The 133,824-nt window shown below is 50.7% G+C and overlaps 2 protein-coding genes across 4 annotated transcripts in view; one reads left to right on the forward strand and one right to left on the reverse strand.

The window, feature by feature from the left end:
* The window catches only part of LOC102939310 (intelectin-like protein), an 18,456-nt gene extending 4,524 nt beyond the window's left edge, over window positions 1-13,932 (forward strand). Inside the window, exons 3-8 of one of the 2 annotated variants that reach the window (XM_043535311.1) lie at window positions 1,691-1,849; window positions 4,649-4,896; window positions 5,294-5,452; window positions 6,243-6,363; window positions 10,350-10,453; window positions 13,621-13,930. In XM_043535311.1, the coding sequence (XP_043391246.1) occupies window positions 1,691-1,849; window positions 4,649-4,896; window positions 5,294-5,452; window positions 6,243-6,363; window positions 10,350-10,453; window positions 13,621-13,773 (944 nt within the window). In that variant the 3' untranslated portion in view covers window positions 13,774-13,930. Of the gene's footprint in view, window positions 1-1,663; window positions 1,850-4,648; window positions 4,897-5,293; window positions 5,453-6,242; window positions 6,364-10,349; window positions 10,454-13,620 lie in introns of both variants that reach the window. The other variant, XM_037882988.2, reaches the window with a different exon arrangement.
* A 5,271-nt stretch (window positions 13,933-19,203) lies between these two features.
* On the reverse strand, window positions 19,204-89,459 carry KCNJ10 (potassium inwardly rectifying channel subfamily J member 10). Of its 2 annotated transcripts, XM_043535312.1 has the most exons (3): window positions 88,825-89,459; window positions 32,144-32,275; window positions 19,204-31,864 (listed from the first exon to the last, which is right to left on the reverse strand). In XM_043535312.1, exons 2-3 carry the CDS (start codon window positions 32,144-32,146, stop codon window positions 30,728-30,730), a joined length of 1,140 nt encoding a protein of 379 aa, XP_043391247.1. In that variant the 5' UTR covers window positions 32,147-32,275; window positions 88,825-89,459; the 3' UTR covers window positions 19,204-30,727. The 2 variants fall into 2 exon arrangements, with proteins under 2 accessions (XP_043391247.1, XP_037739447.1); XM_037883519.2 differs by lacking the exon at window positions 32,144-32,275 and having other exon boundaries at window positions 88,825-89,458.
* Window positions 89,460-133,824: the final 44,365 nt, after the last annotated feature.

A 133,824-nucleotide genomic window follows, 5' to 3' on the forward strand; every position in this document is an offset into this window, starting at 1 on the left:
CTGGATTGTCTATGCACCGCTGTATTGCTCTCCCAGCAGATATCAGGAAAATTAAAGTCACCCCTGAGAACCAGGGCGTGCGATCTAGTAGCTTCTGCGAGTTGCTGGAAGAAAGCCTCGTCCACCTCATCCCCCCGGTCCGGTGGTCTATAGCAGACTCCCACCACTACATCACTCTTGTTGCTCACGCTTCTAAACTTAATCCATAGACACTCAGGTTTTTCTGCAGTTTCGTACCAGAGCTCTGAGCAGTCATACTGCTCCCTTACATACAGTGCTACTCCCCCACCTTTTCTGTCCTGCCTGTCCTTCCTGAACAGTTTATAACCATCCATGACAGTACTCCAGTCATGTGAGTTATCCCACCAAGTCTCTGTTATTCCAATCACGTCATAATTCCTTGACATCACCAGGACCTCCAGTTCTCCCTGCTTGTTTCCAAGGCTTTGCGCATTCATATATAAGCACTTGAGATAACCTGCTGATCGCCCCTCATTCTCAGTATGAGGCAGGAGCCCTCCCCTCACAGACGTTCCTGCCTGTGTTTCCTCCCGGTATCCCGCTTTCCCACTTACCTCAGGGCTTTGGTCTCCTTCCCCCGGTGAACCTAGTTTAAAGCCCTCCTCACTAGGTTAGCCAGCCTGCTCGCAAAGATGCTCTTCCCTCTCTTCGTAAGATGGAGCCCGTCTCTGCCCAGCACTCCTCCCTCATGGAACACCATCCCATGGTCAAAGAATCCAAAGCCTTCTCTCTGACACCACCTGCGTAGCCATTCGTTGACTTCCACGATTCGACGGTCCCTGCCCCGTCCTTTTCCTTCCACGGGGAGGATGGACGAGAACACCACTTGCGCCTCAAACTCCTTTATCCTTCTTCCCAGAGCCACGTAGTCCGCAGTGATCCACTCAAGGTCATTCTTGGCAGTATCATTGGTGCCCACGTGGAGAAGCAGGAAGGGGTAGCGATCCGAGGGCTTGATGAGTCTCGGCAGTCTCTCCGTCACATCACGAATCTTAGCCCCTGGCAAGCAGCAGACTTCTTGGTTTTCCCGGTCAGGGCGGCAGATAGATGACTCAGTCCCCCGGAGGAGAGAGTCCCCGACCACCACCACCCGCCTCCTTCTCTTGGGAGTGGTGGTCGTGGAACCCCCCATCGTGGAACCCCCCATCTCAGGACAGTGCATCTCATGCCTTCCAACCAGCGGAGTCTCCTTCTGCTCCCTTCCCTCAGACGTATTTGTAATTTTCAAACTTATAAAGATCTTCCGCTACTGATTCAGGGATGTGAAATAGTTCTTAGATGTACCTCTTACTAAAAGCACCAGTTCTACTTTATATATAGACAGGTGTGTGTGTGTTTGTGCGATTGTGTGTAGGGGGAGGTTTTGCATGTTTGTGTATGTGTGCGTTTGTGTTTCTCTCTGGCTGTATGTGATTCTGTGGCTGGTTGTATGTGGTTGTATATGTGGCTGTGTGTGTTTCTGTGTTGTGTATGATGGGGGGGCTGTATGTGTTCAGTTGTGTGTGACTGATTGTGTGTCTGTGTCTGTGTGCTTGTGTGTGTGTGTGGTGGTGTCACTCCCGCAGTAGCTTTCCCATGACTGGGGATCTCCGCACTGAGGGGACTGAGGGCTCTGCCATCCTGGCCACATAAATGGTAACAGATGGAAACTCCTCACCCTGCTATGCAGATGGGAGCGGGGGTACTGCTGCGCTAAAGCTCGCCATCCGTGACCTGCTGGAAACGTGGGAGGACACGCATGTCAGCCAGAGGCCCCAGAGTAACCAGACCTACCAGAGCCTGCCCCGCAGCTGCAAGCAAATTAAAGCCACCCAGATCGGGGCTAGAGGTGAGTGCAGAGGGGGCGTCCCTGGATCTTCAGAAGCTGCTTTGCTTCCGCTGGGTGCCTGCTCCAGACCAATGTAAAGACTAGAGCTGGGTCCAGTCGGTTCGGATGCACCCGGGCATCTCTGGGCTGGCAGCGGGGACATCTGTCCATCCGTGGCCACTGTGGGCAATCACATTACCAGGGCTGGCTCATTCTGAATACATCCAGGGGCTGATTCCAGCAGGGCTGGGACTGATGATGAGCAGGGGCCCTTTGACTGGTGCAAACTAGGGGGAGTGCTGTGTGCTAAGCACATGTGCAGGGGGCCCTCCTGTTACCCGCACAAAATTCTCTAAAAGAAAAGGAGGACTTGTGGCACCTTAGAGACTAACCAATTTATTTGAGCATAAGCTTTCGTGAGCTACAGCATCCGATGAAGTGAGCTGTAGCTCATGAAAGCTTATGCTCAAATAAATTGGTTAGTCTCTAAGGTGCCACAAGTACTCCTTTTCTTTTTGCGAATACAGACTAACACGGCTGTTACTCTGAAACAAAATTCTCTGTCACTTCACCACTCTAGGGCATCCCACTTCTACCTAGTTCCTAGGGCTCAAGGCGTAACCCGGTTAATTTAGGCACCCCCTACCCTTTTCCAGTTCTTAGGGCTCCAGGCGAAGAGCACCTAACTTTACCCCTCTGTGGGCTCCGGGATTTACTCCTCCGGGTAAACACACTTTCCCTGTGGACTCTGAGCAAACACCCATACCCCGTGGACTCAGGAATTAATCTTTTGTGGGTTTACTGGGTCCTTTACCAGTGAAAGAGCCTTACACAGTAATGTCCTACTTAACCTCTATTCACTAACAATCACCAAAACAGACTGCACATGGTACACATACTGTGCTCACCACTCCCAATGAGACAGATGAACTTTTCCCTGCTGACAGTCAGGATCAGGTCATCTGGGGGCCTACAGTTTCTTCAGGGTGTCATTGGCAGAGTGTTGAGGTCTGGCCGCTCTGATCTTGGGGCTGTGTCCTGGAGTTGGTTCCCAAAGAACTTCCTTTTGGACCTCAGTTTATATAGTGAAACCTAAATCTGACTTAGCTGTACCTTAACCAATCATTTTACTAAAATTTGATTAATCAATCCTAACATATTGTAACAATTCTCTAATCTAATCATCCCACCACCTTAATTAATTTACACCTAGCAAAATTAATTATGTAACAGACAGAAACAATCAAAGAACCTGACAGAGATCATACAGAAAAACAATAGAGAAGTGGGAACCATAAAGATAAAACAATAAAGAAATGAGGATTTCACAACCACAACTCTTGATAAGTGATTTCTTGCCAGACAGGATGCTATCAAACTAAGTTTTCTTTAACCATCATAAGATCTATTTCTTTAACTGGTGATAGTGGGTGCCATTAACAGCCCGATATTAAGTTGTTTTAATATAATTTAGATGGAATGTGAGGATGTGACTTCCTGCTTCTTAGCTCATGGCTGCTGCGCTCTGAATATGTCTGCAAACAAAGGCCTTAGGCCTTACAATGTGATTACTGGAAAAGGCTTTATCCTTACATTCCCTGCTGCTGGAGCGACATGAGACCTCAGCTCTCTGCCAGTGCCCTGCTGCTTAGGCCTCCGCCATGCACAGGAGCTGCCGGCGGAGAAAACCTTGTCGGGGATCCTGCTGCCTCGTGTCTGGTTGGTCTCCCCCGGCAGAGAATTTCAGAGACACAAGTGGCGCAGAGGCGCCCAACTCCCATTGCCCAGCATCTGCCTCTGAAAATCTCCACCCTCCTCCACGGACCCTGGCGTAAGTCTCAGCTGAAGGAACGGCGTGCAGGACTCCGACAGGGAGGTCAGAGGGTGCAAGCCCTGCTCTTGGGGCTGAGCTAGGGTTGCCAATTTTGGTTGGATGTATTCCTGGAAGTTTCATCATGTGACTTAGTCTTTAATTCCTGGAGACTCCAGGTCAATCCCGCAGGGCTGGCAACCCAAGGCTGAGCCCCTCCAGCGCCAGGTGACGTCCAGGCCAGGGCGGGTGCTCAGCCCCTTTGACAGTCCGAGGGTAGCCAGTGGGCGGTAGATTCTTTGCCTGGCTCAGTTCCACCCATGGTGCAGCCCCCAGATTGAGTCACGGCAGGCTTAGGCCCAAAAGAGGGACACAGCACGGGGACACACACAGCAGGGGGCTCAAAACAAGGCCTGGGGCCTTTCCTTAGCACAGATTGTCCCCGGCCTGTTTCTCAGTTACACTTAGGCCTGGTCTGCGTATGGCGTCTGTCCTGGTGTCACTGTGTTGGGTCGGGGGATGGGTTTTTCTTGACATATTGATACTAGTCCAGCCTCAGTGTGAACACAATTATACTGGGGGAAAGCGTAATTCCTTAGACAGGGACAGCGTATTCCACTTTCCATAGGGGAATGGCTATCCCCGTATAAAGCCCCTTTAAATCAGTATAAACGGTGTCCACACGAAGGAGTCGTAGCACTGTAACTACACCGGTATCATGAAAGTGCGACAGCTCGTGCGTGGAAAGGCTCAGGCCTTGTCACGCTCTGGGAGTCCCTGTAATTTGCACTCGCTCTCCGCTGCCAAGGGGACTATAGTGCCCCTGGGAATTGGGCCCCTCTGCTCCCGGGTGCAGGGGCACGTCCTGCTCCAGTGACTCCGGGTTTGCGTCCTGCTGCAGTGCACTAGAAGCTCCTCACCTGGGCGTATTTCCCATTTAATGTCTGGCTCCGAGAGGGCCTTTCCCTGGCTCTGGCTGACCAGGTGCTCCCCGCTTCCCACCCCTGCAGACGGGATTTACACCCTGCGCACCGAGAACGGCGAAACCTACCAGACCTTCTGCGACATGACCACCAAGGGGGGCGGCTGGACCCTGGTGGCCAGCGTGCACGAGAACAACGCCTATGGCAAGTGCACCACGGGCGATCGCTGGTCCAGCCAGCAGGGGAGCAACATCAACTACCCAGAGGGAGAGGGCAACTGGGCCAATTACAACACCTTCGGCTCCGCGGCAGGCTCCACCAGTGACGACTACAAGGTGGGGTCCCCTTCTCCATGGCCAATAGCTCCCTGCTGGGGAGAGAGGGTGTGTTAGTGGTTGAATGCACATGGGGAGGTGGGGGACACCGGCATGGGGGTTAGATGGGAGGGATGGTCCAGTGGTCAAGGTGCTAGCGAAGGGCTTGGCAGCCCTGGGCTCCATTCCCTGCCCTGCCACAGGCCCCCTGTGTGACCTAGGGCAAGTCACCTAGTCTCTGTGCCTCAGTTCTCCCCCGTACAATGGGGATGGTGCTTCTCTGCCTTGCGGGGTGAGTGTCAGGATACATATACCACAGGTGGTGAGGTGCCCAGATGCCCCAGTGATGGGGGGCAGAGGGAGCGGGTAAGTACCAGGGATGTGGCTGAGAGGTTTCAGTTGGGTCCTTGCTTTTCAGAACCCCGGTTATTACGATCTGCAATCCCAGGACCTGTCCGTGTGGCATGTAACCAACAAGACGCCCCTGAAAGAATGGAAGAACAGGTCCATCCTGAGGTACCACACTGAGACTGGCTTCCTGTCCTCAGAGGGGGGGAACCTCCTCAGACTCTACCAGGTGATGGCGCTGAGCTGGGGGCTTTGGAGGGGCATGTGCAGGAGGGGCTGGGTGGCTCTGCTGGCCCCAGTGTAGATGGAGGAGCTTGGTTGGGCAAATTCTCAACATGCTAAAAGCGCTCCATGCTGGGGGGTCAGGGGCTGATAATGGGACAAGGAGCTCTCAACATTGCTGGTGTTTACATCCCAAACCAGCCACCACCTTGGCACAGATGTGCTGACAGACTCAGCAGAGAGGCTGAATGGCCCATGAAGACCAACCCCACCTCACACCCTGGAGATGGGGGGCCAGTGGAGGGGGCCAGGTGGGGGGCCAGGTGCTTTGGTGCTAGGCCAAGCCCTTGACTCACCCTTGAGCCCCGGCTTTGGGGTTCAGGCATCTTAGCAGGGGCATCTCCGCAGGGCTCGGGGTGCAGGGGCAACAATGCTGGACACATGCTGATTCTCACCTATTATCATTTCCTGCCCGCATTGTGGCAGCTCCTAGCGGACCCCCCGCAGACCAGGGCCCCACAGTGCTAGGTGCTGCACGGACCCAGAGCAGAACAACAGTCCCTGCCCCAAATAGTCTGTGATAAATCCACCCCAAGGGGCACCTTGACATGTCATATTCTTGGCCCACTGCTGGAGTCCCTGCTGTGCCCTAGGGCTGGCCTGTGTGAGCAGAGGCACTGACTGAACAAATCACCCAGTAAGCAAGTTTTAGTCAATGCTTCCTTGTCTGTGCTGGAGCTGCCCTGCCACAGGGACAGAAACTAACACTGGATGCTCGCTGCGTTTGTGTCTCCCAGAAATACCCAGTGAAATACGGCGCTGGTGTCTGCAAGACCAACAATGGCCCCGCCGTGCCCGTCATCTACGACTATGGCGATGCCCAGCAAACTGCCAGCTATTACTCTCCAAATGGCCGAAGTAAGTCTGGTAGTGAGTGTGCGGGTTCTGCCTCTCCACCTGCACAGACCAGCCCAGTCTGCCAGTCTGAATTACCTTTGTTTTAGAGAAAGGGCAAACGATTAAATGAGAGAGAGGATATGGAAAATCTCCAGGAGAGCGCGCAGTGTGTTTTCTCCACTTTAACATGCTACATGGCAACTGAACACAAAAGGGCTATGGCATGGGGTGGTCTGTGATACCTGGTGAGGGTGTGGCCAGAAGAGGAGACTGAGGAGAGAGGTGATCTGGAGTTTCCAATCTCTGGGAAAGGAGCCAAGGAGAAAAGGCAGGAGGGGGCTTATGCCCTAAAGCTGGCCCTGAAAGGAGGCGGCAGCAAGGGTTGAGGAGATGCCTGCGAGAAGGACCTTCCCTTCCCCCATTTCAGACAGACCAGGGATAAGGACGCAGCCTGGGGAGAGCCAGACCAGGGCAAGCCCTGAGAGTCAGCAGGGTGACAGAAGGAGCCGCTCCACAGTCCAGACTGCGGAAATCTCCAGCTGGGGAATGAGGCAGTGGCTGCACTGGCAGCTCATGCCAGGAGGGGTGTTTTGAGATCGTAGCACTACCCAGAGCTCCTGGGAACTGAAAGGTGCAGTGCACTAAAGACACACGCAGAACAGTGACAGAGCTATGGTCGGCCCAGCTGTGACAGGACAACTGCCCAGCTCCTGTGGGGGACTGGAATTAGAACATAACAATGGCCATACTGGGTCAGACCAATGTTCCATCTAGCCCAGTATCCTGTCTTCAGACAGAGGCCAATGCCATGTGCCTCAGAAGGAATGAACAGAACAGGTTATCACCAGTGATCCATTCCCTGTCACCCATTCCCAGCTTCTGGCAAACAGAGGCTAGGGATACCATCCCACAGAGTCATAGACGATTCGGGTTGGAAGAGACCTCAGGAGGTCATCTAGTCCAAAGCCCTGCTCAAAACAGGACCAACACCAACTAAATCATCCCAGCCAGGGCTTTGTCAAGCTGGGCCTTAAAAACCTCTAAGGATGGAGATTCTACCACCTCCCTAGGTAACCCATTCCAGTGCTTCATCACCCTCTTAGTGAAATAGTTTTTCCTAATATCCAATCTAGACCTTCCCCACTGCAACTTGAGACCATTACTTCTTGTTCTGTCATCTGCCACCATTGAGAACAGCCAAGCTCCATCCTCTTTGGAACCCGCTTTAGGTAGTTGAAGGCTGCTATCAAATCCCCCCTCACTCTTCTCTTCTGCAGACTAAATAAGCCCAGTTCCCTCAGCCTCTCCTCATAAGTCATGTTCCCCAGCCCCCAAATCACTTTCGTTGCCCTCCGCTGGACTCTCTATTTGTCCAACCATCCTTTCTGTAGTGGGGGCCCCAAAACTAGACGCAATTCTCCAGATGTGGCTTCACCAGTGCCGAATAGAGGGGAATAATCACTTCCCTTGATCTGCTGGCAATGCTCCTACTAAGGGAGCCCAATATGCCGTTAGCCTTCTTGGCAACAAGGGCACACTGTTGACTCGTATCCAGCTTCTCGTCCACTCTAATTCCCAGGTCCTTTTCTGCAGAACTGTTGCTTAGGCATTTGGTACCCAACCTGTAGTCGTGCATGGGATTCTTCCTTGTCCTTGTCCTTGTCCTTGTTGAACCGCCTCAGATTTCTTTTGGCTCAATCCTCCGATTTGTCTAGGTCACTCTGGACCCTATCTCTACTCTCCAGCATATCTACCTCTCCCCTCATCTTAGTGTCATCTGCAAACTTGCTGAGGGTGCAATCCATCTCATCATCCAGATCATTAATGGAGATGTTGAACAAAACCAGCCCCATGACCGACCCCTAGGGCACTCCGCTTGATACTGGCTGCCAACTAGACATTGAGCTATTGATCACTACCCGTTGATCCCGATGATCTAGCCAGCTTTCTATCCACCTTACAGTCCATTCATCCAATCCATACTTTTTTAACTTGCTGGCAAGAATATTGTGGGAGCCCATAACAAAAGCTTTGCTAAAGTCAAGGTATATCACGTCCACTGCTTTCCCCATATGCACAGAGCCAGTTATCTCATCATAGAAGGCAATCAGGTTGGTCAGGCATGATTTGCCCTTGGTGAATCCATGTTGACTGTTGCTGATCACCTTCCTCTCCTCCAAGTGCTTCAAAATGGATTCCTTGAGGACCTTCTCCATGATATTTCCATGTCCATCCTGGCGAATAGCCATTGATGGACCTATCCTCCATGAACTTATCTAGCTCTTTTTTTAACCCTGTTATAATCTTGGCCTTCACAACATCCTCTGGCAAAGGGTTCCACAGGTTGACTCTGCATTGTGTGAAGAAATACTTCCTTTTGTTTGTTTTAAACCTGTTGCCTATTAATTTCATTTGGTGACCCCTAGCTCTTGTGTTATGAGGAGTAAATAATACTTCCTTATTTACTTTCTCCACACCAGTCATGATTTTATAGACCTCTATCATATCCCCCCTGAGTTGTCTCTTTTCCAAGCTGAAAGGTCCCAGTCTTATTAATCTCTCATACGGAAGTTGTTCCATACCCCTAATAATTTTTGTTGCCCTTTTCTGAAGCTTTTCCAATTCCAGAATATATTTTTTGAGATGGGGCAACCACATCTGCACGCAGTATTCAAGATGTGGGCATACCATGGATTTATATAGAGGCAATATATTTTCTGTCTTATTATTTATCCCCTTCCCAATGATTCCCAACATTCTGTTCGCTTTTTTGACTGCCGCTGCACATTGTGTGGATGTTTTCAGAGAACTATCCACAATGACTCCAAGATCTCTTTCTTGAGTCGTAACAGCTAATTTAGACTCCATCGTTTTATATGTATAATTGAGATTGTTTTCCAATGTGCATTACTTTGAAATTCAGTGTTCATAAATGCATCTGCCATTTTGTTGCCCAGTCACCCAGTTTTGTGAGGTCCCTTTGTAACTCTTCACAGTCTGCTTTGGACTTAAGTATCTTGAGTAGTTTTGTATCATCTGTAAATTTTGCCACCTCACTGTTTTACCCCTTTGTCGAGATCATTTATGAATATGTTGAACAGCACTGGTCCTAATACAGACCCCTGGGGGATGCCACTAGTTACCTCTGTTTACAATTTACCAGTCTGAAAACTGACCATTTATTCCTACCCTTTGTTTCCTATCTTTTAACCAATTACTGAGCCATGAGAGGACCTTCCCTCTTATCCCACGACTTTGCTTAAGAGCCTTTGGTGAGAGAACTTGTCAAAGGCTTTCTGGAAATCTAAGTACACTATATCCACTGGATTCCCCTTGTCCACATGCTTGTTAACCCCTTCAAAGCATTCTAGTAGATCAGAGAGGCATGATTTCCTTTTACAAAAACCATGTTGACTCTTCCCAACAAATTGTGTTCATCTATGATAATTCCATTCTTTACTATAGTTTTATCTAATTTGCCTGGTACTGAAATTAGGCTTACCAGCCTGTAATTGCCAGGATCACCTATGGAGTCTTTTAAAAAAAAAATTGGCGTCATATCAGCTATCCTCCAGTCATCTCGTACAAAGGCTGATTTAATGATAGGTTACATACCACAGTTAGTAGTTCTGCAATTTCACATGTGAGTTCCTTCAGAACTCTTGGGTGATACCATCTGGTCCTAGTGACTTATTACTGTTTAATTTATCAATTTGTTCCAAAACCTCCCTAATGACATCTAAATCTGGGACAGTTCCTCAGATTTGTCACCTAAAAAGAATGGTTCAGATTTGAGAATCTCACTCATGTCCTCAGCCGTGAAGACCGATGCAAAGAAATCATTTAGTTTCTCTGCAGTGGCCTAGTCAGGAGTTCCAGATTCTTAATCATTCCTAGTTTACACACAGGGACTTAACGAAGGGGCTTGGCTGGGATTAGAGCTAAGTCATTTCTCTCCACCTGTCCATGGCAAACAATGGTTCTGATCTCCCCTTTTCTGTCACCAGCTGAATTCGTTCCTGGCTACATCCAGTTCCGCGTATTTAATTCTGAGAAGGCGGCCATGGCTCTGTGTGCTGGGGTGAAAGTCACCGGCTGTAACACCGAGCATGTGAGTATCTGACCAGAGTGGGGTTAGGGTTGGAGCAGAGACAAGCTGGAGTGGAGCGAATACAGCGGAGTTGCATCTTATGCGGGGGTTAGATTCTAAAGTCAGTGTATAAGGCGAAAATCACGTATAGTCAAAAAGAGAGAAAGACAAAAGAATGAAAGAATAAAGAAGGGAGAAAGACGACTTCAACGTCATTACGCGCAAACCGGAGTGCCTCAGGATGGCCAGGAGCATTGTCTACGATCAGCAACAATTTAAAGTTAAGTCCTTTCTCTTCGAGGTACCGCTTGACCTCCGGAATGAAACGCTTGTGGAACCAATCCAGAAATAATGCTGCCGTCACCCAAGCCTTTTTATTTGATTGCCAGAACACAGGCAGGAGATTTTTGTTCTTGCCTTTTAGGGCAAGGGGATTTGCAGCCCTGTAGAGCAAGCCCTGCTTTATTAAATGCCCAGCCGCATTGCCACAAAACAACACAGTCACATGGTCTTTAGCTGCTTTGAAGCCAGGGGCTTGTCTTTCTGATTTCAAAGTGTAAGTGCGGTTGGGCATTTTTTTCCAGAAGAGCCCAGTCTCGTCAGCATTAAAAACTTGTTCCGGAAGATAGCCCTTTTCTTCTATGATTTTCTTTAATTGTTCGGGGTAGGCTTTTGCTCCCTCTTCATTGGCAGATGCAGCTTCACCAGTAGTCTGCACGTTTTTGAGGTTGAAACGGTTCCTAAAATTGTTACGTCAACCTTGGCTGGCTTTGAATTCCTTCTCATCAGAAGGCTGTCCCTCTTCAATGGGAGGTTTGAACAGCGCGTAGAGGCTAAGAGTCTTTTCTCGCAGCATGTTGCCATTGATAAGCACACATTTACGGTTCATGTCTTCCAGCCATAAGTTTAATGCCTTTTCAGTCTTCACTAAAGCCTTATCACGCACCTGGCTCGTCATCTTAGCAGTTATTGGAGCACTGGATGCCACGGCTTGACAAATTTCTCTCTCGAATCTTGATGGCATGGATGCTAGATTCGTTGAGTTCATATTTACGCGCCATGTTGGAGACCGACATACTGTCTCTCAATAACTCTAACACAGCCAGTTTTTCCTCCAGCATTGGAGCAGATCGCTGTTTCTTCGGCTGAGCACCAGATGAAGTAGTTGGCTTGCGTTTAGGGGCCACGTTGTACGAAAAATACGTATCTTTAAACACTAGAATCACACTCAGCGCGGCGAGATGCTCACTGGATTGGCGGGCAGCAATCAATCCATTGGGGGTCGATTTATCGCATCTAGTCTAGACGCAATAGATCGACCCCCGAGTGCTCTCCCGTCGACTCCTGTACAGTACTCCAGCGCTGCAAGTTATTGTTATTTTTCTTTCGTGTATAGCTGAATTCGTGTAAATTAAACGCGCGTATGATGCGACTCCACTGTAATCTGAAAAAAACAACCACCATTTTTTTGTGTCAACCCAAAATGCATAAAAACCCAAAATAGTTGTGGTGGGTCAAACAAAATGTTTTGTTTGACTCAAAACAACCTGGTATTTTTTATTTTTGTTGTTTCTTTTTGTGTGTATTTCCCCCCATTTTTAAAATGAATAAAATAGCTAAATATTCAAACCAAATATCCTCTCTCTCTCACACACACACTCACACTCACTCACGTTGAAAGTATTCGCTAAATTGAACCTTACTTCAGAAATAGTTTTGGGGGGGAGGGAGAGCTCAGTGGTTTGAGCACTGGCCTGCTAAACCCAGGGTTGTGAGTTCAGTCCTTGAGGGGGCCTTTTAGGGATCTGGGGCAAAAATTGGGGGATTGGTCCTGCTTTGAGCAGGGGGTTGGACTAGATGACCTCCTTAGAATATCAGGGTTGGAAGGGACCTATGATTCTATGAAAACTACATTTTCCAGCAGAAGCTGTTTGGCCACCTCTGCTGTGGAGCTGCCTAGTGTCACTGTTGGAGCTCACTGCCTGTGCAAAGCCTCTTTTTACCTCTGCACTGGCACAGGATGGGTTCAATTTATAGCCCCTGTGCCAGCAGGGTCAGCTGTGCCCATGCAGGCAATCATCCCCCAGGTAGGCTAGGGGGTGCTGATGTTACTTCTGTCCTTTGGGGTTCCATCAAGGGAGGACCGGCTCACAGGAGCCCTTTGTCAGAAGTTGCTGGGGGGTGGGGGTGGATGTGCTGAATCCGTGTGTTTTCTGGTGCGTTGGGCCCTCAGTGATCAGCCCTAGCAACTCTCCAGGCTGGACCAGCCAGCGCTGGTTGCGAGCCCACATTTGGTCTCAACTGACCCTTTCTTCTTGTTGAAGAGATGGCGCATCCTGCCAGAGGGGAATCAAACCTGCAGGGTGTTTGCATGTGAAACCTGAGACTTTATTTCAGTTCTAGGGGGAAAGGGCCTTTCTAATGGGCAATCCAGTAGCAGGAGCTTGGAGTCGTGAGTTGAGTCCATATGTGCAGATATTGCAGTTCAAGGAGGGGGATAATGCCTGGCCTTTCCCTAACTGCCCATCCAGCCCTCTCCATCAGTCTGTGTTTATCCTCTGAGCAGGATTCAAGCAAGGATGGGCTAGGAGAACACAAGACAGTCAGGGTTACATTGTGAGGTCTTTGGGGCAGGGACTATCTCTCTCTTCTGTCTGTACAGCTCCTAGTGCCATGGGGTCCTGGGCCATGGCTGTGGCTTCTAGGTGCTACCGTAATACACCTAATAACTAATGTACAGCGCCTAGCATCAGGGTTCTGGGCCATGGCTGGGGGCTCTGAGACTCAATGCGAACAATAAATACTAAAAATAAAAACCCAATAGCCCAAAGCCTCCTGGCCCTGCCCCTTGTGCAGATGTTTACACCAGCACTAAAGGAGTGTCAAATATTGTCATCTGGGGGCCCTTTGCACCAAGGTAAATGACTGCACAAGAGCCAGGGCAATGGAGAATCTGGTCCCAAGAGTTAGGAAGGGATTTAAACCCTCATGCTTCAGGGCATCAGCTGACCTCTGACTGGTGGGGGTCAGGAGGTAACTTTCTCTGTGGACAGATTATTCGCCAACTGGCCATTGCAGGGTTTCTTGCGGTTTCCTCTGAAGCAGCTGGCACTGGCCTGGAGACAGGAGAGTGGCTAGATGGGCCCCAGCTCTGCTCCGGTCTGGCAATTCCTCTGTTCTCTCCCCAGCACTGCGTGGGTGGAGGAGGGTTCTTCCCAGAAGGGAACCCGGTTCAGTGCGGCGATTTCCCTGCCTTTGACTGGAACGGCTACGGAACCCATCAGCACTGGAGCGTATCCAAGGAGATGATTGAATCCGCCGTGCTGCTGTTCTACCGCTGAGTCCGGAAAGGCTGACGTGCCCCAGTGAACGACGCTGCTTTGCTCCAGCCAGAGCTATTCCCTGGCTTTGAACGCGGACATCTGCCATGCAAATAAAGAATCTGAAGTGGGCTGGGGTCTCGGTGTGATTTGCTCCCCTTGTGACCGAGAGGCCTGCAGGGCTCTCAGCACTAGTCAGAATGAGATGCTTCTGTCATTATTTGTAATTATTTACTGTTAGCAATAACAGGAGCACTGGGTGTTATTATGTAGGGATCTTCATCCGTAGATCTCAAAGTGCTTTACAAATCAGGTCAGTAGCATTATTCCCATTTTAGATGGGGAAACTGAGCCACGGAGAGGTGAAGGGATTTTCCCAAGGTCACCCAGCAGGCCAGCAGCAGAGTGGGGAACAGAATGCAGGTCTCCTGAGTCTAGTCTAGTGCTTCATCCCTTTGCTCCCCACCTTCTCTATCTGTAGTTGCTAGGACTGCCTATGATTAATATTCCCCAACTCTTCCCATTCTAAAACTCTGTTTTCATGGCTTATAATTTTGCCAAACTTCAACCCTTTGGGCTGGAATTTCCCTTGTTGGTGTCTGCCCCTGGCTGAATTTCTTTCTTTTCTTTTAACTCAGCGGAAAGGGCTCAGCTGTTACCCAGAATAGTGTTTTGTCCATGTTAAAAAAGAAATTCTGGCAACCTTGTCCTGAAAGCTCTACCCTGCCCCACAAACACTGGAGCAGTGACTTGAAATTTCTGCCTCAAAAAATGACCAACCTGGCCTAGGTGCCTCCCTCCAGCCCAGCGTAAATCCCTTTGAGGGGCAGGGCTTAGTCATGACGATTTCCTCAGCAGCAGCCCAAGGTGCATTGCACCCCACAGTGCTACCTCGTGGAGGGCAGAGGGGAGCAGTCAATCCTGTTCCTCACCCCTTTGGAGACGGGGTCACTCTGGAGCGCAGGGAGATGGCTCTGCCCCAGCCTTCAGTGGCACAAGGAATTGGGATCTTCCCGGTAGGGCCCAATACCAGGCTGTGCCTAAGAGATTTTCCTAAAAAATAAATTGATGCTGCCCTGATTTTCCTTTTCTGCTGCTATCACTTTAAGGCTGGAATGTGAAACCAAAGATCTGAGTAGAAGAGGTGAATCCTGCTTCAGGCTTCCCCTGCCAGTGGGACTGGGATGGTTCTGCTGAGCAAGGGTTGCAGGAACTGCGGGCGCTGGTGCAGGGGGTCAGTGAGCCTGGGAGTGCAGAGGGAAGGTACGGAGGCAGAGCAGGGATGAGTGGATTTGTGACTAGAGGGATCCCTCCTGTGTGGCTGCCCTTCATGCTGGTGGTAGGTTCCTATTCCCTGTTACGTATGTGGGACCCTGCATTCCATGGCCCCAGTTACTCAGCGGGGGCCCCTTGCGATCAGCTGAAAAGAACTTCTGCGCTATGGCAACTCTGAATCAGTGTGATATGAAATCTCTGCATCGGTGCCCATCACCGTGGTATCTGAGCCATCAATTGCTCCACTGACTATGGTAATTAACAGACAATATACAACATCTCCATGTAAAGTAGTAGAAAAAAAGGAGACATTAGCAACGTCCTGTGTGTGATCCCAGCACAGCTGGACGGAGGAAGCAAGGAGTGTTAAAGCTATAGGGACTGTATAAAGAGTGTTTCACTGTGAAAAATAAAACTAGTCTTTTAAAATGATCATATTGTTGCCGGCACCCAGTGCCGAGAGGCAAAACAACAGCGGGGGTTCGTTACCCGGTGTGCATCACCCAATAATCACAACGGGGTGGAGAAGCAGAAAAGTTTATTTGCAGCTGCAAAAAGGCACAGGGAGAATAGAATCTCAAATCCTGCACCCAGAGCAGGAAATTACACAGGCTTTTATACATCCGTTCTTCAGCATACTTACCCAATAGCAAGCTGCCCTAAGTATCCATATAGCCAGCCAATCCAGTTACCAGCTAGTTCCCTTGTTTTCTTTGTATCATTCGTTAAACTATACATAAAGCTGCTTTATTCAGCATTATTCTTCCATATCTGCCCTGTTTGGCCTTGCTTAGTTTCAGGCAGTCTGACTCTGCAACATATTGTTGCAGATCCTCAGCATAACTGCTGCGAGTGCCTCCAGGCGAGGGGGGGGGGGGCGGCAAGGACTCCTGGGCCTAGTGCGAGGGGGCTTCATCGACACTCGTGGTCTTCCATCCCCTCGAGTTACCTATTGGCCATGCCCCAGTGTCCCCAACAATATCAACTAAAAAAAATACACATAAAATTCCAACTGGGTTTTAAGTCCCACTTTGGGTTTGATATATATGTATACAAACATCATAAACACAGTGTATTTTAATATTATACTGTGTACAGTGCAGCTTTGGGGTCAGACCCTGCAGTCTCTCCTTGGACGAAACACTTCAAAAGGACAGCTGTGACACTGTGGATTGTGCTCATGTGTCGGGCCTGGCCAATATGTGATTACCTGGGCTAGTTAAAGTGGTATAAACATCCTATGTAGATGCACTTGAACTGGTTTAACCTTTACTTAAATTGGGTTAGCTTGTGTTAATTCAAAATTGACAAAAGGAAATGTGAGTGATAAGCCTGTGGAACTCACTGACACAGGAAGTTGTTGAGGCCAAGAATTCAGCATGGATTAAAAGAGAGATTGACTATATCTACGGACAGCTAGAATATCCAGAGTGATCCTATTTCATGCAAACAAATATTCTGGAAGGAATAGAACCTTCTTGGTTCATGAGACTTAATGTAGGGGGCAGATTATCTCCCAGCTGCCTGCGGCCCGTTTCTGACACCTTCCTTTGCAGCATCTGGTGCTGGCCACTGTTAGAGATGGGGCTGGATTGGAAAAGCCTCAGCTCTGATTTAGTCTGACAACTTCTCTGTTAGTAAATTACTGAATTAGTTCTCAGATTTCAGAGTAACAGCCGTGTTAATCTGTATTTGCAAAAAGAAAAGGAGTACTTGTGGCACCTTAGCGACTAACCAATTTGAGTTGCATCCGATGAAGTGAGCTGTAGCTCACGAAAGCTTATGCTCAAATAAATTGGTTAGTCTCTAAGGTGCCACAAGTACTCCTTTTCTTTTTGTGAATTAGTTCTGTCCTTGATTCCCTCTGTGACTCTAGGCAAGTCCTTCCCACTACCTCAGCCTGCCTTAGTTTCCCCATGTGTTAAATAAGGATGACAATCTGGATGAAATTCTGGCCCCATTGAAGTCAGTGAGAGTTTTGCCATTAACTTCAATGGGGCCAGGATTTCACCCACTGAATCTACCCTCAGTCCTGAGACAAGTCCGAAGCAGGGTTGCCTGAGTGAGGCCTGCAAAACCAGCCCTTTATTACACAGAGCATCTTTCCCTCATGCAAACTGGGCCCCAAACTACTTCAGATTAGGGTGAGATAATTACGCAGCAGCTGATGACAGCAGCTGATGATGGCTGCAAGCTTTTGTGCGTCATTAAAATTGAATTAAATAATAAAGAACGTGGTTTAAATGACAGAAAACAATAGCATAAGGGCACTGAAGGCTGATTCGAATAAACAGCCAGGTTCAGCTATATAGGAAAGATTGTCCAGGTATTAGGCCAAAGATTACACCACATCAGAGTTGGGATTAGAACCCAGGAGTCCTGGCTCCCAGTTCTCTCATCCCGAGACCATACTGCTCAGGTAATCTCTACAGCCTTTCTCTTGCCTCGCTGTGCTGAGGCAATTCTCCTCTGCATCCCACCCATTGCACCAGTGGCTTTTTCATAGCCTGAGCTACACCTCTAACTGGATTTATAGCCCATATCTTTGTTGCTGGGTGGTGATTTCTAGCAGGGGCGTGTGGGAGAGGCAGCTGCTTCCCTTAGCTACCAACAACATTCTCCAAGTTGGGTTGGATAAGTAGCATTGTTTCCTCCCTCATCACCCCCCTGGATGACCCAAGAGAGATGTGAGCTGACATCCAGGAGGATCTGTGGCATGAGCAGATGCCATCTTGAATCATCCCAGGACCAGAATAGTTCCCTTGGGCGCCGTTCCCTGCCTAGGAGGGAGCAGATGGCTGGTGGTGACTCTGCCCAGTGGCCCTAAATACATCCCTGTAACCCAGAGATCCCCAAACTGTGTGGTGTGGCCCCCTAGCGGAACACGGAGGAAAATTCAGGGGGGAGCAGCTGGGGCCCGGGCCAGCCCCCATGGTAGGAAGGCAGCACCACCCAGCTCCACTCCTGGCCCCGGCCCGGGGTGTGACACACAAGAGTGTTGAAAAGTGTGTAAATTTTATTCTCCATCCCCAGGCACCTGATCTCCTTTAGGGTTATATGGGTCAGAAGGCGGGGGTCCACTAACTTCATTGGTTACAGTTGTCCAATGAGTAGAGCTGGGCAAAATTTTTGGCTAAAAAAAATACTTTGTGGGGATTTGAACCTAGGTTCCACACCTTTTAGGGGAGTGCCCTAACCATGGGACTATTGGGTATAAAGGCTAGCCCCCTCCTCCTGAAATTTTTTGCGGGTTGTGAGCCTGAGTCATTGGACCTAGACTCTGAGATTTGGCACCATAGATTTTTCTTTGCAATGTAGACGTACCCTAAGTTACTGATTCTGGTCAGAGTCTCATTCATAATCAGATCCCTTTAGCAGTGAAAAGAGACTTTAAAGGGGGCCTGACTTGGAGAAGCAGTGTGGTCTAGTGGATAGAGCCCTGGCTTGGCCATCAAGAGACCTGGAGACTATTCCTGGCTCTGCTGCTCTCATGGGTGGAATTTCCAAAAATGCCCAGGTCATTTAGGAACCTCAGTCCCATCTTCCAAAGCGACCTAGGACCCAGGTCTGCTCTGCAACGTGTTGTTGGAATAGCTATGTCTATCAGGGGTGGGAAAAACCCAGAGCCCCTAACGGCTGCACTTTGCTTGCAAAACCCCCAGTGTAGATGTAGAAAAGGATGTCTGTCAGGATAGGTGTTGGTCTGTCAGGTGTTGGTCCTGCTTTGAGCAGGGGGTTGGGCTAGGTGACCTCCTGAGGTCCCTTCCCACCCTGATGGTCTATGGTTTGATGACAGCCATTTGGGGTGGGGAGGTGTTACTAGAGTGGCAGGTCTCCTATCCGCACATGCTATGTCTGCACTAGGCCGTTCTGCCAGCGTAGCAAAACCCATATAGCTGCATGAGGTGGCTACGTCACTCAGGCGCTTGTGGAAATGTTCCCCTTTCTGTCCTCCCACCCTTCCTCTGTCTTGTCTATTTAGATCGTGAGTTCTTTGAGGCTGGGACTGTCTCTAGCTGACTGCGTGTCTGTGTTCTCCATCAGGAGCACTAGCGCAGCCGTGCTACAAACAATGAACTGCCAGAGACGTTCAGGGGCCTGAGTGTCAATGAGAATCTGGCTCAATATATTTGCCCTTCATTCACCAGGGCAAATGAAAGAGACATGTTCAAAAGCGATTTTAAAATCTGAATATTTTTATTTAGTAACTTTCTTTCCCAAACAGAGAAAAAATAGAAGAACATTCTCCCCCCCGCAATAAAATCAGACTTTTCATGTGAAGTCTTCCAGTGGATAAAAACACGTCTTCCCTAATTATATATATATTATATTTTTTTCAGTACAGTACGTAATTAACAGGCAAAAATGAACATAGATTTTTTTTCTTTTTAAACCAAATATGTTAATACCCAGATGAACTAAATGAGCAGTAGCAGGTTTGCTTTAACACTAAGCCGGTGTACATACATGCCTGTATGTCGGCAGGTCCATATACAAAGTACAGATATCAGTTTGTCATGCCACTAAATCAGCTTTGTTGCTGCTGCTGGTAATCTTGGATTAAACTCCTTGTTAAAACATCACAGCTCACCCTGACTCTGAGGGGCTACCGACAGCTCAGAATAGTGATAGAAAAAAATTAGCAGTGTCTCAAGGTTTTATGTTTGATTATCATATCGAACTTAAGTGGGCAAGTCCCCTCTTTCTTTTACCTCCTCAAAGGAACGTGCTCTGTGCCGTTCATAAAGCAGCTTCCATCAGTGGCTGTGCAGATGGGTTTATCAAGGGACGAGGGACACTTCGCCCAGAATTCAAGCCAGCTCAGAAGTGGGGGAAATGTTGGTAAATCGAGATAAATCCATGCTCATATCTGTATATCAGGCCCCAGATTGCATGTCCATTATACATTCTCATTGTAAAATTCTCAACTAGGTGCAGATTTCTTACACCCCATCATTTTGCTCAGATCTGGGTTTTGCTCAGTAACAGTAGTAGTTTTTCCCTCTCACATTTTGTTATGAGCTGCCGCCGAGCTCTCGAGTTGGTCTGAGAACAGTGAAAACTGTTGTGAAAGTGTTGCATTTTTCCCTGTTTTATTTGGTCAACATTTCAACTTCCGATGACAATTTTTGTCAACATTTCATATTTCAGTGAAACTTTCCATCAAAATTTCAATGACATTTTAATAAAAATTTCAACAATTATTTTCGTCAAAATTCCAGATTTCAATTAAAATCTCCATTGAAATGTCAGCATTTTAATCAAAATTTTGACATTTTAATTAATTTTTTGTCAAAATGTCAGATATCAATGAAAATTTCCATCTAAATTGCAACAATTTTTTTAAATCAAGATTTCATATGTCAATAAAATGGTGTCAGCATTTCAATGAATGTTTTTGCCAACATTTCAACAGGTTTTTTGTGCATGTTTCAAATTTGGATAACATTTCGCATTGAAATTTTCGCCCTGGCTCCCCTGAATTTGTCCCTTGACCTTGATGGAGTCTTGTGTCCACTTCTCAACCCTCCGACAACAAAGTGCTCAGTAGTTCTGTTAGATCTCCCTAATAAAATAAAGATTTATATTTCATTTATAGAGATTTATATATTTCAATAGATATTTTATACGGAGAGCAGAGACATTCTCCATCTTTCTATCTTTACATTACATCACTTTGGACACCGTTTCGGCAAGAAACCAGCCCAGTTCTACAACAATGTGGCTCCGAGAGGGAGCCGAAAACTACTCCCCGACCCCTGTTTTGCCTTAGCAGTCACCGGCGTCATTGGCCACTTAGCACATGGGCTCCCTCGTGCTGGAGCCCATCTATCTCCAAGTGGACTTGGCTTCTAAGGCATCACAAAGGTAGAAACCATTGGCCTTTAGCCCTTCAGAATCTCAGTAGGGGCGGAAAGTTCTGATTCCAGGTGGAAGGGTTACCTAGCTAGCCTTGGGCTAAATAGATAACATGGCAACAGCGTCTGATTGTGTCACTCAACTCCGCCACCTCGTCACCTCCAATATACAGACAGCATGAGTCTGTGTGTCTACGGTGGCTCAAGAAATATGTGCAGTGGAGCTATGGGAAGCGCCAAAATGTGGGGTCTCCTGGGGCTTCTCAAAAACATCTTCTCCACATGCTTCACCTGGCCTTCTGGAGTTGTGTGATTGGAAAACCCCAAACTCAACACCAGCGTGGCTTCCACCACAAACCCCAGGCTGGCTTGAAATTTGGCCCCGGTTTGTGAACCAGGGCTGAGTCCTGGGATATCTGAACAAAACCCAAAGCCTCATTGCAATACTTTTACACATCTCTAAAGCTGCACGAGTGAGGCAGAAGCATTATCTATGGATCTAACTACATACAATCTCTCTCCCTCTTATATATAATATAGCTATTAATAAAGAACACAATATTTATACAGAGATATGTAACATTATAAAATCTGCCTAGATACACCTTAGTATATATACAAAGAGAGGTGCTATATCTCTATAGAAGTATTGTATGCTAGATTAATACGTGCTGTTAATAATAATATATACAGCACCATTCCTGTATTTGATGGTGCTTTACCGTAAGACAGAAACACTATAAAGAATGTGTGTGTGTGTGTGTGTGTGTGTGTGTGTGTGTGTGGTGTTTCTGTGTCATTGTAAAGCATGTTATTACCTCTCTCTTTGTCACTCCTTACATGGTCTCCTCAATCCCTGTTCTTGTAAGAAACCAGTGTAGTTTCTGTGTGTGTCTGGATATGCATGCATATATATATATGTGCATGCATGTATATGGGTGTGTACATGCGTGTATATGTGTCAGTGCGTGTATGAGTGTGTATGCATGTGCCGATGCTCTCCATTTTGCGTAGGCGCAGATGGGATTATTTAATTCCCTTTTGCTTATTTGATAGCAGTTTAAAAGAAGATAAGACACCCCCTGTCTTTGGAAGCATCTGAACATCTGTGAATGCATGTGTGCATGCGCCCACCCACGTGAATACACTGAGAGATGGCGTGCTATCGGTCAGAGTGCCAGGCTTGTTTCCATGCATGCCCATATGTTACATCCCTACACACGGATTTTTTCCCTGCCCTGTCACGAGGCTGTTAGGATTAGCAGGATGATGGCAGACACACAGTACATGTGGCAAGACATCCATGATTGCAGACACAGCAGAAAGCTCTCCCAGCCCCCTGTCCTGTGGACTGGACCCCTGCCGGGCAGAACAGCAGTGGCCCCAGTCTGCTCCGATTCCAAGTGATGGAGACACCGTTCTGCTCCATCCCCCTCCTTCTGCAGATCCAGGCCAGCATGGGGTCCTGAGGGCATGGGGGGGGGGGGGGCTCTGAGACACTTCCATAGTCTCTGGAAATGAGAGTAGTGTCCCCAGGAGTCACATGGATCAGGAGAATATTCAATACTCCTGCTTCCCTCTTTCCAAAGGACATAACCACGGGAGTGCCTGATTGATGGATGGGAGCTGCAGACAGAAGCACAGCAAAGCAGGTTAAAGGACACTATCCACCTCTGAAAGTCCAGGGACTGTCCCATGCCAGTTCTCATCCCATGGGGTTGAACGTCCTCTGGATTCTTGCCCGTGCCGGGCTGCAGGCAGTGGTTTCTTGTTATTGTAGGGATGCTCATGAGCGTTGGGTTGCACACGGTGGCTTATTTTCATAGGGTTGCTTGTGAATGCTGGGCTGTTCGCTGTGGTTTGCTTGTCGGTGCCGGGGTGCGTGCAATGGGCTGTTATTGTAGGGTTTCTCTTAACTGCTGGGTGGGTAACATTGCTTTTCTTTTAGAAGCAAACAGCTCTGAAGCATTTGTCTTGGGGAGCGACGCATGCAGAATGGGGGTGGACTTTTGCAAACAGTCCTAAGAACCAGGAAGGTCAGTCCCATTCAAGGCTTAGCAAGCTGCTTCTCTTAGCACGGGGATTCCAGACAGCGAGAAGCCCTCGGTTTGAGCATGATGTGGGTTTGATTGTTTCCTTCCCTTTTGTTTCACGTGACGAGCGTTTGAAAAGAAGAAAAGAAGCCCTCGGAGCAACTCTACGTCTGTGACAAAGCCAGACAGGAGCTCAGCTCAGGAGGCAGCAAGGCTCTGCCTATGAGCATCACAGACACGGGGCCTGGATTCTCCCTCACTCTGCCCTGGCAGCGTAAAGTGCAATTTGCAGCTACAGCCACGTTAAGACTCTTTTCGGCAGCCAGAATGGTGCAAAGGGGCCTTAGTGTAAATGAGACTCAGGCCCCAAATGCATCTAAGCCAGTGCTGACCATTCAGAACCAGGAGGGATACAGCATTGCCAGCCCTGAGCATTCAGGAATCATGAGGCAGGTCCCTAAAATCATGAAGTTGGCTTACAACTCATGACATTGACTTTAAAAAAATAAATAAAAGTTGGGTCCTTTCTATTTGCCTTCTGGCCACTGAGCTTCTAGGGACGCATTGGAGCGACTTTGACTTTCTAGCCCCTCCACCCACAAGGGCTAGAAAATGTCCTCTAAAAAAAACCCAAAAGCTGAGATGCCTATATTATCCCAGGACTCCAGGAGCTGGGGCATTAAGAAAAGCACCAGCTATCACAAGAATCACGATAAAATCACATGCATTGGCAACAGTGGCAGAGTTGGGAACTCTTGCTGTCTTATCGACCTCTCCACAGTGGGTCCTTCATCTCAGTCTCTAGTACACCTTTAAAATATCAGTGCTGCAAAAATCCAGATGTGACGCCCAAACCCAATGGCTCCACCTTTAAAGAACCTGTCGGTTTCACTTGTTGGCACAAGACCTAGAATGCCAAGGCGATGCCAGGGGCAGGGCAATTGGGTGTCTCAAAGGGGGCAATGGGAGATAGGAAATTCAGTAGGATCTGACCATGTGAGACCCAGGTTCCTCTGACAACGCTAGTCTGGAGTTTTTGTAATCGGATTCTTCAAACATTTACACCAGAAAGACACTTTGGGGAGTTATGGGCTGGGGGAGGGGGTTGTAAATGTATCTTCATATAGCACCTATGGGCCAGATTTCCAGTGTGACATCCTTTACACTAGGGCCAAAGTGGGCATAAAATATTCTTATTTCTGTAGTGCCACACCCACTTTGCCCAGGGGTAAGTGATGGTGTGAGAGGCTGCGCAATGGGGAATCAGGTCCTGCCTGTTTGTTGGAACCTCGTGTAATTTATCTGGGTTGGATTCACTCAGTTATGCTGTTTGGCACCTTTGCACAGCTCTGGCAGCACAGAGGGGCTGCAGATTATGCTACACTGACTTTCAGCCAGTGTAAAGAGGACTTAACATGACTGAAAATCAGGCCCACGACTACAGCTGGTGTGGCCTGGATCTAGCCCTCTGGCTAAGTGTGTCATGTTCCCCTCCCGTGACTGGTCCATATAAATATATACTGAGCCCGCTCATACTAGCAGTTAAGGCAGTGACTCCTTTAACTGACTAGGATGCGGCTGTGCCTTTGGTGCTGAAGATGCCAGGTTGATCCTACATCCTACTTAGGTGGGAGATCTGTAGATAGCTCACTGGAGTGGCATTTGCAGTTATGTGGCACGTGCTTTTCCCTTTGGATAGGAATGGAATGAAGGCTCCAGCGTGGGGCTAGAGGTACTGTGTGGCTGGAGGTGTGGGAGTATTTATTGTGTGCTCCAGCCTGTACAGGTGAAATCGATCTGACCTCGTCTTGTCATGAAAAATCTCATGGTGCTCTTCCTAAGAGTAACTCTGGTATCCTGATCAAACCTGAACTCTGGTCATACCCCGTATCATGTCCATAATTTACTGTATTCTTCTTCACTTTATATGCGAAGCTGTTATACAGTGTTGTTGTGCATTGTTGACTAGGTGCTGCGTTCCACTCCAGAGGTGGCTGCATTTCAGTGGCTGGTGAAGCTTTCTCTTGCCTGCCTCACAAGACAGTTGTCAGACTTCGTTATAGAATGTTTGAGATCCTTGGAAGAAAGATGGTAGAGAAGGGCAAGCCATTGTTTTAATGACCACATGAAGTCAAGGCCTCGATTTTATGCCGCACGATGTGACCTGGTTTCTGAAGTAGAAAAGGCCTATTCTGACTCTCTCAGGTAGAAGGCAGGGGCACACATACACAGCAGCCAGGACTCAGAGATAGGAGAGAGACATGTTTGGGGCAATGGGAAAAGTCTAGAACTTTTCTAAAGATCATCCAGGTTTTATAATGTTCTTTCTCAAATACCTCTTCCCTCTTCTACTTTTGCACTTTCTCTGCCTGTTCTCTCCCCCACCCCGTGACATCTGCCTCCCTACCCAGGGGACTATTTCTCCACAAGAATTTTTTATAGTTGCTAAATTTAACTGTCAACCTGTTAAACAATCCCATGGAAATTCTTTAAGCATCAAAGAGCTTTAAAAAAAATTCTCTTTTTCTTTCTCCTAAATGGAACGTAGCCCTTAAAATTCTGCAAGACTTGGAATGGTAGAACCCAGGAAGTGCTACAAGGCTCCAGATTCTAGAATCCAGGAGCTCTAACATTCTAAATGAAATGATCCAGGGATTCTCCTCCCAGCCAGTAACCAAAGTTTCAGCACCACAAAGTAAAGAGCTTTCAGATTCTAACTCAGGAAAAAGTTGGAGGTGGGGAGAGGAGGTTGGATCTTAATCACAGCCTAACTCCAGGCAAAATGATGAATTTGTGATGCTCTCTGTTTCTTTTCCAAACAATTCTATTTTCATCCCCTGACACACAGTGGGCCAGGCACTCAGCTGGTGCAGACTGGCTTGGCTCCCCCTGGATGGCGCTACACCTGCTTTACAGCACCTGGGAGCCTGACCCAGTGGTTGATTTGGCAGACAAGAGATAACAGTGAGGTCCCAATCACGTGTAGTCATTTGCTTAGACTGTCAGCTCCTTGGGGCAGAGACCATCTCTTTGTTCCATGTTTGTACAGTGCTTAGCTCCATGGGGTCCTGTCCATAATTACCACAATACAGAATAAGAATTTAAAATCCCATGGCAGGTGTTGCACTAATTGTCAGATCCCACCTTGGGTAAAGACATTTGGCCAACGTAAATTCTCCTGTCACAAGTGGATAAAAAATCCTTCTTCACTTCCTGCCTTAAACTTCTGTGCAGCGTGGACATGCAGCTGTTAAACAGCTGCCGAGTGCTGGCCCAGAGGTGGCCGCATTTCAGTGGTGAGTGAAACAATCTTGGTTTGTAATTGTTCTGTAAAACTGGCGGAGCTCTTGGGGACGTTGGATGAAAAAAAGCACTCAGACGCCAGCTGGGCTGATGGCAGTGTCCTGTTCCCTATTGCGGGGGAGAGACAAGCCATTAATGACCTTTGTCATCAGTCCTGATGGGAAAATGAAGGGAAGCAGCTGGGTTTACATCAAGGCTACAATGCTGGGAAAGGACCCAGGTGAAGGAAGAAGCTGATTGCCAATCACAATGAAGGCCGTATTGCTGATTACAATAGAAACTGATGACGTGAGCTGTAGCTCACGAAAGCTTATGCTCAAATAAATTGGTTAGTATCTAAGGTGCCACAAGTCCTCCTTTTTTTAATAGAAACCTTTGCTCCCAAGTGGGGTGCTGGCTCCATCTCATAGGAGCCCACGGCACTGTCTTCAGAGCAGTTAATTGTGTGTGGAATGTGCCTGAATTCTGGGCTCCCCGCTGCGGCATATGGCAAAGCTCCCGCCTCCTGAAGCAGGGGCAGGCTCAGGGCTGCTGGAAGGCAGCACCCTGGGGATATTTAAAGTGGGAAAGGCACCAGCCTGGGCCGCAGGAGACCTGGCGTCTATCCCTGGCTCTGCTACTGGCATGATATATGACCTTGACCCTGTCATTTTTCCTCTCTGTTTCCCCTTTGTCTATGTAGATTGCTGGCTCTTGGGGCGGGGCCTGTCTCTCACTATGGGTATGTACAGCACCTCGCAGATGGGGCCTAGAGGTGCTAACATAACGCTAATAATAAAAGCTCTTTGTGCCGGACTGACGCTGGACATTAAGCTGTATCGTTCAGCAGCATCTGTAACCACAGCTCTGCTCTGAGGCTACAGGGTGAGCTCATATTGCAGCAGGAGGATGCATGCTGGATGCATGCCTATATATAACCCAGGCCAGAATTCAGAGAGACCCTGACATAGGCTGACAGCTGAAGAGCCAGAGAGAACCATAGGGTGTGTCTATGTCCTGCATCCTCCAAAAATAATCTCCCTTTATACTCATCACAGTGTTCATGGTAGGCGTGAATTTTAATAAGGTCCCTGACCCTGGTAGAGGCAGCTCCTGTGGGCCTGGCCCCCCGCACTGGGCATTGCGACGTGGACCACACGGTTGCTCCGCCACTCAAATACGGTGCGGTGCGTCCGCCTCCGTGGAGAGGTGGATGCACCAAACCTGAGTAGTGCTGCGACGGCCCGGAACGGGGAGTCAGCCCCTGCCCCAAGGGACAGGAGCCGCTGTTCCGGAGTGAGTGTGGGCCAGGCTCGTTCTCAATGCCCCCACAACTAAGCCATGACCTTTCCATGACTATGGGTTTTCTTCCCCACACCTCCACCATGGAATTAACTAAAAATTGGCATGGCAAAGTCGTAGCCTTAATCTCAATCCAGGGCCCTCCCTTCTCCATCAGGAGATGCTCTCTTCAGTCCCCTGGCCTGGCAATATCTCAGGCGTGTTGTGATTATCCTCACTGTCTAAAGGGATAGGAATGGATGTGAAACTGACATTTGTAAGTTACATGGTTATAAACAAACAATTTTTTTTCTGCATTCAGGGAATATCAGTGCTGAAACTGACCGGCAGCTAGTTCAGGGCATAGTAATTTTACTTTAATATCCCTGATGGGAAAAATTCCGTATGGTTTGGTAGGGATGAAACCAACAATGAGATCTAGAAACAGAACAGGGGGAGATAGAAATTATAGGGTTCTTTAGAATTCAATAGATAATCAGAGCCTACCTTTGGGTTTTTTGAACCAACCCAGAGATAATCTATCAGACTGTGGTGTTTTCTGTGGGACATTTCCATCATGTGATCCAATCTTTGCTGGCATTTTGCAAAGGGAAATAGCAGAACAACGCTGATATTCAGCTTTGGAAAATGCCTCTGCAGCAGTTATCCACTAGGGATTTTGTAACGCAAAATGTGTGCCATTTTAAAAGCAATGTCAAAATAGCTCTGACCTGTTACTGGCTGCTGTGTAACTATTAAGCTTTTGTTTTTCTGGGCTTTTTTTTTTTAAACTCTTTACTTGTTAAAAAGAACTCTCTGTGGAAGCTATTACCATCACTCCAGTTAATAAACTAAACTAGTCTGTCTGCATTTTTACACGATACCATGTTTCTAGGGAGACAGAGAATTAAACATGGTTTCACTTCGTTTTCACACAGCAGAGAACAATTCAGCCAACATGTAGTTCCCTGAATAGTCCTCTGCCTTTTAAAAAGTTAGAAGATCTATAAATACTGTTCAATCTAGAGCTTCGCCATTGTGAATGTTTGTCAATGTATATTTTATGAAGTTTTTTTCTTTTTAAAACTGTAATAAAAAACCCTCCAAAACCCTTAAATGAAAGAAACTGACCCATGAGTAAACTGTTATAGGGACCATGTGGCAGGCACAAAATCAATTTCAAATGGCACCTTAAACACAGACACAGTACTGCAGATCAGTGTATAATGTCCCCGCTCAGTTCCCAGACTTCCAAGACACTGATCCTTGAAATGTGTGACAGAGATCGGATGCGATAGCCGGCAGATCAGAGAGCCTGGGATAAAATGAGATCAAACATTTCTTTAACACCGATCAGGTTTCCCATAGCCTCAGCTTCTGGATTCAGCATTTCTGATGTCAGTAATTTACAGTAACAAAGAACGAAATCACAGCAGGTCTGTTTGGGACAGTGGAGGTAAGGCTGGGTCTAAGCTGCATGCCTGTACCTGGGGCTCGGGTACAAAGGAGAGGTAAGTGTCCGCCTTCGTTTTAACTTCTCTGGGGTATTGCTGGTTTCCGGCTTGAATGCAGGGGATTCATACTGGCTGGTGGGTCTGTCGCCACTGCTCTCTTCTGGATGGAATCAGAACTGCTTGACCACCCATCACAGGCCCTGTATTGCTAAGAGTTGATGAGGGTTCTCCTTGAGCGCAGACTGCAGTGGCTGGGAGCGACTACCGCCGTGCGCTCCCAAGCCTGCAGCATGGTGATAACAGCAGTGAAATCCAAGTCCGATTTGTCACAGTGTTATAACCATTGTGTGGACAAAAGCCAACCCAAGCTGATGATGCAAAAGCTGCACCTGGTTCCGGTTGAAGTGCAGCTTCCTTCAGGTGTGATGAAAATCCCCAGAGAGGTCTGAGAGAGGAACCCAGGGTGATGAGCACTGGATGCTGGTGCTGCTTGACAGCAGGGACACAAACCCAGTGTGCAGTCTCTCTAATTGCTGGCTCTGAGGTCTGTGTGTGGCTCTGCCAGCCCTGGGTCCAGCTGTCCCTGGTGCTGAGAAGCAAGCAAAGGGGATTAATCTCCCGTCAGGCCCCTAGACTGTATGCACAACATTCCAGGAAAATAGACCAGCACCATGGACCACATGAAGGCCTGTGGATGGCAGAAGGTGTTTTGAACTGGGACCATTTCTCTTTTCAAAGCTTCATGCTGCCCTCTCTTCATTCCCATGGAGACAGTTTGGGGGCTCTCAGAGATCCATTGTTTCTGTTGGCAAAATCCTCCCCCCAAAGCTCCCCACAGCAAATTTAAACAAATGTTTTTTCCCACAGTGAGCCGGTGGAACTCACTGCCACAAGGGTCATAGAGGCCAGAAGCTTAGCAGGATTTGCAAAAGGACTGGGCCTTTTTCTGTGTAACAGGACGATCCAGAGTTAGAAGAGTAAGGATCTAAGAAAACAACCAAGAGCTTTGGAAGGGGCTATCCACCGGTCTGCTTCAGGGCCAGTGGGGGTCAGGAGGAAAACTTCCCCATGGGCAGCTTATTCCATTGCTACAGAGTTTCAGCCTCTGAGGATGCTGGTGCTGGCCACTGTTGGAGATGGGCTACTGGGCTAGATGGGTCCTTGGTTGGATCCAGTGTAGCCATTGCTATGTTCCTAGGTCCTGGGCAGGGGAGGGAGGTGCCAGCTTCTCTTGGGGCCACCTGGCACTGTCTCTCGCTGGCAGGTTAGCTGGGCATTAGGCTTGAGTCTGCATGGTGAGGACGGGGTCAGATCGAAGGCAGAGTAGTTACCCCCCCACACCCTACAGAATCTGTGTTCTGTGGCGGGAGGTGCAGTCCTCCTGGCTGGTGACCAGCTGTCCCCCAGGGGGCCCCGGTGCTCCCAGACAGTCATGCTGCCGCCACCACGCCACTGAAAAGGAGGGATTGGAAAATGCTTTGGCATGGAGGATGGAAGAGTTGCATCCCAGCTGCTCCCTTGGACCCAGGGCCTCCCGGGCCCAGCAAGGACAGGAGTGGCACTTTCGGGGGAACTAAAGCTGCCATCCTCCGGTGCGTTCCTAAAAAGAGTGGAGCACTGGAGTTGCCCCATGAGACATGGAAGGAAGGAAGGAAGGAAGGAAAGAAAGAAAGAAAGAAAGAAAGGAAGAAAGAAAGAAAGAAAGAAAGAAAGAAAGAGACCAGGGGAAAAAAACAGCTAAAAAGAAAGGGTGAAGCGAATCTCCTTGGAGCTCAGTGTGCGGTGGGCAGGATCAGACGTTGCTGATGCGGACGCTCAGGGGGCTGCCCTCCCGCTCTGATTTCTCCCGGAAGGACTCCTCCAGCTTCAGCTTCTCGGGGTCCCCGAACCGCACTGTCTCGTGGACGCAGCACAGAGGCGACACCTTGACCACCTGGTCAAACAGGCTGAAGTCAGCCACGTACTTGCCGCTGGCTGAGAGGGAGATGACTGGGCTGAACTCGTAGCCCCACAGGATCTCCTCAGGCAGGTAGGAGGTGCGCACCTGGCAGGTGGCGCTGGTCGACTCCACCGTGCCGCTGAGGATCACCACCAGCTCGAAGTCTCCTTCGCCCGTGCGCAGGGCCGTGTCCCGCAAGGGGCTGGAGTCATCCACCACATGGTAGAAGGTGAGGGGTAGGATGAGGAAGGGGCTGTCAGAAGCCGTGTCCACGTGGAAGTCCACATTGACCTGGTTAAGCCGGACACACTCCCCTTCCTTGGTGAGGTAGGTGTTGAGCAGCTTGCCGGTCACCTGGCAGCCAATCAGCAGGCTCTTGCGCATGTTGGCCACCCGGATCATCAGGCAGGTCTTGCCATTGTGTTGGGCTACCACCGCGTTCTGGCTGAACTTGATGGTCTCAGCTCTCTTCTTGGGACGGGCGATCTTGGCCAGGAACGTGCCGGTGATGAAGATCTCCATGATGGTGGTGAGAACCAGCTGGCTGATGAGCAGTACAATGGCCAAGGGGCATTCCTCGCTGATGTAGCGGAAGCCATAGCCAATGGTGGTCTGGGACTCCAGGGAGAAGAGGAATGCTCCAGTCAGCGTGTGTACCTGCATGACGCACGGGGTGTGGTTGGCCGGGGGGTCGAACTCCAGTAGGTCCCCATGCAGTAAGGCCACCAGGTACCAGATCACCCCGAAGATGAACCAGGTGCCGGCAAATGTGGCGGAGAAGAGCAACAGCTTGTAGCGCCACTGCATGTCGATGAAGGTGGTCCACAGGTCCTTGAGATAGAGGAACCGCTTGTCAGCGATGTGCTCCATCCGCACGTTGCTCCGGCCATCCTTGGTCATCACGCGCCGCTTGCGCAGGCCAGAGCCGATGAGGGGGCGGCTGTCGGTCTGGGTGGTCTGGCTGTAGTACACCTTGGTGGCGGAAGTCATCTGGAGGAAAGGGCAAAAGGGATGGACATGGTTAGGAGCCACCTCAGGGTGGGCTGAGCTGAGACACAACGAGGGGCTGAGCGTGGACAGCAGCTGGATGAGACAGGCAGACAGACAGCCTGTATGAGGATTGCTGGGTTGGATGATGTATTACTAAGTAATTTATTATTAAAGTTAATGAATGTTTGCCACTTTAGCCAACTGTGCGGAAGGGAGACAAGGGGCAGTTTCTATTTGCTGTTAGTTCTAGGAATGTTAAATGTTTCATTCAATGATCACCATAGGATTTTTGTGATTGAGATCCTGCCCTCTATCTCCACCAGGGACACCGTAGTGTGTTTATTAGCCCTTCTGATTCATGGGCTCACTTATCAGTCTGTCTCCCCCGCGCACTTCAAATAGTGGAGAAGCCTGGAAGAGAAAATTGCTAATTAACCACGAGGGGGCAGGATTCTATTAGTTTTAATAATAAATGACTTAGTAATACAATATCTTTTAGATTCTCCGCTGCTTCTGGGCAGGGACAGTCTTTTATGTTTGTACAGCACCTAGCGCAACAAGAATCCAATCCTTCTTCTTTTTCTTCTTCTTCTTCAACAACCCTACCAGTTCTTCGTAGATTTGCAAGAATTGAAATGACTTACACTGATAAACTCAATGCGCAGACCTCTTTCGTTCCCACTGTGTACTGTCATGAAACCAAATGTGCCAGCTTTTCAAATGGGGATCGACACAGGGATTAAATACCCAGGCATGGATGTGATCTCCTTCATTTCATTGTCAGCTATTAAATGCTGTAATTGGAAGCAGACGGGCCATGACTGTAATTCTACAAGGCCTGTGGGTGAAGTAGAAAGTCAACCACTCTCTCAGTAGCATTGGATCTAATCTGCCGGTCAGACAGACAGAGACAGACAGACCAAACAATCCAGCTACCTACCTGACAGAGAGGGGAAATCCTGACCCATTGAAGTCAACGGTAAAACTCCTGCTGACTTCACTAGGACCAGCATTTCACCCAAAGGGTACATCGACACTGCAAAGAAAAACCTGCCACACTGAGTCTCGGAGCCCAGGTCAATTGACTCAGGCTCATGGGGCTCAGGCCATAGGGCTAAAAACAGCAGCGCAGATGTTGGGGCTGGGGCTGGAGCCTGGGCTCTAAAACCTGGCTGGGGGGAGGGTCCCAGAACCCAGGCTCCAGTCCCAACGTCTACACTGCTATTTATAGCCCCACAAACCGAAGTCATTTGACCCTGCTCTGAGACGTGATGCCGTGGGTCTTTTATTGCAGTGTATACGAACCAGCAGACACTGCCTGTCTCTTGCCATATGAATCTATCTAGCTAGCAAATGATTGTCATTTATATCTATCTATCTATCTATCATTGGAGCCTTCCCCTGTTTTGCCAATAGGATCACTCTCAGGGTATGTGTGTCGAGGGGGTTCCACAGGTTAAGGGTGTGGAGCAGCAAAGTATTCTTGGGTGAAATTAATTTTTCCACAGTCTGGAGCAGGAGGGGGGTGGGCAATATGTGCAGTGGACTTTACAAATCTTCCTCCCCACCACCACCACCCCACACAGCCTACCCCTGCTTGACACATAGCTTTCTGGTCCAGCAAAGGGTTGCAGCTGGGGAGGGATGGAAGTGGCTGATCACCCCTTTCACGATGGGAAGGAAGCCAGATGTGAACCTCCTTCTCTACCAGTACATGCCTGTGCAACCTGAGCTAATGGGCATATCCATTAGCAGTAGAGGGCCTATGACACACATCTGGGCAGTTCTGTACAGTAGCATGTGAATCCCTGAGACCACTGGGCTCTAGCCTGAGTTGGAACTGAGCAAGGAGCCTGATCTTATTTGGAAATGACCCAGATGTGACCCGACTCCCTAGATCCTTGAAGCAGCCTGAGCGCTTACAGGCTGGGGGTGTGTCCTGGGATCAGGGCAGGTGTCATTACTAGGAGAGGACGTTATAGTTATGACTCTAATCTCACCCCAAGGAACTTCCCAAGGCTGCTAAACTGGTCCTCAAAAGTCCTCAGATTGTATTTTTTTCAGCCTGAAGACTCTCTAGAGACCCGGAAAAGGACCCCAAAGCCAATGCATCAGATCCTTTCAAACCTTAGAAATTGGCCCTTTTGACGCTAGGCCTATTCTTACTTCTTTGTACGACAGTGGCTCCGAGAGGCTCCAGCTGAGATCAGGGTCCCATGGGGCCAGGTGCTGCACAAACATGTAGTGTGTGAGAGGCCTGGCCCCGCACAAAGCTCAGAGTCTAAACAGATGATGGGTAGGGGGAAAGCAAACGTTACTTTCCCCCACCACCTGTTTTACAGAGGAGGAACTGAGGCAGAGAGATTAAGGGCCAGATCCCCAAAGAAATGCAGGCATCTAACTCACATTGAGGTAGGTGCCGTAAGCATCTCTGAGACTCTGGGCCCAAATAAGTTGCCCAAGGCCGCATGGAGAGTGTATAGAAGAGAAGGAAATAGAACCGCTGTCATCCAAGGGCTAGTTTAGGTCAGGGCTTTGACCCTGTGATGGGGTATTCACCTATACCGGAGAGGAAGGGGTTAATGGAGGCTTCATGGGCCTGCCACACCCTGTCCTAGAAAGGAGCAGTGGAGGTGAGTCCCCCAAGAAGCTTAGGGAGGCTGCACAGGAAGCAGCCAATTGGAGGGAGGCTGCACGGAATAGCCAATCAGGGCCCCAGGGCCTCACATAAAAGGAGCTGCAGGGCCAGCGACAGTCAGTGGCTCAGCGAGTGAGCAGGGTATCCCTGAGGAGCTGAGAGGATTAGCAGTACCTTGGACAGAGCAGCTGCTAGCAGAGACCGGGGTGAGTGTGAGGGAGCTCCTGGCTGGCTGCTGGGACTAGTGGGCTGAATGCCTGGAGAAGAGAGTGAAGATGGTGCTGGGGCCCCGGGGAAGTGGCCCAGGGTATTGAAGCAGCAGAGACAGAAGTTAAAGAAGCTCAGAAGCAGGCTGCTAGGCACAGGGTCCCTGGGCAGGGACCCAGAGTAATGGGTGGGCCTGGGTACTCCTCCTCTACCACTGGGAAAATGGCAGGATTTGGACAAGGGTAGTAATTTCCCGTAAACACACACACACACACACCCCCCCTGGAAACGGGGAAATACTGATGGTGGCATGACTGGAGGGCTGAGTCCTGAAAAGGACACTGTAGTACTTGGCTTGAGGCGGGTCTGCAGGCGGAGATGACGATGGGAGAGGCACCACCAGGAGAGGGCACGTGGGCTGGCAGAGTTAATCCCCGTGACAGCCAGCAGGAGGCGCTGCTGTGGTGAGTGGGCCCCACAACAGACCCCAGGACCAGCCTTCCTCTACCGTTTCATTCCTAGTCTCCCCCCTTACACGTTTTATTTGTTGCTACTATCAGTTCTGCTCCGCCGTGCTTGCAACAAGGGAGGCATGAGGTCACCGGACGCTTCGAAGGTGAGTTACTTCAGCCTCTTCCTGAGCAGGGACTTGTTTAGCTTGTCAAAAAGAAGACGGAGAGGTGACTTGATTACAGCGTATACGGTATCTTCATGCGGAGAAAATCTCGGGTACTAAAAGGCTCTTTCAGCTAGCAAAGCATGACACGACCCAATAAGCTGCTGCCAGACAAATTCAAATTAGAAATATGGCATGTGGTTTTAACAGTGCAGGTAATGAAGTTCTGGAACAAGAGCAGTGATGGGTTCTCCATCTTTTGGTCTTCAGCTCAAGCCTGGCTGCCGTTCTGGAAGATACGCCTTAGCCAAACACAAGTTACTGGGCTCAGCTCAGGGGCAACGGGTGAAAGGTAAGGACTGTGGTATACAGGCAATCACAGGAGACGATCTAATGGTACCTTAAATGCTGCGAATTCACGAAGGGCTAGGGAACAAGTCAGGTCGTTCTCATGTCCTGGTCCCTTCAATAGTAATAGATACGCCAAACCTCCTTTCCCCATTTTCCCCAGAAAGTGTCACTCTAACCCCACCGCTGCCCGGAGCAGAGGGGGCATGATCCAGTACATGGATTTGCTATTATTGGTTAACTAGGCAGTGTAGAAAGCTCAATAACCACCATGGATAAGTAGATCAGTGGTGTGATAGTGATTGACCCACATGTCAGTGGCCCAGCATAGCTGTGAAAGCTCTCACCAGTCACGGATTTCCTACCCCCGTATCAGCTGGGCACTTGAGCAGGTATGTTTGCATTGTTATTATTGTAGCCAGAGCCCAGGGCTCTATGGCGCTCGGTGTTGTACAGACACAGAGGCAGTCCCTGCCTCAAAGCATTTAAGACAAGGTGTGGGATAGGACCTGTCTAAGGTCCTAGGTCCCCTGATTCCCAGTCTAGCCCGCTATTCAGCAGACCTCATTAGTAGCTGCCCTAAGACTTGACCCAGAGCCCCTCTTTAACTTAGACTGGCTTAGGGAAGGCTTTGCCCTGGTCCTGTATCTCTCCGAAGTTCAAGTCACCACGAGATTGTGTTCACCAGCAGATGAGCTCTCCCTTAATTATGGGCAAAAAGTTTTCAGCTAATTCCCAGGGATAACATAGAGCAGGACGTGCAGTACACAGTGGTGAACAGGAGGGGGAGCTCAGGGAGTTAGGATGAGAAGGAGGGTGATGGTGCCGCTTTTACCGGGGGGTGGGGGTGGGGGAAGGGAAGATAAAAGGATCATGTGACCCCTCTGACCCCTGCTCACTTTCGTGGACACCTGTAGAGGGATAATGCTGGCTGCAGGCCAGGCCAGCAGGGGTGGATGTCTCTGACCCTACCTCCATCTAGCACATTGACGGTGCTCATTACCAGCATGGCAGTGCTGTAATCCCCATTGTCCCCAGAGCCTCCAGTGGGAGTTACGCACCTAAATATCCTTGTGGGTCAAGCCCGGAGTGGGTCAAGCCCCAGATCATCTGGGAGTTCTGCGGCGGAGCAGGGAACTGAGCCCAGGCCACCAGCTGGCTCTCTAACTCTTCCTTCCTCTTACGATGGGGCTGCCATCACCAGAAATGCACAGGGCAGTCCCACTTCTCAGCTGTCTCTCCCACCCTGGTTACGCATCACACACCGCACAGCTGTCAGCAGGGAACCGATGCAGTAGCTCCCCCTGTGCGTTACGTGGTTGAACGAGCCCCTCCCAGCCAGCGGACACCTCTTGGGGTTTGAGTCCCACCGGGGCGGCCAGGTTCTAACACGTACATTCACACACCACAGTCGGCAGGTGGCCGGGAACCCTGACTCCTGGAGCTGCATAAGCACTGGCCCCAACCCTGATGGAGGACACCTTTTCACCTGGCCATGGGTGGCTGCCTGCCAGAGGTGACTCCAGGCTGTTGTCATCACTCAAGGGGCTTAGCACCTTACCACAACTAATGGGGTTTATATTCTCAGCACTCTGGGCGGTAGGGAAGTGTCACCCCCATGTTACAGACGGACACGGCAGGTGAAGTGACTGGCCTAAACTCCGTGGCTGCCTATGGCTCAGGCAGGAATTTAACCCAGGTTTCTTGAGCCCCAGTGCAATTCCCAATTTGTTAAACAAGGCTGCCTACCCTTAGGGAGGCACCCTAATGGGTGATGTGACTGAACACGCTACGGAGCTGATCCTAAGCTCTTTGAAGTCAATACGAGTCTTTCCACTGACTTCAGCTTGCTGTGGATTGGGCCCTGAGCCAGAAGGACTTTCAAGGTGATTAAACACTCCCCATGAATATCAGGAGAGGGTCATTTGGCAGCCGTTTCAGTTAGGATTAGTGTGACCAGAGAGCAAGTGTGCTCCCGGCGTTACCTGGACTCACAAGGCCTATTCGCCACTTACGCACTAGCGGTTTAAGTGGTAACTAAGCTACGTTGCACAGGGTGAATTTCCACCCTGCCACCGTGAGCATTCTCAAGCCAAAGGCTGCAGCTTTATAACCATCCCCCCAAAATTGGTGAGTCCAGCGCAGAACCCACCCCTGCCTTTTTCCACGCTGAATTCGGCCCGCTCCGAATTCCCCCCACCCCAGTGGAAGTTTGTCAGGGAGGTTTCTTTGCAGGAAAAGCAGCTGCTTGGCTGGGAAGAGCTGACAGATTCCCAGCCGGGGCTCGATGCCATTTTGCCGGCACGGAAATTTGCAGTGAAAAGAAAATGTTTTGCTTTTTCCTCTCGCCCCCACCCTCGCTAATCCACATCAATGCTCATTTCCTGCTGGTGGGGAGAATTGCTTGGCAAAACTCTACCCCGCCTGTGTCCGGTTTCGTGTACTAGGCAGAGCTTCACAGAAATCCACGTGACCGCTTGTAATTGACATGATCGCTGGGATCCATGTGAACAGCATGACCTGGGTGATCAGTGGAGGCGACCAATAAAACAGGATGGATGTGAGGTGATACAGAGGCAATCCCATCCCTACTATCATGCTGTAGAACTCAAGGGGTTACACCAGGGCTTTAATCTGGCCCATTGAACCTTTCATCCCTAAATTGCCAGTTCAAACCCAAGTTTCTGGATAGCAATAAGCCACTCAAACTGATTTAACAGCGTCCACATAAGGGGCTCAAACTAAATCAGTTTGGCAACGATAGCTTGGCTGGCAGATGATTTATTCCCCCCTATGAAAATTCCAGGTTTTCATTGAAAAGCAAAAAAAAAAAAAACCAAACCAAACCACCCTGCAATTTTTTTCAGTTTTCAGCCCTGGAAAACCGGTTTTTAAAATTTTTTTTTCTATGAAAACCGCAATATTTTGGTACAAACACATAGTAACACCCCAAGAAGTTTACAGTCTAAGACAAGGCAAAACAGGTGGGCGCAACCAGGAAGCAGCTGGAGAGAGGATGCAGGGGGCAGGAAGGCACATGGAAAACCAGAGATAACCATTAGCTGCATGCAGTTCTTAGCCAGTCAGGGGCAGTGATCACAAAATTTCCCATTGGCTTTTCAGCCTGTGAATTATTTTGGATTCTTTGTTATGTCTCTTTAATTATTGTTCCGACCAGTGTATCCGTACTGAAGCCTGCAGTTCCCAGAATCACTCTTAGGGGCATCCTGCAAGATAGTGGGCCTTACTCTCCATCACTGTCATCATTTACATGAGTGCAGATCACTGCTCTTCTGATTTACCCCCATATTGCACTGGTGTAAACACGGCCCTGAGGTACACAGGTGCAGGGTGATGGGGAATCAGGCTCAAGTACAGTGTTTGCTCCACTCCACTGCTCTGGTCTAGGGCCTGGTTTTAACGAGATTGATGTCGTTTTGGCAGGGGTCACCAGGTGGCGCTCTTGCACAGTCATAGGAGTGGTGTTAGTTTGGGGTGATGTTGTATTCTGGGGGAGCTGTTGCAAGCAACAGGCAGTTTGGTGGAATCTCTCTAACTACAGTTGGCTCTTGGGGCAGAGCTGCGCCCTGGGGACCGGGCGTGGGCTGAGATGCCTGAGAGGAGGGTTGCCGGCCAGCTGTCTGGGACACTGCCGTTCCAGGACTGGTGCATGCAGTGTAAATAAATGAGTTACTCTAAAAAGTCCTCAGTCTCTGGAGCCCTGATCTCTCCTCCTATGGAACATGGACCTGCCAGCAGAGAGGTGACGATATCTGCCCCAACCTCAGCAGCTGCCACTCACCCCCCTTCCACCAGTGAACCTTGACCATGAGCTGGAGAGACCAGCCCATGGTTGAAGGGGGAGCTCAGTCCCTCTGACCTGGTTGGCTCTTGCCGTCCCTGCTGAGGGAGCAAACCTGGTTTCTGCTTGGGAAGATGATTTTTGTGGTGGAGCCATTCGCCCACGAGGAACCAGCCTGAGACCCAACAAACTCGTTTCACCCCCGGGGACCACCCAACAGCTATAAAGGCCTCCCCTGATCTTAAACCACCCCTGCCACGGATGTGCTTGTGGCCCCCTCGACCTTATCTCTCTCCTGCTCTTCCTGGCTGCACCAGCCTCCTCCCTGTGCTTCCCCACAACCTCTCTGCTGGGGGCACATGTCTTCTCCTCTGCAACTCCTGCCACCTGCAACTGGCCACAACAGCCTCCCTCTCCTTCACGTGCCCACTGCCAGGCCTGGTCACTCCTTTCGCCACTGGGAGAAGGGCTAGGATTTGCATGCAGCGTTGTGCAGCCTGCAAAAACCTATCGATCTATCCCCAGACACTTCCCCCATCTATCTATCTGTCCCTCTAACTATCCCCATACACACCTCTCTCTCTCTCCCTCTCCATCCCTCCTGCCATGTCCGAGCCCCTTTTGGAAGGGGGGTGGGTGTGTCTGATGGGCCACATCAGTTACTTGCTAATTATCCTCCTCCCCAGAGAGCCTTGAGTGCCTTTTGGTTTGTCACATGCTCTGGGACCCTCTGATACCAGGACCCATAAAACACCAGCCTGCAAGATGCCCTAACTAGATCAGCCCTCCCCTCGCCAGGGCGGGCAGCCTAGGATCCTCTCCCTCCCTCCCTCCCTCTCCCTCTCTCTCTCTCCTTTCATTATCATCACTTGTCCTCAGTGCTCCAGAGGAGGAGCTGGGCCATGAGAATGCGGGAGCACGAATCCCCTGCAGGTGCACCGGCCTGTCACCCAGAACGCCTTGCATACTAAAATCCTGTCTCACTGCACGGCTGAGGAGTAACTGGGGAAGACAGCTCCAGTCACTGGAACGGAAGAGTAGGCCGGGCACAAAGGCAGCTCCAGAATTTACTGTAGAGGAGTTTACAGCTGATCTTGCAGCTAAAGCACAGGACTGGGGGGTCGGATGCTTGGGTTCTGCTCCTGGCTCTGCTACTGTAACCACTCTGGGCCTCGCCTTCCCCATCAGCACCATGGGAGACCAGTTTCCCAGGGCTGCTGTGAGGCTGACAGGTGTCTATAAAGTGCTTTGGGATCCTCCGGTGAAAAGGGTTGGGGGTAATGATTGAAGGCATAGGGAACATGTAATTAGAGAGAGGAAATATCTGGCTGTGACATGCAAAACAACAGGCCCATGCCCCTTGCCTGGTGCCATCACCAGCTACTTACCAGGCTGCCGGGCACATGGGGCACATGTTCACGTTTCAGCTATTGATCTCAAAGCACTTTGCCAAATAAGGGCAGCATCAGCACCCACAGTTTTACAGAAGGGGAAACTGAGGGATGGAGAAGAGAAGTGACTCACTTAAGTCCATGCAAAAAGCCCACTCTCATCCCAGAGTAGAACAGAACCCAGGCATCCTGGCTCCAACTCCCCTGCTTTAACTCAACAGGTAAAATCCCAGAGCTGGGAACAGAACCCAGGCACTCTGCCCCCCTGTTGCCTCCTGTACCCCACAGCTCGTGTCTAGTGGTTAAAGTAGGGGGCTAGGAGTCAGGACTCTTGGGTTCTATTCCCTGCTTGGGGAGGGCAGTGGGGACTAGTGGTTAAAGTGGGGCAGGGGCTATGAGTCAGAACTCTAGGGTTCTTGTCCCAGGTTGGGGAGGGCAGTGGTTAAAGTAGGGGGCTATGAGCCAGGACTCCTAGGTTCTATTCCAACCCTGAGTTTTTCAAAGCATGTGAGCCAGTTCCCCCTCCCCTCCAAAATCACGAGATTGGCTTAAAAATCATGATTTTTTTTTTTAAACTAATAAATGCTGAGCACTATCTATTTACTTTCTGGTTTCTGAGCCTCCCGTCACATTTTCAAACCTTTCTCCACAGCCACGAGGGCTAGACACGTACCCTTCCTTTAGTGCAGACTGAGATTCTCCTGCACCTTCTTGGGTCTAGCATTTGGGGCTTCAAAACCCCCCACTATAAATCATGAGACTCACCAAGGCCAGCTTCCCTCTAGTAGATACATCCCTAGAACTGGGAACAGAACCCAGAAGGCCTGATTCCCAGCCCCCACCCCTTCCCACTCTATCTCTAGACAGAGGAACCATGGGGCCCAAACAACAGGGGGCCGTGGGGTGCCCAGTGCCTTTCCTTCTCACCTCTGCCATAGGGCTGGTTCCTGCCCCAGGGCTCCTGCCTGGCCTTGCCCCACTTCCAGCAGTCCGTGTCCCCTCTGCTTTGCCTGCAGGATGCTCTCAGTGCAGCCTCAAGACCAGCTACAAGTCCGGGGAGCTAGGGTGATTGCCCACCTGGGGGAGCCAGCGGGGAGGAGGTGGATACAAGGGAGGGTCAGTTTTGCGTATCACGTGACAAATTTCTGGGGACACCCCTGAAGCACAGACCTTGAGAGCGCTTCCCTCCAGAGCTGCTAACCCGACCTCTCTGCAGTGCAGCTGAAAGCCAGCGCCGCTACACAGCAACTGAGGGTTGCTGTGTCTTCGTTGGCATCCCACAATCCCATGGGACCCTGGTGCCACCGGACCTTTTACTGCCATCTACCTTGCGACGTCCTGTCCCTGTAAACGTTTGAATACTTCCTCCCACCCCAGTGAAAAGCCCCAGTTTCCTGTTGTTTTCAGTTTTGCTGCCCGAACCAGAAAGCTACCACCAGAGCAGAGAGCTGGGTCTCTTTACCAGCTCCCTCTGGGTCTGTGTCTAAGCCCTTCTCTGCTGGGTCCAGATATAACATTTGGTGAAAAAGATTTCTAGCCCATGAGTGCCCAGCGCTGCCTCTGCCTGAAGAAGAAGAGGAAAATGTATGCTAATAATACTATGAAAAGAGGGGAAAAGTTCACCTGGGGTACAAGGTGGCCAACTGCTGCTATTGCTGCTGGGACAGTGAGAACCAGCCAGCTAGCGACGGGGAATTGGCAATTAACAACAGACCACAGGAACAAGCTGCTGCCTGGAGCTCCTGCAAACATAACAGTGAGGGGGAAGTAAGCAGCCCTTTGGTTGCCCTCGTGCAAGCAGGCAGAGAAAGAGAAACAGCTCAGCCTGCCCGGAGGGTCTCTAGCTAGCAGAGGGAGCCCAAGCACAGCTGAAGGAAGAATACTGCAGACAGCTGCGATGGCACAGAGCCAGAAGAGGCAGGTCAAGCGCAGATTGTGCCGGGCCAAAACAGACAGTTTCTTTGGGGCGAGGGACGTCCAGGAGCTGTGAAGTCCAACAGCAGAGGAGAGAAAATGGCAACTTTTCTGGAGTGTGTCGGTGAAGCTGACGACAATTGCAGCTCTTGAGTAGCGTACCTTGAACGTTTTGAGTAATTTGTAACTTGCGACCCCATTCCAGACGGACAACGAGTTTCAGCCTTGCCGACAGCGATGGGTCCGAAGGCACATGGACTGCTGCGTGACCTAGTGTCTCCAGCTGTGCCCAGAACTGCCACATACACTGCGATTACTGCAGCAATGGGAGCAGAATGATATTGGTTCCATGAGTGACGCCAGGGAAGTGGAGAGTCAGTAGCACCGTTCGTTGGAGCTCTAAGGAAGCTGTCAGAACACTGTCAGTTCAGACAGCCATTAAGTGATGTCCTGCATGACCAATTTGTCTCTGGACTACACAGTGACCCGACCCAGAAGACGTTATCAACTGTATCAGCACTTACTTTCAAGAAGGCTGTTGAAGTAGCAGTTGCCCTGAAGATTGTAGAGAAGGGTTCTCTGGACTTTAGTGTGAACCAAGAAGTTCACTTCCTGCATTGGTGAGAAAGAGGATCATGGGAACGTAAAGAACTTCTGTGAGGCCGTTGTGCACAAACTACGCATGCTGAGAGGATTGCTGGACACGCCAAATTATTTGCAGAATGTGCCAGAAGAAAGGACACATCACCGTGACCTGTCACACAGTTCATTGATGAGCAACAGAGAGTAACCGTCCAGCGAAGACGACACCTCTGAAGATTGAACCTAAGAAAGGAGGAAAGTCAGGACTTCATAATGTAATAAAAAACAAGAGCTCTAGTGACATTGACCACAATCTAGCACTACACATGGTATCAGAAGCTGGAGTGAGAGATGGCATCTGGATCATGCCCTTGATTGAAGGAGTTTCTACAAGAATGGAGCTTGATACTGGAGCTGCTGTTTCACTGATTCTTGCATCTACCTATCACCAGACTTTGTCACAAGTTCCTCTGGAAGAAACCTCCACAGTTTTGAAGACTTAAATTGGAGAAAAGTTGTTCCCAAAAGGGATACTCCAGGTGGAAGTTCAACTAGATGGACAACCAGTTGTTTTACCCTTGTATGTGATTGAAGGAAAGTATCCATCATTATTTGGCAGATCTTGGCTTGAGAAGCTCAAGATGGATTGGATGGAGATCAAGGTGATCATGAAAGCACCTTGAAATCGTCAAGAAATACTGGACAGAAACTCCACAATGTTTTAAAAAGAGCTTGGACTGGTAAGAAACATGTTAATGAAGGTCACTCTTAAGTATGACAACCAGCCAAAATATTGCAAGCCCAGAGTTGTGCCTTATGTTCTGAAGCCTCTGGTAGAAGCTGATTTGGATTGTTTAGTGAACATTGGAGTCCTGTCACCAGTTTCACACAGTGAGTGGACCACACCCATCATACCAGTGATCAAGAATAGCTCAGTCCAAATTTGCAGAGATTCAAAGTGACGCTGAATCCAGTTTTACGTGCAGACTATGTCCACAACCTCGTATTGAAGATTTGTTTGCTACTATTCGTGGTGGACAGTGTTTCAGTAAATTGAATTTGCTCTGCGCATGCCAAAAATGGAGATTGAGATGGCATCTCGCAAATATCTCACAATCAACACACGAAAAGGTGCATTTTGTTACAACATGATGCCTTTTGGTATCACACTGGTACCTGCCCTATTCCAGAAAGCCATGGATGAGATTCTGAAGGGACTGAATAGAGTTCAGTGCTATTTGGATGACATCCTTATTACAGGAAAGGAGTAAGAGGCTCATCTTCAAAATTTGGATGCTGTTTTGCAATGTTTGGAAGACCATGGACTGAGAGTACGTGAAGACAAATACGAGTTTTTCAAACCTTCAGCTGAATGCCTTGGACATGTAATTGACATTACGGGCTTAAAGAAATTGCCGGGGAAAGAGAAGACAGTTTTTGAAGTGCCACCGCTAGAGAACATGTCACGGTCATGTTCATTCCTCAGACTGCCTAACTAATACAGTAAATTTCTGTTCAATCTGGTGATGGTATTGGCACCTTTACATGAACCATTACAAGCAAAGAAAAAAATGGAAATGGACTAAAGAATGTAAGTGTGTATTTAGGAAGCAAAGAACCTGTTGACATCAGCCAAAGTTCTTATGCACTTTCGTGCTTTGCGACCATTGCAGCTGGATTGTGAAGCTTCACCAAAATGGAGCTATTGCAGTTCTTTCCATGCACATTTTTCCTAATGGCATGGAGAAACCAATTGCCTTTGCATCACAAACACTCGCCATGCCTGAGAAGAACTATGTGCAAATAAAGAAAGAAGCTCTCAGCATTATCTTCAGAATTTGGAAATTCCATGTCTATCTCCATTGTGGACATTTTACCTTGCTGACGGATCATAGAATCATAGAATCATAGAATATCAGAGTTGGAAGGGACCTCTGGACGTCATCTAGTCCAACCCCCTGCCCAGAGCAGGACCAATCCCCAACTAAATCATCCCAGCCAGGGCTTTGTCAAGCCTGACCTTAAAAACTTCTAAGGAAGGAGATTCCACCACCTCCCTAGGTAACGCATTCCAGCGTTTCACCACCCTCCTAGTGAAAAAGTTTTTCCTAATATCCAACCTAAATCTCCCCCACTGCAACTTGAGACCATTACTCCTTGTCCTGTCATCTGCTATCACTGAGAATAGTCTAGATCCATCCTCTTTGGATCCACCTTTCAGGTAGTTAAAAGCAGCTATCAAATCCCCCCTCATTCTTCTCTTCCGTAGACTAAACAAAACTGGACACAGTGCTCCAGATGAGGCCTCACCAATGTCGAATAGAGGGGAACAATCACATCCCTCGATCTGCTGGCAATGCCCCTACTTATACACCCCAAAATGCCATTGGCCTTCTTGGCAACAAGGGCACACTGTTGACTCATATCCAGCTTCTCGTCCACTGTCACCCCTAGGTCCTTCTCTGCAGAACTGCTGCCGAGCCATTCGGTCTAGGTGCATTGGATTCTTCCGTCCTAAGTGCAGGAGTCTGCACTTGTCCTTGTTGAACCTCATCAGATTTCTTTTGGCCCAATCCTCCAATTTGTCTAGGTCCCTCTGTATCCTATCCCTACCCTCCAGCTTATCTACCACTCCTCCCAGTTTAGTGTCATCCGCAAACTTGCTGAGGGTGCAATCCACACCATCCTCCAGATCATTAATGAAGATATTGAACAAAACCAGCCCCAGGACCGACCCTTGGGGCACTCCGCTAGATACCGGCTGCCAACTAGACATGGAGCCATTGATCACTACCCGTTGAGCCCGACAATCTAACCAACTTTCTACCCATCTTGTAGTGCATCCATCCAGCCCATACTTCTTTAACTTGCTGACAAGAATACTGTGGGAGACCACGTCAAAAGCTTTGCTAAAGTCAAGGAATAACACGTCCACTGCTTTCCCTTCATCCACAGAACCAGTTATCTCATCATAGAAGGCAATTAGATTAGTCAGGCATGACTTTCCCTTGGTGAATCCATGCTGACTGTTCCTGATCACTTTCCTCTCCTCTAAGTGCTTCAGAATTGATTCCTTGAGGACATGCTCCATGATTTTTCCGGGGACTGAGGTGAAGCTGACTGGCCTGTAGTTCCCAGGATCCTCCTTCTTCCCTTTTTGAAAGATGGGCACTACATTAGCCTTTTTCCAGTCTTCCAGGACTTCCCCCGATCGCCATGAGTTTTCAAAGATAATGGCCAATGGCTCTGCAATCACATCCGCCAATTCCTTTAGCACTCTCGGATGCAACGCATCCGGTCCCATGGACTTGTGCACATCCAGCTTTTCTAAATAGTCCCAAACCACTTCTTTCTTCACAGAGGGCTGGCCACCTCCTCCCCATGCTGTGCTGCCCAGTGCAGTAGTCTGGGAGCTGACCTTGTTCGTGAAGACAGAGGCAAAAAAAGCATTGAGTACATTAGCTTTTTCCACATCCTCTGTCACTAGGTTGCCTCCCTCATTCAGTAGGGGGCCCACACTTTCCTTGGCTTTCTTCTTGTTTCTAACATATCTGAAGAAAGCCTTCTTGTTACTCTTAACATCTCTCGCTAGCTGCAACTCCAGGTGTGATTTAGCCTTCCTGATTTCATTCCTACATGCCCGAGCAATATTTTTATACTCATCCCTGGTCATTTGTCCAATCTTCCACTTCTTGTAAGCCTCTTTTTTGTGGCATCACCTGTTACCTTCAATTTTGGACTGAAATGTGGAATTCCATCATTAGTTGCTGCTCGTATGCAGTGAGGGACATTACAACTTTCAGTTCATCTCCATACTATTCAATTTGGCTGTCATGCTTACCATGCTCAAGCTCCCGTCAATGCAAAGAAACTTGGACAAAATGTTCTATCTCAGTTTGATGGATAGGTTGCCCTTCATAAGCACAGACATCAACAAAGAACCCACTGAGGATGCTGTTATTTCTCTTGTGAAGGGAATGGTATCATAAGGATCAAAAGAATCCTCAGTTTACACACCACATGTCACATCAACATGAATTATCTGTGAATCATGGTGGCATCTTATAGGGAAAGTGAGTGATCATTTTGAAATCACTTCAATCTCAGATTATGGAAGCTCTTCACAAAGGTCATTTGGGCATTGTATGGAGGAAGGCCATAGCTCGGAGTCGTGTCTGGTGGCCAGTGAATGACGATGATATTGAGAGGAAGGCAAAGTGCTGTATTATGTGCCAGCAAATTCAGCATGATCCTGGCCCAGCTCAGATACACCCATGGTTGTGGCCTCAGGCTCCATGGACACATATTCACATCGACTTTGCTGGACCATTAGAAAGTTATATGTTCTTGGTTGTAGTCGATGCCCATTGGAAATGGTCAGAAGATTTCAGAATGACTTCTACTACAGTGTTGGTCCTGCTTTGAGCAGGGGATTGGACTAGATGACCTCCTGAGGTCTCTTCCAACCCTAATATTCTATGATTCTATGATTCTACCAAGACAACTGGGACTCTTCATACCTTGTTTAGCCAGTTTTGTTTATTGTTACAGTTGGACAATGGACCTCAGTTCTGCTCTGAAGAATTTCAGAGGTACGCTCTGCTCCATCCATCCTGCTACAGACGGACTAGTGGAACGCGTTGTACAGATGCTCAAGCACGTCTTAAAAGCTAACAAGTCTATTTTGAGTCCTCAGCAGAAATTGGACAATTTCTTGTTTGTCTGGAGGAACACACCACATGCTACTACCCTGAAGTCACCTGCAACTCTTTTCTTGAAGCCATCTTTGCATAGCTATTGGGACCGGCTTCGTCCTGATGTTGCCTCTCATGTGTAGCCAAATCCCAAGCTCTGCAAATTGATTGACGACGTGAGACGCGTAATCATTCTTTTCAAGTAGGAGACTTAGTCTGGACTCGCATCTATGGCAGTGGAGTGAAATGGATTCCTGGAGAACTTGTGAGATGCATGAGTCCAGTTTTATTTGTGGTGAAACTAGCCAACAGTATTTTACGGAAACGACATATGGACCAATTGCGGCCTCAATAAGTACCAGAGTCTGGGGATGTTCCAGCAGGACTTTCTGCTCTTCCAGTCAAACCTTCTTCCATTACAACTCCTAATTTTGGTGACTTGTTGGCAGAAACTTTGGTACCAGATCCAGTTGATCCCAGACCAGAGCCAGCTGATTGCTTACCACTGACTGCACCTGTTGTTCAGGACACAGCGTGAAAACCAGGGGTATGCCTGCACTTATAAATTGTTTAATTAATGTTTTGCTATTCCAGGGCAGAATAATCCCTCGGTCCACCCACAACTTTTTGTTAGTGTTTTACGATAGCCATGTAAAGCATAATGTATGCTTGGTAAGTCTTTTAAAGTAGGATGGAGGAATGTGAAGTCCTGTCCCTTTAAATGTCAGCATATTCCCCCAACCCAGTGAAAAGCCCCATTTTCCTGTTGTTTTGCTGCCTGGGGGAGGGATAGTTCAGTGGTTTGAGCATTGGCCTGCTAAACCCAGGGTTGTGAGTTCAATCCTTGAGGGGGCCATTTAGGGATCTGGGGCAAAAATTGGGGATTGGTCCTGCTTTGAGCAGGGGGTTGGACTAGATGACCTCCTGAGGTCCCTTCCAACCCTGATAGTCTATGATTCTATGAATAATGCAGAGAGCTGAGTCTCTATCAGCTCCCTCTGGGTCTGGGTCTAACTGCTGCTCTACTTGGTCCAAATATAACAGACCTACCCCTGTTACGTGACTAGAAGCCACTTCCCTCCCCCTTGTTGTCCCCATAGAAATGGGGGTACTTGCTTGAGTGTGACTACAACCTCATGCTCTGGGGAGGCCCCCATCTGCCCCCCGCTTGCCTCGGTGTGGCTGGAGGGCTGCACTGAAGGAGCAAGTCTTTCCACTCCAGAGGCTGGGGCAGGATGGGATGCAAATGCGTGAAGGGAGAAAGTGGGGCTGGAAGGCGGCAGGAGAGGGGGCCCTGCCATCTTACATAAGGCCCCAAAAGCAGGGCTTTCTCTCCCCTTACTAATCCCCAGCCTGGGAGATAAATGGAACCAGACAGAGACAAAACCCGCCGGGGAAGAAAGCGATGTGTGTTTCTGACTGAGTCACGGCCAGGCTCCCCCCCGCCCCAACCCTTTGCTTCCCCCAGCCCCGGTCTCCTTCCCTGCAAACAGAAAACAAGCCGGGAGGGAACAAGAAAGGCCCTTTTCATCTTCGCGTCAATGTTTGGAAACTTGTCCTGGAAGCGAAGAGCTTGGCTCATCCTCATCCTCCCCCCACCGGAGTCACATGGCCCCTGTGCCGCCCTTTCTTGTTTCATTGGCGTTTCCGGTGGCTGGGGAAAGGGGGGGGGACAGTGAGGTGTTGTGGGGCAAAAGGGCCAGGAAGTGTCATTCTATGTATCCACCCCATTCGCTTGATCGCCCATCTCGCTCCAGACAGGCTTTGTGCGCCTGTCCATCTCTCCGGCTGCTAAAAAGAAGGCAGAACGTTCCTTGCCCTTAATATGCCAGTTGTTGGCACCACCGGGCTTCTCTCCTCAGGCCTGGGTGGTAGGAGCGGTGCCAGGGGTCACTCTGGTGTAAGGATAAATCTCCCTTCGTTATAATTCAGATGGGGTGCAGATCTAAGATGGATCTGAGGGTGGGGGACCCTAGGTGGCATTTTGGGTCCCTTTTTTTCAGAGTTGGCCCCGTCTTTGGTTGAGTCATCAAAATGTCCGTGCTTCCCCTTTGTTACACTCTCCTCAAAGGACGGCGTCTCTTTCCTTTGAGGGTCCCCTCAAATCACCAATGCATGTGGCCATCCAAGAAAGAGAGAGTCTGGAGCATTGATCAGCTGGCCATGCCCCGGGGAAGCCCTGTGTTAATATTCTGCTACCTGGCTGCAATGTACAAAGGGTTAGGCTGCATTCCCTGTCACCGGTGCCTTTCATCCTGCCTGACATCTCTCCCACCCCCTCACCAAGAAGGATGCTGACAAGCAGACGGCCTTTATTTTTGGCCTTCTGAGTGGATCAGATTGCACTCACAGTGACTGGTTTTTTGGAAAAAATCTTCCCCCCAGGGCCTCCTCCCAAGCCTCCTCTTCCAGCATCACCAGTTATTGTGGTCTTATTGTGAGACCCGCAATATTTGCTGTTTTTCTTTCAAGCACCAGCTCCTGGAGCCATGGAATTATGAGCCTCCAGGTTGAAGAGAGAAGCTGGAAAATGTGAGCCCTGGAGACCGCACTATTATCACCCCCTGATTTTTAATACAACCTCAGAATTTCTGACAGGGCTTGCTCATGCTTTTTGAATACTTGGCGAGGGCAGTACATGATTTACAGTAGTTATGTGACTCCACAGTCATCTGCCCAGCACCTAACGAGCTAGCAAAGTATTGTCACAATTTTATAGACTTGGAAGATGTGGCACAGAGGAAATAAGCAACTTGTCCAAAGTCACCCACAATCACCAACACACGGGGGACTTGAACCCAGGTCGCCCCCATTGCAGCCCCATGTCCCTAACCACTATGCCACCCAAGGTTATCCTTCCTCCTATTACACCCATCTCCCTGTGCTATGCTCTCACCCGCCGCTATGGTCCTGACTCTTAGGTCCAGCAAAGCTGTGCCCAGCACAGAGCCCCAGGGTTGGGGAGCATCTCCTTTCCTCTGGCCACATCCCTCTACTTAGGAGGTTGTGAGCTGGGGGCGAGGGGCATCCAGAGAGGAATCAACACCCTCTGCTGTGCACACACCTGAGACACAGGGCTTGTTGTGGGATAAGGGTGGCTATTTGTGTAGGAGCCCCTCGTTAAAATAGTGGTGGCAAATCACATGATAGGAGTGGCCTAACATACTATTACCCAACATACGTGCTCCTGGGAAAGGCCAGGACTGGATTAGCCCAGCATGCCCCCACAGCGAGCGCTCCTGCCCCGCTTTCCAAAGCGTCCCCTGCTGGGAGAGACTGGGACTGGAGTAGCCGGGAGCTGCCCCCATAGCCAGCACTCCTGCACTGCTTTCTACAGTGCTTCCTGCTGGGGGAGACTGGGACTGAAGTAGCTGGGAACTCCCCCCAGAGAGAGTGCGCCTACCCCGCTCCCTACGGCACCTCCTGCTGGGAGAGGCTGGGGCTGGAGTAGCCAGGAATGCCGCCCCCTTCTGCCCCCCATGGGCAGTGCTCCTGCCCTGCTTCCCACAGTGCCCCCTGCTGGGTCACACCGGGACTGGAGTAGCTGGGAGCTCCCAACAGTAACTGCTCACCTAAAGCAGCATTACTCTGACCTTTGGAAGCTGTCCCCCACGTCAGGAACATGAAACCAGCGGTTACCCCCAGTGCCCTGCCATGTGCTGTTGAAGTCCTGTACATCTTAACACATACATCTTCAGTCCCTTTGCACGGCTAGGCCGCTACATTCCCCTGCCAACACAGAAAGGGAAAGGCTGGAGTGCACCAGGAGCTGGGCTTCCCTCTGGTTTCTCTCATGGTGTGCAGTGAAATAGTTAACAATGGTGACATTTAAAGCACCCTCAAGGGCATCTGAGTCTGCCCCCATGGAGACTCACGGGGTAACTCTCACCTTGGAGGGATTGTTTCAGGCTCTCTGCAAGCTCAGACAGGCGCCCGTGCACCAGTTCCACTCGGAGCCTGTTTGCCAGGGGTCCTTCATTACCACAGCAGTTAGACACTTGGCTTGTTCTTTTTTTTAAATGACTGTGGAGACTCTGGAGAACAATCGAGAGGCTTGTCTGAGCCCATCAGAGGATGGGCCCCCCCTTCACACTTCAGGTAACACAGCCCCGCAGGTGCCCTTGGTTGGAGCTGGAACGGCAGGAACTGGGTTCCCCTCCCCAGGCAGCAGCCCCACGCTGCCCGCCATCATTCGTCCAAAAGCACACGGTGCAAAACCTGAGCTGACAATCTGCCGCCGCGGTGAATAGCCAGCAGATCTGGTTCCATGTAACCTCACTCCCGGGACCTTCTCCAAGCAATTTTCTGGAAGGGCCTCAGAGCTTTTGGAGTCACAAAAGGTGAGTGTGCGCGCCGGGCAGCAGGGGCCCCTCTCCGATAGTTCTGGGGGCTGGGACGGCCAGGGAACGGCCATGATGACCTCCGAAGCATAGGGGAGAAAAAGACGGTGTTTGCAGAACTGAGGCTGCAGGCAGGATTGTAGAGATGCGCGCAAGGAAGGGTGCCAGACCTTCGGGTTAGGGAGTGCTAGAGGTTCAATTCCCAACTCCAGCGTCGCTCCCCTTGGCGACTCACTATGGGTCCGTTTCCACAGCAACTAGACACCTGCGGCTGGCCTGTGCCAGCCGACTCCTGTTCGTGGGGCTCGGACTGTGGGACTTTTTCATTGCTGTATAGACTTCCGGGCTCAGGCCGGACCCCAAGCTCTGGGATCCTCCCACCTCGCAGGGCCCTAAAGCTCGGACTCCAGCCTGAGCCTGGAAGTCTACACAGCAATGGAACAGCCCGGTGAGCCCGAGTCAGCTGGCACGAGCCAGCTGCGGGTGTCTAGTTGTTGCGTAGACAGACCCTTGGTGCTTCAGCTGCCTGCTGTAAAAGTGGGGCTAAAAATCCTTCTTTTGTCCCTTTAGATTATAAACTCTTCGAGTAGCAGTGTCAGGGCCTAGCCCAAGGGGCCCCTGCTTGTGGTTCGGAAACATGGAATAATAAAGGCATGATCACAGGGTATAAGTACCTATGTGGGGAAAGAATATTTAATAATGGGCTCTTCAGTCTAGGCAAGAAAGGTCGAACACGATCCAATGGCTGGAAGTTGAAGCTAGACAAATTCAGACCTGAACTAAGGTGTACATTTTTAACAGCGAGAGTAATTAATCGTTGGAACAACCTGCTAAGGGATTGTGGTGGATTCTCCACCACTGACCATTTTAAAATCAAGACGGGATGTCTTTCTAAAAGCTCCTCCCTCAGGAATTCATTTGGGCAGGTTTTCTGGTGTCTGCTCCACAGGAGGTCAGACAGATGATCACAATGGTCCCTTCTGGCTTTGGAATCTATGAATCCCCCTTCCCGCCAGGGCCGGCTGCAGGCACCAGCTTTCCAAGCAGGTGCTTGGGGCTGCAATGAGAATGGGGCGGCAGGCCGTGTCCCGCGGCGGCCATTCGGCGGCAGCTCCGCTGCTCTTCTGGGGGCGGCAGCAATTCGGTGGCGACTGCTTGGGGCGGCAAAATTCGTAGAGCCCCCCCTGCTTCCCCCAAAGCTTTTGTAACACCCTGACTGCCAAAAACACCAGGCCGTAAGCACCCTGACCACCTTTGTTCGGTCTCTCTTTCCTAAGCACTGATTTGGTGTAGGCGTGTGGAAAATGTCAGCATTCGAAGGGTTAAATCCCACAAACACTCACTCACACACACACACACACACACACCCTCTAGTGGCACAGAGCCACACACACCCCTGTGATGGCATTCAGCGTGCTTGCCTGCAGTTTAACGTCCCAGTGCTCCTGGCACTATCTTAATGGGCCATTGTTCCACTAAATCTTGGAGAATAAAACCCTAAAGAGATCAAAAGTAAGGGTGGGTGCAGGCCTGGGGGATTTCTTTGATTGTTACTGAGCTGCACACAGAGCTGCCTCTTAAATACATGCTCCCGAAGAACATTTGTATTTATTACTGTCTAGATGGCATTTGACTCCAGCTGTTTTTGCTACTAGGAAGGTGCTTGGTTGGAGGGATTGTGGGGAAAGGGGAACAGAGGAATTAGACCGTTTTGAGAGGAAATTATTAAAGAGATTGATTTTTATGACAAAATACCGGCTTCCTCACTGTCTCCTGATCTGCTTACTTAATGATCCAGGGAAGGATCTGCAGTGTAAACAGAACAACACATTCATTTCTTTTTTTTATTGTTAGCAGCTAGACTCTGGGTTGGAAAAATGTGACTCTCCTATGGAACTGGGGAATAATAAAATATGGATTGGCCTTGTAATGGAAGATCTTTCACCCCAAGGATGGGCACAAGAGAAGCTCCAAAGAGAAGATAGGTATTTAGAAGTTTGGTCGCCCTGTCGAGCGTTGTCAGAGGAGAAGGGCTCCCCAGCCAGCAAACCAGAATCTAGCCAGGTTCTTTGAATATTAACTTGATCCTGAATAAGTAACATAAATGTAGGATGTTAATGGTTTATTGTAACTTTGGTTTAATAAAAAGTGTCACAAAACCCAAACAAAAAACAGGCTCATGGAAACGAGAGCTGGAAAAAGGCCTGGTAGATTCCAGCTTGACTCCTCCAGCCCCATACCCCCATGGGCAGGGCAGCATCGTTCCTTGTCTACACACACAAGTTGTACTGATTTAACTGTGCTGGTCTAGATAAAGCAAAGCAACATTCCTTAATGCCAGAAAATTAGACTGACCCTGCTATGTCACTCGGGAGGGGGGGTGGGGTGAAAAAGCCATATCCGTAAGCAGTATAGTTAAGCTGACCTAAGTCCCTGGCATAGACAGTGCTAGATCGCTGGAAGAATTCTTCTGTTGACCTAGTCACCGCCTCTCGGGGACATGGTAACACCCAGGGGAGAACCCCTCCCATCGACACAGGTCATGTCTATATTGTAGAGCTGCAGCGTTTTAAAGTGCAGACATAGCATAAGAGGGGCACTGTCATATCAGTAGAAAAGTGTTTATCCTGCTACAGGTTTCAGAGTAACAGCCGTGTTAGTCTGTATTCGCAAAAAGAAAAGGAGGACTTGTGGCACCTTAGAGACTAACCAATTTATTTGAGCATAAGCTTTCGTGAGCTACAGATCACTTCATCGGATGCATGCAGTGGAAACTGCAGAAGACATTATATACACAGAGACCATGAAACAATACCTCCTCCCACCCCACTCTCCTGCTCGTAATAGCTTATCTAAAGTGATCACTCTCCTTACAATGTGTATGATAATCAAGTTGGGCCATTTCCAGCACAAATCCAGGTTTTCTCACCCTCCGCCCCCCCCCCCCCACACACAAACTCACTCTCCTGCTGGTAATAGCCCATCCAAAGTGACCACTCTCTTTACAGTGTGTATGATAATCAAGGTGGGCCATTTCCAGCACAAATCCAGGTTTTCTCACCCCCCGCGCCCTCCAAAAACCACACACACAAACTCACTCTCCTGCTGATACCAGCAGGGGTGGGAGGAGGTATTGTTTCATGGTCTCTGTGTATATAATGTCTTCTGCAGTTTCCACAGTATGCATCCGATGAAGTGAGCTGTAGCTCACGAAAGCTTATGCTCAAATAAATTGGTTAGTCTCTAAGGTGCCACAAGTACTCCTTTTCTATCCTGCTATAGCGACTTCAGTGTGAAAAGGGGAATAAATGAGACTGGTACATGGTCCCTTTCTGTACCAAGAGAACACACCGGTATGTACCAGGATAATACACTAGGGGGTGAACTGCTATAATTGTAGGGTTAAAAAATAACCCTGTGTCGTGATTCTGGGACAAAAAGTCTGTGTGCAGAGCACGGACCCAGGTGTTGTTTTAAATGTCTCCGGCCAGGGTGCTCCCAGCCCTTCCTTCTGGAGATGACTGCCCACTAGCCTAGCCTTTGGAAGTAGAGGACCCCTGGCACCCAGGTCAAGTCCCTGTTCTACCGCACACCCGGGCAAGTCACTTAGGTCATGTCTACGCTGCAAAATTAAGTCGACCTACCTTACATTGGCATACAGCCGCCGCAGCAATTCCAGCACGGGTGCGGGTCTACCCTTTGCTCCTTGTGTCAGCAGTGTGCGTCCTCACCAGGAGTGCTCGTATCAATTGTACTGCCAGTGTGGGGCATTGTGGGATGGCTTCTGGAAGCCAGTAACAGTCGATGTAGGCAATGCAGCGTCTACACAGACGCTGCGCCGGCCTAACTACATTGCCCGGGACTATACGCTGCTCGGGGCGGTGGAGTTATGAAGTCGGCCTAAGCTGGGGCAGTTACATCGGCAGGAGTGAAATTTTAAGGTGGACACTTCCATAGTTAGGTCGACGTCAGCTTCCCTGCATCAGCTGAACTCTGTAGTGCAGACCGGCCCTGAGATGTTAACAGGAGCCAGGTAAGGGTATGTCTACACTTAAAACACGGCATCGGCGCAGCCGCACTGCCACAGTAGCACTTTAATGATCCTGTAAGCCGATGGGCGAGACCTCTCCCTTACCATTTTTAGCAGGTGGAGGGGTGGGCTGATGGTGTAGCAACCAGACTAGGGCCTCGAGTGCCAGCGTACTGCCCCTCATGCAATCTCTTACACCCCTGCAAAGGGAATTTAAATGACCCCCATTCAGAGCCAGCCCTTAGAGTGGTGATCCTCGCGCTGCCACCCCCTCCCTTGCTGCTTTGCAGCACTCAGTCTGTGCCTCAGTTTCTCCTTCTTTTGAATGGAGTTAATGAGACTTGACTACAGCGGAGTGAATAATGGATTTTTTAGTTCAGGGTCCAAACCAAAAAATCTGGGGAAAAAAAGATCCAGTTCAATTTGAAGCTAAACCAATTTTTTCAAAAATTTGCATCAAATCGAAAAACACGGGAAAACTTTTTGAATTGATCAAAACATTTTGGGTTGACTCAAAACAAAACTTTTTAAAAGTTTTTCTTTTTTTTTGATTCAGCTGTTTTCAGGGTGTTTTTCAGCGTGTGTGTGTTTAAATAGCCAGATTGGAAACCAAAACACCATTTCAAAGTGAAAAATCAAGATGGGACATGTTAACTTTTTTAAAAATATGTTTGTTTTGTTTTTTTCAGCCCATCCCACCCGCCCGTCCTGCCGTGGCTACACTTCTGTATTTAGCACACCAGCTTGCCCAGAGCTAGTGCAGGGATGCCCGTCCTAGCTGGAAATTACGCCGCCAGTGCAGATAGACTCTGTCAAATCAGAATCATAGAATATCAGGGTTGGAAGAGACCTCAGGAGGTCATCTAGTCCAACCCTCTGCTCAAAGCAGGACCAATCCCCAATTTTTGCCCAAGGTCTCAAATGGCCTGCTCAAGGATTGAACTCACAACCCTGGGTTTAGGAGGCCAATGCTCAAACCACTGAGCTATGATAATAGCGCTGCCCTCTGTCATGGGGGTGGGAGGCAGGGCTGAAGATTGTGAGGCACTCACAGGCTATGCTTGGGGCTGTGTAAGACCCATAGACAGATCTGGGTCCCCTCCCCTCCTGCTGCCACTGGGTAGGGTGACCAGATAGCAAGTGTGAAAAATCAAGACAGGGGAGGGGGGTAATAGGTGCCTATATAAGAAAAAGCTCCGACTATCAGGACTGTCCCTATAAAAGCGGGACATCTGGTCACCCTACCACTGGGGCAATGGGGCAGGGGACCGTGGGTCGGTGTCTATGCTGGAGGCTGTGACAGGAAGGTGAGCTTTGGAGCAGCCAGCCAGAGACTGGCACGCAGGGCTGCTATTGAAATACACTGTTGCTATGCTGGGAATTCTACCTGGGTGAAAACAGCCCTGACGGCGGCTTCGGGAGCCAGGCACGCAGCCCGCCTAACAAGGTGCTAATTGCTGCTCCCACCTTCGAGGTGCCCCAGCGTGGGCAGTAGACAACACCAGGCCCCTGTAACTGCCTGGAAATAAGCACAGGGGGCTATTATGCAATGAGCAGCCAAGCAGCAGGTCTGTGTCTTCTGCTCCGGGAGCTCTGGGTGACTGCGGGTTGGACGCTTGGGGCCTACAGGTGCTGGCGGGGTTTGTAAAAGGGCTGGCACCGTGCCCAGTTCGTGCCATGGTTGACCTGTATACCGGTACCTGCCTGAAAGCAGAACTTGAAATACTGTTGCTAGGGTTATGACTTGCTGCTAGGGGCAGGGCTTAATCTGGGACCTTCAGCAGTAAACACAGAGCTAAAGGAGCGACCTCCTTAAGTGGTAGCTGCAACGTCATTAATATTTATTATTTGCCAGACTGTACGACCAAAGAGCCTCCGTTATGGCTCCGGACCCTGTACGAACACAGAAGAAAAAGACAGTCCCTGCTCCAAAGAGGATGCTGGATGCTGAAGTAGTAGGTTGTTATCCTCTGCATGTGTAAGCCACTAGATGGGGGTGTGACACACATTTTACATGCATGTACAATAAGTGGAAAGGCCTCCCTTGTTTCGTCCTCATGTCTCATTCGATGATACCTTCCTCCAACCTCATGACAAGAGATGCTGTTGTGTTGGCTGCACAGGGCAAGTTCTGGCATGACACAACCCCATCTTGCTTGGCTTTGCCCGCCGACACTGATCATGCTGCCTGAGCTGTGCATCATGGGAAAAATCCACGCCCCTCTCCCATAGTGCCTCGGGGATGGAGAACCCAGGGACATGTGCGCTGAGCGGCACCAGCAGGACGCAGGGCAGTGTGTTCTGGGATGCCCTGCTGCACACCAAGCTGGGAGGAAGAAGGGGATGCACTGGCATGCGGCCTGGTGGGCGGGACTGGCCAGCACGGTGGGAATGCTTGTGCCAAGGAAAAAGGGCCAAACTGTGTGAGACTGGAAATGAGGCCAAAGATTATTTTCCCTTTTCCCAGAGAGTCCGAAAGGGAGAGAGTTGGGGAGGGGGTGGGGAAATGGGCATGGGGAAGGGACTTGGAGAACTGCTAGACTGGTGGCTGGGGGACATGAAGGGACCAAAGGCAGCCTTGTTCCTGAATCCTTAAGGGGCTGAGCAATGGAGAGCTTTATGGGCAAAGGACTATTGGTAGAAGGGGATGGACAGTTGGGGTTGCCACCTTTCTAATTGCTGGTAACCGGACCCCCGAGGCCCCGCCCCCTGACACACCTCTTTCCCTCAAGGCCACACCCTGCTCTGCCTCTTCCCCTGAGGCCCCGCCCCTTCCCCAAGGCCCCGCCCCTGTTGCTTGCTCCTCTCCTCCCCACCCCCTGTCACTTGCTGGGCTGTCCCCGTTTTTCACCGGATTTTCTGGCTGTAAACCGGGCACCTGGCAACCCTAAATGGCACCTGGACACAGAAGCCAAAACCCGGTCTGTCTGGGTAATACCCAATGGCCGGTAGAGCCTCAAGGCAGGGATGGCCATTGGGGGTGGGGGCGCGAGGCGTACATACAGACTCTGCTGCCAACTGACGTTTGGTTTAAGGCACTTCACTGAAATCTAGTGTCTGAGCCACAGCCCCCTCCAGCCTTGCAAGGGGAAGGCCTCAGTCCCACAGCCAGCCCAGTCACTGGTAGCGAGCGCTCCCCTTTTCTCATGCGCTCCCCAGGGCCAATGGGCAGGGGGTGAGGAGGGAGTTGGGTCTGTCCTTGGCCTCCTAGCTCAGGCTGCCAAGCCAGGTCAGTGAGGGTGACGGCAGCAAGCACACATTCCCAAAGCTTCCAGCACTCCCGGATGCTCGACAAGGTGAGAGACAAACATCTGCCCTTGGGGGGGCCCAGTGGGGAGGGCTCTAGAGAGCACCGGGTTCTGTGCCTGGAGCTGCCAGCTCCAGGGATCATTTTATTTCTTAAATCCTCAGCTCCTGGAGTCATGGGAAGATGTGAGAGTCTCAGCTTCCATTTAAAAACAGAAGGCCGGTTCTAGCTATCTTGCTTGCAGGAAAAAGCTTGAGAATGGCACCCAGGTGCCCCCTGACAGGTCAGAAACTAGGAGGCAAAGAAACCACGTTTATAATTTAAAAAAAGTCATGATTTTTTGGGCACGGCTCATGATTTGCAAGGGCTCAGGGCTGGCGATACTGTATTCCCCTCTCTGCCACTGACTCCTGGGTGATCTTGGGCAAATCACTTTGCTTCCCTGTGCCCATTTCCCCTCCTGCCTTTTGTCTGTTTAGCTTGTGAGCTCGTTGGGCAGGGACTGTCTGTGTCTGTGCAGCGCCCAGCACAACAGAAGCCAGATATGAGCTGGGGCAGAGACTGTCTCTCACTTTGTGTCTGAGCAGCGGCCAACCCCAGTACTATTCAGTCCCCAGACAGACTGCAGGGGATCCTGCACACAACAGCTGTGCTTGGAATATTTGCTCTAACCTCAACTCCAGGAATTTGCATTAGTGGTGTCAATAATTTACAGGGAGGGACAAGCAGGGAGAGAAGCAGGCTGGTGTGGGGCAGAGGAAAATTGGGCTCTGAAATGAGATCAGCGGTGCCTTGTTCAAACGGAGCTGTCTCTAAGCCTAGCTTGGAAAGGATCAGGCAGGGAAGTGGGGTTTATTGGGGTAGAGCGGGGGGCTGGGAATCAGGACTCCGGGTTCTATTTCTGGTTCTGGGAAGGGAGTATGCTGTAGTGTAAGGCACCCGGGAGTCAGGACTCCAGGGCTCTATTCACACCTCTGGGAAGTCCTAGTGGTTAGAGCAGAAGGGATGCCAGTCAGAATCCAGAATCTAGTGCCGGCTTTGGGAAGAGGTGTGGGCTAGTGGCCAGGTGCAAGGCCTCCTGACTCACTATTTTGCCTTAGGGAAGTAACTTCCCCTCTCTGCGCCTTGGTTACCCACGTGAACTCAGTGCTGTTATGCCTTGTGTTGCAAATCTACATCCCCTGTTACTAACCTCTACAAAATGCCATGTGGTCCTGCCCTAGTAGGGTCTGTGGAAGTGCAAATTATTACTAATGGGAGGCAGGTGGGAGCGATAGACTCTGGGCCTGGCCTGCAGTCAGGGGCAGAAGAGGTGGCATGAGCAAGGAGCTAGCTGGCGTCGGAGGGTGGTGCCCCCTGCACCCTGCTAAGGAGTGGCAGAGCGGCTGCACCGCCCCCTCTGAGCAGGGGTCACAAGGGGTGGCCCAGTCCAGTTGTAAAACCAGCCCAGTAAACTGGGTAGTGTGCAGTGGCATGGAGGCCTCTGAAATGACTGAGCTCAGTAAGTCTCCTGCGGTTTGGCTCAGGGCCCCCCAAATGTTTGTGACTGGGGTGAAATGGGAGGAGGCAAGTGAGGCCTCTGTGAAGGTGATATACTGGGACTCCACATTTCTCTCAACAGGCCTGTGAGGGGATCATGCTCTGGTGTTGGTTCCTCTCCAGTAAAAACATCATTACTGTAATAGGTATAATGGTCAGGGATGGGGCAGAGCCACCTGGACAGGAAGGAAGGTTATTGTCTGCAAGATCCAGTGGAGCTAATCAAATTTGCAGAGGACACCAAGCTGGGGCGGGGGAGGGGGGTTGCAAGGAGTTTGGAGGACAGGACTAGGATTCAAAACGACCATGACAAATTAAAGAATTGCTCTGAAATCAACCAGGTGAAATTCAACAAAGACAAGTGCAAAGCACTGCCCCTAGGAAGGGAAAAAAACCCAATGCACAAATGCAAAATAGGGAATAACTGGCAAGGCGGCAGGACTGCTGAAAAACATCCAGGGGCTGGAGTGGATCACAAATTGAATATGAGTCAACAACGGGATGCAGCTGCAAACAAGGCTAACATCACTCTGGGGTGTAATAACAGGAGCGTTGTACGTAAGACACGGGAGGTAACTGTCCTGCTCTACTCAGCCCTGGTGAGATCTCAGCTGGGTACTGTGTCCTATGCTTGGCAACGCACTTTAGGAAAGAGCTGGACAAATTGGAGAGAATCCAGAGGAGAGCAGCAAAGATGATAAAAGGTTTAGAAAACCTGACCTATCAGGAAAAGATAAAATAGCTGGGTATGGTTAGTCTTGAGAGAATATGATTGGGGGGGACCTGAGAACAGTCTTCAGAGATTTTAAGGGTGTTAGAAAGAGGATGGGGATCAATTGTTCTCCAGGTCCATTGAAAGCAGGACAAGAAGTAATGGGCTTCCTCTGTAGCAAGGGAGATCTAGGTTCGGGGAGTTCAGCTCTGGGACAGGCTTCTGAGGGAGGTTGTGGGATTCCCTTCATTGGAGGTTGTCAAGAACAGGTTGGACAAACCCCTGTCAGGGATGTTCTAGGTTTATTTGGTCCTGCCTCAGTACAGGGGGCTGGATCTGATGACTTCTTGAGGTCCCTTCCAGCCCTACGTTGCTATGACTCTATGATCATTCAGTGTATTTCACCCTTTGACTCATACTGTATTCTAAACCATAGAGTTTAAGGCCAGAAGGAACCATTAGAGCCTCTAGTCTGACCCCATGCATAACACAGACCAGTCAGTGTCACCCAGCTGCAACTGTATAGAGCCCAATACTTTGTGTTCGACAAACGCATCTTCCAAAAAGGCAGCCAGCCTGGACCGGAAGACACAGAAAGATGGAGAAGCTGCCTCTTCGGGAGGGATTTGATCTACTCAGCTGCTGGTGGAATAACTATTCGCTGAATAAATCGTCCCCTCATAGGGTGACCAGATAGAAAGTTTCAAAAATCGGGACAGGGGGTGGGGGGTAATAGGAGACAAAATAAGAAAAAGCCCCAAATATCAGGACTGTCCCTATAAAATCGGGGCATCTGGTCACCCCATCCCCTCAGTAGCAGCCATAGGTCGTTCAGTGGATCTGTTTTGCATGACGTTTGATCGGCTCTGCTCCCAGCGGCAGGAGATTCACCCACCAGCCCAGTGGCCTGAGCTTGGCTCACAGGGTTTCTTTTGCAACATGACAGCTTTGTAGCGGGAACCCAAGTCACTTCTCTTTTAACCCTTCCTGCTCTAGCCCCACACCACCTTCTATTTCATACAGGGGATCCAGGCATCACCCCCAGCTCCGCTCCACCCATGAGGATCATCTGGGCTGACCGAAAATGGCTGAACTGTCCCCCCTGATTATGAGACTAACTCCAGCTGCCTCACTGTTCTCCGCATCTGATGTCTCAGCGGCTTGGAAGTCTCATTATAAGTGTGTGCAGCACCTGGCACAACAGGGCCTCGACTGATGGCCTCTAGGTGCTGCTGTCCATATTGTGCAGATGGGGAACCAAGGCACAGAGAGACTAAGGGACTTGCCCAAGGTCCTACAAAGAGTCTGTGGTGGAGCAAGGGCTTGAACCCAGGTCTCCCTAATCCCGGGTTAGTGTCTGAACTATTGGGTAATCCTTCCTCTCCACTCAGCTGTAACAAAGGCCTGAATCCCACATAGACTGGCCCTGTCTGGTGTGTGGGCATTGTGTCAAATGCTAGCGACAGCGAATAGAGGTCTGTGGCTTTGGTTGTGTTTTTACACCCACTGTACCCGGCTGTAAATGACAACAGAGATTTGGGACATGGGAGACTCATGCTGCTGGCTTAGTGAGTGCCTATGGCTGGCTGCAATGCCTAGACAGCTGCCACAGCCCCAGCGCATCAAGCCGCAGCGCTGCTATGCGGCCTGGAGAAAGAAACTGGTATCGGCCTGACTGCCTGCACTGGAGAATGCCTTCCCCATATGGGACTGTGTCTCTTACCGAACCCTTAAAGGGCTGACATGGAAAACGTAACCCCTCGGCTCTCTGGTGTGACGGACAATCCCCCCTTTCTCCCAAAGACGCTGGGTGAGGTTCGTTCCAGACCCCGGCTCTGAACGGACCTGAATGACGTGATCCAGGCATGGGCGCTGGGTACCATAGGCTGAGGGAAGCTGTGCCTCCCTAAAAGGCCAGGTGTGGCCCCACCCATGCTCCACCTCCAGCCCCCTGCTCCTGCTTCCCGCTCTGTGTGTGGCTCCAGTCCCCCAGTGCTGGCCCCGGCTGGGGCTGGGTTGCCCGCTCTCCTGGAGCTCCGGGGTTGGGGGGAGTAGGGGCCTGGAGTAGGGGCCGGTGGCCGCAGTGAGGGGGGGCGCTCTGGGCTCTGGGGGGGGCCGCGGAAGGGGGGGTGCCTCAGGCAGAAGGGGCGGGGCCTCGGGCAGAAGGGGCAGGGTTGGGGGCTAGCCTTCCCCAGCTGGTGGTTCACGCGCGCCTGTGGATTCAGGCTAGGGGAAGCTGCATGTCACTTTCTAGCAGCCATCCTGCTACCTGAGGGCTGGAAAGTGAAATGAAGGTGCCTCGGATCTTGGTGGAATTTGAATCGCACACAATACACAATAGGCAGCAGGTTTAAAAGGAACAGAAGGAAATACTTCTTCACACACCGCACAGTCAGCCTGAGGAGCTTGTTGCCAGGGGATGCTGTGGAAGCTAAAACTATAACTGGGGTCGAAAGAGAATTAGCCAAGTTCCTGGAGGAGAGGCCCATCAATGGCTATGAGCCAAGATGGTCAGGGAAGCAACCCAGGCTCTGGGTGTCTCTAAACCTCTGACTGTCAGAAGCTGGGACTGGACGATGGGGGATGGATCACCTGATAATTGACCTGATCTGTTCATTCCCTCTGAAGCTGCTGGCACCAGCCACTATGGAAGGACAGGATACTGGCCTAGCTGATCAAGTGTGGCCATTCTAATGTTTTTACATGGGCAGGGAAGCCCCAGAGACCTGGGCAGCAGGTGCTGTGACACCCCTACAAATCAAGAGGGACTGCTCTGAAGAACAGTTGCTCCAGGTATAACCAGGATCAGGATCTGTCCCCTTTTCATTTCCTTAGTGGGGGTCTTCAAAGTGCACTCTGTGTCTCTGGCTCTCCCTTGTTTTTGCTGGCTGGTGTGACAGCACTCGGTGTATTACGGATTTGGAGGAAGCGGAGAATGCTATTTAATTCCTTGTGCAGCTGGAAGAGTTAAACCCAGCAGATCACCCAGCCTACCTTGGCATTATAGTGCCAGGCAGTATCACTAGATTAAGAGGCACTGTACTGAGTCAATAGACAACCTGCTGGCCTGGTGGTCAGGAAACATGGGATCTATTCTTAGCTCAAGCTGTATCACCTTAGGCAAGTTGGTTCGCCTATCTGTGCCTCAGTTTCCCCTTCCACCTATTGTCTCATCTATTCAGTTTATAATCTCTTCAGGACAAGGCCTGTCTCTATATATGTCTGGGAAATGCAGCTGGTAGGTGTTGCTGTAAAACAAATAATAAATAGCTCAGTTTTAAAGATGGGGAAACTGAAGCACAGAGCGTGGAAGTGACTTGCCCAAGGTCCACCCAGCAGGTTGATGGCACAGCCAGGAAAAGAACCCAGATGTTTTGATGTCCTGTCCCCTGTTCACTAGACCACAGTTCTATGCTGATTTCAAGGTGACCTGCTCTAGGCAGGGCTAATGGGCACATGCCCTTTCTAATAAGGGAAGAACTAGGAGGGTGTGACAGACTGTAACCTTATGTTCACCACTTTTACAAGACTATCATAAATCTTGTACAAAGTATTCCTTATGAGGTAGCATTTGAAAACTCATAATTTGCTGATCATTATTGTCCTTGTGAAATATTTGTGGCAACATTGTATGTAAAGTTATAAAATTCTACTGTATAAGACATGTTCCAAGTCTGGAGAAACAGCTTCAAACCAGTTCCGCAGAGACAAAAGCCAGCACCTCAGCCAGGTGTCAATATAATCAAATGGACTATCACCTGGTTAAGTGGCCATTCTTTGGCAGGAAGAAGGCTGTGAGTGAGAAATTTACATCTCGGCAGACAGGCTTCACTGTCCTGTGAACCCCAGCTGGAGATGATTCTCAAAGAAGAGAAATATGATAAGAAAAGGGAACAGAAGATACAAATCACCTCTCTCCCCTCACCTCTACTCACACCATCAACAACCTTTGAAAGACAAAAGGAGCATCACTGAACTGGGGGAGGACTCCTGGCTGAAATATCCAGCCAGACTGCTGTGAGGTGATAGAAATCCTGTTGCTTTAAGTACACTTAGCTGGTTAAGTTAGGCATTAGTTTGTCTTTTACTTTTTATTTCTTTTTAACCAATTCTGACTTTTATGCCTCATTACTTGTAATCACTTAAAATCCATCTTTCTGTAGTTAATAAACTTGTTTTATTGTTTGATCTAAACCAGTGTGTTTGGATTGAAGTGTTTGGGAACCTTCATTTGAGATAACCTTCATCTGAGAGTTTCCATGAACTTGTGTTGTCCAAGACGGTGCTGGGCAGTGCAAGATGCACATTTCTGGATACAAGTCTGGACTCAGAATTTGCTGGTGTCATCCTGCAATAGAACTCAGGAGCGACTGACTAGAGCACTCATATCATTCAGGTGGGAAGAAAAGGAGGACTTGTGGCACCTTAGAGACTAACCAATTTATTTGAGCATGAGCTTTCGTGAGCTACAGCTCACTTCATCGGATGCATGAGCATCCGATGAAGTGAGCTGATATTTGAGCATGAGCTCACGAAAGCTCATGCTCAAATAAATTGGTTAGTCTCTAAGGTGCCACAAGTCCTCCTTTTCTTTTTGCGAATACAGACTAACACGGCTGTTACTCTGATTCAGGTGGGAGTGATTTGGCATGCTGGAGGCTGTGTGTGACCAGGTGAACAGTGGTTGTTCTCACAGTAAAGCAGTGTGAAAGGCACCCCAGGTTGGAGGGTTGAGAGGGCCCAGCTTTTCAACTGTCCAGACTGTACCCTGGCGAATGTCACAGAGAGATTTTTTTCCTACTGTTTTTTTGCATTAGAAATGCAATCTTTGTACATACTCCGGCCGAATGGGTGACTAAAGACCCAGTGAAACTATGACCTCACTCACCCTCCTGACCAGTCCAGAGGGGAAGCAATTTTCCATCAGCGTTTTAAAACCCTTTGGTTTTGTTAGCAACTATTTAACTCCAATGCCGAATAAACACACGGGAGAGCAGATGACTGTTAAAGATTCAACCCCTTCACTTAAAGGTGGGAGGAAGCTCACAAGCCACATCTCTGAGACTGCCAATAAGTTTCACCGTGGAGATAAGCCTGGATATTGCAGATATTTATAACGTAAAAACAAGCAGGGGGAAACCCATGTCCCAACCTTGTCTCACCCTCATTAGTCGTCACAGAGAAGCAAACAAAGGCACAAACCTCCAGCTTTTTTTTTCTCCTCTGCAGATCGGCTGTGAGACCTGATCTCTGGCATCTCTGTCCCTCCTTGAACATTGTCAGCACTGGACTGGCGACTTCATAGTCCCAGCGAACTGCCTCATATAGCTTTGCAAGCAGCTCTCCAGGCAAAGGAAGTGATTTGTATTAAGGACCAGTTGCCCACTATTAGGGTGTGTCTACATTGCATTGTAAATCCAGTGGGACCTGAGCTTGTGGACTCGCCGTTTCTAAGACCACCCTTGTGCACCCACATTGCATTGTAAACCTGGGCTTACAATTGCTGTACCCGCATCTGACAGCTGTGCTAATGCATCCATACTGCACTTCATAGGCCTTCTGACTCAGGTCTGTGGCTTGAGCTGCGTCCTCACTGCAAAATTATGAGTCACAGCTGGACTTGGACTCTGACCCACCGGCCTAGTAGGGCCTGGGTCCCGAGTGCCTGTTGACCCAAGTCACTGATTTGGGTGTGAAGGGTGGGGGGGTTGGGCTTAAACCTGACTGAGAGCTTGGACTTAGTGTGCGGTGTATACATACCTTATAAGGCTGCTCTCTCACATGTGGGGATGCTTTCCAGCACCTTGTGGTTTTAGTGTACTGGAATGAGACTCGGGACTCCTGGGTTCTCTTCCCAGCTCTGCTACAAATCTGCTGTGTGACCTTGGGCAAAAACACTTTTCCTCTCTGCTCCTCCTCCCAGTCTTTGTTTAGATCAGGAGCTCTTTGGGCCGGGGACTGTCTCGCGGGCCAGGGCTTAAATTCAACCAGCTTTTCAACCCCCCCTGGAGTTTTCACAGTGTGTTGGGAGGCAGGGGCTTCTGGGAAATACTTTATGAGAATTTAAGCCCCGGTCTGTGAAGCACCAGCACCCTGGTCCTAGTGAGCCCTTGGCCCGCGGGGGAGAGGTACCGTCTGGGTGAACGCTTCTCTGCTGCGGGAGCCGGGAGCTCTGGCTGCATGTTTGTACCGGTGACACACAGTCTTCCTAGCCTGCGGGGAGCAGGGTTAAACTGTAACCCGAGTGATGATTAAAACGACCAGGTCGAAAACATGTTTCCGCCTCCAGGGCAACATTCTGGTATCGGCAACAAGAGCCAGCTTGTTAAACCCTGTGTTCGGCTGTCAGGGGACGAAGGGCACAGCTGATGCCCACGGAGAGGAGTCGCGACGTACTATACCCAAGAGCCAGCCAGCCAGCCAGCCAGGCTGCAGCAGGGGAACAGATACTGGAGCATCCAAAGGGAGCAAGGCAGCCTCTGGGGGATGGGACGGGGGAGTATGGCACAAGAGCCCCATGGCACTGGGCCTTTGGGATTCCAGAGAGCTAGGGGTGGTGTGCGGGTGGAGAGGGTGGCGGGCCAGCTTTGTGTGATGGAGAGGGGGAGAGGGTGTGGGGGGAGAGGGATGAATGTGGTATACAGGGGAGAGGCATGTAGTGCCTGGAGCTGTTGGGTGTATATATGGTGTGAGGATTGTGTAAAGGTCATGGGGCGTGCAGGCATGTGGTGTGAGGGTTTTGTGTGTGTGTGGAATGCTGGGTGTGAGGATTTTGTGCATGGGGAGTGACTGCTCCCACCACACATACAAAATCCTCACACCCAGCATTGCGTGCAAGGTGTGAACAGCGTGGTGCACGTGAAGCATGAGCAGTGTGGGGTGTGTAGCCACTGGAGTGTGTGTGGCCTGAGTAGGGGTGTGTGTGTGGTGAGAGCAGTGTGTGGTGTGAGTAGCTACTGGGGTGCATGTGGTGGGAGTAGTGGTTTGTGTGGAGGGAGCTGGATGGTGTGTGTGATGGGAGCTCTGTTGTGTGGTAGGAACTGTGTGTGTGTGTATGGTGAGAGCTGTGTGGTGTGGTGTGTGTGTGTGGTGGGGGAGCTCTGTATGTGGTGGGAGTTGTGTGGTGTGTATGGTGGGAGCTCTCTGTGTGTGTTGTTGCCCAGTCTTTAGATTATGTACTAATTATATCAATTACCTAAGAATTCCCAGTTATCACTTTGAGGGTTGGCAGGTTCTTGTTCCAAGATCAGGCCCAGTATTATTTAAATTATTATATAGTTGGGAACTGTGATGTGCACATTGGCAACACTCACTCTAGGGGAACTCTTTTATATTTACAAATATAGTTTATTAGTACATTTAGCACAGTCACAAACACCCCAGCTTAGTAAGGTAGATAGAGAGACTACAGAATGTATATCTGCACGTCCATCTCCTCACCCCATCCCTTGTAGAACAACCAGAAATGTTAGCCATCATCTTACTCCTCACCATCACTTCCCCATCATTACCAGGGGGTATCATTTTGGCTCCTTCCAAGAACCACGTTTCCTTTTCCTGCCGCCCGTAGGCTGGGATGCAACTTTTATAATATGTTACACTGACGTTACTGTGTTTGATGAGTGTTTAGTAGGGGATTTCCCCCCTTTCCCTTATTTGTATATTCTTACCTTACTAATTTTGGGGTGTCTTTCTTTTATAGGTTAGCATATCAATGATTTTAACTTAACTCAACGGGTAGTGATCAATGGCTCCATGTCTAGTTGGCAGCCGGTATCAAGTGGAGTGCCCCAAGGGTTGGTCCTGGGGCCGGTTTTGTTCAATATCTTCATAAATGATCTGGAGGATGGTGTGGATTGCACTCTCAGCAAATTTGCGGATGATACTAAACTAGGAGGAGTGGTAGATACGGTGGCAGGTAGGGATAGGATACAGAGGGACCTAGACAAATTGGAGGATTGGGCCAAAAGAAATCTGATGAGGTTCAACAAGGATAAGTGCAGGGTCCTACACTTAGGACAGAAGAATCCAATGCACCGCTACAGACTAGGGACCGAATGGCTAGGCAGCAGTTCTGCGGAAAAGGACCTAGGGGTGACAGTGGACGAGAAGCTGGATATGAGTCAACAGTGTGCCCTTGTTGCCAAGAAGGCCAATGGCATTTTGGGATGTATAAGTAGGGGCATAGCCAGCAGATCAAGGGACGTGATCGTTCCCCTCTGTTTGACATTGGTGAGGCCTCATCTGGAGTACTGTGTCCAGTTTTGGGCCCCACACTGCAAGAAGGATGTGGATAAATTGGAGAGAGTCCAGGGAAGGGCCACAAAAATGATTAGGGGTCTGGAACACATGACTTATGAGGAGAGGCTGAGGGAACTGGGATTGTTTAGTCTGCAGAAGAGAAGAATGAGGGGGGATTTGGTAGCTGCTTTCAACTACCTGAGAGGTGGTTCCGAAGAGGATGGTTCTAGACTATTCTCAGTGGTAGAAGATGACAGGACAAGGAGTAATGGTCTCAAGTTGCAGTGGGGGAGGTTTAGGTTGGATATTAGGAAAAACTTTTTCACTAGGAGGGTGGTGAAGCACTGGAATGCGTTACCTAGGGAGGTGGTAGAATCTCCTTCCTTAGAAGTTTTTAAGGTCAGGCTTGACAAAGCCCTGGCTGGGATGATTTAATTGGGGATTGGTCCTGCTTTGAGCAGGGGGTTGGACTAGATGACCTCCCGAGGTCCCTTCCAACCCTGATATTCTATGATTCTATGATTCTATGATTATATACATTAATTTGTTACTATGGCCCTTTTGTGGTTAGGTATCTATGAAGGTATCTTATGAACCTGTGATGTATATCAGTTTCTTGCCATAACACTTTTGTGGCTGAATAATGTAACTGTGGTTAAAACTTCCCCTTAAACACTTTATTTTCAGCTCCCCAATACTTGGGGTTTTCCGTTGGGCGGTTAACCTGTGCAAAGTTGATAAACCTCAAGCCTTATGCTAACTTGTTTAGTGTTTTACAGGATACAGGCCTGTAGGTTCCTTGTGTTACTGCTGAATATAATGCAAAGCTGAATATAATGCAAAGCAGTGAATCTAAGAAAGGCAAGCTAGCCCACTGGGCTACAGTGTGTGTGGTGGGAGCTCCGTGTGTGTGAGTGTGTGTGGTGGAAGCTGGATGGTGCGTGTGATGGGAGTGCTGGGTGGTAGGAGCTCTCTCTGTGTGTGGGTGTGTGTGGTGTGGTGTTTGTGTGGTGGGGGAGCTCTGTATGTGGTGGGAGTTGTGTCGTGTGTATGGTGGGAGCTCTCTGTGTGTGTTGTTGCCCAATCTTTAGATTATGTACTAATTATATCGATTGCTTAAGCATTCCCAGTTACTATTTTGAGGGTTGGCAGGTTCTCGTTCCAAGATCAGGCCCAGTATTATTTAAATTATTATGTAGTTGGGAACCCCAATGTGCACATTGGTCACACTCACACTAGGGGAACTCTTTTATATTTACAAATATAGTTTATTAGTACATTTAGCACAGTGACAAACACCCCAGCTCAGTAAGGTAGATAGAGCGACTACAAAAACAACAAGAAGTCCTTGTTGCATCTTAGAGACTAACAAATTTATTTGGGCATAAGCTTTCATGGGCTAAACCCCACTTCATCAGATGCATGGAGTGGAAAATACAGTAGCAGGTATATATACACAGTACATAAAAAGATGGGAGTTGCCTTACGAAGTGGGGGTCAGTGCTAACAAGACAATTCAATTAACAGTAGAATACCAAGGGAGGAAAAAATCACTTATGCCCAAATAAATTTGTTAGTCTCTAAGGTGCCACAAGAACTCCTCGTTTTTGCTGACACTACAAAAGTTATTTTTTCTTCCCTTGGTATTCTACTGTTAATTGAATTGTCTCGTTAGCACTGACCCTCATTTGGTAAGGCAACTCCCATCGTTTCATGTACTGTGTATATATACCTGCTACTGTATTTTCCACTCCATGCATCTGATGAAGTGGGTTATAGCCCATGAAAGCTTATGCCCAAATAAATTTGTTAGTCTCTAAGGTGCCACAAGGACTCTTCGTTGTTTTTGCTGATACAGACTAACATGGCTACCGCTCTGAAAAGAGAGACTAAAGAATGCACAGCTGCACATCCGTCTACTCACCCCATCCCTTGTAGAACAACCAGAAATATTAGCTATCATCTTCCTCCTCACCATCACCTTCCCTATCATTACCAGTGGGCATCATTTTGGCACCTCCCACGTTTCCTTTTTCTCCCGCCCCTAGGCTGGGATGCAGCTTTAATAATATATTACGCTGACGTTACCGTGTTTGATGCGTATTTAGTAGGGGATTTCCCCCCTTTTCCTTATTTGTATATTCTTACCTTACTAATTTTTGGGTGTCTTTCTTTTACAGGTTAGTATATCAACGATTTTAACTTACATACGTTAATTTGTTACTATGGCCTTTTGTGGTTAGGTATCTATGGAGGTATCTCATCAGTTTCTTGCCATAACACTTTTGTGGCTGAATAATGTACCTGTGGTTAAAACTTCCCCTTAAACACTTTATTTTCAGCTCCCCAATACTCGGGGTTTTCCATTTGGCCATTTCCCTGTGCAAAGTTGATAAACCTCAAGCCTTATGCTAACTTGCTCAAGCTAGCGTTTTACAGGATACAGGCCTGTAGGTTCCTTGTGTTGCTGCTGAATATAATGCAAAGCAGTGAATCGAAGAAAGGCAAGCTCTAGTCCACTGGGCTATAGTGTGTGTGTGGTGGGAGCTCTGCGTGTGTGTCTGTGGTGGGAGCTGTGGGGGTGAAGCTCTGTGGGGGGGCAGGTGAGGATCCATGTTTTAAGCACTCCTGATGCGTTGTGCCCCCAACCCTGGTCCCGGCGTGGCTGGGCTCCTGTGGGGCTAGGCTGGGAGTGGCAGCTCAGCGGGCACCAGGGCCTCGTCCGGGCAGCGACTCCCTCTGAGGTGACAGAATGTGACCTGCACAGAAACCACAAGCACACAAGGCCCTGGCAGGAAGCAGGCAGGCAGCAGAGCGGGGGACAGGAGGCAGGAATCTGCCAGCTGGCAAGGCCAGACTGCCCATCCCCAGCACCTCCACCAGCACGCGCTTCCGCCACTGCTACCCCGGGTCCTTCCCAGCACCCACCCCCCAGGGACCTGCTGCTAGTCCCCAGCTTGGGACTGATTCCCTGTTGCTGGTTTCCATCTCCTGGCATGCCAGCCCCAGCAGGGAGAGCCCTTTGCCAGCTTGGCGCTCTGACTCCTAACCGCACACCAGCTTCCCTGCAGCTCTGGCTCCAAGGCCCCTCACAGCACCATGCTGGGCCCCCAAAACTGCCCCCCAGCTCTCCCACGATCTGTCCGGTGGGGCAAGGACACTCACACCCCAAGCCTCTGCGGGCTTTGGAGATCTCAGGGCTGATAAATCAGGAAGCTGCGAGCAGGGACTGGTCCGGGCTCCGGGGAGGGAGGTGGAGGGAGGTTCTGAAAGCATCTGACTGTTTGTGGGGGGAACAGGCCAGACAGTGGCTCCATTGTGTGCCCTGTAGGAGAGGGGCTGAATGAGCTTCCAGCCACACAAAGGAGCTTTGACAATGGGGACTTCATCAGTATGCACAGGGACAAGTTAGCTGCCTCCTCTCGCATCACTCTGTCTCCCCCTCCATTGCTCCCTGCCACCCTGTGTCACGCAGAGGTGAGCGAGGGAAGGAATCGGGGAGAATGAACGAGGGGAAATGGATGACAGCAGGCAAGGCCAGGCTACTGTTCAGCTTCTCTTTCGTTCGCCAGCTCCACGGAGCACAAAGTTGTCAGAAAGCAAACGAGCTTTCTTTGCGAAAGGAGAAAGACGGCAGAGCCCCCCTGCCCGTCCTGGCCCGGCCCCCAGCAAACTGGGCCGAGTTTTGCACTGGGATTTTAATCGGCCACTTGTGTTTTCAAGGAAGCCCGCAGTAGAAAAATCCCCTTCTCCCGTGTTGCAGCTAGTATTTTCTCAGCAAAGGTATCTCCTCGGGGTGTGCATGGGCTGATGACATGAGCGCTGGTGAATAGGGAAAGGACTCCTGGTTCTTTGCCTGTCTCTGACACTGACTTGCTCCATGACCCTGAGCTGAGCCCTTCCATGCCACATGTGTGGTGCTTCCCTGGGAGGAACAGAGGAACCATGAGACAAATGGCACTAACTACGGGCCATTGACTTCCTCACCAGCCTCTGCACACTTGCCCTGTCTCTGCCTGGGCTACCTCAAATCAACTCAACACCCAGAGTAGCTTCAATCAACACCCAAACTGCCACCAAAGTGTTTCCTTATTCCCTCCTGATGTGGAATTTTCTCCTGCGTGACACTGCCTTCAGGGTGTACAGAAGGTAGATCGTGCCAGACCAGCCTGATCGCTCTCTTTGAGAAGAGAACTGTTTTTTTTAGACAAAGGAAATGCAGTAGAGCTGATCTCCCTGGATTTCAGTAAGGCATTGGATACAGTTGCACAAGGAAATTATTAGGTGGGAAGATGGGGATTAATATGAGAACTGAAAGGTGGATAAGGAACTGGCCAAAAGGGAGATTATAATGTGTCATACTGAAAGGTGAACTGTAGGCTGGAGGGAGGTTACTGGTGGACTTTCTCAGGGATCGGTCTTGGGATCAATCCTATTTAACATTTGTATTAATGGCGTTGGCACAAAACGTGGGAGTGTGCTAATAACATTTGTGGATGACACACAAAGTTGGGAGGTATTGCCAATACAGAGGAGGTCCGGAATATTGTACAAGAAGATCTGGACCACTTTGAAAACTGGAGTAATAGAAATGGGATGAAATTTAATAGTACCAAGTGCGAGGTCATGCACATAGGGACTAACAACAAGAATTTTTGCTATAAACCAGGGATTTATCAGTTGGACGTGACAGAGGAGGAGAAAGATCTGGGTGTATTGGTTGATCACAGGATGGCTATGAGCTGCTAATGTGATGCAGCTGTGAAAAGAGGCTAATGCAGACCTAGGATGCATCAGGCGAGGTATTTCCAGTAGGGACAGGGTAGTGTTAGTACCGTTATACAAGGCGCTGGTGAGACCTCATCTGGAATACTGTGTGCAATTCTGGTCTCCCATGTTTATGAAAGATGAATTCAAACTGGAACAGGGGCAGAGAAGGGCTGCTAGGATGATCTGAGGAATGGAAAACCTACCCTATGAGGGGAGACTCAAGGAGCTTGGCTTGTTTAGCCTAACCAAACAAAGGCTGAGGGGAAATGTGATTACTCTCTATAAATATATCAGAGGGATAAATAGCTAGGAGGAAGAGGAGTTATTTAGGTTAAGGCCAATGTGCACACAAGAACAAATGGATATAAACTGGCCATCAGGAAGTTTAGACTTGAAACTAGGCAAAGGTTTCTATCCATCAGAGGAGCGAGGTTCTGGAACAGCCTCCCAAGGGGAGCAGTGGAGGCAAAAAATCTAACTGGCTTCAAGGCTGAGCTTGAGACATTTCTGGAGGGGATGGTGACACTGCCTACAGTGACATGTAGCTGATCTGTGACTGCTGGCAGCAAATATCTCCAACAGCCGGTGAAGGGACACTCAATAGGGAGGGCTCTGAGTTACTACAGGGAATTCTTTCCCAGGTGTCTTTGTGGTGGGCCTTGCCCACAAGCTCAGGGTCTAACTGATCGCCATATTTGGGGTCAGGAAGGAATATTCCCCCAGCTCAGATTGGCAGAGACCCTGGGTTTTTTTTGCCTTCCTCTGCAGCATGGGGCATGGGCTATTTGGTGGCTTAAACTGGAGCAAATGGATTCTCTGTAACTTGGAGTCTTTCAATCATGATTTGAGGACTTTAGTCGTTCAGCCAGAGGTTAGGGGTCTATTTCAGGAGTGGGTGAGGATCTGCGGCCTCAGATGTGCGGGAGGCCAGATTAGATGATCACAATGGTCTCTTTTGGCTATAAAGTTTGAGTCTGTGAGGTGCAAGATTGGCAGGATTGAGGCTGGAACAGGGTTTATAGATTCATGGCTTCTAAGGCCAGAAGGCGATCATCTAGTCTGACCTCCTGCATGTCACAGGCCATAGGATGTCCCTGAAATTAATTTCTGGTTGAACTGGAGAAGATCTTATAGAAAAATATCCCATATTCACTGAAAAATTGCCAGTGACGGAGAATCCCCCACAGCCCTTGGTACATTGTTCCAATGGTGAATTACCCCCGCTGCTAAAAACTCACACATTATTTTCAGCCTTATTTTGCCTGTCTTCATCTTCCAGCCATTGGATCTTAATCCACCTTTGTCTGCTGGACTGAAGAGCCCATTATCAAATTTCTGCCCCTCATCTAGGTACATACAGACCGTGATCAAGTCCACCCTTAACCTTCTCATTGTTGAACTAAATAGATTGAGCTCCTGGAGCCTCTACTGTGAGGCAGGCTTTCCAACCCTGGCATCATTCCCGTGGGTCTTCTCTTACCCCTCTCCCATGTATCAATGTCCTGCTTGAAAGGTCACATTGCATCTAACCGTCTGTGGCAGCCAGTGCAGACTTCAACGCTGCTTCAGGGTGGGCTCCATCAGCCCTTCACCACACTACTAGAAGCATTAAAATCAGGTCTAGACCATTGTGTGTGGTACCCCCCCCATCCCCCCCTGCTGCGTGCTGAACCCCCAGGGACCAGAAAGCGGAGCAACAACGACCACAAACAATCCTCACATGCTCCCTGGGAGGTTCAACACCCTGTGCTTTATTTACAGTGTCTCATACAGCTTTGTGTCCCCCCAGAAGGCTTTCCCCAAGCATCTACCTACGCACTAGGTGCAGGGCAGAAGGTGGGGGAGAGATCTCACTGCCTTGAGATCCTGGGTGTCTTTGCCCTTCCTGAGCTTCCCCCAGCTGATGAGCTGAATCCCTTTGTTAACTGGTTAATCACCCCATCCTTAATCAGCATTGCCCCTGCAGGGAAGTTTAGGGAGTGCCAGCTGTAGGCTACTCCCACCCTGCTACAGAGCTCAGTTGGGGAGAATGGAGATCGGGTGAAATTCGTTTGTGCAACACAAAAGCCCGGCTCCCCGACCCAGCAGAGCCAGAGAGAAAGGCCCTGGATGAGGAGTCACCGAGGCCTGAAATGCCCAAAGGCAGAGTGGGGATAATCAAGGAATTGAAACCCCTCTTTCAAGACGCCCATAGATGCGGGACATCTCCAAAAACCCCTGGGGAGGGAGCCCGGGACTGGAACACCCTTTCTGAGTCCTCAGGGACCCAGAGAACCAGAGACAAGACAGACCAGTGCGGTCATCCAGGCCAGCGTGGAATCATTCCTTCCCCAGGCCGGTTTCAAATGACCCAGCTGATGGATGCACCATAGTTGCAGTCGAATCGGTTCCCGGATGTTAGGGAGACAGGGTGGGGGAGGTAATAGCTTTTACAGACCAACCTCTGTTGGTGAGAGAGAGGGGTTCTCCCGTCGCTGTTGTTAATCCACCTCCCCAAGGGGCAGTCATTAGGTTGATGGAAGAATTCTTCCATCCACCTGGCGCTGTCTACACTGCAGGTTAGGTCGGCTTAACTATGTCGCTCAGGGTGTGGATTTTTCACGCCCCTGAGCGATGTAGCTGGGACATCATGACTTTTTAGTGTAGACCTGGCCCGAGTAACGTTACACTCCATGGATGGCTCCAGTGTAGACAAACACCCTTCAGTGGCTGTTGACTAACTAGCAGGGGGACCTGTTGGGGGTTCCTTCACTGCAAAGGCCAGGGGCTCCTTGCATCCCTTCATCCACCCCATTCCTGTGTGCCACCTTCCCATCCCCCTGTATTGCAGGGACTCCCTGCAACTGCCCCAGCCTGGCTCTACCGGAGTCACCCGAGTTTTCTCAAAACGGGGATGATAACGCTTCAGGGTTCAGATTCTCCTTGCCAGGAAGGGTATGTCTACACTGCTGTCACGGGGTGCGGCTGCAGCTCATGTGGACACACCTGAGCTAGCTTTAATGGAGCTAGCGTGGGATCCGGAGCAGTAAAGCTGCCGCAGCACGGGCCCCGGCATGACTGTACAAAGCCCTCCGGGAACCCTAGGTCGCTGCCATGGTTTCACTCCTCCTGCACCTGAGCGAATTAGATTACAGCTAATTTGAGTGCGTCTACATGGGCTGCAAGCCCAACCTGTGACTGGAGCAGAAACAGACCCAAAGGGCCCTTCACACTGCTCCGGAAGTGTAAAGACACCTCAAAGTGGGTGTAAATTTCACACCCACTGACTGTACAGTCCCTTTGTGCTGTCAATGCTCTGTGAAGGGGCCTGGGTTTCAGTGAGGATTCAGTCTCCCTTCTTTTGAGACTGAGCTGTCCAGAGCCAGGGCTTTGTCTGTCTTTTATTGTGTGTTTGTACAGCGCCAAGTGCAAGGGGAAGTCCAGTCGTCCCTGGTTTGGCTGGAGGTCTCAGAGAGGCAGCTGGTGAGGATCTGAAGATCTGAGTAAGTCCATAAACAACCTTCTCTCCTAATTGTTTCTTAACGAACAAATAGCGCTACGACAACACTCCAAACAACTTTCCCACGCTGTGGGGTGGGTTTCATTGCACGGCCTCTCGGATGAGCCTAATGATTCCTCAGCTCTCCACGAGATCTTTCAGAGTCGCTTCATTGTCATTGATTCATAGCTTCTAAGGTCAGATGGGACCAATGTGATCATCTTGTCTGACTTCCTGTGTAACACTGACCAGAGACCAGGTAAACAAGACCTGAATTTCTACTCTAAACACACACACAAACTAACCAGAATACACTTCTTCTGGGGGGAAAAAACTACTTCCAGGCTGCACTGTTCAACATAAAGAAGCAGAAAAGGATAGCAATGCCATTTCCTCCCCACCCCTTGCTGGTTTAAAACAAACAAAAGGAAGTATTTCTTCACACAACGCTCAGTCAACCTGTGGAACTCCTTGCCAGAGGATACTGTGAAGGCCAAGACTATAACAGGGTTCAAACAGGAACTAGAAAAGTTCATGGAGGATGAATCCATCAATGGCCATTAGTCAGGATGGGCAGGGATGATATCCTTAGCCTTTGTTTGCCAGAAGCTGGGAATGGGCGACAAGGGATGGATCACTTGATGATTCCCTATTCTGTTCATTCCCTCTGGGGCACCTGGCACTGGCCACTGTCGGAAGACAGTATACTGGGCTAGATGGACCTTTGGTCAGACTCAGTATGGCCGTTCTTATGGTCTTATGTCCCTTTTCATTCTTATGTCCCTTTTCTTCTGTATAAACTCCCCAGGCAACTTTCAAAGAGCCATTACTTTGTTTATTTCTAGCCAATTTTTTCCACATTTGGTCATGTAGCGGATTTGAGAGCCAGGATTATTTACACATCAATCGTTTTGTTCCCCATTGCTGTCCCCCTTTAGCAGACATCTACCTCAGTGCAAAGTGGGTATAAAATGCCAGGATCAAAAATCAGGAGTCAGGCCCCCCAAATCATGAGATTGGCTTCAAATTCATGAGGTTTTCAAAAAATAATAGACTACGGGGTCCTTTGTATTGGCTTGCTGGTCTCTGGACCTTTTGGGATCACATTTTCCAGCTTTTAGCCCCACTCAGGAGAGCTGGACACATACTGTTTTTTTTTTTAAATGAAAACTGAGATTCTCACCTAATCACATGACTCCAGGAGTTGGAGCTTTAAGAAAAGCTTTAAGAAAAGCACCAAATGTTATGAGACTTGCCGTAAAATCACGAGATCTGGCAACACTGAAATGCTACCAAATCACCATAATTGTGCACGATTCTTATTTATACTAAGGCTATTTATTATTATTGTATTTCTAAGGAACTTTATTCATGGAGCAGAGCCCCAATGTGCTAGATACTGTACAAAAACTGGTTTAAGAGAAGGTCCCTGCCCCAAAGAGATTCCAGTTTGTGTATGGAGGGCCTCAGATTGTGTGTAAATTATATTTACCCTCACCTTAACACTCCTTTGCACTGCCACATGTGTGTAAAGGGCCCTTAGTGTAACTCAGGCCTCACTTTGCGTCAGTGTACATGGTAACACAAGGGGCAAGGCAATGGAGAACTGGAAATAAGCCCCCGATTCTGTAATAAGCACCATGCAAAGTCACACTGAAGTCAATGCAAGATCTACTTGTGCTGAGCTGACTGCAGGATCAGGAACCAAGTTTCAAAGGTCAGTCGTTTGTGTGTTGTCTGTGTAAGATAAAAGTGTGGCAGCCTCTTTACCCACCTCCCTAAGAAAAGTCCCTTTTTTCTACACACCGGACTCAAAAACAGCAAAAGGGATTGTCCACAAACCTCACAAATAAACCCTGGAAACATCACTTTTGAGAAGAGACCAAAAACAAAAACAAACAAAAAAAAGTCAGAAAGTTTTGAGGGGTTGAGAATTAAAACCAGATTGCAACCCTTGCTATAGAGTTCACGATTGTGTCCTAGGAAGCTGTAAAACCTTGTGTTTTCTGTGCACTGCTCCTTTACAGTGCCACAAATACTATCAAAGAGCACAGCGTGCAGATTGTTATAGGAGAGACACACACACTCTGCTCTCTTCCGGGAGACTTGATTTTGGTTCTTTATAGATGTTGATTTTGTGTATGCTAAAATAATGGAAAATCAAACTGAAAGGTACAATTGTGTAACCTGCTGGTGACTATGTGTGAGAGATGGGTCTCTGATCCACAGAGGATATGAAGCTGTTAGAGCAGCAGCTAGGGTATTGTGGTGCTTTAACTCAAGCTGTGGTATTTCTTGCTTTTAGCTCTGGAGATTCCCAGTTCAATCCCTGGTACGTCAGCCATCCATCCCAATTGCTCTTTGTATATGGAAAAACCTCATAACGACTAGCGTGCTCGTTGATATAATAGGCTAAAATATATTTACGTAAATTGGTATTTCAGCTTCCTGCACTTTGCTTATTGATCTGTTTGCTTGAAGATGGTGTAGTTTGGCCATGAATCGCCAATCAGCTTTCCAGACGCAAATCCATTTACGTGACAGAATCAGCTAACCTAATTCCAGTCTTTTGTTTGGAAAACAGGATTGTTTTCAGGAGTTGCTGGCGCACCAGATACTGTCATTTGAGACGGTAAGAGGCACTGATTTATAGTACAATATGGGTGCCTAATCAATCACAGTAATACTTTACTCTCTTCTACATCACCGCCCGCCTGCGGATGTCAAACCACAGACACTTGTTTATTCACAGCTGCCTCCTCCCATGACACAGGCAATTCTTATTTTATAAAGAGGAAAACTAAGGCACAGAGAGGGGAAGTAACTTGTCCAAGGACACACCCTGAGAGAACCAGGACAGACCTCAGGAGCCCGGGCTTCTGGCCTGTGCGCTAACAAACTGGACACCCAAGGCGTTGAAAAGCAAGGAGTCCACAAATGGGGTCAAATGTTTGTGCCACATCCCCCCAAGCAGCCGGAGTTCAATTCATTTTATGTCTTAAGCCTCACAGAGGGAGTTTGTGGGTATCAGGCACTTTTAAAACTCTGACTCTTAAGTAGGAGCTGAACCCTTGAAAATGCAGCCTAAGTGCATGCGACAGCTGCCAACTCGGCTGGCACCCCAGGGCCTGAAGTGGGGATCCCCAGGACTAAAAGCAGGAGCTGTTATAACTTGAATTAAAGATCCAAGCTGCTGTAGCTTGTGGCTGTAACAACTCATATGCACTCTAGATCGGCCCAGAGTGGGACCTGTCACACATTCTCACCACTGGGTTACACGGGCATCTGTTTCCCCTGGCTGGTTTATTTTCAGAGGCTGTCACGCTCCATTGCTGGAAGCAGGGGCTGCTGATTTATGCTCTTGGTTTGGTTTCCACTCCTTGCAAACCAGAGAACATGATCTGACCCTAATCCACTCCTAATCCTTGGGCAGGTGAGCTGCGTATTCGAGACAGCGCTGTTCCAAAGCCCATGTCCTAACATACACACACTGCTGCCCTGACAGTGCAAAGAGGGCTCCCCGCCGGAGGTGAACCTACGCAGCACTGGGGATTTGTTTGGGGAGTAAAGCGGGGCCTCAAGGGGGAAACACCTAGGAGGGGAGGAAGAGGTAGGTGTGGCCCCAGAAGTTACAGCCAGAAGCATTGGGAGGAAAGTCAGCAAAGGGAAATTTAGGCTGAACTGTCATGGAAATCTTCCTAAGAGTGGGATCTATCTGTCTATCATCATGTAACCCTATCTATCTATCTATCTATCTATCTATCTATCTATCTATCTATCTATCTATCTATCTAATCTATCTATCTATCTATCTATCCCTATACACACCCATCTGTCTCTAGCTAACCATCCCCATCTATCTATCTACCCAGCCCCATCCACCCTTCTCTGTCTCTCTTTCTCTCTCTCTCTATCCCTGTACACGCCCACCTCTCTCTGGCCATAGAACCTCACCCAGCATCACGTGTTAGTGTCGGGCTGTAGGAATCCCTGGGGAAGGTTCTCTAGCCTGTGCCCTGCAGGAGGTCGGACCAGGTGATCAGAATGGGCCTTATTAGCTATGACCGGCCCCTGTTGCCAATGCTGTGGGAGCCTTTGGAAGCATTCCCGTATAGGTGCTGTCCAGCGAGGTAGGGAAGAGTCACTGTCCCCCGTTCACTCTCTCTTGCCCTGCAGCTGACGTCCCCATCTACACCCACCTGGAGGGGGTGTGAAACACTACAAGGACTCATTCCACTGAGACATGGGAGCCCTGGAGGCAATCCCAGAAAGAGCTGACCTCAAAACAACCAGGGATTTTTCCCCAGATAAACCCATGAAAGTTCGGCTCTTTATCAGAAACGCTTGGCTTTGAGACGTCGGTGGAATGCAAGACTGCTCCCATCGAGCTAACAGTCCTGCTCTAATTTGCACCAATGCAAAGGGATGGGAAATGCTAAGAGCCACTCTGAGTTCATGATCGAAATAGACAAGCCAGGAAAGGGTATTAGCCCCACTTCACAGAAGGGAAACTGAGGCACAGGGTGACCATGTGACTTAGCTCAGGAAGGGGCTGAGAATTAAACATAGATTCCCTGAATCCCAGACTAGTGCCTTAACTACAATGGCAGCTTTCCTTTCTGATAAAGGTCTTTCTTGAGTACATATACTTTAAAAATGTAGCGCAGAGAATCCTGAGCAAATACAAAAAGTCTGACTGAACAGACGCTTGTCGACACCACGCGCTTCCCTCCAGGAACAGTCCGAGGGAAGGTCACTGTAATTTCTGCAGAATTCTCAAACTCACTTGAGAAATTCTATAGCTGGGAGAAAAAATGCCCTATTCAGTGCTAGAGGCTGTTTTAGACACGTCGGCCTTGAAATCTCCAGGGCCGGATTTTCCATCACCCTGCCCTGTGGATAGCTTTTCACAAGTGCAAAATGGGGTCAGACACTCTCAGACATCCACTTTATAGTGGTGTGAGTGTGATTTTGAGCGTAATTTCTATCGAGCGCTGAAGAAGAGCTCTGGGTAGCTCATCTCCCTCACTCACAGAAGCTGGTCCGATGAAAAACATTTCCTCACCCACCTGGTGTCTCTAATATCCCGGGGTCGACACGGCTGCATAAACCAAGCCCTGTGTAATTTCTGTAGAGTCCTGTAGGTTTCATCACTAGGAGAGTCTACAGGTTTCAAGGACTGTCCTTTGACCTAGGTACATTTCTCTGGTGGGTGGGTTACGTTCTGCTATGTTCCAGTGGGACGGCTGTCAGATAAACCCCGCTTGGATAGCCAGGGGAGCTGTCGGTGCTGAGTGGGTCTGGCCTTTTAAGAAATTGCAATGGTGTGTCCTGCAGTCCTGTGTTTGCTGCTGCCCTGGGAGAGGGTGCCAGCTGTCGTGCTGAGGGGCAGGGCAAGGGAAGGTCAGGCCTGAGGCCCCTCAAGCTGGGCTTCCCAGTCAGGGCCACCCAAACCCCTTGGCCTCCTTGGAAGTCGTGATCTGAAGTTGGTTCACCAGAGAGACGTGCCAAAGTGGGCCCTGCAGCCGGGGGGCTGTGCCACACGTCGTGGGGAGGGAGAGGCAAACAGATGAGGCCTTTACTGGCCTCCTAATCCCTCAGCCTGCCCGTTTCCTGTGGCCACCGGGCCCTTCTCATCCTGTAGCGCACACCCTGTAGAGTCATCCGGCCTCTTCCTCAACAGAGTGGCCCGGCTGGCAGCTGCTGAAGGCTCTGCCTGCCCCTTGGTCACTGACTGCTCCTTGCTGGGGTCTCTGCCCCGTTCTCACCCCACTCTGGCCTTCCTTCACCTGCCACGCTGGCTGTTTGCCTTAGATCCCAGCTGGCTCAGGCAACTCATCCTCACCCACCGGGCCCTGTGTGATCTCACCACCGCCCGCATCTCTGGTCTCACTTCCTCTGCCCAGCCCACCTGTGCCCCGAGATACCGATGCTCCTCCTGATCCTCCCTCCCACTCTTGGCTTGGCACCCTCTGTCAGCCCCTTCCCCAGCTTGCCAGTGTGCTCCAGGGGGTAGGGGCACAGGGCCGGGACTGGAGAAACTGGGGAGCTGTTCTACTCCCTTCTTGTGTGAACGTGAGCAAGGCCTGCCCCGCTCTGTGCCTCAGTTTCCCCATCTGTGTCATGAGGCACTCTGAGGGCTAGGGATTCTAAGGGCCAAATGTAATGACCATAATAACCACTTCTTCCCCATCCATAACCCCATGCCCTCCCCACATGCCTGTCCTGCCCCTCCTACACTGTAAACTCTTCAAGACAGTGGATGTGTTTGCCTCTGCCAAGTCCATATATACAGCTGTGCAAGTAATTTGTCTGTCACCTAGTGTCTGGGCACCTCATAATCTTTACTGTATTCCTCCTCACAGACCCCTGGGAGTCAACACAGGGCCATTATCCCCACTGTACAGATGGGGAAACTGAGGCACGGGGCGATGAAGTGAGCTCCTTTCTGTCTGTTCGGAGCCAGCTCACACCCATAAGAGCTGCCCCACACTCCCCGTCAGTTCTCTGTGTGCTGCTTCCACCTGCATCTTGCTGCTCCCTTGTTGGTGATGGTTTTGCAGACAAGGGGCTGCAGGGGGCTAAGATGCTGCCCTTTCTTGGTGCTGGGGGTGGGGATGCTGTCAAACACGGGAAGCAAGAAAAGCTTAGCCCAGTGGCATGAGGAAGGCAGTGAAAACCCAAAGGACACAGAGACAGAGGATGCCCAGAGCAACGATTCGTTCGGAGCCAGCACAGAGCCGGGCCTCCAGCTACTAGGGGTGGCAAGGGAGGCCACATGCCCTGGTACAGCACATCTACTCAGCAACATGTCCTGCCAGGTCTGCCCTCTCTGCACCAGCTCCCAGGGTCCAGCCGAATCTGTCCTGCTCTTCAGAGCCCTTTGTGGGACCAGTGAGAATACACCCCAGCCCACAACCAGGACCTGCCATGACAGCTACAGTACAATGGAATCAGGAAGCAATGGGGGGGGGTGGGGGGAAGGCTCATAAGAGCAGGAAGCAGAATGGTCATGGGGTTAAAGCGAGACTGAGGAACTCACGGCGGCCACTGGAAAGAAGAGGCCACAGGCCTTACTATGCTCAGAACTATAGGAAAACTGGTTTCTTCGACTGCACTTTCCCTTGATATATTTTACACACACATCCCACAACACATCTACCCACTCACACAACAAACCCCTCCACCACAAAACACGCATCTACTTACACAACACCCAATATAATACAAGATTTTGTACAGCCTTGGAAAGAAAGATGATTTTTTAAGTATCTGTGAGGGGCTCAAGTGCAGTAGATAGATAGATAGATAGATAGATAGATAGATAGATAGATAGATAGATAGATAGAGGGGGTATGGGGATAGATAGATAGATAGATAGATAGATAGATAGATAGATAGAGGGTGTATGTGGGGATAGATAGATAGATAGATAGATAGATAGATAGATAGATAGATAGATAGATAGATAGAGGGGGTGAATGGGGATAGATAGATAGAGGGGGAGCAGATTCTCAAGAGCTCAGCAGCATGCCCCAGCTACAATCTTGTCAACACTAAGCCTTTAAAAACCATGAGCCGGGCCCCCCAAAAATCACTAGATTGGCTTAAAAATTATGAGAATACAAATAATAATAATACATTGTGGGTTCTGTTTCTTTGCCTTCTGGGTTGTGAGCCTTTCAGGGCCACAATGTTCAGCTTTTCTCCCCAACTGTGAGAGCTATAAACTTTAGTACTGAATGACAGCTGAGAGGCTCATGTCATCACCTGACTCCAGCAGCTGGGGCCTGAAGAAAAACAGTGAGTAAACGTGAGACTTGGGATAAAGTCACCAGAGTCAGCAACAGCTCCTTGTATGCGCTTAGCACCCACTGTGCTGCATCTGAAAATCTGGCCCCAGTTGTTGAGAATTAACTGGCCCAGGGTCACACAGGGAGCCAGAGGAAACCTGAGTTATCACCTAGTGCCTGAACCACTGACCATCCTTCCTCCTTCTGGGACTGAAGACCCCTGGCAGAATAATGAGCAGGGGATTCTCTGATTTGCTCACCTCTACCCCTGTTTCACTAGGGTAGCCAGTCCCCAGACCTGGGTTCAAACAAAATCCCATTGGCACGAATGACTAGCGCATAGGAACGAGAGGAAGCACAAAGCAGCTAAGGCTCTGAAGTGGCATTCACAGACCTGGCGCTGTACTTCTCACCCAGCACTAATAAAACTATCAAGGCGTTGGAACTGCCTCACCCCGTCCAGGGCTTTGGAGACGGGAAGCAGACCCTGCTGGGGAGCCGATGTCCACAATAAAGGCCCAACCTTTCACCTGGGCGGTTATCTCAAGAGAAGCCATTCATGCTCCAGCCCGGCCCTTTTAGGGATATCTTTAGAAATGAGCACGGTGGGGCTGGCATGTCTGTATAATGCAGCACGGCCTCCCAGCATGGTAGGGTCGTAGATCGTAGAATTTAAAGCCGGGAGGGACCATTAGATCATCTAGTCTGGCCCCCTGCATATCACAGGCCAGGAACTTTCACCCAGTTTCCCCTGCACTGAGCCCAGTAACTTGTGTCTGGCTAAAGCATTTCCTCCAGAATGGCAGCGAGTCTTGGTTTGAAGATATCAAGAGAGGCAGTGTCCCCACTTCCCTGGGAGTTTGTCCCAAGGCCGAACCACCCTCCTGGTTAGAAATGTGGGCCTAATTTCTAACTGGAATTTATCCGGCTTCAGCTGCCAGCCACTGGCTCTGATTCGGCCTTCCTCTCCTCGATCAAAGAGCCCATTAGCATCCATTATTTTCTCCCGGGGAAAGCAGTCCTACAGTGTAATCAGGTCACCTCTCCATCTTCTCTTTGATCAGGTAAACAACCAGAGTTCTGTATGTCTCTCACGAGAAGCCTTTTTCAGATGGTTTGCATGGCCCTTTTCTGCCCCCTCTCCACCTTTTCAGCCCAGGCAGGATGGGCAATCGGCAGCTGTGGGCCTGTTTCTGAGCAATTCGGGACAGAGCATCCAACTCACCCAGGCATCATGCCTCGGGGAGGCAGGGCAGGTGCGGCCTTTATGGGGCTGGGCTTCCACCTAAACCAGGAGAGGATGGATGCTTTTGTAGCATAAGAGTCGAGCAGGGAATCTAGAGAGCGGGGTTCAGTTCCCGGCTTTGCCACAGTTTCCCAGGACAGCCTGGGGCACTTTCCTTAATCTCTCCCCATCAGCCGTCAAGTGGGGATAATAATCTCTCCTCTGCCAGTGGGTTGTGAGCACTTTGGGGTCCCTCTCTCATGAGGTGACTCTGCAGCACCTAAGGGAGCCCCTGCTCTCAGCTGGGGTCCTCTAATAATTGTGCCGTTACCAGCTGGATCGAGCCAATTGTTGGGAGCCTGGAGGACATTTAACGGCATCATTCACGAACCATGGACCCAACCCTGCGTTTGTCACCAAGTCACACTGAGGGACGAGTGCAGGCACTTGGTCCTGTAGCCATCACGACGCAGGCAGGGCAGAGTAATGAGGGCAGCGGTTTTCCAGCTGCCCGTCTCCAGCTGCTGGGCCCACATCAGATGAAAAGAGAGGGGAAGGGGAGGTGGGCGGAGGAGGTGACAGGGGGAGCCCAGGGTGCCTGCTTTGGGGCTCCAGTGTGGGCAGATGCGAAGCAAGCTCCAGGTGGCGGGTTCTGTGAATTCAGGGCTGCAGGACCCGATCTCCCCCCCCCCGACTGGCTGCTGTGGCACCTACTCATCAGTCCGTGCCCGCTCCCCGCTGCGAAAGGAATCCCAGCCCGACAAGGAGGCCGCACTTGGGTCGGCCATACGGGCCGGGGACAGATCCCGTTCCACCAGCCCGGAATTTCAGGCTGGCAGAGGGCAGTCAGGGAGGGCTGTCTGGTGGGATCCCACCCGCCCCTGCACTCACAGACATGCAAAAGAGTAAACACTCGGGCTACAGAACTTCACAGCTGACTGACACAGGGCAGGGGGTCAGCTGGGATCCCAAAGACATATTGATTACAGGAGATTTTTGTCGTGAATGAAAGACTTTCCACTCTTTGCCTGCACTTCAAATAAAAGTTTGAGCCTCTCTACAGGTTTTGCTATATTCTCTCTTACATCCCTCTACCCCTCCCTCTCTCTCCGGCCCTGATCCTGCTCTCATTTACCCCAGTATAAAGCAGGATAGATCCCACTGAAATGCACCTCAGTGTAAAACCAGCATCAGCACAATCAGAATCAGCCTGTCTCTTTCTCTCTCTCTGCCTACCATCATCTTGGCATCTGACGGAATGGAAGATCCAAGTCAGGGTAACGCCAGTTGAGCAGCAGCACCCATGAAGAGTCCAGGCCATCAAATCAGAGTGCAACGCAGACCCATGCCCTGCTCCGCCTTCACCCCAGTTAGGAATGGATCCTGCCCTTACCTTGAGTCCAGAGGAAGAGGGACAGTTCGCAGGCGGGGTCCACGATGGCTGGACTGTGGTGGAACCTGAGATGAAAACGACCCGATCCCCCCTTCGCCCGGTCGGAGCAGTGGTGTGCAAAACTTTCTCACACTGCGAGCCGAGCGGGGTAAAGTTGGTGCCCTAAACTGCCAAGGTTCAGCTGCAGTGGCGCGGGGGCAAGGGCTCTTAAGTGCTGTTTCCACAATCAGATAAGAGGCTCTGAAAAGCCCTGGTCTCCCATCTATTTCATGCCTCTTTTTTTTTCTTCCCCTCTTACAAAACTTTGTTCAAGTTCAATTGAATGAAAGGATTATTTTTTAAAAGGAGGGGGCGGCAAAGGGAGTTGATTGACATTCCCGAGGGCCCTATCGCAGAAGGATGGGGCTGGCAGTGATTGGAGGGGCCCAGGGGGGTGGGAGGAGCTGGGGAGTGTAAAAGAAAGAAAGAAAGAAAGAAAGAAAGAAAGAAAGAAAGAAAGAAAGAACTGGCAGTGAAAGGTGGGACGCAAGGGGCGGGAGAGGGAGGATGGAGAGTGAAAGTTTGAGAGGAAAGTTAATGAGGTGGAAATCAATCCCTCACTCAGATAGGGTCATGTTACCGCTCCCAGGGAAAGTGGGGGATGGAGAACAACAGGAACAGCGCAGGATTTCACCAGTCCCCAGTCCCTGGAGAGCTCTGTGGATTTAAAGGGCGCAGGAAGCCTGGCTTAGCAGGTGTCAGTGCTCGGCCCTGTCTGTTCGCACCGGTGTCAGTTAACGCAGTACAAAGGCCCTGCAGAGCAGTGTTGCACTGGTATAATGCAGGGCGTCACCTTGGGGCTTAGCACCAGGTCAGTTACACCCAGGCAGCCACCTGGGTGAGCATCCCCAGACTGGTGGCAGGTTCCGGATGGTGGGCGTGGAGGGAAAGTGGGCAGGACAGGCTGGGAATCATTCACAGGGCCTGGCTCTCCCTGCCCTGGCACCTTACACAGCTGCTTATACCAGGGCATGGTAATCCAAAACGCCACCCGCCTGCGTCTTACTTACACCTTTGCATCGCACTGGAAGCACAAAAGGGCCTTAACGTGGGTATGATCTGCCATGACAGCCCCAAACATGCCAAAATCACGAGATTGGCTTGAGATTTGTATTTATTCATTTTTTTAAAGAATACATGTTGGGTTCAATCCATTGGGTCTCTGGTTTCTGAGCCTCCAGGGTCACATTCTCGGGCTCTTCTCTGCAGCCAGCAGGGCTAGAAACTTACTTTAAAAAAAGAAAAAAGAGAGAGACAGCTGAGAGTGTCCCATCATGCCCTATCTCCAGGAGCTGGGGCTTTATGTAAAACATCCAATATTGCAAGACTTGTGATAAAGTCATGCAATCTGGCAACATTGTGGGATGGCAACGGATGCCCCCTTTATGCTGCCAGAGCGGTGTTAATGGAACTAAGAATCAGGCCCTGCTGTTCTGACCTGGTACCATCTCACACTCACATGGCACTGGGGTAAATGACGGCCCCCGGGGAGGGGAGTGAGGCCTCAGAACTCCCAGCCCTTTGACTGATTCGGAGTAAGGCCCATTCTGCATAGGCACTGAGTTTTATTTTAACCCGAGGTGCTTTGCCCTGAGGCCCCGCCCCCCACTCCACCCCCTCCCCCGTGGCCCTGCCCTCCTTCTGCCTCTTCCTGCCCCTGCTCCGCCCCCTCCCCTGAGACCCCACCTTCACTCTGCCTCTTCCCACCCTTCCCCGAGGCCCCTGCCTGCCGGCTCTCCGCCCTCCCCCAAGCACCTCCCCCAGCCGCCAAACAGCTGATTGGCGGCCTCACGGGACAGCTGTGGCTGGTGGGTGCTGAGCACCCAGCCCCGGAGCACCCACGGAGTCGGCGCCTGTGTCATTCGGACCCTCTAGTCTGACCCCCTGTGTTACCCAGGCCAAAGAATCTCCCTCCAAATCAGTCAAAGGGCTGGGAGTTCTGATCAGCACTTGCATAGCGAGGGGGCCCTGCTCTGAATTTGTGCTTGGGGCAGGGGTGGGTGCGGAAGGAGCTTGGTTAAAGATTCCTTGGTTAAATCGAGTCCTACTCTTTCCTGGGCTGCCCACCCCTCCCCCTAGCCCCCCACGGCCAGGGAGCCCCGCTCTCACCCAGGGAAAACCTCCAAACCAGTCACATGCCCCATCTTGTTCTTAAAGAGATAGTTCCCATTACCCAACATACAGAGATTAGACGTATCAGGGGGGGTAGCCGTGTTAGTCCGTATCCACAAAAACAATGAGAAGTCCGGTGGCACCTTAAAGACTAACAGATTTATTTGGGCGTAAGCTTTTGTGGGTAAAAAAACCGACTTCTTCAGACGCATGGGAGGAGGTGGTGTGAACTTCACCTATTTATGAGTGCCATGCATCTGAAGAAGTAGGTTTTTTACCCACAAAAGAACAGAGAGACAGTCCCTGCCCCAAAGAAATGACCATCTAATTCATTAAAGCCTTTGGTTCAAGGCATCTGCTTGGACTGCCACTCAAAGCCACCACTCCCAGACATCGGCCGCTCGGGTGACCAGATGTCCCATTTTTAAAGGGACAGGCCGGTATTTAAGCCCTCCTGCGGGTGTCCTAACATTTTCTTAAAAGCAGGCAAATTGTCCCATATTTTCTGTCTCCCCCCATACATGCCCAAATAAATTTGTTCGTCTTTAAAGTGCCACTGGACTCCTCAGAGATTAGAAGGGCCACCGCAGAACAACTTTCAGCGCAACCTCCACAACTACGTCTAAAGATCATGCGAGATCAAAGCATCCCCACAATGACTGCAGGGGCCTTACACCAACCGTGAAACATACAAGCAGCTTTTCTTGCCATCACCCGGGTCTGAACCCAGAACCACCCAATCCGCAGCACGGCGCTCATCCTCGGTGGGAGCGATCAGCACTAGGGGAAGGGTGCCGTGAGCCCGAATGTGGCCCCGCCCAGACAGGGAGGAAAAGCACTCACGCTGCCAGCTCGTTACACAAGCATTTGTTGGGCAGCAAGTGTTGAGATTCTTGGTTTTGCTTCCTGGCTCCAGGTGCAGATTATGGGCCAGGCAGCACCAATGTCCCATGGGCCCCTGGACCTGGGACCGCTGCATGGCCAAGCAGGAGCTGCTGCTACTGGATGCAAAGTACCAAATCTCTTAGTGTAGAAGTTGAAGCAGAGTCACAACCATCGAGATGTGGTCTAGCTGCTGGGGAGTGAGCCGCAGAAGCAGCCAGTTTAAGAACATAAGAATGGCCATACTGGGTTGGACCGAAGGTCCATCTAGCCCAGTGTCCTGTCTTCCGATAATGGCCAATGCCAGGTGCCCCAGAGGGAATGAACAGAACAGGTAATCATCCAGTGATCCATCCCCCGTCGCCCATTCCCAGCTCCTAGCAAACAGTTTTGTGCATTTCTACCAAAAGGCAGCGGAATACGAGCCACTGCTCTGTCTGATTTCAGAGTAACAGCCGTGTTAGTCAGTATTCGCAAAAAGAAAAGGAGGACTTGTGGCACCTTAGAGACTAACCAATTTATTTGAGCATAAGCTTTATTTATTTATTTGAGCATAATTTATTTGAGCATAAGCTTTCATGAGCTACAGCTCACTTCATTGGATGCCGATGAAGTGAGCTGTAACTCACGAAAGCTTATGCTCAAATGAATTGGTTAGTCTCTAAGTTGCCACAAGTCCTCCTTTTCTTTTTGCTCTGTCTGAGACCTGGGTTCTATTCCCAGCTCTGTCCGATGTGCCCTTACGCAAACTCTCAATTGTCTTTGGTGGGAAATGGAGGGAATGAGAGTTATCCCCAAGACAGGAACTTGGGCTGTGGCTGGCACAGGGTGTGGATTAGATCTCATGGGTGCTGGGCTTACAGCTGAGTGCCTCTTTCCCTAGGCAAAGTGCAATACCTAGGTGGCTCTGCCTCCCTCTGTTTCACTTTCCCCAAATCACACGCTAGCTGGAGCTTTTGGCAACATCCGGCGACGTTGTTGTCCTGCCTCAGAGGGTGCCACACTGTTGGTAACACTGTAAAGGCAAAGCTTGGGGCAAAGGTGAGTTTGGCCCATAACCCGTTTGGGTGTGCGTGCATGTCCAAGGCTACACAGAGAAGGGGGTGTGAATTGCACCTGTTTCTGGCTGCAGTAGAACAGCTTTGCCCCCAGCTGCCCCTTTTCCGCTTTCTACCTCCCAAGGACGGCTAGCCCTTCTCAGACGATTGAATAACAGGCCAGAGCTGGGGCTTAAAACCCAGCTGGGATTCCCAGCCAGCCGTGGGAAGCGGGTGTTATGTTTCACAGCATATCTTGCAGGAAGTTGGCAACGTAACACAACCTTATTGCTTAGAATTCAGAACGGTCACAAACAGGCTGCTCCCCCTGGGCGGCCGGTGAAGCCCCCTTTGGGGAGGCTAGCCTGCGGGCCCCGCCCCTTCCACCCACCACCACCAGAGGTCTGGCTCGCCTGTGGCTGGAAGAGCCCCAAGCCACCAGTCGGCCCAACCCCCGAGCACGGGGCTGCTGGTCGGCCCCAGCATCAGTCAGATCCCAAGGCTGGCCTGAGCAGCCCTGGGCATTTGGCTGGAGCTGAGCCCCCGCTGGCTTCAGGGAAGGGGGGGAACAAGGGCGGGGTCTCCCAGCAGAGCAATGTGGGGGCATGGCCTGGGTTAGGGGAGGCTTGGCCTCCCCTGGCTTATGGTACCCACCACCCATGCTGCTCCCTAAAACAGAGGGGAACAAGTCCCCACACCTTCCTCTATGGGGGTTGGACTTGATGAGGGGGTTGGACTAGATGACCTCCTGAGGTCCCTTCCAACCCTGATATTCTATGATTCTGTGCTGGCTGGCTGCTGTCTGACACCAACCACATGCTTCCCTACGGAGTCCCCTCCCTCAGGATTTAAAGTGATTGATCGTAATTTTAACACAGTTTTCAATACACCACAGCAGTAGCCAGAAAAACCCATGTGCTCCTCCTCTCACTGTCCTCTCCCTGCTTTGCCCCTTCACCCCGCCGCCCCAGCCCTGCTGCTCCTCCATATCCCCCCCGGCGGGGTGCGTCCCGCTCTCAGCGCTGGGCGGAGAACCTGACTAGCAGCCTGGCCGGCAGGCTCCTTCCTTCCCCCACTGCCTGCGGCTGGGCCGGCGCCCTGGGAAAGCCTAAGACCCTCCAGCCCAGGGCACTGGCCAGGAGGAGCCAAGCCTTGCATGTGCCAAAGCCTTGTACAGCACTGGCACGGGGAAGCCTCTCTGCCCCACAGCTAAGCTCTGGAGTCGTGGGGGGCGGAAGCGATTTCCAGCCTGTTCACGCCCCAACTCTGCAGGCTCCACAGCAGCCCCCCAGGCAGGGGATAGCACCCTCTTCACCTGCCCTGGGTCATGCCCCCAGGGAATGCAGGGTGCTCCATTCTCTAGACACTCTCCCCTGCTGAGCCACCTCTCTGGCTGGGTTCATAGAATCATAGAATCATAGACTGTCAGGGTTGGAAGGGACCTCAGGAGGTCATCTAGTCCAACCCCCTGCTCAAAGCAGGACCAATCCCCAATTAAATCATCCCAGCCAGGGCTTTGTCAAGCCTGACCTTAAAAACTTCTAAGGAAGGAGATTCTACCACCTCCCTAGGTAACGCATTCCAGTGCTTCACCACCCTCCTAGTGAAAAAGTTTTTCCTAATATCCAACCTAAACCTCCCCCACTGCAACTTGAGACCTTTACTCCTTGTCCTGTCATCTTCTACCACTGAGAATAGTCTAGAACCATCCTCTCTGGAACCACCTCTCAGGTAGTTGAAAGCAGCTATCAAATCCCCCCTCATTCTTCTCTTCTGCAGACTAAACAATCCCAGTTCCCTCAGCCTCTCCTCATAAGTCATGTGTTCCAGACCCCTAATCATTTTTGTTGCCCTTCGCTGGACTCTCTCCAATTTTTCCACATTCTTCTTGTAGTGTGGGGCCCAAAACTGGACACAGTACTCCAGATGAGGCCTCACCAGTGTCGAATAGAGGGGAACGATCACGTCCCTCGATCTGCTGGCTATGCCCCTACTTATACATCCCAAAATGCCATTGGCCTTCTTGGCAACAAGGGCACACTGTTGACTCATATCCAGCTTCTCGTCCACTGTCACCCCTAGGTCCTTTTCCGCAGAACTGCTGCCGAGCCATTCGGTCCCTAATCTGTAGCGGTGCATTGGATTCTTCCGTCCTAAGTGCAGGACCCTGGACTTGGCTGAAGCCCCTGCAGTCAGGTTCCCTGGGCCCTGTGCACAGTTCATCCTTGGGGCTTAACCCCTTCCTGCTGGCGCTGTAGCCAGGGGACAGGAAGCAGCTGGGTTATGTCGTTGTCAGCAGCAGCATGGAGGTATTAGTTACCTTTCGACACTGTGCGGGCAGGAAGGGACAAGCTGCTTCCAGCCACAGGGGAGGGTGGGGCGGCACGGGCGTGGAGAGATGAGCTCTGCAAAGACATGGGCCAGGTCATCCCTTCCTCCCACCCCAGCCACCCCCCGCAGCTGGAAGCAGCTCCCGTCCCTTTCCTCCAGCACAATGCCAAAAGGCTGCTGCTGGCCATATTCTGGTGTGAACCCTGGCAGAAATCGGGGGGGGGGGGGGGAGGGCATGTGACCCTGTGTGCTCCCCAAGGTGTTTCCTCGGAAAGACGTGGCAGCAGGTACCAGGAGAGGCAAGTTCATCCCAGGGGCCCAGCCAGGCAAGGAGGGTGGAAAGCGCCGGGCAGGGAGGGTTGGGTCAGTCGGTCGCTCCCCATGGGAGAGAGGTGTATGGGAGTGTGTGTGTGTGTGTGTGTGTGTGTGTGTAACCTCTCCCCATGGGGGGGAATAGGGGCGTGTGTATCACCTCTCCCCGTGTGAACCCTAAATCTTTAAAGATAAGAAGGTAAATAGAAAGAATCCAATTATGCAGTATTTCTTTTTAACAGGGGCTCAGTCAACTTGATGTTAATTTGAACGTTTGTCCTGCCTAGTTCTGATTGATTGCCCTTGAACTTGCTTGAATACAAGTAATTTTACCAAGTGTCCCATATTCAGCATAGGGAAATGGGGTCACCCTATCAGCGGCCAGCCAATCAAAATCACCCCCCTCCATCCCTGAGCCTGTAGCCCTATGGGGCAGGCTGCCCAATTTAGGGGGCAAGCGTCATTTTTAAGCCAGTAGATGAGAAACAAATTCCTGCCTTTGGCATAGTGTGGCCAGAATTGCCTCAACTCCCCAGAGCTCAGGGCTCCTCAGTCCTGCTCCCTTTTAAGTCCATAGAGGTTTCATCTCTGCTTTCAGAGGGAGCTGAATTGTGGGCCCTGAGTCGTTACCCCAAATCTGCCAGGACAGCAGGCACATCTCTTGCAATGGCCACAGGATGTAATTCCCCCTCAACCCAGTGCAGATGGTCAGCACAAGGGCTTAAGAGGGATTTAAATGATGTGTAGGCTTCCTGCCAGCCCCTCTGCACTGGAGTGGGGATGCCCTCGTTGTGTGACCTTGGACACGCCACTGCCCCTCTCTGTGCCTCAGTTTCCCCATCTGTAAAAGGAAAGCAATAATATTGCCCTCCCCCGGCAGGGGGAATTCACCCTAGGAGCTTAACTCTTCTGCAGGGAGACTCGCGTCAGACGTTTATTTCAATGACATTATTGGGCTCTTACCCTGATCACGTCCGTGGCCGTATTTCAGCTCAGGTTAGGAGAGGGAGGTGGGGTGTCTGGCTGTGGCACATGGGCTGGCAGTCAGGGGAGAGCTGGGCTTGACTCCCTGCTTTCTTACCTACTCCCTGTGTGACCTGAGGCAAACCTTTTGTACTGATGGTTTAGCAACTGGTCTAGTTGGATCACCACCATCCTGTGGGGTGGACATAGTTAGACTGGTGTAAAGGCACCTCGATCGTCAGAGTGTACAGATGGAGACAAAATTAACTGTGTGTAGCTACATCTGGAATCTCTCTGGGCCTCCACTGCAGTGCTAGGCTAATACACCTTCCTTCAATGTCTTGTTTATTTAGCTTGGACCAGGACAGAGACATCTACATCCACCGTGGGCCCGCACAGCACTGCCCAGCTCCTACATAGCACTTTGTATCCAGAGAGCTCCAAGCAAACAGCATATCCTGCCCTGTAGTGGGGCAGCTGCCTCACTCTGCTAGGCAGGGGTTAAAAGCAGCCAAGCTAGGCTGATTGGGGAAGCAGCCACAGCTGTGGCCAGCTAAATTCGGGCCCAGCTGGCCCTGATAAGAGGGCTGTGGGCTAGGAGCTGGGAGGAGTCTCACTCTAGCTGTGGAGTGGGAAGGGTTAGCTGCCTGGGAGTGCAGGGGGAGCTCCAGCCTGGTAAACCCCCAGGCTGCAGGCCTTGGTGAAGGCCTACAGAGGTACTGGAGATACAGAGATACAGCCTGGGAATAGGCAAAGGCAGCAGGTCCTAACCCCTTGCCAATGATGAGTGGCCATTACAGACAGCAGTCTGCCCCAGTGAGCGTAGGGCTAGATGATGACTGGCAGTAGCCACTGAGGCAAGGTGGGTTTAGAGGGTTGGAGGTTCCCCTGGGAGGGGAGACCCAGACTGTGGGTTACTGCTAGGGGCAGAACCCTGAGGTAAAGGGGCACCAGGGTCTGGGAGGGACATGCGGGGCCTAAGGCGGGTGAGCCACCGGCCTGAAGAGGGTGCTCTGGGCTGGAATTGAGCTAATTCCCAGGACAACTAGCAGGAGGCGCCATGCCGGTGAGTTTTCACTTTGCTACATGGCCCCATTTTACAGATGGGAATACTGAGGCACATGAGAACACACAGCAGGACAGTAGCAGAGCTGGGATCAGAACCCAGTCTTTTGAGTCCCAGCACCATTCCTTAGACATAGGACAAGCCTGGCTCTGGAGAGGATTTTGTACCTCTACTACTTCAGGCCTGATGGCTGACTGCCCTCTCGCTCAGTGGAAGCCGGCACTGGAGGTGTAAATGGTGCTCAAGGCCATGGGCGCGAGGCAGCCTCCAAACCCATGGGAGGGGTGATGTGAGGTGGAGCCCGGTCAATTGAGAGAGCCGCTCAGGATGGGCTGCGGAGACAAAGGGAGGATAGAAAAGGGCTGGAGAAAAGAGTAATGAAACCCAGAGGAGGAAGGAGACGAGAGCAGGGAGCCAAGGGGTCCGTTTCTGTTTCAGGGATAATTAAGTACTTAGGTTCCTGGTACAGTGACAGTTAAGGAAAACAGAGAGCACCAGCTGCAGGAATGAAGAAAACCACAATTCATGCAGCTCCACTCTGCTGAGGGGCTGGCACCCCTCGTAGGGATAGATCCTTTAATAGCAGGATTCTCCCCTTGCTCACATTCAGTGGGGGTAATGCACTCCCCTACGGGCCCGATTTCCTATTGCCCTGCACCTTCTGACCCCACCGGAGCTGGGGTAAATAGTAAATTCACCGCAACACGCATGTTTCGGAGAACTGAAACGATTCCCAAACGTAACACCCATTTGCCGAATAGTTTCAGCCAGAAAATGATGATGTCGTTGTGTTTTTTAAAGGACTGAAGCACTGTTCACCAAACAGCTGGAGAATGACAAGATGCCGCGTGCCCAGCCATTAGCACTCGTTTGGGCTGGGGAAAACTGGCCTGGAATGGCCTCACTCTAGCTGGCGTGGAGATGGTGTCTGAGCTCCGCTCTCCTGCTGTACAGCTGAGGGCTCTGACCTAGGGGATCTCTCTCGAGCTCTCCTGGTGAAGCTAGACCACTGCCTATAATCATTAAACAGTCATTTGTCCAGCAAGCGATGGAGAGAACAACTCTGCAGCCTAGTGGTTAGAGTGCTCGGGTAGGAGACCTATGTCCCTGCTCCACTGACTAAGTATTTGTGCCCTGAGTGGCTAGTCAAGGTTGGGGGGCGGTCCAGCTGGGAGCAGAAATTGGGGGCAGTCAGGTATGTCTCTGGCCTGGTCTACACTAGGAAAAATCTACCCCCCTGAGTGACACAGTTAAAGTGACTTACCCCAGGTGCAGACAGCACTAAGTTGACGGGAGAATTCCCCCGTCCGCCTAGCTACCACCTCCCAGGGAGGTGGAAAACCTAGGGCGACAGGAGAAACCCTGGTCACTGACAGCGGCGCTGCTGCCGCGTTTTAAGGGTAGACAACCCCCCTTTTGTGTATTTCCAAAGAATGTACTGAGCCCCGTGTCTGTGAACACAGAGGGAATCAAAGAGCAGGAACCAGCTTTGTTTGCTCCCAGCACCAAAAGCGCCTTTATCCGCTTGCACCCTATCACCCACTTCCTGCTAGTTTCTGAGCAGACTCGATGAGCCTTAGTTTTAGGGGTGGCCCCTTAACTCGCTCTTACAACTGGCTGAAATGGGGGACTAGTTCACACATCAGTTTAAAGAGGTTTTAACTCAACCTGTAACAAGTTGTCACCCAGCTCATAACACCCTGGGGCAGCTTCAGCCAGAACGACTGAAAGAGCGCCCCTCCCCCACATAGCTGGCTGTCTGGGGCCCCTTTGTATAATGTATGAGACCCACGTTCCAATCCATTCACTGCATTGGGCAGAGGGGGGAAATGAAGCTGAGTCTCCCCCAGGCCAGCTAAGGCCCCTAAGGAGGCTGGGTCCTCCTCCCCATTGTGTGAATCTAGCTCCTAAGAAATGTCCCCGAACAAAATGTTTCAGGCCGGACAACACATTTTGTTCCCCCTTAAATGGACTGTCACAATTCACCAAAAGGTTTCTGAATTTTCAAATTCAGTTCGACCCAACCAATGTATTATTTATGTTTGAACTCCCAGTGAACCAAAATATCAATTATTCTCCCAGCTCTGGCTGCCACCTGTGCAAAGTTGGTTGGGACAGTCCGGCTGGGGTTAAGGAGGCAATGTGCAAACAAAGTGGCAGGAGTGCTCTGGGGTTCAGCCAAGGGGAAACATCCCCTTCTTTTATCTGGGTCATTTAATGAGCCTCTCCGGTGACAGGACTGCACCTCGGTCAGGATCCAAGCTTCCTTCCTTGCCCAAAGATTCCCCTCGTCCCACGTACTCTCTCGCTGCTCTAGGCCACTTTCCACACGAGTTCTGCCTTCCTGCATGGCTGCAATCTCAGTGCTGCTGCCTGCAGGTTTTCTGAGCACTGAGAACACCTGCCAAAGGAAAACACTTGATTGCTCGCTGCCCTGTGTCTTGGGTGGATAGTTAATGTTATTTTACACAGTGAGCCAGATCCCCAGGTGGAGTATTTCAGCCTAAATTCACTGAGATCACTGGGTCTGATTGTCGTTCACGCTAAGGCCCCTTGACCCTGCCAGAGGGGTGTAACGAACAGGGTCTTACTGTGACTGGGAGTCAGGCCCAATGGGCTGATGCTGATTTACTCCAGGGGAGGAGCTGGCCCATTTCAGACTAGTGCTTATGTCAGCTAAGCACACAGAAGGGGGAAGGATTCTGTTCTCACTCCACTCCCGGTGATGAAACACAGGTTAAAGGCACCTGGTAGGAGAGCTGAGTAAATAACGGATTTTCTTAGTTTAGGGCCCAAACCAAAAAATGAGAAGAAAAAAAAAAACTTGGTTCAGGTCAGGTTTTCTCCCCAAAATGAGAAATTCATTCTGGAAATGCCATGTGATGTGGCCTGGGTTAAATTTGCTCCCAGGGACAGGCAGCTGCTGAGTGAAATCCAGGCTCTTGGAACAGCAGCCATGAAACTGACAAGAATGTCAATTCCATTCAACACTGCAGGGGCTAACTGGGTCTGCAGCACTGAAACAGCCCAGACCCATGGTCATTAACAGAAGGGTTTTGACTCGTGGGGCAGCCTGGAAGCCCTAGTGTCCCCTGCAGAGCTGCCCCAGGACCACAGACCAGGGAGCTCCGGTCAGGGTGGTTCTTGGTGCTTTCAGGGTCCCTGCTGCAGAATCAGGAGCCAAACCCATTACAGTTGGGACTCCCAGCCAAAAGCCTGAAAGCCCAAGCATGGCAGGGCTGCCTCAGAACAAAGGACCAGTTTTGTTCAATATCTTCATAAATGATCTGGAGGATGGTGTGGATTGCACCCTCAGCAAGTTTGCAGATGACACTAAACTGGAAGGAGAGGTAGATACGCTGGAGGGTAGGGATAGGATACAGAGGGACCTAGACATATTAGAGGATTGGGCCAAAAGAAATCTGATGGGTTCAACAAGGATAAGTGCAGAGTCCTGCACTTAGGACGGAAGAATCCCATGCACTGCTACAGACTAGTGACCAAGTGGCTAGGCAGCAGTTCTGCAGAAAAGGACCTAGGGGTTACAGTGGACAAGAAGATGGATATGAGTCAACAGTGGGCCCTTGTTGCCAAGAAGGCCAACGGCATTTTGGGCTGTATAAGTAGGAGCATTGCCAATAGATCGAGGGATATGATCATTCCCCTCTATTCGACATTGGTAAGGCCTCATCTGGAGTACTGTGTCCAGTTTTGGGCCCCACACTACAAGAAGGATGTGGAAAAATTGGAAAACGTCCAGCGGAGGGCAACAAAAATGATTAGGGGACTGGAACACATGACTTATGAGGAGAGGCTGAGGGAACTGGGATTGTTTAGTCTGCGGAAGAGAAGAATGAGGGGGGATTTGATAGCCGCTTTCAACTACCTGAAAGGGGGTTCCCAAGAGGATGGATCTAGACTGTTCTCAGTGGTAGCAGATGACAGAACAAGGAGTAATGGTCTCAAGTTGCAGTGAGGGAGATTTAGGTTGGATATTAGGAAAAACTTTTTCACGAGGAGGGTGGTGAAACACTGGAATGTGTTACCTAGGGAGGTGGTGAAATCTCCTTCCTTAGAAGTTTTTAAGGTCAGGCTTGACAAAGCCCTGGCTGGGATGATTTAGTTGGGGATTGGTCCTGCTTTGAGCAGGGGGTTGGACTAGATGACTTCCTGAGGTCCCTTCTAACCCTGATATTCTATGACCCTGGAAGCACTGGGGTGCCTGGCTCTGGGGCAGTCTGCCTGGCAGGTCAGCCCCAGCCTATCAGCCCCAAGCGACCCAGCTGGAGCCAGGGCTCCAGATCCAGGGGCTGGCAAGTTGCCTGTTACAGAACGTAGAACTTAGCAGCCCCAAGAGGCCAGCTCTAGCCAGGACTCCCGGGACTGGCAGGCTCCCTGCTGTGGAGCTGCAGACCCTGGAACACATGGGAGACCTGCCTGTGGCTCTGTGAAAGTTTTGTCAAATCTGCAATAGAATCAGCAAGATATTTCAGTTCAGTGAATGGGCATTTTCTGGCTAAACTTAGTTTCGTTATCACCTGATTTCCAGCCCTGCCTCCAGTGGCCAGTCATCCCTTGCTAAGGAAAAGAACTTTGCATGGTTACAGCCAGGCAGCAATAATGATGCCTATTGCACCTTTCATCCAGATTGATACAAACATAACTTTCTTGATTGTCTGCTATATCTCAAGGGATCACTTCACCCACCACTGAAATGCAGCCACCTCTGAGGTGAAAAGCAGCAGCTGTTTAATAGTGTGCAGCAACACCATGAATCACCACCATTCTGCCAGGATGGCTTTTATATGACCTTGCACTGGTGTCGATGACTGCATGAGGGGACGGAGAACAGGTCCGGGCACTTGCTGCCGTGCACCGGACCGGCGTAAGCCTGTCTTTTCATTGGTGCAGCCGCTCTGTGTTAGGAGCCATGGGAGTTTGGTGCCCAGCTCCAGCCAATGCTTTGAAAATCCCAGTGCAGGTCTTTGCACCAGTGCAATGCAGTTTCCCGGATAAAGGCAGGACCCCACACTGCCAGTTGTCCCCAGCTATTGCTGGTATAAGCCAGTGGAGCAGGCCCTGGGTTTTAATCTTTTGCTCTATTAATTAACCCTGCGAGGCCCCCGGATCTGCAGCTGGGATGCCAGCCCCTCCGGCAGAGCCGAGCTGTGTGGTTTGTGGTTTTCCTCATCCTTGAATCGTGGGTGCTGCCTCAGCCCCTCTGGATGGGAACCAAAGAACACAATTGGCCTTGAAACAGGAACAGGGCCCTTGGCTCCCTCCACCTGCCGCTTGTGTCTTCTTCCTCCTTGGGGCTTCATGGCTCTTTCTCCTTCCCCTCTCTAACCTCCCTTTGTCTCCAGCCCCATGGGCTGGGCGCAGGGTACGGTGTGACTCCATGGGAGTGAGGGCACTCAGCTAACGCAGCCAAGGGGAGTTAAAACTGAGGAGCCAGACTGCAATAAGGAGGCATCTTCCTGAACCTGGCCCCTAGCCCGGCCCTACAGACATTGTTTGCCCTGGGATAGGTAGGGTGCGTGTGACTTTTTACCCCTAGCATGGCCGCAGTTCTACTGGTATAAAGGTGCCTTTTACTGGGATGGCTTATTCTCCTTCGAGCTCAGGGATAGCCATGACAGCATAAACACATTTACACCGGTACCACTGCACCCACACCAGGGGGTCGTGCCCTTTTAACGGCATTTGGCCATATGATAGTAAAGTTGCAGGCAGCCACCAGAGTCTTGTCTACACTAGGTCTCCCACCATTGCTGCCATAGCGGGACTTGCAGTGGTGGTAGCAATGGCAGGGAAGTTTAGGGCCAAATCCTGTGGTAAGAGGAGGCTGGTTCTGTGGCTCTCACCCTCAGGTGGGACGCAGGAGATCAGCTTTCCTTCCTGGCTTTGCTACAGACTGCTGAGCGACCTGAGACCAGTCACTTCTAGCTGGACCACTCAGTTTTCATTTGACCCTGAAAGGAGCAAAATGGGTTAATGAACTATAAGTTCAAGGCACCTGTTACCACCTGGTTTCTAGCCCTGTCCCCAGTGGCCAATCATCCCTGGCTCAGGAAAGGAACTTGCAGCCAGGCAGCAATAACAATAGTCTTTGTATCTTTCATCCGGATGGATACAAATGTTTCTCTCTCAGTTGTTCACTATATCTCAAGGGATCACTTCACCCACCACTGAAATGCTGCCACCTCTGAGGTGACAGGCAGCAGCTGTTTAACAGTGTGCAGCAACACCACAGAGCAGTTCAGGACAGGAGGTGAAGAATTCTGTGTCCTCTTGTGCCTGTCAGGGTCTGCTACAGTCTGGCAGAGATACTAAGGGTAACACTCTGGCTCTTTGGAGGAAAATGTGTTGGGATCTTCAGAGACCAAAAATGCCTGAGACCTCGATTTATAATGCAGCTGAAAAGTATCCCCTGCAGCGCCCCCTATCAGCATGCTGGGGCATGGATTTAGTGTTGTCAGCTCCGTGCTAGGACATCGCCCAAGCCCTGTTGGTAAAGAATCATTTGACCCTGGGTGTGAGGAACAAGTGCCAGCTCCCTGACAGGGTCGCAGGGGTGAGAGTGAGCATGGCCGCAAAGGACTGGAAAGAGAAGCGAAGCCATTTTCCAAACCAGTTTCGTTTTCAGCCACAGCGGTGAGGGCTCCGCTGGGGGTCCGGACCCTGCACCGGGCACAAAAGAGAAGGGGAATCACATCACTACGTGAGCTCTGCACAGAGATCAGAGCACAGGCAGGAGTTGAGGGGTCATGTCCCAGGCGAGGTAGCACATGGTTCATGTCCCAGCTGCTTCTTGCACAGGCCCCAGGCTTGCCAGTGCAGGGATCTTAAAGTAGTCATCCTGGGAGCCTATCCCTGTGCCTTTTATCACCCCACATCCCGGCTCCTTAAAGGGGAGGGTTCCAAGCTTACACACTGCAGAAACCAGCATCCCCAGGAGGCATCCACCTCACCTGTTTTTATTACAGTAGTTCTGAGCTGCCTCAGCTGGGATTGGGGCCACAGGGAGAGGCAGTGCCGGCTTCCCAGAGCTACCCATCCACCTAGACGAGACGGACAAAGTGGGAGGGGTAGACAGGGAGTGTTAAACGGTGACCTGGGTGCAGCAGGACTAGGTGACTGTCCAAGGGCATGCAGGGAGGGGAGGCTGTGGTGAGCCGGGAAGGGAACTGAGCCACACACCCAGCCTTCCTGGTAAAGGGAGGTTCCCACGCCTGCCTACCACCTCCGGCTCCCCTGTGCCATTTGTAACATGTGTGCGTGTTGCGGGGGGTGGACGCATTCGCCTTTAGGCAACAGCTGCCCTACTTGACGTGCTAGATAAGGGCTTCACTGTGCCCGGGAACTGGTTCCCGCAGGATTCCAGTGACATGAGAATTTATTGTCTGCACAGAAGAGACAGACACGGTGCTTTTAACTGGCTGGAGTTGCTAGGACAGAGATGGAAAGGGCTTAGGGATCAGGGCTAGCCTCCCCTGCAGGTCAGCGCTAGGACAAGGCAGCCAGGCCAACAGGTCAAACCTGGTTGCCTACAGGTAGACACATAAAAGTGACCGCAAGTCCGGCAGATGGTAGCCTCATGGGTTAAGGGCTCGACTGGTGATCTAGAGCTCTGGCTTCCACTTCTAGCTCTCCTTGGGCAAGTCATTTCACCCCGCAGCTTCCCCCTTTATACGAAGGGCCTAGTAACCCTTCAGCTGTTATTTCTGTATCGACTCAGGCAATGGTCCTGCTTTGAGCAGGGGGCTGGACTAGATGACCTCCTGAGGCCCCTTCCAACCCTGATATTCTATGATTAGAATCATAGAATCATAGAATAGCAGGGTTGGAAGGGACCTCAGGAGGTCATCTAGTCCAACCCCCTGCTCAAAGCAGGACCAACCCCCAACTAAATCATCCCAGCCAGGGCTTTGTCAGGCCTGACCTTAAAAACTTCTAAGGAAGGAGATTCCACCACCTCCCTAGGTAAGGCATTCCAGTGTTGCACCACCCTCCTAGTGAAAAAGTTTTTCCTAATATCCAATCTAAACCTCCCCCATTGCAACTTGAGACCATTACTCCTTGTTCTGTCATCTGCTACCACTGAGAACAGTCTAGATCCATCCTCTTTGGAACCCCCTTTCAGGTAGTTGAAAGCAGCTATCAAATCCCCCCTCATTCTTCTCTTCCGCAAACTAAACAATCCCAGTTCCCTCAGCCTCTCCTCATAAGTCAAGTGTTCCAGTCCCCTAATCATTTTTGTTGCCCTCCGCTGGACGTTTTCCAATTTTTCCACATCTTTCTTGTAGTGTGGAGTCCCAAACTGGACACAGTACTCCAGATGAGGCCTCACCAATGTCGAATAGAGAGGAACGATCACGTCCCTCGATCTGCTGGCAATGCCCCCTATTTATACATCCCAAAATGCCATTGGCCTTCTTGGCAACGAGGCCACACTGTTGACTCATATCCAGCTTCTCGTCCACTGTAACCCCTAGGTCCTTTTCTGCAGAACTGCTGCCGAGCCATTCTAATGACCGTTTCTCTCTGGGCACCTGTACAGCACCCAGCATAACAGTGCTTCGGCTGGGGTGCTGCCGTACCGCGTGTAATAATGATCCCTTTCAAAGGCGACGAGCTCCTGCAGCTCGGTCCATGGGAGCCGCAGATGCTGACAATCAGGGTGTCTAAGCGTCGCTTTAGACACCTGCCCTAATAGTCTATGACAGTGGTCTCCAAAGTGGAGGAGGAGGAGGAGTGTCACCGGACGGCTCTCCGCCTTCTCTTTTCTTTGGCGGCAGCTCTGCACGCCTGCGGCAGGTCCTCCCTCCTTCTTTCTTCGGCGGCACCATGGGGGTGCACGATCCAAAAACTTTGGAGACCACTGGTCTATGAGACTTGCAACGTTTCTAAGATTCCTGGGATTGCCTGAGTCCTGGGGGCAACAACCATCGCTCAGCTACTGAGGAAGGGCGAAGCACTTGACCAAGGTTACACGCGGTAGCAGGTCAGTGGTGGATGTAGGAACAGAACCTTTCCACTACAAGCTCCAGCATGAGCAGCTGGCTGTTCTAACCACTAGACCACACTACCGCAGCCGCGAACCACGCTTGCTTTAAACAAGTGACCATTATAGTACAACTCCGAGTGCAGATAAGAGTGAGGCGACCAGGCGTATCGAGTGACTTTGGGCTGGACGCAGCTTCTCCGTCCATTTGCCCGTGGGCCCAGGGGGATCGCAGGAGATGCTTTCAGAGATGCATCTGTCTGGGACCCTTTAGTTGATCCAACCCTGAAACCCGAGTCCCTTTCAGTGAAAGAGATGGGAGGAGGTGGCCTAAAAAGCAGGAGTCCCTGTGAGAAAAGTGACAGTACAACAGAAAGAAAGGGCCATTTTTCACCAAAGGAAAAGAGGACAAATGGATCACTCCTGAGCTATGTCTGCTTGGATAGCACCTTTTCCTGGGAACCCTTCATGCCAGTTCACTCGGATACAGGATCCTTGCTTTCCCCCAACTCTTGTGCAGCGTTGCTGTGTAGCTTTTAAGCAGCTGTCCTGTTCCACCCCAGAGGCAGCTGCATTTCCTTGCTGGCTGAGTGATCCTAGTAGTGTTACGCAGCTGTCAAGAAGTTATATGAAACATGCTCATTAGTACTATGTCAGGTTGCTGGTTCTAGTCCCATCCCCCACTGCTTGCATTAAGTGCTTAAGGGAGTTTGCATTTACCCCTAATTTTTCAATGCGTCGCAGCAGCCATAGCCTGGGGCAGGTGCAGTGACGGCTGGCTCAAGAGGGACGGAGCCAGAGCAGTCTCCAGTGCAGGCTTTGCCCCACTCCCATGGTCCTGGGAGTCCTCTCCCTGAGGCAGGAGCATGAGCTAAATCCTGACCACTTGCGGGACTGAGGTCAATGGGGTTGTGACAAGAAGAGCAGAATCGGAGCTGTGAAATCTCCATGTGTGGGAAAGAGGGTGGTTGAGGCTGTAGCCATGGCTCCTAGAGATGTAGGTTCAATTCCCTCCTCTCCTACAAGCTGTCTGTGTGACCTTGGCCAGTCACTTTGCCCTGGTGTTCCACGGGGGGATTGCTCTGCCCCACAGGGGGGCTGTCAAGAGACACAGTAAAGATGGTGAGGTGCTTGGGTACCTCAGAGAGGGGGCCAGGTAAGTAGTTAGATAGAAAGTGACCTGTTGTCTCTACTAGACACAAAGCTGGACAGCGCTTCAGCTCTGATGCACCAGTCAGGCTGTGCCGGCCGAGAAGAGGAGTGCCACACGCTGGGATGGAGAAGAATGGCACAAACGAGGTTTGTTCCTGGAATGGAGTCCTTGTTTGCTAATGGGCTGTTCGGGGAAACCTGGGCAGAGAGGCCAAGGCCTGACTGAATCCCCATGTCACCCTCCCCGGAGACCCTCTGGTCTAGTTGGGGGAGGTGTGCTGGCTCTGGCCCTGCTGGAGCTGTACCCACCCCACATGTAAACAGTGAGTGCCTGCCAATCACCACAGCTGTCAGGCAGCTGCCTCCCCTGCCACCCAGAGAAATAACAAACCCATAACGGTGGCTGCGTCTCTCTCTGGCCAGGCCTGTGGGAGACAAAGAACAGCTGGGTACCGCTGCCACACACATGGATCTGCTGCCGATTTGTCCCTACCTCCCTGTGCCTCAGTTTCCTCAGCATTACTAACATGGGTAGTGCTACCAACTCCCCAGTGAAGCTGTGAGGGTTAAGTCAGTGATGTCTGTGAGGCACTCTGAGCAGAAGGTGGTAGATCCTTATTGTCGCCACTGTCCAGTTCTGGGCCCCATTGTGCAAAGACATAGTGAGTGTCAGGGAGCCCACAGGCTGAACAAAGGCAGGGGACAGGGAAGTGACTCTCCCTGTTATGGGAATAGACCTGAGATCCCCTGAATCCCAGTCCAGTGCCCCAATCATTGGGCCTCATGGCCCCAGAGAGATGGGCAGTGTTATTATTCCAGTTGATGGATGGATAGCCACGTGGGAGAAAATATTCCTTGATTCCAGCACCAGAAGGGACATTGGAATCATCTCGTCTGATCTCCTGGCTAACGCAGGCCAGAGCAAGGCCCAGCAATCTGGCCCAAACCTGATGGGACCCAACAAAAAGTGCAGCCTCTGGGTCAGCCAGATCTTCTCAGGCTCGGGTTGGCTCTCCAACTCCTGCCCCTGGGGCCGTGCCCTGCTCCTGCCGGCTGCCATCCCCTGCCCCCCATGTGCTGAGGAGTCTTTGGGCCTCCCCTGCTGCAGCACACACAGCCCAGCCAGGGGGCGGCAGGTGGCAGGAGCAGGGCACGCAGCCACCGGTGCATGCAGCTTCCGCCAAGCCACGGGCAGGAGGAGAAGAGATGACGCCACTGGCAGGAGGCATCGTTTGACTTCTCTATTTGGGGTGTGTGTGTGTGTGTGTGCAAGGAGCCTAATACTATTAATCACAGGGATAGGTCCAACCCACCTGGACGCACGGAGCGCCTGACATCCCTGCTCGCCCCCCAAACGTTCCTCCACAGGGAGGAAGCAGGACCAAAGAGAAGGGAGAAATCTGGGCATCCCACCAAGCGTTGCCTCTGCGCTGTATCCAGTTTTGGGGGGGCAATGTTGCCCTATGACCCCCCCAATCTCCACCCATGGCAGGAGATGTTGGCACTAACTCAGGTATGGGAGGAAGAGTCAGGTCAGAAAATGACTCAACCCTTGGGTCGAGTGAGCCTGGGTCCAGTTCAGGTCTGGGTCCCGAGCAGACCTCTCAGCCCTAGGACTTCCCTGAATTAATTCCGGGTTGAACTGGAGTAGATCTGTTAGAGAAACATCCCATCTTGATTGACAAATGGCCAGTCATGGAGAATCCCCCACCGCCCTGGGGACGTTGTTCCAGTTGTTCCCCTCACTGTTAAAACTGCACGCCTGATTTCCAGTCTGAACCTGTCTCACTCCAGCTTCCAGACCTTTGATCTTGTCCCACCCTTGTCTGCTAGACTGAAGAGCCCGTCACCCAGTTTTCGTTCCCTGTCTAGGTACTTCCAGCCACCCCGCAACCTTCTCTTTGTTCATCTAAATAGACTGAGCTCCAAGTGTCTGTCACTCTCAGGCAGGTTTTCTCATCCTTTCATCATTCGCGTGGCTCTTCTCTGACCCCACTCCAATCTAACACCATCCTCCTTGAATTGTGGGCACCAGAACTGGACACAGGGATTCCAGCAGCAGCTGCACCGGTGCCAGATATGGAGGTAAAATCACCTCTCTGCTCCTACTCCTGATTCCCCTGTTTGTCTCCCAGGATCACATTGGATCTTTTGGCCACAGCGCCGCGCTCATGCTCAGCTGATCATCCACCACACGCCCCAAATCTTTTCCAGAGTCATTGCTTCCCAGGAGAGAGTCCCCATCCTTATGGCTCCGTTCTTTGTTCCTAGCTGTGTACATTTACATATAGCCATGTTAAAACGCATATTCTTTGCCTGAGCCCAGTTTACCAAGCCAGCCAGGTGCTCCGGGGCTGGAACACCCACGGGGAAAAAATGGTGGATACTGAGCACCCACCAGCAGCCCCCGCATGAGCTCCCACCCCACGCCCTGCGCCTTACGGCCACCGGTGGGCCCCGCCGATCAGCGCCTCCCCCTCCTTCCCCGCGCCTCCTGCCTGGCGCAATCAGCTGTTTTGTGGCATTCAGGAGGCTCTGGGAGGCAGGGGGAGGAGCGAGGATGCGGCGCGCTCAGGGGAGGGGGTGGAACTGGGTGGGAAGAGGCTGGGCAGGGGTGGGGCCTTGGGGGAAGGGCTGGAGTGGGGGCGGGGCCTGGGGCAGAGCCGGGGCTCGAGCCCCACCCCCGGCACTTTGGAAAGTCGGCGTCTGTGTCATTGACCTGTCCTCTTCGTTATCTACCCCCCACTACCCCCTCCAAATCTTTGTGTCACCTGCAAACTTTATCAGCGACGGTTTTATGTTTTCTTCCAGGTCATTCATAAAAATGTTGAATAGCGTGGGGCCAGGAACCGATCCTTGTGGGACCCCTCTTGATGGTGAGTCTGAATTTACAGTTACATTTTGAGACCTAGCCGCCAGCCAGCGTTTAACTCACTGAACATGGGCCCTGTTCATCTGATACTGTTCTGGGTTTTTCATGAAGATGCCTTGCGGTACCGACTCGAAGTCTGCCTATGGGCAGCAGTCCCAGAGTGCAGCCGAACGAGCAGCCCTCCGTAATTTAGCGGGGTGGACACAAAACCACTGTTGTTCCCAGTGCTTGGATTGATCCCAGGGCCTGAGCATTTGAGAAAGGGCCTCGGCTGGGCTTTGCTGTTTTTTGTCCCGCTCAGGAGGATCTCACCCGACATGGCTTTGAGTTTGATCTGGAGGGTTGAAAAGGAGGAAATCGCCCTCCTGTTGCAGCATGTGAAGCGAGAAACATAAACAGCCTTTCTGTGTACCGAGCTGGCCGGGGCCCATGCCTGGCGGGAGGCTGTCAGCCCCAGTCATCTCGTCGGCTCCCCTTGGAGCTGGCCAGAAAAGCCATCACTTTCCCTCCCTCCCCCAGCCCCATCAGCCCCCTGCCCGGCCCCTGGGGACCGATTCCACTCTCTCCTCTCAAGGCTCGGCACTTGGATCTCTGTGGATCAAACTCTACAACCCTCAGGGGAAGGATTCCCCAGCTGGCACTTGCCCCTGGGCCAGAATCGGGCATGGGGCTGGCGCTGCTCAGGGGCTCACTGCCTGAACCCATGACTCTGGGTGGGCGGAGCTGCCCTGAGTGTAACCGATGCTGCGACGCTGCCTGAGTCTGCAGAGAGCCTGAGCCCGTCGTTCTAGGGAGAAAGGACTTTCCTGCATGTAAATGACGCAGCAATGCTGCCTGAGTCTGCAGGCAGCCTCCACCGGCGGGAGGAGCAGCAGCTGCTACAGCCAGGGAGGAAGCCACCTGGACCCACACCTGCCACCTGTCAGATCAGGCCTCCCTTGTTCTTTGGTGGGGACCCTGCCATCACTTTTGCTGCTGCTGGGGGTGGGGGGCAGTATTCTAGGTTCAGAGGGGAGGGAAACCTCCCAGCCACTCCAGGCATCAGTGTGGGGGAGGGGGAGGCTTCTGGACACAGCGACTGCCATTGCTGGGTGTGGGAAGCTTGTGAAGGGGGATCTATCTGTCTGTTGTATCAGGACCAGTCATGGTATGTTGGCCCTGAAATGTAGTATCATAAAAGTCATCTCCCTCTGGGCTCTGCGTACCTATGGGTCCAGCATGGCCTGCCCTGGTTTGGACAATGAATCCTGTTCTCCATATTTCAGAGCAAAGAGTGTTATTGTGGCAGGAACGTGCCCGGTATTTCACACCTGCCCAGTGCCTGTTGTAAGGAGGAGCAGAGGCTGATACCTTCCCATTGGAGGGCTGCTCAGTGCGGTGAGTTTTGACAGTTCTCAACACCGTTTCTTTCTCTGAAGCTGCGCTGACCCCTGGTGGCACCTCCTGGGCAGTGAATGCACAGGGGGGACCTCGGCCTCACACACCCTCTGCTGCAGGTGGGCATCCTGGTTCTGCTTGCACCGGCTTCTTTCTGCCAGGAGTCGATCACACTCAGCCTCTCTCTGTGTCTATCTCCCCCTGCAGCCCGCCCACCATTGGCTTCAGCAGGCCTTTGGCTGGAGGCACTAGCTGCAGGATCTGGCCCCTCGTGAAAGCCCCTTTGCTCTCACGCAGCGTCGGCTTTATCGTAACTTCTCCCCAACCGCAATTAGCTGGATCTGTTTCTCGAAACAAAATCAAAGGGGCTTTAATGGCAAGAAACAAACGTCCCTTTCAGAGCCCTGGGAGCTCAGCGCCCGACAGATTAAATCAGGCTGCTTGCTTTCTATCTCGCCTTCTTTCCTTCTTTCTGCTCTTTGTGTCTTTATCTTTTTTCCTCTCTGTCGTTCTGTTTCTTTTTTCTTTCTTATTCTAGCTCCCTTTTTCACTCTCCTTCTTTTCTCTCGTTTTCTCTTTTGGATTCTTTTTTCCTATTTTATCGTTCTTTTTCTTTCTTGTTTTGTCTTTCTTTTTTCTTCTCTCTTGCTTTTTCATTCTCAGCCTTTTGCTTTGCTGCTTCTATTTTGTCTTTATTTGTTTCTTATTCTATCTGGCTAACCCCTGTTTCCTTCCTTCCTTCCTCATGGCCAGCGAGGGGACATTGCACCCAGTGGGGCAGTCCAGTGAATCCTGGTTCCATATCATCCTTATGCAATTCTCCCTTCTGCCACTTGGCCTGTCCCCTGCCCACCTGCCTGCTGAGCTGACAGCCATCCTCTGCACTTTTATGCTAAGCAGCAAGATGCACTGGTGAACGGAGAGCGGGCCAGCGATGATCAATATTGTCCATTCCTAGGTATGGGCAAGACACGGCTGCAATGCAGCCACTTCTGGGGTGGGACACAGCCACTGTTTAATAGCAACATTGCACAGCTGCTGAGAACACCACATCCAGCTGGAGCTGAGGGAGTTTGCGGGGACAGGTTGGGAAAGGAGGCAGTAAGGTGCTGTGGGGTGGGTCACCCAACCAGTTCTAAAGGAACAGGGAGAAAGCCCAGTGCAGCCCCCTGGGATACCAGGGCTACTCCTCTGACATGCGGTGGCAGTCTCTGCGAGGTGAGAGCACGGGAGTGCCTGGGGACAAAAGGAGGTGGCGACAGCAGGGGGCGCTCTCACCTCACCAGACAAGGAGGAGGGGGAGCTGTGGGGAGCCCTGCTGCCCCAAGCTGGGGGCTCTCCCTGTGCTTTTAGCTGGACTTCCCCATTACTGTACCGACTGGGTGAGCCCACCCAGGGCTCACCGGCCGACGCTGGCCTGGAACGGACACCTGGGAAGCACGGAACGGAGTGATGGGGTAGGCTCGTTTTGTGGACTCTGCCCTGGGCAAGGGTGGGCAGGGGGGTGGCTGAGCGGAGACCCGCCCCCCAACTCATTTCACTTAGGACAATCACCCAGCAGCCTTGCATGGGGGTTGCCAGAGGTGAATGGGTCACAGCTCAGCTGCCTCCAACAGGATGCTGTGGGTGAGAGAGGGATGTCTAGTTGCTGCCCGCAGGGAGGCGTCTCCCATTGCTGCCAGCTGAAGGAGATCTCCTTTAGCTCAAGGGTGCTTGTGGAGTTGAACCCCTCCCCCCGGGTCCTGGTCCCAGTTCCCCAGCTGTGACGATGCTGCCCATGGGAACCAGTTGAGGTCACTCGATCAGGGTGAACTGCAAACAGAACGGGGCAGACAAACCCCAAAAGCCAATGGATATTCCAATATTTAGATTTACCAAGCCCGCATAAAACAGCTTCTATAGTACCTCCCTGGTTACTCGGAAGTCCAAATAATGCAGTTCCCTTAAAGTACCCCAGTACTTTCAGGCCTCTATCCAGACACACATGTCAAATAGGATGATGATTACGGAAAATCGTATTTCACCATATAAAAGAAAAGGTTCTCCTGATCCCAAAGGACCAAGCCCCAGACCCAGGTCAAATGATAACTTAGATTTTACCCAAAATACACGCTTATAGGCAATTCTTATTAACTAAACTAAAATTTATTAAAAAAGAAAAAAGAGAGAGTGTTGGTTAAAAGATCAGTATTCATACAGACACAAATTCAATTCTTGAGGTTCAGATATCTAGCAGAGATGACAGGTTTCAGAGTAGCAGCTGTGTTAGTCTGTATCTGCAAAAAGAAAAGGAGGACTTGTGGCACCTTAGAGACTAGCAAATTTATCTGAGCATAAACTTTTGTGAGCTACAGCTCACTTCATCAGATGCATTCAGTGGAAAATACAGTGGGGAGATTTATATACACAGAGAACATGAAACAATGGGTGTTACCATACACACTGTAAAGAGAGTGATCAGGTAAGGTGAGCTATTACCAGCAGGAGGGCGGGGGGAACCTTTTGTAGTGATAATCAAGGTGGGCCATTTCCAACAGTTGACAAGAACATCTGAGAAACAGTGGTGGGGGGGGGGAATAAACATGGAGAAATAGTTTTACTTTGTGTAATGACCCATCCACTCCCAGTCTTTATTTAAGCCTAAATTAATTGTATCCAGTTTGCAAATTAATTCCAATTCAGCAGTCTCTCCTTGGAGTCTGTTTTTGAAGTTTTTTTTGTTGACGAATTGCAACTTTTAGGTCTGTAATCGAGTGACCAAAGAGATTGAAGTGTTCTCCGACTGGTTTTTGAATGTTATCATTCTTGGCGTCTGATTTGTGTCCATTTATTCTTTTACGTAGAGACTGTTCAGTTTGGCCAATGTACATGGCAGAGGGGCATTGCTGGCACATGATGGCATATATCACATTGGTAGATGTGCAGGTGAATGAGCCTCTGAGAGTGTGGCTGATGTGATTAGGCCCTATGATGGTGTCCCCTGAATAGATATGTGGACACAGTTGGCAACGGGCTTTGTTGCAGGGATAGGTTCCTGGGTTAGTGGTTCTGTTGTGTGGTGTGTGGTAGCTGGTGAGTATTTGCTTCAGTTTGGGGGGCTGTCTGTAAGCAAGGACTGGCCTGTCTCCCAAGATCTGTGAGAGCGATGGGTCGTCCTTCAGGATAGGTTGTAGATCTTTGATGATGCATTCCTCGTGGCTGGACTTTACAAAAACTAGACAAGCCATTTACAACACACACTTTGCTTCTCTACAAAAGAAAAAGGACACTAAACTATCTAAACTACTATATGCCACAAGGGGCCACAACAGTGGTTCCCTTAACCCACCCAGCAATATTGTTAATCTATCCAACTATACTCTTAGCCCAGCAGAAGAATCTGTCCTATCTCGGGGCCTCTCCTTCTGCCCCTCCACCCCCATGAACATGATACAGTTCTGTGGTGACCTAGAATCCTATTTTCGACGTCTCCGACTCAAGGAATATTTCCAACACACCTCTGAACAACATACTAACCCACAGAGACCTTCCTACCAAGACTACAAAAAGAAGGTGGACTCCTCCTGAAGGTTGAAACAACAGACTGGACTTCTACATAGAGTGCTTCCGCCGATGTGCACGGGCTGAAATTGTGGAAAAGCAGCATCACTTGCCCCATAACCTCAGCCGTGTGGAACACAATGCCATCCACAGCCTCAGAAACAACTCTGACATCATAATCAAAAAGGCTGACAAAGAAGGTGCTGTCGTCATCATGAATAGGTCAGAATATGAACAAGAGGCTGCTCGGCAGCTCTCCAACGCCACTTTCTACAAGCCATTACCCTCTGATCCCACTGAAGGTTACCAAAAGAAACTACACCGTTTGCTCAAGAAACTCCCTGAAAAAGCACAAGAACAAATCTGCACAGACACACCCCTAGAACCCCAAGCAGGGGTATTCTATCTGCTACCCAAGATCCATAAACCTGGAAATCCTGGACACCCCATCATCTCAGGCATTGGCACCCTGACAGCAGGATTGTCTGGCTATGTAGATTCCCTCCTCAGGCCCTACGCTACCAGCACTCCCAGCTATCTTCGAGACACCACTGACTTCCTGAGGAAACTACAATCCATCGGTGATCTTCCTGAAAACACCATCCTGGCCACTGTGGATGTAGAAGCCCTCTACACCAACATTCCACACAAAGAGGGACTGCAAGCCGTCAGGAACAGTATCCCCGATAATGTCACGGCAAACCTGGTGGCTGAACTTTGTGATTTTGTCCTCACCCATAACTATTTCACATTTGGGGACAATGTATACCTTGAAATCAGCGGCACTGCTCTGGGTACCCGCATGGCCCCACAGTATGCCAACATTTTTATGGCTGACTTAGAACAACGTTTCCTCAGCTCTCGTCCCCTAATGCCCTTTCTCTACTTGTGCTACATTGACGACATCTTCATCATCTGGACCCATGGAAAAGAAGCCCTTGAGGAATTCCACCATGATTTCAACAATTTCCATCCCACCATCAACCTCAGCCTGGACCAGTCCACACGAGAGATCCACTTCCTGGACACTACGGTGCTAATAAGTGATGGTCACATAAATACCACCCTATACCGGAAACCTACTGACCACTATGCCTACCTATATGCCTCCAGCTTTCATCCAGACCAGACCACACAATCCATTGTCTACAGCCAAGCTCTACGATACAACCACATTTGGTCCAACCCCTCAGACAGAGACAAACACCTACAAGATCTCTATCAAGCATTCTTACACTACAATACCCACCTGCTGAAGTGAAGAAACAGATTGACAGTACCCAGAACAGAAGAGTACCCAGAAGTCACCTACTACAGGACAGGCCCAACAAAGAAAATAACAGAACGCCACTAGCCATCACCTTCAGCCCCCAACTAAAACCTCTCCAACCCATCAACAAAGATCTACAGCCTATCCTGAAGGACGACCCATCGCTCTCACAGATCTTGGGAGACACGCCAGTCCTTGCCTACAGACAGCCCCCCAACCTGAAGCAAATACTCACCAGCAACCACACACCACACAACAGAACCACTAACCCAGGAACCTAGCCTTGCAACAAAGCCCGTTGCCAACTGTGTCCACATATCTATTCAGGGGACACCATCATAGGGCCTAATCACATCAGCCACACTATCAGAGGCTCGGTCACCTGCACATCTACCAATGTGATATATGCCATCATGTGCCAGCAATGCCCCTCTGCCATGTACATTGGCCAAACTGAACAGTCTCTACGTAAAAGAATAAATGGACACAAATCAGACGCCAAGAATGATAACATTCAAAAACCAGTCGGAGAACACTTCAATCTCTTTGGTCACTCGATTACAGACCTAAAAGTTGCAATTTGTCAACAAAAAAACTTCAAAAACAGACTCCAAGGAGAAACTGCTGAATTGGAATTAATTTGCAAACTGGATACAATTAATTTAGGCTTAAATAAAGACTGGGAGTGGATGGGTCATTACACAAAGTAAAACTATTTCCCCTCTGTTTCTCAGATGTTCTTGTCAACTGCTGGAAATGGCCCACCTTGATTATCATTACAAAAGGTTCCCCCCGCCCTCCTGCTGGTAATAGCTCACCTTACCTGATCGCTCTCATTACAATGTGTATGGTAACACCCATTGTTTCATGTTCTCTATGTATATAAATCTCCCCACTGTATTTTCCACTGAATGCATCCGATGAAGTGAGCTGTAGCTCACAAAAGTTTATGCTCAGATAAATTTGCTAGTCTCTAAGGTGCTACAAGTACTCTTTTTCTTCTAGCAGAGATGAGCTTATAGTTGCCAGAAGTCCTTTTAGAAATAGTCCATAGGTTATAGTCCAATGTTCATAGTCAGGGTGACTCCAGTCACTGACTGGGGATCTCAATCCTTATGGCTTCAGGTTTCCTGCTCTTGAAACCCAAAGCAGATCTGAGATGAAGAAGGATCGTGTTCCAAGGTTTTCTACATTTCCAGCAGCCGTTTGGCCTGAGAAAACAATAGGCTTAACTTTCCTTCTCCCTGACATCATGGCAATTAGCATAAGGTAATTTATCCATTAAACAGTTCAGATACAGGTTACCACAACCTTCAGAGAGACAGATAGACAATAATTGTCACTCAAGTGTCTTCCGAAATGTTAATATTTCTTTTCTGATCTTTGAATCAAAGCTATAGCAATGTACAAGACTTGTTTGCTTACATCACAAGACCTGAGCAAACGTCTCCCCTTCTATCTCTAACAATGCCGGCTGCATTTCAAAGCTCTGTTCATTTACAGATCTTCCTAACCAGTCTCTGAAGTCTGGCCATGGGTCAGGTCAGTCTGTGAGTTAGTTAACTCTTTCTGGCCCTGTCACCTTTCAATGAGATATTAAATTACATTCATAAGGTCACACCAGGGTCGGGTGCAATTGTGTACATCTGCAGATGGCTCCCCAGGGCTTGCAGCTTGCTGGGGAGGGGAAGAGGGGGCAGCTGGTCACCTAGCACCATGCACCAGATACCAGGCAGTTGCTCCTGGGGTGGGAAGGAGGAGGAGGCTGCCTGCTGCCAGCACTGAAGGCTTTCTCCGCTCCTGGGCCAGGCTGCTTCACACCCCTGACCCCATTGCTGTGTGGGACCCTATCTTCTGCCTCCTGCAGGAACCTTCATGAATAGCAGACGCTTCCTCTGAATATCTCACCCCTTCCAAGTGGGTGGGAGGGAGGAGGTGCTGGACAGCCCATTAACACCACGCTGAGAGGTTGCGTGAGACTTGGTCCTGGTTCACTCCGGTTTTAGTCTCCCAGCCCCATGCAGCTACCTAGGATGCAAGGAAATAAGAGGGGAGGGGGTGGCATGGAGACGGCAGAGCAAAGCTGGTCTTTAAGGGACAGTGGTACAAATGCCAATGGCGGATGCTTTGCATGGACACAGGACAGAGCCTGCTACAGTGACGACACAAGGCCTGGCACCTTAGGCAGTGACGTGCCCCTCAGAACAAGAATCAGGTCACCCTGCCTGCCCCGGCGTCTCCTGCTGCCCAGAGGCCAGGGCGCTGCGGATTGACCGCACCAGGGCAGATCATGCTGAAGTGACTCTGGGGTTACTCTATATCTACCCCACTGGTCCAGCGCGCAGCATCTGAGCCCAGATCCACAGGACTCAGCAGCCTCCCTGTTCTCATGCAGCCCGAGCCCTGCCTAGCCCCCACACCCAGCCGGGCGGCCCCAGGACACCAGCTCCTTACTGGTCAGAGGGGTGAGGGGAAGCTGGGCAGGCTGGCATCTCATCCCCTGCCACAGCAAGGCCTGGTCAGGAGCAAGTCACCTCTGGAGCGGGGCAGTTCAGTGAGACACCGGGCCAGGCCAGTGCCCAAATTGCTGCCAGGGGGAGGGAGCCCCAGGGAGAGTGCGGCCTAGTGAGGGGAGAGCGGCCACGCCTGACTGACTGCATGGCATGGGAACCCCGATGCACCCACCCCTGGCACACAGCACATGCACCCCCCAGCACCTCTGCCATGCTACGCCCTCTCCAGGACACCATCTGCCCCTCCCCCATTTCCCTCCCCTGCCTCGTCACCCCCATCCCACCCCCACACACCCTGCCCCCACTGCCCCACACCCACTCTGACCTCATCCCCCACATCTACCCTCCCAAACACCCCAACCCTCTCCCCCACACCTACTCCCCACTGCCCCACAAGCACCCCAACCCCCTTCCCCACATCTACCTCCTAGGGCCCCCAAACACCCACACACACCTGACCCCCCACTGCCCCACACCCACCCTGATTCCTTCCCCTTCCCCTACTCCCCACTGCCCCACAACCACCCTTCCCTCTCCCCCACATCTACCCCCAGTGCTCCCAAACACCCCAACCCCCTCCTCAACCCCCCCTCTACACCTACTTCCCACAACCACCCCAACCCCTTCCTCCATTCCCTGCCCTCACTGCCCCACCCCTCTCCCTCACTGCCCCAAAACACCCCTCCCTGCCCCCCCAGACCTGTCACTGTCATGTTTGGGGCGTTTTCCATGAGGGGCTGTGCCATCACTTGCCCTGTGATCCCGTGTGATCTGCTGCTGAAGCTCCCTTGTCTGGAGGCCCCCAGCCAGCCGGCTGCAGGCACTGAGTGTCCGTGCAATAAGCCGCCCTGGACCGCCTCTCTGACTCCAGCAGCCTGCTTGCTACACCCCAGCCACCCTCTGGCCTCCTGGTTACACCTGGCAAGAACCCAATAACCCCAGGCCCCGAATGCCCCCAATCCATGTGCTCTGCAATGCCCAGCCCTGCCCTGGACCGTTCAGAGGAATAATAAGGTTTGTTTGCTCCTCTAAAGGGACACACTGCACAGCTTATCACCTTAACCAGTGTTAGCGAGCATTTCAGTTCAAACACAGCCCCAACGGGTTTAGATTACAAGGAAAACAAGTTTATTCACACAAGGAGAGAGGATCATAGAATCATAGAATCATAGAATATCAGGGTTGGAAGGGACCCCAGAAGGTCATCTAGTACAACCCCCTGCTTGAAGCAGGACCAAGTCCCAGTTAAATCATCCCAGCCAGGGCTGTGTCAAGCCTGACCTTAAAAACCTCTAAGAAAGGAGATTCTACCACCTCCCTAGGTAACGCATTCCAGTGTTTCACCACCCTCTTAGTGAAAAAGTTTTTCCTAATATCCAATCTAAACCTCCCCCATTGCAACTTGAGACCATTACTCCTCGTTCTGTCATCTGCTACCATTGAGAACAGTCTAGAGCCATCCTCTTTGGAACCCCCTTTCAGGTAGTTGAAAGCAGCTATCAAATCCCCCCTCATTCTTCTCTTCTGCAGACTAAACAATCCCAGCTCCCTCAGCCTCTCCTCATAAGTCATGTGCTCTAGACCCCTAATAATTTTTGTTGCCCTTCGCTGGACTCTCTCCAATTTATCCACATCCTTCTTGTAGTGTGGGGCCCAAAACTGGACACAGTACTCCAGATGAGGCCTCACCAGTGTCGAATAGAGGGGAACGATCACGTCCCTCGATCTGCTGGCAATGCCCCTACTTATACATCCCAGGATTATCGGTGAGTTCAAAGGGTGGAGTTAGAAATGGGGGCAAGCACATAAAAATGAGACTAAGACGTAACAAAGCTGCAGCCTTTGTTCAAGACAGCTTCCTTACCAGTCCACCTTCCAGCCAGATGGCTGATCGCCCATCTGTGCAGGTCTCCCATGGAGTCCAGAGTGCTCCTTTGTCATCTTTGGTGAAAGATGGCTTGGGGTTCCCTCTCTTTCGAGTCATAAGACCATAAGAACGGCCATACTGGGTCAGACCAAAGGTCCATCTAGCCCAGTATCCCGTCTTCCGACAGTGGCCCATGCCAGGTGCCCCAAAGGGAATGAACAGAACAGGTAATCATCAAATGATCCATCCCCCATCGCCCATTCCCAGCTTCTGGCAAACGGAGGCTAGGGACACCATCCCTGCCCAGCCTGGCTAATAGCCACTGATGGACCTATCCTCCATTAATTTATCTAGTTCTTTTTTTAATCCTGTTATAGTCTTGACCTTCACAACATCCTCTGGCAAGGAGTTCCACAGGTTGACTGTGCATTTTGTGAAGAAATACTTCCTTTTGTTTGTTTTAAATCTGCTGCCTATTAATTTCATTTGGTGACCCCTGGTTCTTGTGTTATGAGAAGTAGTAAATAACACTTTCTTATCTACTTTCTCCCCACCAGTCATGATTTTATAGACCTCTCTCATATCTGTCCTTAGCTGTCTCTTTTCCAAGCTGAAAAGTCTCAGCCTTATTAAACGCTCCTCATATGGAAGCTGTTCCATATCCCTAATAATTTTTGTTGCCCTTTTCTGAACCTTTTCCAATTCCAATACATCTTTTTTGAGATGGGGCAACCACATCTGCATGCAGTATTCAAGATGAGGGTGTACCTTGGATTTATATAGAGGCAACATGATATTTTATGTCTTATTAGCTATCCCTTTCTTAATGATTCCCAATATTCTGTTCGTTTTTTTGATGGCCGCTGCACATTGAGTGGATGTTTTCAGAGAACTATCACAAGGACTCCAAGATCTCTCTCTTGTGTGGTAACAGCTAATTTAGACCCCATCATTTTATATGTAGAGTTGGGATTACATTTTCCAATGTGTATTACTTTGCATTTATCAATATTGAATATCATCTGCCATTTTGCTGCCCAGTCACCCAGTTTTGTGAGATCCTTCTGTAGCTCTTCGCAGTCTGCCTGGGACTTAATGATCTTGAGTAGTTTTATATCATCTGCAAATCTACAAAACTGTTTACCCCTTTTTCCAGATCATTTATAAATATGTTGAATAGGACTGGTCCCCTACAGATCTCTGGGGGACACCACTATTTCCCTCTCTCCATTTTGAAAGCTGACCATTTATTCCTACCCTTTGTTTCCTATCTTTTAACCAGTTACCAATCCATGAGAAGACCTTCCCTCTTATCCCATGACTGCTTACTTTGCGTAAGAGCCTTTGGTGAGAGAACTTGTCAAAGGCTTTCTGAAAATCTAAGTACACTATATCCACTTGTCCACATGCTTGTTAACCCCCCTCATCAATTCTAGTAGATAGGTGAGGTGTGATTTCCCTTTGCAAAAACTGATGGAAGCAAAGTTAGGATGAGCTCTACCCTGACATCTGATGGCGAGTTGTGGCGGGTTGTGGGAAAGCACTTCAGGGGCTGATCTCATTTGCATAGGCACACCCACCCCGCCTCGATGGTCACTTTGGCTGCTGTAGGAGCCCCAGTTTCTCTTTTATTGGAGCAGGAAGAACAAACTTTTATTATCCTGATTATGTGAATCAAGGACAGTGGAACTGTAGTTGGCCTTCTGTTATGATGGAGGGACTCTCCATCAAGTAAGTAGCACTCGCTAGGCAAGGGTCATGGGTTCCAAAACCTAGTGACTTGAAAGAGGCTGGGGGAGGTATGGGCTGGCTGTAAGAGCCTAAAACGCCATTTGCACTGTCTTCCCTTTCCACTGTGGAATATCAGAGCTAATTTTGATTCTGTTAGGAGTCTAGTTACAGGCTGCTGAGCTGAATCCATTTTGAGCCAATGGTACACCAGCACCGAGGCTCTACTGCTACAAGCTGAGATCACTGAAGAGCTAAAATTACTAAGAGCTGAAGTCACTGAGTGCTGTGTTAAGTAGTGGGGGGGGGGCATGAAGATCTATTGTGGGGTGGCTGACGGAGCGGAGTGGCTTGTGGGATGGCTGGTGGAGCAGAGCGGAGCCCCATGGAGAGGCAGGGCAGTTGGCTTTGGACCATGTAAGGTGCCCCTTAACCCCTCCCCCCCATTTCCACCCAGGCTGGGAGTTAAAACTCTGCAGATAAACTTTCGAACTCTGGGGCTGCACTGACCAGGGACAGAGACTTTTGGGTTGTTGGACTTTTGGGACTTTGGGTGACTTTTGGGTTGCTGGACTCAAGAACCAAAGGCCCAATTTGCTTGGGGTGGGTTTTTGCTCATGGTTTGTGTTATGAATCCTGTTGGTGGTGTTTCCCCAACATAATGCCACCTTGTCTCTCTCTGTTATTAAGAGGCTTTTGCTACACTTAGACTCTGTGCTTGTGAAAGGGGAAGTATTACCTCTTAGAGGCGTGGGGGTGGTGGTGGTATATATTTGTCCCAGGTCACTGGGTGGGGGCTCGAGCCGGTTTTGCATTGTGTTATTGGAACGGAACCCCTAGATATTGAACCCGGCCCTTGTTGCTGCCAACTCTGACGGGCAGAAGGGTTACACCATGATAAAAAACTACTCCAGATAGTTAAGTCCCAGACAGACTGCAAAGAACTACAAAAGGATGAAGTGATCTGTAGCTCACGAAAGCTCATGCTCAGATAAATTGGTTAGTCTCTAAGGTGCCACAAGTACTCCTTTTCTTTTAAAAGGATCTCTGGTTCCCATAGGCAGAGGAAGCTTTCTGATGCCCCCTGATGCTGCCTACACAGACTGGGGGCAGCAGCTTATTTGATGGCTGTGCACTTCTCTGCTCAGGCTGGCACAGGGCACAGAGTTGGGGGGACCAGCCCACCCATGGTGTGACCATTTTTGACTGGCCACAGCCCAGTTTGGGGCAGGCGATCCAGCAGCTCCAGGAAGGGGGCAGGGCTCTATAAGGGGAGGTGCCCGCCTGCATGCTGTGCCGAGAGCCAACGGGAGAGCGTGTGGAGCCAGGCCAGTCCCACAGGACAGCAACTGCTGCAGGGAGAGTGCAGGGTGGGTTTTCTTGTCACTGCCCCCTCAGGCCTTCCATCCTCCCTTGAGCAGGACCCGACACCCCTGTCCCCTGGGCCTTCCCCCTGAGACAAGACCCAACCTCCCTCCTCCCCATGTCACACACCCTAGGGCAGGACCTGACCCCCCCGCCCTGGGGCCTCCCTCCACCCCATTACACCCTCTAGGGGCAGGATCCAACCCCTCTCGAGTGTTCCCCCCCCCACTTTAAATGGCTCTCTGCAGACCCTGCATGTTGTAGGCCAAGCTGTACATCCCGCTGGACCCCTCAGCCACGCCCACCCCACTCCAGCTGGGCCTTCGTTTGCGCTCAAAAAGTTGAACAACGCACAGAGTTCGGCCAGCATGGTCGATGACGTGCACGGCCCGCTAGCTGCTCGTGGAATACAAATAACCCTGCCAGCGCCCCAGACACAGGGCAGGGTGGGGCTTGAGTGGCCATCAAACAGGAAGCCTCCCAGAGTGTCACACACAAACCCTACAGAGGCTGCTTAACTGGGGGATAACAGTTTACTACTGCTACCAGCTAACAGTATTGCTCCAGTAGCTCAGATGTTGTGAGGTCTGGGCCATGGTGCTGAAGGTGCCAGGTTCCAAAGTCAAGTAATCTAAACTGAATTAAGGTCACTTTAATTCTGAATAAGAGCGTCCACTCTGGGGTTTAAGGCACTTTAACTAATCCACTTTGAAAGTTAATTTGGATTCTTTCCTTACTGTCCCCATGTAGACAAGCCCTAAAATGGTGACTTTGCATGAGGGTCATTATACAGAAAGGTACAAATTTGAATAGCTTTTCTTTTTAATTGGCAGAGCAAAACGAGGCCCTGAACTCCACTTGGTGTCATTTCTCCATGGCCGTCTGGAACAAAGCAGGCCCCATCCTCAGCTCGATGGCATTTCTCCAGCTGTAACATGGTAGCTTTGGAATGGTGCATCCCAGGAATTCCAGACTGTCAGAGGTCTGTGTTTTGGAGCAGACGCTGATGCTTAGGCCTTGCAGATGACCCAGTCAGGGGTTTGCGCCCTGTGCTAGTGGGTGGCTCTGACTCCACCCGGCACCTCGTGTGGTCATTTACCCCAGTGAACAGTGGGTATAAGATGGAGCCCAAGCAGGGTGGTGGGATGGGGATGTATCTGACAGCACAGGGTGTAGGGTCCATGCATGGCTGCGGGTGGCTGGAAGAAGCAGGGGGAGGCCCTGTTTGTTAGTGACCTGCTTAGCTCTAAACAGGATTTGCAGGGTTAATTGGGGCTGCTTATCCGAGCAGCAGAGTGAGTCACCCCCCGCCAGGGGTCTGGGCTGGCACACGGAGCCAGTGCAGCCACCTGTTATTTCCCAGGCCTCGAGGGCCTTTCTCCCTCTCTCTGCATGGCGGGGCTCCCCGAACGCAGAGCCCTACGTGCCGGTGGGGTCGCTCCATGGGCATCTTGCTCGACGTTCCATCCGCCGCGGAGGCATTAGGGGAGAGCTGCATGGGGGGATTTTCCCAGAATGCACCATTCCAGCAGCATGGCCAGTACGGACCCGCCAGCGTGGCAGAACGGGCACAGACTGAGCTAGCCGCTGGCTCTGGGGGCAGTGCCTGGAGCAGGCTGGGTGCGCAGGGTGAAGCAGCCCTCAAGGCGGGCTGCATGGGGCAGTGGGGGGCACCGGGCAGGGGATGTAACTCGCTGTGGCCTTGCCTGTATGAGCCCCACCCCCAGCTCCCCTTGCTACAGAGAAGCCCAGGGCTGGGTTAATGGTGCAGCAGGTATTGTTAGGGAGCTTATTCCTTCACCCACTTACTTCCCTGGTCCTTCTCACATGAACAGAGAGCAACAATACCCGAAGTCCAAAGGTGCAAACAATTCGATGTTTATTGGGGAGAACTTCCAGCAAGCATGATTCCAGTTTCCTTCCTTAGTGTCCCCCTTCCCAGCTCTGACACCACAGAGCCTTACGCCTGTGTCCCTGTTCCCATTCCTGCCCTTAGCCAAACATGATTCCAATTTCCCCACCCCCATTCCCTGTTCCCATTTCCCTCTTTAGCAAAACATGATTCCAATTTCCTTAACCTCATTCCCTGTTCCCATTCCCCCCCCCCCCCCACATCCACTCACTTCCTGATTGACTGCAGACTATATATATGCATCCGATGAAGTGAGCTGTAGCTCACGAAAGCTTATGCTCAAATAAATTGGTTAGTCTCTAAGGTGCCACAAATCCTCCTTTTCTTCAGACTATCTAGTAAAACTTGAGTTCTGCTTAGCTGTACCTTAACCCATCATTTTCGTGAAATTTAACTAACCAATCCTAACATATTGTAACATGATTATGTAACCAATTATATCCCACCACCTTAATTAGTTTACACCCAGCAAAATTAATTATACAGGAGACAGGAACAATCACAGAACCAGACAGAGATTATACAGACAAACAATAGCAAAGTGGGAACTATAATGACAAAACAATACAGAAGTGAGGATTTCACATCCCAGCTATTGATAAGTGAGTTCTTGCCAGACAGGATGCTATCAAGCTAAGTTTCCTTTTACATCTTCTAGGCACTTCCCTTTCTCTGGAGGTGATAGGCATTATCAGAACAGGATTGTATCCTAACAGCCCAATAGCACCTTCTTTCAATGTGACTGGTTTGGGATGTGAGGAGGTGACCGGTCGCTTCCCCGCTTATGGCTGCCTCTGTTGCTTAGCCAAAGGCCTTAGCCTAAGACCAGGGCCTCAGACTGTCACAGTAAGAGAAGGCCCTTACACCGGCAGACAGTGATTTTGATTCTTTCTTTTATACCCCTAACTAGCCAAGTGATAAGAATACACCTAAATCCTTAGTGTACAGGCCTTTGCTGACAGGCCTGAATATCTGTATCCTAACAGGCGTGTCTCAGAAATACTGCTCCAGGCACTGTGCCGAGAGGCAGGCGTCCTTCCTCAGGGGTCAGACGTGCCCATGGCTCTGCTGGCATAATGAGATTGGGGGGGGGGGGGGGCGACTGTCACTGCCTGAGCCTGAGGCTTCGCCACCCCCTCCCCTCCCTCCCGAGCGGTGATTGGCAGCCATCCAGGGCACCTGGTGATTCATCTTCATCTCTGACAAATTGCAGCCCTAACAGGGTCCTTAGTTGGCTGTGTTGCATGTACAATGTGGGGGGGGGCTCTGCACCCCCTCCCCCAGATATGGGGATGAACCCACTGGGAGATCTGGGGGCATCAAGCTCTGCTTTGTCCTGGTGAGGGGTGTGGGGGATGGGAGAGGGGTGGCCTGACAGACTTTGCAGGAGAGAGTTGGGTCTGGGGCGGTTGGTGGGAGTGGGGTAGCTGGGTCCTGTGAGAGCAGAGGAGATGGGAATGGAGTGCATGGGGCAGTGGGGTTGGTGTCAGGGAGGGGTTGGGATGGGTGTGGGGCAGTGGGGGTAGGTATGGGGAAGGGGTTGGAGTGGTTTTGGGACAGTGGGGGTAAGTGTGGGTGGGGATTGGGATGGGTGTGGGGCAGTGAGGGTGGAGGTTGGCGACATTAGGGGTGGGAGTCAGAGTGGGTGTGGGGCAATGGGGGTATGTTTGAGGGGGCGGGGTTGAGCAGTTGGGGCAGGTGTGGGTTTAGAAGGGGGTGGGGCAAGGGGCAGGGGTGGTTTGGGGGAGTAGGTGTGGCGGGCTTTTCCGATTTTCCAACTTCCACCCAATGTCAATAGGGTCCTGCCCATGGATGCCTAGAACGTTCCCTGAGATTGTGGAATTGATCAGACGTGGCTTTCACATGTCACAAACACCAACAAGATGAGCACCAAGGCTGCACTGTGCTTAGTCGGCTAAAGGCCCCAGCCAAGAGCGTGTTCCGTTGTGCTGGGCGCTGTACGTATGTCTGTTATTATTTGTACTGCGGTAGTACCTGGGAGCTGGTTATTGAGCAGAACCCAAGCCCCCTCTCACATAGTGAGAGACAGTCCGTGCCCCAGAGAGTTTCTCATGTTACCAGACAGAGGGAGGGAAGTGAAGTGGAAAAGTAGCTTGCCCCAGTTTCATTCAGCAGGGCGGTGGCAGAACAGGGAACAGGACCCCCGCCCCGACCCTAGTGCACTGCAGCGTGTCCCAGACCATGCTCCATCCCTGATAGGTGCATCTATGCGGCCATCATTTTCCAGCTGATTGCTTTGCATTCCCTAGCTGAAAGGTGCCCTGCATTGTGCTCTGATGAGGATCGGCACTGCCCACGGCAAGGGGCGGGGAGTGTCACCTGTGCCCACTCAGCACTGCTAAAGACTTTAGAGAACTGCCTGGAGAGGGCTGGGCAAGGCAGGCTGTGGGGGTTATTCTTAGCTTCTGTGGAAAGAGCAGGTCTAATCAGCCCTGAGAGAAGGGAAGGGACTCTCCCAAGGTCACATAGACAGTGGCAGAGCTGGGGCCAGCATGCAAGGGCATGATTCTCATCTCACAGGGCACAAGCAGGATACAACGTCCAGGGAAGCCAATGGGTGACACCTGTAAGGAGCAGGTGAGGAGAATCAGGCTCCAGGTTCCCAGCCTCACTGTTACCCTCTAACCAGTGGCCTCCACTCCTTTCCCAGAGTCTGGAATAGGACGCAGGAGGCCTGATTCCTAGGTTCCCCCTTCTCTAGCCCACCAACCCCAACTACCTCCCCGCACTGGGAATAGAACCCAGGAGTCCTGACTCCTACTCCCCCCTTGCTCGGCAGCACTTTCTCCCACACCCAACCTCTGAGACAGGCTGCGCAATTAATCGGAGCCATTTTCTTTTCTGAGTGAGCTGCCAACACCCCAGATTCTCTCCCCGCCCCACCCCCCGCCTGCCTTCCCTCAGGAAAGTTCCTTTGTGGCACATGGATTCTGAACTCTCCTGTATTTAGCACGGCAGCTTTATGCAACGCCTGGCACCTCCCGCCAGGCAGCAACAAGAAAATCAAACTGCTAAAGCCAGCAGGAGCCCTGTGCCAAACGCATCCCCCAGGGGCCAGTGCTGAGGCAGCGGGGAAGGGTTATTTATACACCCAGCCTTAACCAGGCCAGGCCTATTTAGCAGCTGGATTCATCCCCTGTTCTCCCTGCCTGTCTCCTGTGATGCTCCGTGCTAGCAAGCTCCTTCTCATTAGAGCAGTGGGGCGGGGAGCGGCTCCCGCTGCTAGAGGCTGGCTCTGCCGCTCACCCCTCTGCCCCCTGGGCAGTGCACGGAGCTTTCTTTTCTCGCTTGCTCTCCCCAGGGAGCCTGGATTGTTGTGATGCCTCCACTGGGCAAAGGACGGGCAAAGGGGAATGTTTCGATTCAGACTCGTACGTGCTGGAGGCGGTGGGTGGGGAGCCTGGACACCGGGGTTCTCTTCCAAGCTCTGTGTGACCTTGGGCAAGTTACCCTGACACAATCTCCCCATAAGACCATAGAACATAAGAACGGCCCACACTGGGTCAGACCAAAGGTCCATCTCGCCCAGCATCCTGTCTTCCAACAGTGGCCAGTGCCAGGTGCCCCAGAGGGAATGAACAGAACAGGAAATCCTCAAGTGATCCATCTCCTGTTGCCCGGTCCTAGCTTCTGGCAAACAGAGGCTAGGGACACCATCCCTGCCCATCAGATGACATCTGTGAAATGGGAATGACTCATAGACTGTAAGGCCAGAAGGGCCTGTTCTGGTCCCCTAGACTGAGCTCCTGTATAACCCAGTCCAGAGAATCTCCCCCAGGGATTCCTGCATCCAGCCCACCATGTCCCATGGAGCTAGAGCCAACCTCTTGGGAAGAGACACCCACCTTGAGTTAGAGACTCCAGGTGATGACAGTCCTTAGCCAGCTGCCCCAATGGTTAATTCCCCTCACAAGTAAAAATCTGCATCTTATTTCCAGTCTGAGTGTCTGGCACCAGCTACCAGCCATTGGCCCTTGCTCAGCCTCTGCCTGCTAGGTTAGAGAGATCTCTACGCTCAGAAATCTCCTCCCTCCAGAGGGGTGAACAACCACGAGCAAGTCACGCCGTGGCCTTCTTTTCAATCAGCAGCATAGACTGAATCACTTGCTCTCAGGCAGGCCTGGCAAGCCTTGAATCATCCTTGGGCTCTTCCCTGGCTGCCTCTGCATTTTCCCCTGGCTAAGGATACTGGCCTTTCTCTGCCAAGCATGTGGAGAGTTGGGGTGAAAAGCACTATGTGCCAAATAGACACAGAGTTGACTGCAGCGTACCCAGCCCTATAGAAATGGCTGGAGATTTCCCCCTGACACCAGGGACAAATTTGGCCAGTTTCACCATTGATGTGAACCTTGTATTGCCAGTAAAAAGGGGATGTCTATCAGATTGGTTCACTCTTGTGGGTAGGACCCTGGGTGGGGACACAGGATACCTGGTTCTATTCCCAGCTCTACCACTTCCCTGCTGGGTGACCTTGGGTCTCTGTTTCCTCTCCCACTCTGGGCCTGTCTGGTTTATTTAGCCTGGTAGCTCTTTGGGGAAGAGACCATCTCTCACTCCATGCAATGCCTGGCACAATGGGGGTCTGGTTTCCGATGAGTCTGTGGTAATACAGAGAATTATTACTCCATGTGAGATGACATGGATGTAGCTAAAATGTTCACCTCCGGATGAGCATTGGGCCCTAGCTGGCGTTGTGCCATTAGATGCTGTGTGTCTTGTCCCAGGCAAACAATAAACAAGCATCTTCAGTGCTGGTTACTTTTATTTTAAACAGAAGGAAAATCAAAGAAAGAACTAATGTAAAGTCCCCAGGAGTTGAGAGCCCAGCGTGGGACTCGCCCCACAGCAGCGGCAGCTGTCTTGAACTAACCAAGATTCCGCAAGAGCCAGTGGCCTGAGTGCCGCATGGGGCTCCAGAGCCGGAGGCTGAGTCTTGCTAGCATATCCCCAGCGATGATTCGCCAGGCCCAGCAGCGTGTGCTGGGATCCATCTAGGATCCCGCAGTGCTCAGCAGTGGGAGGGCAATGGCATGCAGTCATGTCCACCACAGCTGCCGGACCTTTGGCCTTCTCCTGACAGAGGCTGTCATCCAGGCAGTGCCCCTTTGCCACTCGGCTCACAGGTCGGGGAGCAGCAGCCGCTGCCCGGGAGGGAACCAGCACCTCAGCCTACAACAAAACAGCCGGTGATGGGATAACCGGGATCGTTACGCACGAGGGACAGGGAGATGGCACTGGGCATGGGACCTCTGCTCCAAAAGGCTCAGCTGTGAGACTCCCCCCAGGGTACCAGAGACCTCCTCACCCATCCCCAGAAATCTGGGGAGTGGGGACCCCAAAAGTGTCCTGGGAGCTTCAGCCGGGCTGCAGCCCAGCCCACTCCAGCTCGGAGCAAGTGGAGAGAGCCTGGGGGGGAGGGAGGGAATGGGGGCAGGAGAAGGAGAGAGGGAGAGGGAGAGGAGTAGAGAAACAGAGCGAGATGTGGGAGGGGGCAGAGCCAGGCTCAGGTGCTTGGATGCCTCAGGGCCCTGCCCCACCTGCCAATCAACCCCTGCTGCTCTCTTGCTCTCTATTTTGGAGGGTGGGATGATAACCCCTCTGGCCCTCTCAGATCTGGGCACAGCCCACACCCTCCACATGGGCACATGCCAGCCTGCGTCTCATGGAGCCCCAATGCCACCCTGGCCTGGCACTGTGGAGATATTTATGGAAACCAGGCCAGAAGGAAGATGCTGTTGGCGATGACCATGAAGTGCACCCATCTCCTCTCACCAGGTGGAAGGGAAGAGAACCCCAGGCCTATGCTGGCAGATAACTCTGCTCCTGACCCACTCCCCCAAATCCATGTGTGCTTTGCCAAACTGCTTGTTCAGTGGGAGAGGCTGCCCCTTGCCAACCCCTCAATCACACTGTCCTCACCTTGGGAGCAAATCTCTCACCCTCCCCCCAGCTAAGGCCAACATCTGCCCAGCCTTCCCTGGAAAGACCCCCAAACGGCTGAGCCTGTCACATTTTCCCTTCGTCTCTATATATAGTGGCTGCTGGAGGGGAGGCTGTGGATCAAATGCGGTATGAAGAGAGCAGCACAGGGAGAGCTCTATAAATAGTCACTGCTCCTGTAGGAGGGTGTGGATAATGCACTGGATATAGAGAGGAGAGAAAGCTTTGTAAATAGTGGGACTGTGGGGAGGTGTGTGTGTCTTTGTCTGTGTGTAGAAAGACAGGCAGAGACACAGCGAAACTGAGAGACTCACTGGAGATACTGAAGATCTTTTTTAGAAACATGGTTCATACATTTGACTTTGTAGAAAGAGACATATAGGAACTTGGGAGATTGACACTGAAAATTGTGGTGGATGGAGGCATATAAGGAGAGAAATTATGGGTAGATGGAAGGTGATAGAAAGATGCTGGAGAGATTGATAGAGGGAGAAATGGACTGAGAGAGAGAGAGATGGGGTGTATAGGGATAGATAGATAGATGATGCATGCATGGATGGATGGATGGATGGATAGAGGAGGTATATGGGGATAGACGGATGAATGGATGGAGGCAGTGTATGAGGACAGATACATGGATGGATGGATAGAGGAGGTGTATGGAGACAGATCGATAGATGGATGGATAGAGGACAAGGTATATGAAGATGAGAGGATGGATGGATAGAGGAGGAGGTGTATGTGGATGGATGGATGTATAGGTGCAGACTTAGTGGGTGCTCTGGGGCTGGAGCACCCATGGAAAAAATAGCAGATGCTCAACACCCACCAGCCACCTGCCCATGAGCTGTTCAGCGGTCCCCTGATCAGCTGTTCCACAGGCCCCCACCGATCAGCTGTTCTGCGGCTGGTCCTGATCAGCTGTTTGGTGGTGGGTGGTAGGTGGAGGTGCACACGGGAGGAGGAGGAGCTGGGGCAGGAAGAGGCAGAGTGAGCGCAGGGCCTCGGTGGGAGGGGATGGATGGATGGAGAAGGTGTATGGGGCAGATGGATGGATGGAGGAGGTGTATGGGTATGGATGGTTGGATTGAAGAAGTGGATGGATGGATGGAAGAGGTGGATGGATGGAGGTGTCTGGAGGGATGGATGGATGGATGGATGGAGAAGGTGTATGGGGATAGATGGATGGATGGAGGAGATGTATGGATGGATGGACAGAGGTGTATGGGTATACAAGGATGGATGGATGGATGGAGGTGTCTGGATGGATAGATGGAGAAGGTGTATGGATGGATGGATGGAGGTGGATGGGTATAAATGGATGGATGGATGAATGGATGGAAGAGGTGGATGGATGAATGGACGGATGGATGGATGGATGGAAGAGGTGGATGGATGGAGGTGTCTGGAGGGAGGGATGGATGGATGGAAGAGGTGGATGGAAGGAGGTGGATGGAGGGAGGGAGAAGGTGTATGGGGATAGATGGCTGGGTGGCTGGATGAGGTGTCTTGAGGGATAGATGGATGGAAGAGGTGGATGGATGGAGGTGTCTGGAGGGAGGGATGGATGGATGGAAGAGGTGGATGGATGGAGGGAGGGAGGGATGGAGAAGGTGTATGGGGATAGATGGCTGGGTGGCTGGATGGAGGAGGACTAGGGGTATGGGGACAGACAGCCCGTCTGTCAATCTATGGCT

The sequence above is a fragment of the Chelonia mydas genome, chromosome 24 (genome assembly GCF_015237465.2).
Source record: "Chelonia mydas isolate rCheMyd1 chromosome 24, rCheMyd1.pri.v2, whole genome shotgun sequence".
NCBI lineage: Eukaryota > Metazoa > Chordata > Testudines > Cheloniidae > Chelonia > Chelonia mydas.